General features: G+C 51.9%; 1 protein-coding gene, 1 long non-coding RNA gene and 1 pseudogene across 3 annotated transcripts in view; 2 read left to right on the forward strand and 1 right to left on the reverse strand.

The window, feature by feature from the left end:
* LOC119098425 (5'-3' exoribonuclease 1) overlaps nucleotides 1-7,823 on the forward strand; it is a 42,136-nt gene extending 34,313 nt beyond the window's left edge. The window contains exons 23-24 of the mRNA XM_037221340.1: nucleotides 5,700-5,767; nucleotides 7,634-7,823. Coding sequence (XP_037077235.1) covers nucleotides 5,700-5,767; nucleotides 7,634-7,823 — 258 coding nt within the window. The remainder of the gene's footprint in view (nucleotides 1-5,699; nucleotides 5,768-7,633) is intronic.
* Nucleotides 7,824-20,023: 12,200 nt separating this feature from the next.
* LOC119099414 (uncharacterized) lies at nucleotides 20,024-24,846 on the reverse strand. Of its 2 annotated transcripts, none has more exons than XR_005094364.1 (4): nucleotides 24,760-24,846; nucleotides 22,732-22,826; nucleotides 22,078-22,119; nucleotides 20,024-20,125 (listed from the first exon to the last, which is right to left on the reverse strand). It is a non-coding gene; the product is annotated as an uncharacterized LOC119099414 (long non-coding RNA). The 2 variants fall into 2 exon arrangements; XR_005094363.1 differs by lacking the exon at nucleotides 20,024-20,125 and adding an exon at nucleotides 21,731-21,754.
* Nucleotides 24,847-25,041: 195 nt separating this feature from the next.
* LOC119098426 (5'-3' exoribonuclease 1-like) lies at nucleotides 25,042-86,874 on the forward strand (annotated as a pseudogene).
* Nucleotides 86,875-131,504: the final 44,630 nt, after the last annotated feature.

Consider the following 131,504-nt stretch of genomic DNA (forward strand, 5'->3'; position numbering starts at 1 on the left):
ACATCTTGCATCTTGTGCTCGGCGGCCCACAGCCCTCAGTCCTGTCGTTGCAAGACGCTGTGCCACGGGAATGATGCAAGGACAGGACGGTGACTTAGAAAAGTAATGCGCCATACTAGGATCTAATTCCTACCGCCCTGGCCTCATGCCATAATGAGCTTAAGAAACTGAAGGCCAGCAGCCGTGCCGTTAAAGCGCTGCGTACTCGTCCGCAGTTAGTCCGGCACAGATTATTGTCTGGCAATGCATCAGGGCATCACGCGCCCGAGGTTCCGGCAGGGCCACCATGAAATGCCGACGCGTTTCGACGGCAGAGTGGCCACCATGAGGTGGACAACAGCTGGCCAGCGGTTACGTGGGTGACCGCTGAGGTTCGTGAGTCACGGCATGTGTGTGTGGTGTGTGGGGGAGGGGGAAAGGGAGGCTGAGGCTACTAGGCAGACGTGTGCGCTCTTTCACGAGTCATGTCTCGCTCCGACCAGGTTGGATAGCTCAGAACTTCACACAATATCCTCTATCAGAAGGTACGACGCGGCTCAAATCATGGGAAGAACAACGCATGCGGTAGGCCCGAGCACTCGAGCGTGAACAGTGACTGGGCCGGTTTCAGGCGGTTTGCGGTTTCACTCGTATGACCCTAATTTAACACGGGCTTGGGCGGGGGAGTCATATTGACCCCCCCGAAGGTTTTTCCAGAATGGTTTCCGAACGGCGCGACGTAGCCGCAACAAATTTTGCGCAGCTGTAGAAAATTTAATAGTGGATCGTTTGACATCACCAATTTATACGTGCCTTGTAAGGTCGCTGACCTATGGCAGGTCAAAGTCAGGCCATGGCTTCAGCGAAGGCAATTTCTAGGGAATCCTTCAATCTGATCCAACAACGGAGTGTTAGGCGAAGCCATACACATCTGAGATGCTTTCTTAAGCACCACAACAGTTGAATGAGCAAAGTACATTGACCTAAGGTCAGGTATGAAGGTCACACCAAGGTCAAAACCACCTGTTTTGTTACTCTAGGGCTTGTTGTATGGGATAGTTTCTGGTGCTCATTTCCAGTTTATTGATAGCAGGAACTGCATTATCCATCTTCCATGGACTTCTTAGAGGTCATAATAGGTCATTGACCTAGCATTACCTAGGTCAACATTTTGGTTCAGGAACATACTACCTAGCGTAATCTTTGTCGCATAGTCAAATGCAAAACTCGAAGCAATCTTGTATGAGTTTGGTCAGCTCGACCTTCAAAAGGTCAAACAAGGCCACTGACCTTAAATGAGAATGTGACCTTTTGCCTAGAAACGGTTATCTAGGTTCTGGGGCACCTTGAAGACCAGGCTGGGAACTTGACCTTATTTGACCTTTTTTTACTCGAAGGTCATGAACTAGGAACCTGAAACTTTAACCTATTACATACGGGTCAACACACCCTGTAAATTTGGTGTGTCTAGCTTTCTTAGTTCCCGAGATGTCAGCGGAGGGGGTCAAATTGACCCCCACCCGAGCGAAGGGTATCTAGCCGGCCACCCGTGGCGCGTGTTAATGACTATGGAAGCTTCCGCTTCGTTTACGAGAACAGGGTGCCGTGGTGGCAACGAACTGCCTAGCGTGCCGTTAGAGCTGTCCTCAGATTTATACGTTGACGATTCTTTCCAGCCCTAGGTTTGACACGATTTGATATGGTGACGATCGCTGACTTCCCTTTTACAACGTTTGCCCTAACATCGCAGACATTTGGCAAAGAAAGCCTAACACACGTTGAAAAGCCCTGAAAACCCTTAGAATTGCCGCAAAAAACAGTTGAAATTCTGCCCATGCTCTGGTTTAAGTGCCCAAAAAAAACTGAATCAAAAGTTGTCAACCTCTTGGTGTGTAGAAACTCTGTCTTTCTTAACACTAGACCATTTTCAAGCATGGTTTGGTTAAGAAACGTGTGTACAGGTATGCAGTAGGCATACGGATTGCAATGACAGCATGGTGCAAGCAGTCGACGATCAAACAGCGAACAATGATTGCTGCGTCAGGGAGACCAATGTATCTGCTCAACTCCAATGGAAACGAACATAACCAACGACAAAAGCCCATTCCGTATGCCTGCCAAAAGATGGCCGGCGGTTCATTGTCGGAGTTCTATAAAGCGTCGTCCGACGCGAACCCGCTCAACTCTCCTTCATCAGTTCGCTCAAAACCACAGCACTGGCAGGCGGACTAGTGCCACTGTCAGCAGCCCACATAGTACAGAACGCCACGCCTTCTTTTACGCGGCGCTTTGTCTTGGGTTTTTTAATCCCGATCGGCACGATGCAGCCCATGGTGTTCGAAGCTAATTGGCAGCCCAGTGTCGCGGCGCGCGAAAGCCGGTGACTGTCGTGCGCTCACGGCGAGCCAGCTGGCGTCCACCTTGTGATCCGGAGTGGTGCGGAGTCCGTGAGGAGTGCCACGGAAGGAGTGAGCGGACTCGGCGAGGCTTTCCCTAGAGTTTGTGCTTTAATGAACTGAAGTGCCTCTCACATCGGTAGCGGAGAGGCAGCGAGCACCAGTGCTTAAATATGGTGTTAATAATATCATGTGCACAATTGTCTGATCATCTTGACTCACATTCAGCAAGCGTGGTGACTGCTTGCGGAAAGCTGCACTAAGCCAGCGAAATACACGGCCCGTCGATGCCCAAAATGGCCTTTGACATGTCCATGGTTAGATCCATGCAACCCCAGGGTCTAAATGAAAATTTCGTCTTTAGCGGTGATCAAATTTTGCAGGGTGATACGTCTGCACTGTACTGACATCCTGGAAGCATACCATTCGTATGCTCGCTCGCTAGCGTTGACGAGTGCGGCAATGGCGTGGCGGCCTCACCCAGGATCAGCTGTCGGCCGGACTCCGGGCGCGGGAGGCGCGCCGCGCTGCAGCGTGCAGAGTCGGGACCTGTTGGGGGGGCGCCGGAGCGCGGCCGGCCCGGCGCGGCCCTCGTCCAAGGCCACCCGCTCGCGGCGGCCGCCTCAGCTCCGCCCGAGCGCGGCGGCTGGCCGGGAGATCCCAGGCGCGGCCTGACCGGGATACACACGACTTCAGCCTGCGCTCTGTGGCTGCCAGGATCTCAGCTGCCACCGGCGGATGCATTGGGCCTGAACTGGAAGTTTCTGACCTGAACTGCGGCCTTGTGGCATGACTGCGATCCATCGGAGTCAAGTGTGCTGCGATGCCCAAACAATCTGGGGTTTTCTGATACGGCTTGGAATCTCCCAAGCTAAAAGGATTGACTCCTGGCGTAAGCTGTAATTTCCTGTCCCCGCCCCATCTCCGCGCTAACTTGCGATCCTTGAACAACCGGCAACCTTTTTGCCTACCGTGCGATGTTCTGATCAAGCCGCACTAGCTGGCTGTCAAAGGCATTACATGCACTTGGTGGCAGCATTCTTTCCCGCATGCCGTATCTCTGCACGCCTCTGTGCGTCGTACGTGCACGTTGAAACAAAGCGGATTTGCAGCACACGACTGGCTGGAGGCAGCCAGGGCTGACCTGACCAGGCTGGTGACCGGGCGACCGAATGCGGGTAGATGAACTCTGGCTGACGCTCGTGGTCCGCGACCAGCACTGAGCGTGCCCGCTCTACGGTTTGGGTGAAGCAACGGTTTTCTGTTTTGGGGCATTTAGATCGTGAAGGGAAATGCTGCATTTATTGACGTGCCGCCCGCGCTCTCAAATAGAGAGGCTCTAAAAATGCCCCGATTAATGAGGTGAGAGCGCCAGTTCTGTTGTTTGCACTTGTCTGCGGGAGCAAACGCGTTTTGCCTAGTTTATTTTTCACGCAACGTCATATAGTCAATATTCAACCCCCCATGGAGATGGGATCCATGCTCCTTCGCCTCCTCATCTTTAGCCACTGAACTCAACAACGTTGACATTTTGAAAAGGATGGGCAGAACAGAATCCGCTTTGCGCTGACAACTGGTTAGTGAAAACCAGACAGCGGGCCTGGCCATGGCGGTGTTTGTGATGCTGGTGTGTTCTTCTGCATGGTCGGCGTGTTTGCGGGCTGCGTCGCAGAGCGGGGGACGACCGGTTTCTTGCAAGGCTCCAAGGCCCTAGAACTACCGCAAAACACCAAGGTCCTGGAACTTCCACAAGGCCCAAGGGCCTCGAGCTTGGTCGCTATCACTGTCGCCGTCAAGCCAGTTTTCAAATCCGCCAGACCAGTATTTCTTGAACTGTTCTCCGGCAGCCAGCTATGGTTGCAGGAAAGTTAACAAGACAGTAAGCGGCAAGGTGGATAAGCTTTGAACACAGCCACCACTGAATAGAAGAATTCAGTGGTGGCATTATATGTTTCCCTTTGCCACTAACTTCGGCCTGACCCAGGCAACGGATTCAATGTTATGAGGTCGGTTTTAATACAAATGTACTTATTTTTCGGACTTCCCTTCTACAATGTGCTTAAGACAAACCTAAAACCCAAGAATGATATGGCATGCAAACCTGTGCCCGCTGTGTTTTGCAGCTGCACCTGCTCCAGCAGTTGTTACACAGGAATACAGTTTCCTATTCTGTTGGGGTGAGGTGGGTTTGGAAGGGTTTCAGTCCCCTAACTTTGAGGAGATGGTGGCGCCGAATCCCGGTGAAAACCCCGTTTCTTTTGGTGTGTCTTGGGCATACAGTCGCCAGTATGCACTGCTCAATTCCTCACCCCCAAACCCATTTTGTAAGCTAACGTCGCTTTGTCGCCATGCCTGTTCTGGGCAGATAGGCTGGGTGGGCCCCACGGCCATCTATGAGTCAGTTTGGAAACCGGAGAGCTCGCCAGGCGACACGGTGGATGTTGAGAAATTACCGGGTTGGAGACGTCACCACCCGCATTGAGAAGCGCTAATCACCAGCCGTACGGACAGCGACAGTGAGGCGCGTGTCAGTCAGCCGCCGTGTGCAGTGCATAGGGGCGGGGCCCGTGGGGTCGTGATCGAGCCCGTGTGGTCATGACCGGACCCGTGTGGTCGTGACCGAGCCCGTGTGGTCATGACCGGACCCGTGTGGTCGTGACCGGACCTGTGTGGTCGGCACCGGGCCCGTGTGGTCGTCACCGGGCCCATGTGGTCGTGACCGGACCCGTGTGGTCGTGACCGGGCTTGTGTGGTCGTGACCGGGCTCGTGTGGTCGTGACCGGACCCGTGTGGTCGTGACCGGGCTTGTGTGGTCGTGACCGGGCTCGTGTGGTCGTGACCGGACCCGTGTGGTCGTGACCGGACCCGTGTGGTCGTGACCGGGATCGTGTGGTCGTGACCGGACCCGTGTGGTCGTGACGGGCCCCGTGTGGTCGTTACCGGGCCCGTGTGGTCGTTACCGGGCCCGTGTGGTCGTGACCGGGCCCGTGTGGTCGTGACGGGCCCCGTGTGGTCGTTACCGGGCCCGTGGTGGTCGTTACCCACCCGGGCCCGTGTGGTCGTTACCGGGCCTGTGTGGTCGTCACCGGACCCGTGTGGTCGTGACCGGGCCCGTGTGGTCGTGACGGGCCCCGTGTGGTCGTTACCGGGCCCGTGTGGTCGTTACCGGGCCCGTGTGGTCGTTACCGGGCCCGTGTGGTCGTCACCGGACCCGTGTGGTCGTTACCGGGCCCGTGTGGTCGTCACCGGGCCCGTGTGGTCGTCACCGGACCCGTGTGGTCGTTGCCGGGCTCGTGTGGTCGTGACCGGGTGCTGGCGTTGCAGTCTCTTAGAGGGGCCAGCGGCTTCCTGCGCAGCACTCTCGCAACGCTCCTTTCTCACTTTCCCGCTGAGTATGCTATAGGAGATAGACGAATGTTTAAACGCGTTTTAATGCTCTATAGGCTTACGCCAAGGCATGGCCTCCAGCGACGGGGAAGGACTGTTGCCAGTAAGCGACTCACGGCATGCATTGCGTTGCATTCCGAGGTGGTTTTGCGAAACAAGTTGTGTATCGAACATTGGATACGTATCGCCACAGTAAATGGGCAGCAGCCACACCTTTTCCAATTTTCTACACTGGCTTTTACGACTTCGCCCGCTGCTCTCACTTCATATGACAGCCGCTTCGCTTGTGCCCTCCTGTGGTCCGTGCAGCCGACTCTTACCAGACACCTTTAATTGTGATCACGCATGCGTCCACCAGCTTCACATCACCACGTGACATCGCCGCTACCACCAAGCCCGTGTGCAGCCGCGCTCAGCACCGCCCCTGCACCGCCATTGTGACCTGGGCGACGCAGAAACGCTGGTTTTCGTGCCGGGTCGCGTTGCGACAGCGGCGGAGGCAGGTCGAAGCGAGTTGGCGCGCCGGGCGGCGACACGTTCGCGGTCGCCCCTCCCCCCCCCCCCCCCCGACCGTTCACCTCAGCCGGCCGCGCTGCCGCGCCGACAAACAAATTCACAAACGCGCTGTGGAGAAACCTGCTGGCCAGCAAAAAGCCGTTGGGCGACACGGAGGAAACCCGGCAAACAGGACAACCTGCGACATACTCGATCAGCGGCTGAAGGAGGTTGATGCAGCATGTGGAGCAAATGAAGTGATGACGTAGGCGGAAAAAAGGAGCAGGACGCCGGACACACAATGTGTGCACAAAAATGCGAGACAAACGGAGGAAGGGCGATAGGGAGCTGGAAGGAGATAGGGGCGAGGAGGCAGAAGCGTAGGGACGTCTAAAACATTGTGAGGTTTGCTCCTTCTTAAAGTCAGCGCCTTTCACACGCCATCTTTCACCGTTGCTGGACCAGTATTAGACCTTCACGAAAAGAAGGGGACTGCAGTCCCTCTTTCTCTCGTTCCCATGCCTATTACCAAAAGTTAGAGGACAGAAATGACTTGTACATATGCGTAATAAGGGCAACTTTCATACATTGATGTCGTGTTTGCGGGCAATTCACCGAGGGCATGATGACTGACGTCAGTCAACATCGCTAGTCTTGAGGGAAGTTCCTTCGAGCTGCACGCCCGCCCATTGTGACACGGGCGATTGATAACATATTTAGAGGGCACGCAGAGGTCAAACTAAAATCAGCGGATGGTTTGAGTCAGTTCGCGTAGTTGTAACGCCTGACTTGAGATAGTTCAGTAGCGTTTTGCATCAGATGCCAATTTAGATCGACCAGCCCATAATTTTTTTCCCTCCCCACTTCCTGCCGTTCAACCAGATTTACGACATCCGCTGCTGTAATTGATGTAGGAGGCATAAACGTGAGGTAAGCAGAGACACATTAATTTAAATCTCACCTGATCACAAAACTCAATACCCTGTAGGGTCCCAAGATTCTCACCCCGCGTCCCTGGACGCACCCTGAAGAGTCCCGAGATCCCCCATGGAGCGGCCCTGGATTCACCCCACAGAGTCCCGAGATTCTTACCCTGCGTCCCTGGACGCACCCTGAAGAGTCTCGAGATCCTCCGTGGAGCGGCCCTGGATTCACTCCGCAGAGTCCCAGGATTCTCACCCTGCGTCCCTGGACACACCCCTCAGAGTCCCGAGATTCTCAGCCTGCGGAAGCGGAAGCGGGAAGCATGCCGATGCGAACACTGCCCAGCTCGTTCTCGCAAACTCACGGCGCGAGACAAAGTGGCCGAGTTCTGCTGGTCTTAACATGACGCGACCTGAACAGGCTGCAATAGTGCGTGCGCGCCTTGTTTGCAGGGAGGAGCACGGCAAGAGGATTTCTATCATACTCGACATGGGCAACGCCGGGCTCTCCAGCGTCGACCTTCCCTTCATCCAGGTCCTGATCAACATGTTCAAGCTGTACTACCCGGACATGCTCAACTACATCATCGTCTTCGAGATGCCATGGATAATGAACGGTGGGTGGTCCAGCTTCGGCTCCTGATGCCCACCACTCTGTCTATCTGGATGACCCCGGGCCTTCAGGTGATACACATACTGAGCCAAGACTAGTGGAACATGGGCAAGGGCTGGGGCTGGGGGACAGCGGCCAGCTTTGCTTTGATGTAGACGTGGAGCAGCTGTATTAGGCCTATCAGGAAATGTAGGTAAGGTGCTTCTCTTTCATTTCCTTTGTATCATTTGCCAGGATTGGACATATCGATATTGACAGGGTATTTCAACTTAATATACTGACGTGGCAAACATTTAGCTCCCTCTCGGTCATGTCGATTAGCTACTTATGAGTTGTAACCGCGTTACTATCACCATAATGCATAGCGTGTCCTTTACTTGCCACCCCATGCGGTGCTGGCATTGAAGTCAAAACACACGGCACGCTCGATCACTCGCTGTAGGGACGGACCGAAGGCCGGGGCAGCGAAAACAAAAACACGCGTAATGGAATGAAGTGAACATGGCAACGGGACTTCCTTATTTCCGTTCCACGCGGTACTGTTTTTAGACAGAAACTGACATACTACAACGACTTTCAGGCCAAAAATGGTCCCCGCCTGACATCATTCAGTTGTCTTCCTGTGTGGTGTTATTGACGATTGAAAATTTGCAAAAAAAGCAACAACAAAAACTGAAGGGCTGTTTGTCTCATTATATCCGAAACTTGATAGGGGCAATGTGCGTTTCGCATCAATACTAAAAGTTAACAATGCAAATGTGCCAGACAGTGACGTCACGTTACATCACTCTTCTGCGCCGTAAGCCGTCCCCGTTGATGTCGGTGTGCGAGCTCGCAGTACGGAATGAGCTCCGGTCACGTACCGCCTCTTGGTGCTATCGATGGGGTCTACTTCGATACGGCGGTATTCTGTGGCCCAGTGCGAGGCTTGTAACTAATATTGAACATCATGAACAAATGACAGCGCGACCAATGACGTCCGTGCATTTCACCCGCCTTACACGCGTCCAGACAAGAGAGGCCAAACTTCCCAGTCATTTTCCTGTGCTGCTTGCCAGCCTGCGGCTGAAACTGGCAGCGCTGGCAAGGGCGTCAGCCTGCCGCTCAACGCGAGACAACTGAAGGCAAAGCTGGGATTTCCCGGCCACAGTGCGCCTCATTCCGGACCGGTGACATCACGTCAGATTGAGCCCCACCTACTGAGGCCTGAGGTGCTGCGCGTGAGGCCCCACCTGCTGAGGTCTGAGGTGCTGCACGTGAGGCCCCACCTACTGAGGTCTGAGGTGTTGCACGTGAGGCCCCACCTACTGAGGCCTGAGGTGCTGCGCGTGGGACCTCATCTGCTGAGGTCTGAGGGGCTGTACGTGAGGCCTGAGGCCTGAATATGGGACAGAGACGGCACGTACCAAGTCCCCCCACCGGTCAAAGCATACCCCTTGAAGTGTCGTTTTCATGTTGTCTAGCTCCGCGACTGGAGCCAAGTGTCCGCCCGAATTTACACGGCTGTCAGACGTAGGAGCAGACATATCGATTCAGCTAGCACTCTCGTGAGAGGACAGGCCGATTCAGTAAGCGCTCTCGTAAGAGGACTGGCCGATTTAGCTAGCGCTCTCGTGAGGGGACATATCGATTCAGCTAGCGCTATCGTGAGAGGGCAGACCGATTCAGTAAGCGCTCATACCGATTCAGCCAACGCTCTCGTGAGAGGACAGGCCGATTCAGTACGCGCTCTCGTGAGAAGACAGGCCGATTTAGCTAGCGCTCTCGTGAGAGGACAGGCCGATTCAGTAAGCGCTCTCGTGAGAGAACAGGCCGATTTAGCTAGCGCTCCTCGTGAAGAGGACATACCGGATTCAGCCAACGCTCGGGTAGAGGACAGGCCGATTCAGCTAATAGCTCTCGTGAGAAGACAGGCCGATTCAGCTAGCGCTCTCGTGAGAGGACGGGTCGATTCAGCTAGCGCTCTTGTGAGAGGACAGGCCGACTCAGCTAGCGCTCTCGTGAGAGGACATACCGTATTCAGCTAGCGCTCTCGTGAGAGGACAGGCCGATTCAGCTAGCGCTCTCGTGAGAGGACAGGCCGACTCAGCTAGCCTTCTCGTGATCCCAGCAGTGGGTTGCGATCAGTCATACTCATGAGCGTTTTGCAGCACAATTGATCAGGGCAGCGGGACAAGGTATGACTGACGCGAACAGCTAAACGCTGCCCGTCATCCCGTGATGGTGATCACAGTCTCCGTTTATTTCTGTCGTAACCAGATAACGCCGCGTTAATGATTGTCACTCCGCGTATAACTGCCTCACAGCCGCCTGGAAAGATCATCAAGCAGATGCTCCCCCCGAAGTCGCAACCAGATCATCAAGTTCGCCTCGAAGAAGGACATTGCCACCCTCAGTCGGCCGAGGACTGCCTGGAGCGGTGGGGAGGTGAAACACGTGGACCTTCCAGTACCGACGAGAGGAGTGCGAGATGCCACCGTCGCCATTGTTTGGGTCCCCGCAATAACCAGGTCAGTTGGCGCAACAACGGGGCGGTTTCACGCAACGCAGCAGATAACCACGGCCCAGATTTCTGACCCTAGCAACATCCGCCTGTCTCGTCCGGCGTGACAAAATGCGTAGTGCGGACCGTGATCGCGGTGGCACTCGAGCGCATGGGAAGGATCGTCATGCTGTGGAACATGTTACAACTGCACGCGGAAGCACTCCGATACACGTGGGGAGAGTGGACAGGGGATCCATGGGTGTAGAAACAGGGGGGGGGGGGCGGGGACCCACGGCCCCCAACTTTTAGGTGGGGGGGGGGGGGGGCAGCAGTATTAACTGGCCCCCGCACTTTTCTCAGATTAAGGTTGTGTTAGCTTACTTTTGCACCACATTAAAATCTATATGCCGATTTACCTAGTTCACCAGCCATCTTCCTCAAGATGCGTCATCTTTTTGTTTGCTTATTAGCCATCACTTAGTGCCACAGCCGCAGGCCAACGCCACGCGGCCTATTGAGCCTACAACGCCGGGAGTCCAGGGCTGTTGTTGCTAGGACTTGCGAACGCGAAGTTCAAGACCATATCACATAGTTTTTTTGTCATAATCAATCCTGACTGAAATTTGAACATTTTAAGACGAACATGAACTAGCCATGTTAATGCAAGCCTAGGGCCCATTTTATTTACAATGTGCGTTCAGGGATTCCTCAATGTCTCTGAAGAAAACAGAAAAACACGGAACTGGAGCCTATGTGACATTCTTGGATCACCTTTGGCGATCAGGGATGTTGTTGCGTAATAAGGGTTCCTGTGCTGATCCGAGGCCAACTGCGCGGGTCAGGTCTCCCGTATCGGGGGGGGGGGGGGGGGGGGGGGACAATGTGATATGATATATCCTTCCAATGGCCTCCGGATCGACCAGGAGATCCCGCTCCGTGCCGCCAAAATAACAAACCAGATGCTTCGCGATGGGACGGAGTGGCCGTTCAGCCCTTAAACGGAACCGGTAATATGCCCCCGATGTTCTACTCAATGGCCCTTTGCCCGGAAGAAGAAGGGGTCTCGTTATTGTTTATTAGAGTGTGACAGACTAGTTTAATCTGTCTTCTCGACAGATTATACAGTTACAGAAACACGAAATTATAAAATCTGCTCTACTCTTCCATTTCTACCACCAGACTCCAACACCACTTCGCGGTGCTTTAAGGGCCAATCCGTTCTTATCATCAGTCTAAAAATCGCACACGTGACATCTGCGCCCAGACTGCCTTCTCAGTGTCAGATTTGATGTTCTGAAGCGTTCAAGGATACTTCTTTCAGAAGGGTGATCATTTTCGTCCACCCGTTGGCCAAAGCTCAGTATTAGCTGTTAAGCCGACGCTGCGCGGCCAACGAGGACTGCAACGCCTAGCGTCGAGGTTTTTGTTACTAAGATTTGCGAGCACGCATGCTCAAAATTATGTCACATTTCTTTGATTTCTCATCGATTTAAGTGTTTAAAAGCAATTTTTCAGAACCGTTATCATTTTCGTTCATCAGTGAGCCACGGCAAAAAATCAACCACTCGGCTAGCGCCCTGCGGACTACCATGGAGACTGCAACGCCTGGTGTCGAGGTTTTTGTTGCTAAGATTTGCGAGCGCGCATATTAAATACCACGTCATATAGATTGTATCACTTATCACTTCTGGCTGAATGTTAAACATTTTCAGACAAACTTGACATTGCGATGTTAATACAAAATGTGGACCGCTCGATTTGCAATACAAATGTTCACCCTCAAATTTCGATCAGACATATCGATCTACAATTTACCTTCGCAATGTCCACAATGTCTGTAGAACCCAAATAGAACATTTTGAAAAAGCTTGCGAGCTCAATCGGTTCAGAAAGAGCCCACTAAGCCATTGTAAATTAAAGACACCGGTGATTTATTCCATGCGGTTCTCAAACACCTGCTTCCTGCAGTTTATTGACCTTAAAAATAGGAGCAGTATTGATCTCACGGTAGCTTCTGGCTTCTGTTCTGGTTACAACGTAATAGTAACAATGAAGCGAAGAAACCGTATCCCTTGTTAACAAGTAATCTATACCCGATAATTTTTTGGGGATGGGGGATCACCATAAGAGGGGATTTTGTTAACCCTGTGTCTTTCGTAGCAAGACTCTGGCTACCCCCTGCCTACGCACAGAAGCAAATCAAGTCATCTACGTTGAATGTCGGGCGGTTAAATGTCCGTTGGGCCCATTCATACCTAAAGTAGGCAGTTTCCTGGAGGGATTTTTCTCGGGTGATGTGGTGTAAGGGAAGGCGGTTCGGAAAAAAGTACTGTTGCAGGTGTCCAACACGCGTTTTGCATCCCAATTTGCAGCAACGCTGAGCCAGAAATGCGCAACAAAACAGCCATACCATCAGTTCGCGGTCAGTCATTCAGAGACAGCCGGACCAGAGCAGTGGCCACCGATGGCGGACGGGAACAGGGCTCAGACAGGGAAAATATGACAGAGGGCATTCATTCTGTGGCTTTCTTTTCAAAGGAGAATCTCCAGCTCTATGGCTTCTGTCACATGGTTTTTGGCAGCTTCAAGCTTCCGAATTTGTTCCCGCCTAAAATACCGCGACAAGTCTTATCTGTTGAAAAACAGCGAAATGAGGGCGCGAAATGCCAGCGAAATGAGGGCGCAAGAAAAACATGTTGTACTGTGGGCCGGTGATTCACTTTCAAAATTCTCACCAGCGTATGCTCAGGCCATGTTTTGGTATCTGACCTGTCAAGACAAATGCCTCCTCAACGACCCAAAATGTCTACCCGCTCGTGGGTTTTCGCTTCCCCGGGAAATGCAACGTTTAAATGGACGAATTATCTGGAGGAGTTGGATAGCCGTATTTGCCAAAAATGACATAGATGAGTCAGATAGACGAAAATGTGCACCAGTGAGAAATAATTCTAGATGCATATCTAGAATAGCAGTCATTACATTTGAATAAAGCGACAACCTCCATCTTTACCCCCCCCCCCCCCCCGAGACAATCGGGCTTGTTTTCCAGAAAAGCTCCTGAAGTACGCCCTGAGCCTGCCCCCCCCCCCGTCACTCTTTGAAACGTTTCTGCACCTATGAGGGGATCCCTGGTCAAAGCGTTTCCATTTCGTTTCAAAGCCCTTCTCGTGGCAGGTTGACAAGCCGGATGACGACGGTGCCAGCCAGAGCAGCGACGGGAGCGGCACCAGCGGCGGCGGCAGCGCCGGTCAGCCCCGCCCGGGCCGCGCGGCCAGCCGTCCGGAGCCGGCCGACGCCGACGCCGCTCCGGAGGCTCCCGTCCGACGGAGGGCGGTCCACCGGCGGCAGACGCCGCCCGCCAAGAGGACGGCCGCCGGCGAGGACGGCTGGCCGGCGGCGCAGCGGCCGCTCAGCGGACAGGGCAATCTGCTCCACTACCACAGCCTGCTCGACATCCCGAGCGCCGCCGGCGACAAGGCCAAGGTGACGCCTGGCACGAGCGCCGTATGGACCGACAGTCCTAGTGACGCTGGTCTCCTCTGCCACGCTTGCAGTGTGCTCTACCGGCTCAAGCGGCGGTGTGAAGTGCGAGGCTGTCTACTGCAGTTCAGCCAGTTTGCTCTCGTGGTCTGTGTCGGCTCGCGGTCACGAGCTTGCAGATTGGTCCCGTAAAGCGATTCTCATGCCGCCAACGTTCAAGTTTTCCCGGCAGAACAAGAGCTTGCTTGTGTTTTCTCTTTTGACGGTTATGCCAAACAGCTGTCCTGGATGTGGAACGGTGCCCTGTATGGTCATCAGGACCGGGTAGGATGTAAGCGGCTGATTACACTGAACCTTCCTTAACCTGCTCATTGTGCACCCTTTGACCTGTGGTGTAAGCCGATTGCTCCACGAGTCTCAGCACAAAACCAAGCCGGACGATATTAGGCGCAGCTACCTGTGTGCGAGGGTCAGTAATAACCTTCTCCTGGTTAACATCTCGGTCTTGATGTGTGCGTTTACGTGTGTGTGTGCGTGCGTGCGTGCGTGTGCGTGTGTGCGTGCGCAGGCGACTGAGCCGCGTGCCTCCTGCCCGACAGAGCCAGGTGTCGGACGACAGCGGCGCCTCAGTGAAGACTTGTCTGACCATCTCAGGAGGGCGCCGACGACACGGCCGTTGAGATCGGTGCGTGCTCATCAGAGCGCACCGCGCGCGGGTCCAGCCCCCCGCGCGGTGTGACGCTGGGTGGAGTAAATGCCCATTACCGTGACGTCGTTAGTAACGCGAGGCGACTGCGGTGCGCGATCCAGACAGCGCCTCTTCGCCACCGTCTGCACTGCACTCGTTATTCACTGGGCAAGATAATGGAGCGTGGAAAGTCGCATAGCTAGAGTCTTGCATCGTTCGTAAACTCGTGCTGCAACTAGTCCAATATTGGCGTTCAGATGTCCGGAGCTATTTTTCGTGGCCTGCAGCGTCGCAACTCTACGACAAACCTGTACAAACGCTGTTCCGAGGAGGGGGCGGGCCTCACTTCCTCTGTCGCAGGGGCTGGAGGCCCGTCTTTTGCTAGCGTGCGCCTCACGGTAGGCGCGCAAGGAATGAACACGTGACCATGCGCGCAACCCATTCTGAACTAAGCAGGCGTTTCATGTTTGGCGGCTATCCCAGCGGCTTTCGAGCCAATGAATCAAGCGGCCAAACCCATGACAGCCACTCATGCAGCTGCTCATGTATGACGTGTGCGTGCATCGATAGCTGAGTTTCCAACTTGGATCATTGGTAAAACTGGAATCACTGGCAGCGTCAAAGTACAGGGACCTGATGCGGCGTTCACTATGTATTGTTGCGAAACGCAAACAAAATAGGACCTGACTGCTGCGAACACGTATCTTTCAATGTCATTACCGATACCACTTACGCCATCTGGTGTAATGTTGGATCAATTTGGGAGGGAATCAACCTTATTTCGTCATTCCAAACACCCGACTGGCGTAGATACATGTTAGCAACAGCGCGATAGCAAAAACTTCGGCGCTCAAAAGAACAAGTTCCGTTTGCGTGTTTCCGGCTCCCAGGCCAGAGCCCTGGGTGGAAACAGGGAAACGGCCGAGAGGGGGCGAAAGTGAGTGGGGGCAGGTAGAACGGACTGCGGGCGGGAGCCGACAGCAGGCAGGTGGCCGGCCATCAGCAGCCTCTTGCGTTTGCAGGCGGCCTGCTGAAGATCTCGCCAGGTGACGAGAATCCAGTTCGCCCAGCGACGCCGTCGAGTCAGGCGACCACTCATGCTGCCGCAACATTCGCCGCGGCCCGGTGAGCCTTCAAGGTTTGACTGGACCTCCCCCCCCCCCCCCCCAGTTTTTCTTACTGAATGTGGTCAGAAGCGGGCAGGGAGATGTGGTAGCGAGCGTCAGTGACAATGTAGTTCGTGATGTTTTACCAAAAGCGGGCACGACACCCTGGACAGACAATTTTTTTAGTTACCATGCCCACGAATTTTGGCCACGTTCTAAGGCCAAATAGACTCAACGTCCGGCATTGGCTAGCGTGTTTACCTCAGGATTAGCTGAACGTGAGCCTTCGCACCGGCTGAATGCGATGTGTGTATACACGTGATGCAACCATCACATCACAACAGAACCCCATCGCAATGTCTCGTCCTTCTGCCGAGTCCTCACGCCATGTCTCTGTCCTTCTGGCGAGTCCTCGCCGTGTCCTCGTCCTACAGGCGAGTACCCTTGCCATGTCTCGTCCTCCGGCGAGTCCTCTCGCTATGTCTCGTCCTCCGGCGAGTTCCTCGCCATGTCTCGTCCTCCAGACGAGCCTCTCCTATGTCTCGTCCTCCGGCGAGTTCCTCGCCGTGTCTCGGTCCTACAGACGGAGTACCCTCGCCGTGTCTCGTCCCTCCGGCGAGTCCTCTCGCCCATGTCCGTCCTCCGGCGAGTTCCTCGCCGTGGGCCTCGTCCTCCAGGCGAGTACCCTCGCCATGTCTCGTCCTCGCGGGCGAGTCCTCGTGCTGCCCCCACGCCCGCCCGCCGGTGCCGTGACACGCCGCACGGCGGCCGACTCCAGGTGAAGACGACGGCAGCCGAGAAGTTCCGCGTGCGCCCTCGTGTGGCGTGGTGGCGCCGGGCCGGCGCGTGAGCGTCGAGCTACCGCTTGGCGCCCGGCGTGGCGCGCACCAGGCGCTGGCTGAGAAGTTCCTGCTGGTGGCGGCGCCCATTCAGCAACAGCAGGTCGTCGCCGACGACCATGGCCAGCGTCTGTGAGGGTAGGGTGGTCGCCGGCGGAGGAGGCGGTGGGGCGCCGCGACGTGACAACACCTGTAGAGATGCTGCGTGATCTTTTCATCTCTGCCACTTTCGTGTAGGAGTGCGCTGCACAGCTCGAGGTGTTGCAGCGCGTGGCCAAGTTGTACGCACAGCGCAGGCAGACTGGCGGGCGGCGAAAGCAGTCGCGTATCAGCGACCTTCCCTCTAAACTGTACAGTCTCGTCAATGCTGACAAGATTTTATTCATTTCTCTACTATTTATGTACACAACCCAAACGAGCAGCGAACGGAGGACCCCGACTTCCCCTTACACCTTCATCTCTTCCCTCTCACTATAGATGCTTCTAACATAAAGCTAAAATCAGCGTGATGCTGAGCCGAGTTTTCACTGAGCTTCGGGCTGCCTACCCATAAGAAAATCAAGGATGCGCCCCTGGTATAGCCTCCATCTGTACGTCCCTCAGTCCAGTCATCTGCATTATGCTCGCCTACGATGCTTCGGAGCGCGTTTTGCTTCAATTTGCCCCCCTCCCCCCTCCGTTTGGTCCCGTCTGACGTGCCCGGACGCCAGCTCCCGTGTGTCAGCGCCAGCCCTCGTGTGTAGGCGCCAGCTCTCGTGTGCAGGCGCCAGCTCCCGCATGTCGGCGCCAGCCCCCGCATGTCGGCGCCAGGTCCCGCGTGTCGGCGCCAGCTCCTGGCCCGTGGCAGCCGCAGCAGCGCTGTACACCGCCGCCCGTGTGTTGGCAGACACTGCCGGCCGAGGTGCGCCTGGAGCGGCGGCTTGCGCTGCGCGCCGGCCCCCGAGCGGCCGCTGCTGACGCTGGTGCGCGGCCTCGGCCAGCAGCTGGACGCTGTCTCGCAGCGGCTGGCGCGCCAGCAGGCGCTCTCGCAGCAGGTGGCGCAGCACGGCGCCGTCACCCAGCGCTGGCTGACCGTCACGCTGCTGCTGGTCGCCGCGCTGGCCCGCCTGCAACGCGTACTTGCTGTTCGCCGCTGGGACATGTAAGCAGGCGGACGGCGGGCCGGCGGCCAGCGAACGCTTCGGGATCGCACGGCCGCGGCTGGTGACCGGCGGGCTGGCACTGTTAGCCGTGGGAGATGCGCTCGGTGCCCTATTTTCGTAGATGCGCGCAAATCTTCTCAAAAGCATTCCTGCTGTTCGCCGGGAATGGTTGGTAAAAGGCGTTTGCTAAAGGCCTACAGATGTTTCCAAACGTCTGTCACAAATGCCACTGTCTGTCACACTGTCTGTCACTGCCACAGATGTCACAATGCCAAGCATGTCTTTGAAATGTCTTTCCCCGATGTATGCCCTGCCGCTCGGAGACAGTGTCGACGAAGCTGCGCCGAGCAGTCGGCAGCGTGTACAATTGGTTTCACTGATGTTATTTTCAGGCTGATCCGATGGGGGCCGAGTGGACAAACCTGGCGCCGCCACCAGCAGTGTCTGAGGAGTCGCCTCTGCAGCACGCCGCCACGTGGGCGTTGCGCCTGCTGGCAGCAGCGACGCACGCCTCTGTGCCAAATGTAGCGTACCCCCGCGGCGGCGGGTGAAGACGAACAGGTGGAGGTCGATTCAGTTCGCCCTGAAGTCGACCCACGACGTCCGATTCACCCTACCAATAGGGAGAGGAAAGGGAAATCGGGAAAAGAACGGCCACCCAGGCAAACAAGTGGTGGGCCGAAGGAGTCCAGAAGATGAACTGTACAGGAATAGCGCAGGTTGAAACCTTATTCCAGGCAAAAAGTCGGCGGAAGGCGGATAGCATATAATCAAAAGATGAGGAAGGCGATGGTGCGATTATAATGGGACCATATGAGACGCAGCTATGGCAAGCTGCAGTTAAATCCTTGAAAGCGGCATCCTCCGCGTGTTTTGGAACGTGGAGGCAAGGTGTTGAACCGTTGCCCGTTGAGTGGCTTACAGTCGTCAATGCGCATGGCGCTATGCGTCAAGAAAAAGGAAGAACAGCCTGCAAGCGGCCATCGCGATCGCCATTTGGCCAATCGCGATTTGCACAATGACCCCAGGAAGTCTGTTTTGTATATACACGCTGTCGGGTCGCGACGCCACCTCAGTTGGGGGCGTCAACAACCGCGGCCAGTATACAAGACTTGACACTGGATGCGGATCACGACGGTGGCAAAACTCTGAGATTGGCGCAACGGACGCCGGGACACGGCTGACGTGTGGTGGCAGGTCCTGGCGCTGCGACAGCAGCAGAGGCGAGGTCCAGGAAGCCACAGCCACACGCACGGGCGGCGAGCGACGAGGCCACACTGCTGTGTCCTGAGCACCCGACCACGCTGCCCAGCGCTCGCTGCGGAGCAGGTAGCGGCGGAGCAAAAGTGTTCAGCATCATGCTTTCTGTGATAAGCACGACCAACACGGCCGCCAATTATTCAGACATGAATAAAAACCGTGACTTGCCAAGTGTATTCTGCGGTTTCACCTTTCATGGAAGGGATCATCAGCTGGTGCACCGCCGGTGCTAAAGTAAACGAGAAGTCCCGGGCGCCTGCCTCTCTGCTGGCAACGGCCAGCATTTGTACCTCGTATTTAGACCACGACGGCAACAAAGTGACAAACCAAGTAACATCAAGTAACGATTATTATGTTGATTTCTAACCCGAACCAGCACTATACTTGAACGCGTGACTCTCATAAACATTATGTGAACTGTGCAAATATCGAAGCACGGCCGCCGCGCGGCACTGAGCGCATCACGCGTGTGGTGGTGGCGCACCGTATCTTCACAACAAGCAAGCTCAAGATCTGACCGACTTCCAGCGTCCCCGCTCCCTATGGCGGGGAGGGCAGTGCGCCACCCCGCGCGCCGGGGCGGCGCGGCCGCCGGGGACGTCGCCAGCGCCGGGCGGAGCCAGTGTCGCGCGGGCGCCACACCGCGTGGGCCGGCGCTCGGGCCCGCTCCTCCGCTGTGCAGGGGACGCCGCAGCCCAGGCAGGCCGAGCCGAGACCGGCCAGCGACGGCGGCGCGCGGACTCCGCCCACAGCACGCGCGTCACGACCGCCGTGTCCCGACCACGACTGGAAGACGAGCGGAGCGGACGAGCGCGGGTGCACGCCGCACGCGAGGCCGCGTCCGCGGCGGGAGCACGCCGGCCGCGCGCGGGCGACGCTGCAACTAGCGGCCGGCCGGCGCAGGCAGGCGGTGGCCGCGCCAGCTGAGCCCCACCGGTGCGGCGGCACGTGAGATCGACCGAGCGGCCACACCATCCATCAGCCCCACACGGCCCACCCGCGCACCCTCAACACACGTAACAAGCGCCAGTATAAAATTCATTGCGACTAGATCACCGTTTCCGCGCACGGGGGCGACGCCGGCGGGCGCCTCCCAAGCCGCGCTGACGCGGCGCGGCCGGCCACCGGCGGCGGAGAGGGGCGGCGCGGCCGCCGTGATCAGCTGGCTCATGAGGCGGGGGCGGGGCCGGCCGGGCCTATCTGCTGCTGTTGGTCGACGCCAGCGGGTGAGAGCGGCGAGTTGGGCGTGGGTCCGTCGCGCGGGCAGCCGTTCAGCGTCACCACCAGCTTGCGCGCGCCCGCCTCGTCCCGGTGCTCACACAGCCAGATGCCCTGGCGACGGCGGGCAGCGACGGCGACGTTACACGCGCGCGATGAGAACGGTGCCGGGCTGGACATTGTCATACGCGTGCGACGGGACGCTGCCGGAGCTGAACACCGGTCATCATGCACGCGATGTGAACGCTGCCAGGCTGGACACGGTCACTGCACGCGGTTGGGACAGCGTCAGGCTGGACACGGTCACATGCACGCGATGGGACGCTGCCAGGCTGGACACGGTCAATGCACGCGTTGGGACAGCGTCAGGCATGGACACGGTCACATGCACGCGATGGGACGCTGCCGGCTGGACACGGTCACACGCAACGCGATGGAACGCTGCCAGTCTGGACAAGGTCACATGTACGCGATGGGACGCTGCCGGGCTTGGACACGGTCACATGCACGCGATGGGACGCTGGCAGGCTGGACACGGTCACATGCACGCGTGGGACAGCGCCACGCTGGACACGGTCGCATACACGCGATGGGACGCTGCCGGGCTGGACACGGTCATATGCCACGCGATGGGACGCTGCCGGGCTGGACACGGGTCACATGCCCGCGATGGGACGCTGCCGAGCTGGACACGGTCACATGCACGCGATGGGACTCTGCCGGGCTGGACACGGTCGCATACACGCGATGGGACGCTGCCGGGCTGGACACGGTCATATGCACGCGATGGGACGGCGCCGGGCTGGACACGATCACAGGCAGGGTACTCGAGCCACAAACGGCGCACAACAGCATTGCGGGCGACGTGGACGGTCACGACGCGACAAGAACGGCGCGAACACCATACATAACGTTACGGTCAGGTTATACCGCTGTATCACACAAAGGCTGGACGGCTGGCAACAGAGACAACAGCACGAAACGGCCGTCAGGATGCACGTTTGATGGCTGATTGTGTTAGCACGCACTCGCGTGGGGTTGGGGGTGGGGGACAGATTGCCCCCCCCCCCGCCCGCCAAAGGTTTGTCCGAATGGGTTCCGAACGACGCGGCGTAGTGCGACAAATTTTGCACAGCTGTAGACACTGAAATAGCGGATCGTTTAGCATAAACAATTTAGACGTACTTCGTTAGGTCGCTGACCTACGGCAGTTCAAAGCGCTTAGGGAACATCCACTGGTTGGTATGATTTACGCATACCATTCCACGAGCATTTGCCTCTGACGTGATACAACCGCCGGACGTCACAGCAGAACACGACGCGGCCTGCTTACACGCGTTACCGAAACTGTTACGTTTTTATACGCACCAAATGCGCAGCTTGCCTCAGCCACGGCATCATGACGCGGTTGGGGTCGCTTCAGAACCTTATATCAGCCATAAAAATATGCTCAAGCGTACGAAGGAACAATTTCGAAACTGGCGTTTATTCCCAACAACGCGCCTGCTTCACTAAACCCGGCCGCCAGCGAACAGCGGCTGACAACATCAGCGCTTTCGCTGACTTCTGGGAATCGGTTGCCTTAGCTTAGAATTCCAGCACACTGCACGAAGACGTAGTGAGGCTCTGTGACATACGGACATCACGGAGAGCGTACCATGCCACGTTCCTACATGTAATCGGCCATCGGTGATAGGAACCGTCAGCGAAGAGCCCAGAAAAGCATGCTTTTACATGCGCTGGCTGTGGAAAAACAGGTGGGTACGTAATACAACTACAACACCGGCGGCTACCGGATATCTCAATATAGGTTCGGCACAAAATACGCCGGGGTTTCGAATATCTCTGCGAAGGGAGCTTCAATGCACCAATGACTTCAGATATACTGGGCGTACTTCAGGTATTGGACACAAATAACTACCATGAACTAGAACTACTGGGTCTATGCTGATGAAGATGTACCCTACATACGACACGCCGTTTTTCCTGTACCGAATCGGTTAACACCAGTATTCTTTCTACACAGCGGTGGGCACTAACGAGTACACGAGTACAGACCAACATACCATATCGTCAGGACCTTCGGCGCAGTGCTTGTATGGGAGGTTCTGAAACAAAACCGCTTCTTAGTTGCATTCAGTCAAGACCTGTCACACCTTGCCCAGTGAGGATAATAGAGCCATTTGTAGCTCCATTGCACATTTCCTGTTGATGGACAACAGCTACAAACATTGTGACCCTTTCCATGACCTTATGAATGAGTTATCAAACAATGACACAGCATCTCTGACAACATGGGATGCTCACTTCAAACTCACCAAACATTTGAGGGATGATGCTAGACAAAAGAAAAGCCTCCAGGCAAGATAAAAGACACCAAGAATGCTTCCATATTATCCCTTTATGGGGCTATAATTGGCATCATCAGCATGATGGAACCAATGAGCTCCACCTGCACATGTGGCTGCAGCACATGAAGTGACACAATAACTTGCTCTTAATTCAAAACAGAAGTGCCTGAAACACCATGATGCCTGCCACACAATGGCAAAGTGCAACATGTGGCTTTTAATACATATTCACTTTCTTTAAAAATGTATTGTCATTACACATCATACTTAAGCCATTGCATGGTATCAGAAATCCCACCAACAAAGCCTGCTTTTCCAAGCACCTCCTGCCAATCACTCACAGAGGTGGAGAGGAATCAGATACATTACCTCAGGCACTATTTTGTTAAGCATGGTCTCCATATCCACGCGAACATTTGGATCCCAATTTTCATTCAATGACAAACTTGCTGATGTGTGTAGTACTGGAAAAGGATATCATGTGTCATTTAAAAGTTTCATTTAAAGACAGCAGTAATAAATCTACCACCTCTTTGGTCTCTGAACCTGAATGAGACTACAAGCAATAGCCAAATATCAGACATCATGGATTCATTCACTGATGTTACAATATTCACAAACCGCAAAAAGGCCTACAGTTGGAGGCAAAAACATAAGCTAAGCCATCTGATAATTATTGTGTGGGTTGTACCATTCTATACCTCAGCTTGCTCTGGGTGGACAATATTGGTAACTTGGGAACATGCCTGTGGACCAGGCAGCACCACACATACTTATTCATGTGCTCAATGAATACAACTTTTTCCTTTTTTTTTACACACTGCAAGGTTATCAATGTACCAAGTTTGGCATACTACATTGCCAAACTTATTGCACTTATTCCAGGATACTGATGGGGGAGCAATGACACTCATACACAGTAAGGGCTCTGTTGCCACTCAAAAAATTACATGCTCAAATGGCTTGTATGGCAGCAAGGACACTGGGCAAAGGTGGATCCTTTGTAGGAAGAAGGGAATGTTGTGCTCCACTCAGTGTCCATTCTGTACAACTATTTCAAACAGTTGGACACTTAATCCCCAAAAAGACACAGACAATTTTGTACAAAAAAAATCATAGGACTTCAGCTTACTATATGCAATACTCAACAGAAATGTTTTGAAGAGCATATGTTTTAAATGTTATATGCTGTCCACCCCTTCTCTACACTGCAAAGAGATGCACATTATGCTGAGCACCTATTTCAAAGTAGAGCAGACATCACCACAACAACTTCAGAGCAAGTATGCCATACATCTGAGTGGTCAAAGTTGGGTGCATGGTCACCGCCAAGTTAAGTACATAGAGCCAATGCTCCAGAGAGTCATGATGATGCAAAGGAAGTTAGTGACACATTAAAAATTAAACATTCAGCAAACTTTGGCTTAGCCTGTGCTTGGCTCACATAAGCAGAAGGTTTGGCACACATATGTCAGGAAGGCACCTGCTACAGTGGATGAATTTTTAGCACTAACCTCAGGTCAATGTGTGCCCATAGTCACTCCATCCGTCAGAGTGTCTGCTTCCCAATCTATGTCATCCAAACATATCACAACCAAGTGCATTCATTAGTTATTGCTTTTGGGCAGTAACAAAGAGCAGTGCAAGTGTGGCTGATGTGTGACAAAAAGTTGTAACCCTAACTAAAATTGGCATCTTACCTACATCAATAAAAACCATGCATTACATGCAACAGACTGGCTACATGCACACACATAATAGGACCTTAAAGCAGGTTACATTTATCTTTCACATTTGCATACCAGGAAGCACTGACCTACACTCGAGAACATACTCTCAGGAGGCTGAGTGACATGCCCTGGTCCAAACCATGGCAGATTTCAACAACATGTAGTTTGGGTATGGGTGGGGCACACATCCCTATTTGAGGTAAGTCATTAATATCCACAGAAGAAGCCACTGGACTGGCACGTTAAGAGCATCATGCGCCCACAGCATACAAAAACAGGTAGCACTGTAGTCAAGGACCAAATCTGATGACACACCATATTTATGGGTGACATGCATGGTCAAAAAATCTGCCTCCAATCGGAAAGCTTACTGTCCTATTCTAACAATATTCCATCTGCCCTAAACATCTTGCTGGCATGTTTGCCCTGGTTTGCAAACTGGACCATGTATATATAGCATATATGGCATGGCAACAGTATGCATGTCAGTGTCTGTTACATGCCTTATAAATGTCCATGTAATTTTCACACTGCATACATTGCATAATGGGCCTGCTACATGCTAAGATGGACCTCCCAAGGTAGTAAGCGGAAAATTCATGGCAGTGTTTGATGCGATAGCAAGACCAGACAATTGAGACGCAGTAAGAAAAGCATTTTCACTCACTCTGAACGTGACATAGCCCTACTGAAAACTTTTTAATCTCTGGCAAATGCCTCAAAATTTCATCTGTCACCAAATGGATGCCTCTTTTTTGGGCCTAAGCTTGATTCTCTTTTGAATCCACGCGGATCCAATATGAACGGCCCCCTTGGGGGACGCCATATTTGTATTCAGTGTCCTGGGTGTGCGGCTGGTAGAAGTTCGAAGTGATAGATCAAACAGAACAGTTTTGGGGCAATACAGCGTTGTGATTGGGTGGATTCTTGAAGAACGAATATTATTGGTGAAAAGTGGTAGACCATATGCTTCAACATCAGCTTCGAGCTTTAGGGGCGCAATGTGACGAAACAGGCATTCTTTGCATTCGTAGCGCAGCAAGGGAAGCGCCGTGGCTTGTGCGGGGCTTTGCGGTTGCAGGGCTCGTGTGTGCGAGTGGGGGCGGTGGTGCGAGCGCGGATTTGCGATCGTCCCGTGGAACCAAGTGATTGGAATTAAGAAACAAGAAGACAAGTACGCAACAAGTGTGCAAGTCGCCCAATTCATCGGTTATTTTAACTGTGGGGGTCTCATCTAAAGGCAGCAGTACGGCAGCTGTGAAGTAAACCAAGTCCAGGGACTTAAGCGTGTCATCACACAAGTGCAACACCGTCCAAATAGACAAGCTTTAAGCATGGGTGTTCCCAAATTTTTTAGATGGATGTCTCAAAGATATCCCTGCTTGAGTGAGGTGGTCAAGGATTATCAGGTGTGTACTGCATTGGAAGGGATGCTTATCACATTTAGGCATGCTTGCTTTTTTGTCCAGTTTGATATGATTGCTGATTATAATTACTTGGCAGTGTCAATCTGTGCTCAGGAATGACTGTTTATTACCATGATACACGCCCTTTTGTGTGCAAATGTGTAGAAGTCCCTGGGTATAGCTGGACAAATGTGATAAAATGTGTTGCTAGGGCTGTATTGGTCATTTAGATTAGCATTCCTATTACAAATGGTGCTTGCCAAACTAGATGCCTATCTGCAGGGATGCATGTTGATGTTTGTCTTAGTATCAGGTATAGGGGTCAAGTTGGTGATTTGTACATCCCTTGTGGGAGTGGGAGTGGAAGTGGGAGTGTGGAGTGCAGAGCACCTTGTACATTAATTAATTCTTTAAGGCAGAAAAACCATGACATATTCATAAGTTATGATCTTATTATATATACACCATGATTATAATAGCAACAGAAGACATTGGCCTATGACACTAATGGTATAATACTGGTGAGTTAATGCCATCCCAATGGATCAGGGTCAGCTTCCAATTCAAGGTGGAGCTGAGGGTGCATCAATGCCATCCCAGTGGATCAGGGCCAGCTTCCAATTTAAGGTGGAGCTGAGGGTGCATCAATGCCATCCCAGTGGATCAGGGCCAGCTTCCAATTTGAGGTGGAGCTGAGGGCTATTTCTTCTATTCAAGATGCAACTTTTGCATATTGGCATTTGATCAAGTTGATATAGTACCTAATTTGGACATATTCAGATACTCAAAATATGTTTTTGAAGCTGCCCAGTATATAATTGTACACAGCTAACTAAACCTAACCTAACTGATGTGGACCTACCCCACCCCAATGCCCACTCTCACCCATACCCCGCTCCCGCCTCCCGCTCCCACTCCCACTCCCAGCCCCAGCCCCCAGCCCCAGCCCCATCCCCATCCCATCCCCATCCCCATCCCCATCCCCATCCCCATCCCCCATCCCATCCACCACCCCCCGCCCTGCTCCCTGCTCCCACTCCCACTTCCACTTCCATTTCCACTCTACCCTTCTCCTACCCCTATGCCTACTCCTACTTATCATGTTTGTCATTCCCATCTACAACCCATACAGCCTCCTACAACTCATCACTGTCCTGTTTGATATGTAGAGGTGTGCAACATCATATTGCTACATTATTTTCTACTACATTAAGGTGTCATATTAAGCCACCTTGACTGATCAATGACCAGTACACAAAAGCTCCCCTATGAAAAGTACATGCCAACCTTCTACTGGTGGGAGGCCTAAATGTGTCAGCATTGTGCTACCAGTGTAACAGACCGACATCTGCAATTATTATCATGATTGATAGAGTTTGAAGGTATGGTGGTAAGATATTCCCAAGGCTTATCTGTTTTATGATTATTTTTGGTACTTCATGTCATAATAATATCAATGGATGTAGAATGTGTTCTTGCAGTGTAAGGTACAAATGTTGATGATGTCTGATGCTATTTGCCCTAACAGCATATGTATGAAGTGTTAGATGTCTTTGAAGCACCTGCAATAACTTGTGCTGGATTTTCAGATCCCAGAGTTTGACAACCTGTACCTGGACATGAATGGCATCATTCATCCATGTTCTCATCCTGATGACTCAAACCCACATTTTCGCATCACCGAGGAGGCTATTTTCCAGAATATTTTTCATTATATTGAGGTAAGTTGATGGTCTCATGCTGATATGACACTGCCAAGCTCTCAATGATATGGAAAGAAATGCTTTGGGATTGTGCTTTCTCCATCAAATTTTCTCATTTGTCTTCTGATTGTTCTACCCTTCATTGATAAATGAAACAAAAAATTGATATTAGTTATTAAACACTGTAAAACTTGATCTCATGATTCTGTAATGTAAAAAGATCAGTACCTGTGCATGTAAGAGTAATCCCTGCCAGCCACTCATGATCATCCCCACCCTGCCATGTTGGTGGTCAATGGGAAAGAAGCTGAATTTACAATGTAGCATTACTGGGTATGAGTCACAGAATGGGCACATTGTTTGGTCTGACTAAAATGGAAAGGTCATCTGGCTGAGTGGGGGTCAACATAGGGCTGGAAGAGCTGTGCCACAGCCCTGTGTGGAGTGTAAAGCCCTCCACGTTCTTGCCTGGTGAAAGGATGGAGGCAAAATATCTGTTGAACTGGTCAATGCAACTTGGGTGGCGGTTTCAGGGTGCATGCAATAAGGCATGCATAGCAGGTGCTCTAAGTCCAAAACCATCCATGTGAACCATTTTGAATAAATTTAGTATTAAAATTGCCCAGTTTTGTTCATAGTTTTGCAATGCATGGTAACCAGTGGGATCAGTTCTGTTTGATCACTAATTTGGTGCATCATTTCCATGTCAGAAGACCTCACAGCCCTGAACCAGTATGCTGGGTGGGGTGAAGACCGAGAAGAGTGTCCCCCCTTTTGATTTTGGTTTTGTCTTAACCCCAGGTCTCACAGGTCAGGTCTGCTCATTGGATTAGTTGCCAAACAGTGTCTTTAATTTGTTTTACCATAGCTGTGTTATGTGCTAATGTTGGCAATCATTCATTTAGGGGTCACAGCTATATTCCTTGCTTCTAGTTCCTTTAGGATCAGGTGTACCCTGGCAACAAACCTGTAATTAATCTCACACACAGAGAGTGCCACAGCACCACGAGTGATACATGACATGTGTTGTGTACTATTGTAAGCATTGACTTAACAGGTACAAAGTGTGATGACACACTGATGAGAGGAAATGATTGGCTGGTTGTGGGTTGATCCAGAAATGACACAATTATTGTACATTAGTGGAGGCCTGTCTCCAACATACAACCCTGTTACATGCTGCTCTGAATATCTGGCCGGCTTGAGAATTGATGTGCATATGTGTCAAATGAATGTGTGTATGCATACACACGCCCATGGCGGGTGTAGTAGCGTGCTTTTGTATGCAGGTGCTTTTTCGGATGATCAGACCCAAAAAGGTGTTCTTCATGGCTGTGGATGGAGTGGCGCCGCGCGCAAAGATGAACCAGCAGCGAGGCCGCAGGTGAGTGGGTGATTAGCGCTCGCAAATGAGTTGATGATCGGCGCCCGCAGGTGAGTGCCCACAGATGAGTGGATGATCAGTGCCCACAGATGAGTGGATGATGGGCGTCCACAGGTGAGTGGATAGCGGCGCCCGCAGGTGAGTGCCCACAGATGAGTGGATGATCGGCGTCCACAGGTGAGTGGATAGCGGCGCCCGCAGGTGAGTGGATGATCGGCGTCCACAGATGAGTGGATGATGGGCGTCCACAGGTGAGTGCCCACAGATGAGTGGATGATCAGTGCCCACAGATGAGTGGATGATCGGCGTCCACAGGTGAGTGGATAGCGGCGCCCGCAGGTGAGTGCCCACAGATGAGTGGATGATCGGCGTCCACAGGTGAGTGGATGGCGGCGCCCGCAGGTGAGTGGATGATCGGCGTCCACAGATGAGTGGATGATCGGCGTCCACAGGTGTGTGGATGATGGGCGCCCGCAGGTAAGTGGATGATGGGCGTCCACAGGTGAGTGGATAGCGGCGCCCGCAGGTGAGTGCCCACAGATGAGTGGATGATCGGCGTCCACAGGTTAGTGGATAGCGGCGCCCGCAGGTGAGTGGATGATCGGCGTCCACAGATGAGTGGATGATGGGCGTCCACAGGTGAGTGGATAGCGGCGCCCGCAGGTGAGTGCCCACAGATGAGTGGATGATCAGTGCCCACAGATGAGTGGATGATCGGCGTCCACAGGTGAGTGGATAGCGGCGCCCCGCAGGTGAGTGCCCACAGATGAGTGGATGATCGGCGTCCACAGGTGAGTGGATGATCGGCGTCCACAGGTGAGTGGATGATCGGCGTCCACAGATGAGTGGATGATCGGCGTCCACAGGTGTGTGGGTGATGGGCGCCCGCAGGTAAGTGGATGATCGGCGTCCACATGTGAGGTCGTCACTCACTGTACTCTAAGTTCATTTCTATTAGTTTCGGAGCGTTCGGTGGTGATCGCTAAAATACTGCATTAATGTTGTGGAAAAAAATGAATGTAAAAAGAAAAGGAAAGGGGTGAGACCAAGTACATTCAAATTCCGAAGGCAGAGACAATGTGACAATGGTTTAGATATAAGCACATAAGTTGACCTCACCCTATCGCGGGCTCTCCCCAGCGGCTGCCGGCCGCTCCCTGAACTGCTTGCCGTTGCCAGGTTCCGATCAGTGCGCGAGGCGCAGGATCGCGAGCGCGAGGCGCTCGCCCGCGGCGAGACGCTGCCATCCGAGAAGCGCTTCGACTCCAACTGCATCACGCCCGGCACTGGCTTCATGTGTCGGCTCAACCGGCAGCTGCAGTACTTTCGTGGCATGAAGATGTCAACGGACCCGCTGTGGAAGGGGCTGCGCGTCATCCTCTCCGGCCCATGACGTGAGGATAGCACCGGCTGACGGTGGCCATGGCGTGAGGATAAGCACCGGCTGACGGTGGCCATGACGTGAGGATAGCACCGGCTGACGGTGGCCATGACGTGAGGATAGCACGGCTGACGGTGGCCATGACGTGAGGATAGCACCGGCTGACGGTGGGCCACGCGTGAGGATAGCACCAGCTGACGGTGGCCATGACGTGAGGATAGCACCGGCTGACCGTGGCCATGACGTGAGGATAGCACCGGCTGACCGTGGCCATGACGTGAGGATAGCACCGGCCGGCTGGCTGACGATACTGGACCCGGCCCGGCCGCGCCCACCGGGTGGTTTGGGGACTTCACGGGTTTGAGAGGTCGTTTGGTCACGTCCAAAGCCTGGATGGATCATTTGCGGCGGGTGAGAGGATGTTCCAAGAGGAGGCGGTACTTTGATTTATGTGGTCACATATATTCTTCGTCGTGTTGTGCAGCAGGCTTTGCTGCATGCTTCTGGACCCGGGACCCATTTGAGCAGTATGGGCGCAACGGGCAAAGCACGCCACTGGCCGATAACAATGAAGCTGGCCGTTTCTGGGAGTGCGCAGAATGTCACCCAAACAGTTCGCCCCTGGACTAAAATGTCAACGTGATCTTGGCGTGGGACCGCCCACGCCACGGCCAACTCATGACAATGCAGCTGACCGTCATGGCGCTCAATGCCGTAACTAGTTGGCCTGTTGTCATGGCTGTGATGTGCCGCTGAAAACATTGCCGCGTGGGTATTTTGGCCGCAGGTGTTTTATTTTCGTGTAGGATTGTTGTCAAGTGTAAGTTTTGTCGTTGGAAACCTTGCACGTGATTGTAGAAGTACCCTCGCGTGAAAGTGTAGGAAGGAGAAAGTGTCAGTGGTGGTTTATATAGACATGTAAGTTGCGCTGGCGGAAGCCCTGCTGTGTCGGGGGTTTGTCTAGAAGTTTTTTTTTTCATTGGAAGCTTTGACAGTAGTTGCATTATGTGCGTAGAAGTAATGTTGCTTGAAAGCTTCGTGCGTAGCCTCCGCATGTCGCAGGAATAATATCGCGTGGCAGGTTGATAGGGTACGACTTTGTCGAGTTGAAATTTGGTCCGTAGATGTATCATGCGGAAGTTTTGTATGTAGAAGTCCTTTCCCTGTTGTGTGGAAGCGTTGTCCATTGCAGTGCCGCCGTGTAGTAGTAAGTTTGCACATAAGCCATGCCGGGAAGCTCTTTACCTGGGACATGATTTCATCCAAGAGTTTCCGTCGTAGCGGTTTTTTGTGGGCAAACGTTTTTTGTACTAGCAGCGGTGCACCATAGGGGAGGTGTCCGTGCCTGCCGTACCTGGCCGCCGCTGAGCCCTGTCGGCCGCAGGTGCCGGGCGAGGGCGAGCACAAGGTCATGGAGTTTATCCGCTACGAAAAATCGGCTGCCAGAGTACGACCACAACACGCGCCACTGTCTGTACGGCCTGGACGCTGACCTCATCGTCCTGGGGCTGTGCACGCACGAGCGCACTTCGCCCTGCTCCGGGAGGAGGTCACGTCTGGGGCCCGCGCCGGGGCGCCGCCGAGCGCCCTCCTGTAGTGCCCTGCCGGACGCCAGCCGGCCCTGCTGCGCGCGGCTTTCGTGTGACGTCATCAAGGAAGGCCGCTCGTACGCAGTTTTCTTGCGCTGTTGGCGTGTGTGCGCCGCTGCGGCGCCGAAGCCGGTAATGGTTTTCTACTTCTTGTCTTTGTTTTGTCACATAATGCAAGTGTGGTGCACAGTGCCAGGTTATCATTTAAAGCAGTATGCATCTGGGCCAGCTGCATTATATAACGCTCTGACCTCCTCTTACCTATGACTTCCTCCGACCTCTGACCTCTGACCTCTGACCTCTGGCCTCCGCCCGGGCCAGGTGCTGTTCACCAGGCAGCAGTCCAAGCGGACGACGGTGCCAGAGGAGATGACGTTCTACCTGTTACACCTCAGCCTCTTCCGCGAGTACCTGGAGTACGAGTTCAGTGACCTGAAGGTTGCGCTTCCGTTCGAATTCGATATTGAACGCATCATTGACGACTGGGTAAGCGGGCCGGCGGTGGTCCCAGCGCCATCGAGTGTATTCGGCCATTTGTTTGCGACGACGAAGGGCTGCTTGTCAGCCTGTGACGACGGGGGGGTAGCGGCGCCGATCGCCCGTGCAAGACTTGGTCAGCCTTTCTGTTTCATGCTCCGATGTCGGCCGCGTGCAGGTTCATGATGTGTTGTCCTGTGTTGTCTCCTGCTGTTTGATTCTGCCAGCGGTAAAACGTGTAAGGTGAGCGGCCAGCGGAACGCTTCGCAAGTGTTATCCATGGCGCCAGTGGCGGTCGTGCTAAGGCCCGCTCATACCATGGCTCAAGCGCTAAGTTCGCTTGCTTGCATAATCAGGGGTGTAGTTTTCTATAGAGTTAGGTAGGCTTCCACCCGCTCCCCTAACATGGCTCCCCGCACAATCTGAGGACAAAGCTTGCCAAATTCGAGAGACAGTGGTTTTCTGGCGTATTTTGGTGAAAGGTTTCGTCCTTTTCCACCGCTTTCCCCCCTTTCCCCCTCAATCTTGCGAAAAATGACGCCCCTGTGCGTAACATCCATTCAGGTAGTCGTAAAACCACTGGAAGCCCGTCCACCATTCAGAGCACACTGGTCATTGTCATGGTTCCATCTGGCAGAGGAGCGTATGACCCGGCGTGTGTACTGCGGCCGCGCTCAGGGGGGACCCGAGACTTACCGACCCCCACCCCGCCTGCCAGCCGTCAACCAGGGTCGCTCTCAGCTGCTCGCCACGAGCGGAGTGGCGGACACGGCAGGCTCCCCGCCGTCCGGCCGCCGTTTTGATGCGGTCTGGTCAGTGCTCTGGAGGGCCTGGCCTGTGAGGTGTCTGCCCGAGTCCGCCGCTGCCGGGTCTGCCGCCGGCCCGGCTCGCTCCAGCGCGTGCTGTCATCTCATCGACGCTCCGCCGCAGGTTATGATGGGCTTTCTGGTGGGTAACGACTTTGTGCCGCACCTACCCAACCTGCACATCAAGGAGGACGCCCTGCCAATCCTGTACAGCTGCTACAAGCAGGTGCTGCCCACGCTGGAAGGTCAGTCTGAGCTCGCCGGCCGGGGGGGACCGGCGGCGGGACGCTGAGGCGGGCAGGGCCAGGGGGAGGGGTTCGACCGACACCCCGCCTGCCGATTAGGGCCGCTCTCAGCTGGCCATCACCGACGGCTGCAGGAGATCGTCCGAGTCCGCTTGTCGCCCAACGATGCAGTTTTCTGTTGTTTTCACTTAGCAGCTGAATGTCGCTTCTCTGTGATCGTTATTGAACGGGCGGATGTCCGTGTTTTATCCCGCCTGTCGCGGCCGTGACAAGCGTCTGATAGCCCGGTGCAATCCGCTTCGCCCTCTTCTGTTTCCATTGCCTTTTTTCCGTACCCATCTTGTCCTTTCCCCTGTGCCGCTCTCAGTGTCGGTGTCGGCCCGTGGCCATGTCTCGCCGCCCGCCAGCTTGGTTTGTGGCGGCGGTCGTGGGTGGCAGCCGTGACCGCTTGGCGCGCGCCGACCGCGGCAGGGTACATCAACGACGGCGGCACGCTGGTGCTGGACCGGTTCGAGGCGTTCATGCAGCAGCTGGCCCAGTGGGAGATGGAGAGACTGCGAGGACTCCGCCGCCGACCGGCGCTGGCTCAGGAGCAAACGCGGACCCGAGGACGTGCGGTATAAGAAGACCGGCTCCAAGGTGGGCTCACGCCCGGGCCGGCCCGCGCGGCGTGACGTCACGGCGGTGGGCGCGGTGACATCACGAAGGCCGGTGCCGCGCGGGGCTGCGCGGCGACGCCTGAGGTGTACCGTACCCCGTGGCTTCGAAGTGTGCCCTGCGGTCAGGAACTGTGGTGTACTTTGTACCGTGCGGTGGCTCGCCGTCTCCATGGGCTTTGGTCAGAACACTGGCGTTTAACCGCTCTGCCCGCCCCGCTGAGTGCGCCAGTGGATACTGATACGACTTATATGTGTTGCTGTGGATGCCAGCACTTAAGTGTTGAATGCAATCATAATTGATGCTCACAAATTGGACCAATTGACCGGAGGCTTAAGTTGCGGCCTGGCCGTCAAGTTAAGCCTGAAGCACTGCCATGACTTTTCAGACGAAGTTCAAGCTGAAGGGGCGTGATGACTTCGAGGACTTCAGCATGTTCGACGCTCTGGATGGTGTGGTAGAGGAGGAGTTGGAACCAGCTAAGAACAAGTCTGTGGTAAGGCTGCTTGGGACTAGGGGACTATTGCTGGGGACTGTTATGGGATGTTCCATTGCTGGGCATAGGGACAACAACCGCAGAGCGGCGAGCTATTGACATTTTCTCTTAGCCGAAAAAAAATACAAGTTTTGCAAGATATGTACACGAGTCCCGAGTCATTGAATCCGAGTCGGCGTACGAACATGGGTCTCGTGAACGCCGGCGGAGCCGGCGGTCCGCATCACGCAATGTGTGTAGAATGGTCCACAATTAAAAGGTCACTGAAAGTCACCAATGGGCGTCGAATAATTCGTACTGCTCACCGCCTGTGGGCGCGCTACTCCGCCGCACTGGACGGCAGATTGCAGACGGAAGTCACGGCAGGCCGCCTGAAGGCGCCGGGCCGGCCTCTCCCAATCCGGCCCCGCATGTGGGCCGACCCTGCCGCTGACCCCGCCCCGCACCTGCGCCGACCCTGCCGCTAACCCAACTCCGCACCCTGGGCCGACCCTGCCGCTAACCCCGCCCCGCACGTGGGCCTACCCTGCCGCTAACCCGGCCCCCGCACCCTGGGCCGACCCTGCCGCTAACCCCGTCCCGCACCTCCGACCCTGCCGCTAACCCCGCCCCGCACCTTTGGCCGACCCTGCCTCTAACCCCGCTCGCCTGTGCCGCGCAGTTCAGTGAGATCCACACCAACATCGATGACGACCTGCTGGAGGGGGACGAGTCGATGGCCGAGCTGGAGTACCGGCAGCAGCGGCGCCACTACTACAAGACCAAGATGGACATTGATATCACGCCGTAAGGCCGGCGCTGGTCGTCGACAGTGCTCCTGCCGCCGGCCTGGGCGCCGAAGGGGCTTTGGTCGCCGCTGTCAGACTGTGGGACAACGCATTACATAAGGACATCGCATGGGCTTGTGTGGTCCTGTTGCAAAGTATTGGCGGGGGTAGTCGTATTTGATTTAGTCCTGTAGTCGCGGGTCCTTCTTAGCGGTCGGAATAACTAGCTTTGTATGCATCTAGCGGAACTAGCTGTATTTGTCCGAGCCCCATTGTCGTCCTCCGACCGGGTTGGGGTGTACTCTAGTTGTGCCATTGCCCAGGCCTGCCAATATCCCTGATCGTACGGCCGTTCTCCGCACCGGTCGAACACTCCCTTCGAACGTGCTCGGCAGTCGCTGAGCGGAGGATCCGCGGCAAGCCCGGCGGTGCCGCCCGCGTCCGTGACCTGTGACCCTCTGACCCTTGCTCCTCCCCCCCCTCCGGCAGCGAGGCGGGCCGTGCGGCAGGCGGTCGAGTTCGTGCGCGCCGTGCAGTGGATCCTGCACTACTACTACGACGGCGTGTGCTCGTGGTCGTGGTTCTTCCCGTCGCACTACGCGCCATACATCGGCGACGTGCGCGGCTTTTGCGCCGTCGCCGACGTGGTGCGCTTCGACTACGGCCGTCCGTTCCTGCCCTACGAGCAGCTGCTGGCCGTGCTACCGGCCGCCAGGTGAGCGGCGGCCGCCGTCGCCGCCGCCGCGGCCCGAGGCCAGCCCGGGTGCCCGCCGGCGGGCGGCGCGTCAGCAGCGGCTGCGGCACTGCGTCCCTGCGCTCAGTGCTCACAGCACTGGCGGGCAGTGTGGTGACGGCTAGCGTGTCATGGCAATGCTGTTCGTTCCTGCGGTCCCGCAGTCTGGTCTTTTGCGTTGCTTTTTCTGTACATTGCCAGGATCTTTGAATCCCACTTCTGGGCACTCTGAGCCCCTGCACATCGTGCTCGGTTGGCAGGATCGGACTGGACCCCGGCGAGGCGTGCCCGCCTCCTCAGTGCTCTTTTTCACGTCATGATCTTGCTTGCAGCGATTGTTCGCTGTTTGTGAGCTTGCCACCATGGTTACGGACGTATCCTATACTTCAGTCAGGACTCTCTACCCGAGTGTCTGCGCCCGCTGATGACGTCGCTGGACTCGCCCATCCTCGAATATTACCCGGAGAACTTCGAGACGGACCTGAACGGCAAGCAGCAGGACTGGGAGGCTGTCGTGCTGATTCCCTTCATCGATCAGGTGCGCACGTGCGTCCGCGCCACTGCGCGCGCTCGGCAGGGCCGGTCGGTGGCCTCGCTGGGCGGAACAGCGGCGCTGACGGTACCCCGTATGGGCATCTACTGTACAGCAAACATGAAATGTGTGTTTAGCTGTCGCAACCAATCATTGGCCCGAATCCCTGCCGTCCGACGCCGAATGTTCCGCTCGTAGTCTCAAGCCTGCTCCGCTGGAGTGATCGCCAGTTTCCTTCTGGTTGAAATCTCATCTTTTCAACTCTCAAGAAAATTACGTTTATGATGGAAGTATTTTTACCCTAATTGGCTTTATACCACAACCAGTATTTACTCCGTGAAATTAGTTCCACCCGACCCGTAGACTCCGTAGCCGACTTTTCCCTGCCGGCCGGCCAGCGGCCGTCAGCGTTGAGAGCGGGCCGCGGACCTGACCCGGTGCGTCCGGCCTGAATTGACTGTGGCCGGCGCTGTGTGGCAGGAGCGGCTGCTGGCAGCCATTCAGCCGCTGTACGCCCGACTGACAGAGGAGGAGCGAGCCCGCAACGTGCACGGCGACGCCCACGTCTTCCAGTACACCAGCCAGGACCAGGGTACGGCCATGCTGGCAGCCGGGGGCCGGAGACCAGTCACCGCCCGCCCAGCGAGGCATGCCTCGCAGCTGGCGGCCAGTCCCCCGCCCGCCCGCTCACCCGGCGTGGCGTGGCGGAAAGTCGGCGCATGGTGTGAAGCTGTGTGATTATGTGCTTGTGTGCGTCGTGTACGCGTGATGCGTGACACGGGCGTCGCGTGTCTTGTGTCGGGGTCTGACCTCGCTCTCCGCGTCACTAGTGCGCCGGGAATCGGAAGCATGCGCGCGCCCTTCTGTCGGCGCCGAAGCCGTGCACGCGCTGAGGTGACCGAAGGTGGCCGGAGCCTGCAGGTGACGGCGTCGGCGGGCGCGGGCTGGCCGTCGTGTCGCGTCTTGGTGCTGCTGGCCGCGCCGTGCGTGGCCTGCTGCTCCGGGCGCGGCCGCCCCTCTGACCGGGACTGATCACCGCCGCCGTCCACAGGGCCCACCGCCTCGCCCGGCTACTTCCCGGCGCTGGAGCGGACGTACGCGCGCGTCTCGGTGCGCCCGCGCGAGCCATTCATCGCCGCCCGTTCGGCGCTGCGCAAGGGCCTGCTGCCCAACGCTCGGCTCGACCTGCTGTTCGTCGGCTTCCCCACGCTCAAGCACGTGGCGCACTCGGTGAGGGCCGGCGACGCAGCGGCGGACGGGAGGCGGGCGGCGCGCGCCGGCTCGGTCGCTGCCGAAGCCGATCGTTGATGTCATGTGACGGAGGGGTATTGTACGTTGCGAACCTTATGTCGGTGGCGCCCCTTTGGATTCAAGAGATCTGATGTCCCATGTTTACAAATACTCGGTGGCCGAGTGGTGGTGTGTTGCTGATGAGACACACAAGGCTGTTCAGCTGCTGAGGGAGCAGGCCAGACTGTTCAGCTGCTGATGGGGCAGACCAGGCTGTTCAGCTGCTGAGGGGGCAGGCCAGACTGTTCAGCTGCTGATGGGGCAGACCAGACTGTTCAGCTGCTGATGGGGCGGGCCAGGCCGTTCAGCTGCTGATGGGGCAGGTCAAGCTGTTCAGCTGCTGATAGGGCAGGCCAGGCTGTTCAGCTGCTGATGGGGCAGGCCAGGCCGTTCAGCTGCTGATGGGGCAGGTCAAGCTGTTCAGCTGCTGATTGGGCAGGCCAGGCTGTTCAGCTGCTGATGGGGCAGGCCAGGCTGTTCAGCTGCTGATGGGGCAGACCAGACTGTTCAGCTGCTGATGGGGCAGGCCAGGCTGTTCAGCTGCTGATGGGGCAGACCAGACTGTTCAGCTGCTGATGGGCAGACCAGACTGTTCAGCTGCTGATGGGCAGGCCAGGCTGTTCAGCTGCTGATGGGGCAGGCCAGGCTGTTCAGCTGCTGATGGGGCAGGCCAGGCTGTTCATTTGCTGATAGGGCGGGCCAGGCTGTTCAGCTGCTGATGAGGCAGACCAGGCTGTTCAGCTGCTGATGGGGCAGGTCAAGCTGTTCAGCTGCTGATGGGGCAGGCCAGGCTGTTCAGCTGCGGAACATCAACAAGAGAGCTGTCGACTCAACCAGCCCGTGATTCGCAATGCATCTGATTTTTTTTTCGCGGCGCGTCAACCGGGGTGGACGTCGCTTGACATTGACCTGGATGACAGCGGGCATCCAGCAGCGCCAGCGGCGTGCTCGGCGTGGCAGGGATACATCCACGATGAGTGCATGTGTGCCAGTGAATGTTGACTATGAATTGTGTTAATGACAGTGGTGATGGCATGCGAATTTCTCGACAGCAGCTTGACGACGCCAATGACGCTGAGCGTCTGCCTCCAGTTCCACCTGTCGCGCCAGAAGGTGAAGGTGTTCAGCCAGCCGTCGAACGGGGAGAGTGTGATTCTGACGGTGAAGGACCGCTGGGAGGGTAGCGAGCCGGACGCGCCGGCCGAGGCCAGACGGCTGCTGGGTCGCGCCGTGTTCGTCCAGTGGCCGCATCTCACAGAGGCCAAGTGAGTCGCCAAAACTGTCGTTTTGTTTTTGTCTGTTCCGCGCCGCCAGCGTCAGAATGACGTCCAGATGGGCCCTGTATGTCGAGTTAGGATTGTGACGCCTCTTTATATATCTGTTAAGCGACGGATTGTGTTCTTGATCGTGTCTGACTGATAACATCTCCCTGTCGGTATCACGCCGACGCGGTCTCTTCGGCCCGTTCTTGGCAGGATGGCACAGGCTCTATGCTCTTATCAAGCTCATCACGTTTCTCAATGTGCGTGTCGGGCTGATGCCCCCGTTTCTCATCACGTTTTTGCATTTGCGTGTCGGGTGTATGCCTCCGTCCCACTCTATCCCAGCCTGAGGCCATCTATTTTAGCTACCATATCGGGCTCATCACGTAGACCCCCGTGCGCGTCAGCCTGGTGCTCTCCGTCCTTCCTGGCCGCCTGACGCCCGGTGTTCCTCCCTGCGTGTTAGGCTGATACCCTCCGTCCTCCCTGGCCGCCTGAAGCCCCGGCGTTCCCCTGCGTGTCAGGCGGATACCCCCCGTCGTCCCTGGCCGCCTGAAGCCCCGGTGTCCCTCGCGCGTGTGTCGGGCTGACGCTGCCTGCCGCCGCCTCCGACAGGGTGGTGGCAGTCTCGTCGATCGAGAGGCGCTACACGCTAAAGCCCGGCTCCGACCAGCTGGTGGTGGAGAAGCTCACCGACGCCGACCGGACCGTTTGGATCGGCCAGATGCATGACATCAAAAACGGGTAAGTGCGGCGCGCAGGCGGCCCGGGCCGTGCCGCCCCCGTCGGCGGTGGCGACGGCGGCGTGTGTGGCGGGGTGTGACCGGGTGGTAGGTGAGGATCGCCGGTTTGTGTCGTCCGCACTGTCCGGCGTCATCTCATTCGTTGCACCACCGGGAATGCTATCTGTCGCATGCACAGCCGTCGCCGAGAGAACGACTGCAGGCGGCTCGGCATTGTCGACGGCGCGTGGTGCGGTCTCCATCAGCTGCACCGCTGCCATGTTAGAGCGACGTGCTCGAAAAAACGATGGTGTGCCGGTCTTTTGCGCGTGCCGTCTCTCACGACACCTACCGACGCGCCACCCACCGTGTGATGCACGCGCGCTACGGCCACGCCGTGCAGGTCCCAGCGTCTCAGGCATCGTGCAGGTCTCTAGCGCTTCAGCCGCCGTGCAGGTCCCCGGCGCCTCAGCCGCCGTGCAGGTCCCGAGCTCCTCAGCCGCCATGTTGACAGGTATGAGAGCCGGTTCGGCATCCTGACGGGCGACGTGCCGCTGCTGGTGTACGGGCGTCCGATGACTGGGCGCAGGTACATCGCCACCAGCGCCGGCAGCGTCACGCTCGAGAAGCAGGTGAGCTCACCGGCTTCGGATGTCGCCCGCCGGCCGCGCCTCGACGGCCGGCCCCCGGACCCCCGCACGGGGCGCGCGTGGCGGGCGGTTCGCGGTCCCGTCGGATATGCGCAGCTGTTGTCGCGGCGGACCGGATCGGCTGCCGTGTGGCGCAGCCTTGCTCGCTGTGTGCCGCTGGTCTGCTCCCGAGACGCGCAGCTCTGTGCCGTGGCCGGAGTCGTTCTCCGGCACCTTCCCCACCTGCTGCCGTGGTGGGCGATGCCGTCCGCCGCTTCGCAACGAGCGGAGCATCCCCTCCGGCGGTGCTCAAGTACTCAAGCCTGGAAGAAAAAGTGTGCAGAGCGAGGGGTAGCCCCTCGCTCTCGTGTTACTCGTGACTTATACCAAACGCAGAGGATGGTGATCACAATGATGCTGGTGGTGGTTGTGATGGTGATGGTTATGATGACGACAGCGTCCCGCATGGCCGGTCCGCGCCCGGCACTTTTCTCACGACGCGCCGGTGCCCCGCTTCAGTGGTCGCCGACGCCGAAGCCGTTCGCGCTACAGACGTGCGTCCGTGATCTGGACACGCTGGACCAGACGTTCTCCCAGTACGGAACGCTGGACGAGCTGTTCAGCGCCGGCTCCACCTGCTTCGTGCTGAAGGCCGATTCGTACGGAGCGATGGGCAAGGCGAGTGGGAGCCGATGTCCGCGAGCAAGCCAGCGGGTGGTGTGTCCGCGCCCGCCGGCCTCGCCGCTGCTGGGCTCTCCGGTGTGGTATATGGCGCTTCCCGAGCGACGTGGATGGTCCGCGTGCGGTGTGTCCGCGCCCGCCGGCCTCGCTGCTGCTGGGCCCTCCGATGTGGTAAAGTGGTGTGTCCGCGCCCGCCAGCCTCGCCGCTTCTGGGCTCTCCGGCGTGGCATAGTGGTGTGTCCGCGCCCGCCAGCCTCGCCGCTGCTGGGCTCTCCGGCGTGGCATAGTGGTGTGTCCGCGCCCACGGGCCTCGCCGCTGCTGGGCTCTCCCGTGTGTTATAGTGGTGTGTCCGCGCCCGCCAGCCTCGCCGCTGCTGGGCTCTCCGGTGTGTTATAGTGGTGTGTCCGCGCCCGCCAGCCTCGCCGCTGCTGGGCTCTCCGGCGTGGCATAGTGGTGTGTCCGCGCCCGCCGGCCTCGCCGCTGCTGGGCTCTCCGGCGTGGTATGGTGGCGTGTCCGCGCCCACCGGCCTCGCCGCTGCTGGGCTCTCCGGTGTGTTTATAGTGGTGTGTCCGCGCCCACCGGCCTCGCCGCTGCTGGGCTCTCCGGCGTGGTATGGTGGCGTGTCCGCGCCCACCGGCCTCGCCGCTGCTGGGCTCTCCGGTGTGGTATATGGCGCTTCCGGAGCGACGTGGATGGTCCACGCGGGTTTAGTCCCATGCGGTGTGTGGTCACGATGTGTGGCGTGCTGCTGGTGTCCGGTGCCCGTGTGGTGACCAGGTGCTGGGGCGAGCCCGTCGTGATGATCCGGTCAGCTGTAGTGCCCCTCCCGCGGTGTCGTGCTGGAGCGGCCCGTGGCGCGCTGCTGGTCCAGCGCTGTAGTCTCCCCGCGAAACGGCGCAGTGCTGGGGTAGCCGCGTGGGTCGGTCCAAGGGACGGCACATCTGCGTGACATCTTTTTATTAAGGGATCATGACGCGTCACGCCCCTTGTATGGGGCGGCAGCGGCTGCATTGGCCGTAGAAGTGCTCGGGGGCTATGGGGAAACTGGGATTCGAACCCGGGCCTCACTACTAGGCGGTTTCATCATTCCTCGCGCGGCTATCCGGCACTCGAATTGACACTCCTGCCACCGCCAGGTGATCGGCGTGAGCGAGAAGGGCCGCGTGCGGCTAGACGTGACGCTCGCCTCGGAGCCGGACTTCACCAAGGTGGAGCGTCGGCAGGCGCGCCTGACCGCCTCTTACTTCCCCGGTGAGCGTCCACCCCTCCGTACGTGCCCAGCTGACTCCCAGCGGGCGACATTCGAGCTCAGTCTCGCGCCCGGCCGACGGCCAGGGCCAGCGGTGCTGCGCTCGCCGGTCCGTGGCCAGGGGAGAAGCTGTACACACACAGCGCCGGAGGGTCAGGCACAGGCAGGCAGCACAACACCCTGCTAGCCTCAGGCGTAGGCAGGCAGCACAGCACCTCGCAAGCTTGAGGCCGCGTCGGGTCTGCCACAGGCAGGCAGCACAACATCCCATCGGCCCCAATCCGTGCCGCGGATTTTGGCTCTGAGAACCTCAAGCCATCTAATTCCCGATTTTCGATAGAAGAGTTCAGGGCAGTGCTGCGCGGCACGCGGAATGTTGCACCTGGATGGGAGGACGTCACAAATGAACTGCTAAAGAACCTCAGCAACGCGCCACTTGAGTCGTTATCGAAATTTGGCTTGATCTGGGACAGTGACACGTTTCCGAAGTAATGGAGGGAAGCAATATGCGTGGCTGTTCTAAAGGCTGGCAGAAATGGTACGGACTCCCTCAACTATCAGCCCGTTCCACTGACATCCTGTTTGTCAACTGTTAGAAAATGACGACCGGTACGCGACTTATGCGGTTTTTAGAGGCTAACAACGTGCGTTTCAGCTCTCGGTGAGGTTTGAGGAAAAACCGAAGCCCACTAGACCACCTGGTTGTGTTCGAACCAGTCATAAAAATAATTTAACAGTCGTCAAAACGTCAAGGCTGTGTCCTTTGACTTATCGTCAACGAGTCGCACGCCTTTCATTGATGATTTCGCCATTTGGCTCTCCAGGTCCTTGTCAAGTTTGACTGAACAAAATATTCAAATATGCCTCGACAAACTAACGCGCTGAAGTTTTATAGGCGGTTTTACCATTCCCCGACACTGAAGTTCTTGCGTATTATTCTCGACAGAAGATTGTGTCACTCCCATTTCGTATCCTCGCTGTGGCCACCCGCTACCAGTTGTCCACCCGCTCGTGCAGTGTCGCCAGTTTGCAGCTAAGTGTCAGCGTTACTTCGGCCGAAATGCGCACCACCGGCTGTACCTGTCCCTGCGCTCCGCCATCCTCGGGATGTTCCTGTCCCTGTGCTCCCTCATCCGCGGGATGTACCTGTCCCTGTGCTCCGCCATCCTCGGGATGCACCTGTCCTTGTGCTCCCTCATCCGCGGGGTGCACCTGTCCTTGTGCCCCCTCGTCGGCGGGATGTACCTGTCCCTGTGCTCCGTCATCCTCAGATGTACCTGTCCCTGTGCTCCCTCATGCTCGGGATGTACCTGTCCCTGTGCTCCCTCATCCGCGGGATGTTCCCGTCCCTGTTCTTCGTCATCGCCGAGGATCTGATCGTCTAAACAAAGGCTTTTTTGCAGTTTAGGAATGACATCGCTTTTGTAATCATATTCTCACCTGTTTGGCTGTTCTTCACCTTTGCAACTTGCTCTCGAAGAAACCCTGTTTCACCATAATCAGACAGCACACTCTACGTGCAACCCGCGTGTGCGCCGAACTTGGGAGAATCTCTTAACTTAGTTCCGGGCGCAAAATGACCCCTGCCGTCGAAGCGCCTTTAAATCCAAACACGATCATCATCTAGCTTCCCGCGCGGCCGTGTCGGGGCGGGCTGGGCCTGGGCGGTCCGGCGTCGGCGTCGGCGCCACCGTTACCGGCCGCTGAGCCGCACCGCCCGCTCCTCCGGCAGGGTACGTGGCGGCGCAGAAGCTGGGCGTCACGTCCCACCTGGTGTCCCGGCTGACCGGCTGCATCATGCTGATGCAGGGCGCCACGCGCAAGCCCGGCCAGGGGAACGTCGTCGGCGAGTTGGCAGAGCTCACGGCCGACCGCGAGGCCAAGTTCAACTGTGCCATCGAGGGTCAAGCACAATAAGAAGAATGAGGAGGTACGGCCGCCGCTTGTTTCCGACGCTGCTGGCGCGTGTTGTGGGGGGGGGGGGGGGGGGTCGATAGGGTGGTAGATGTCGCAGGTCCGAGATGTCTGGGGAGGTTCTGATGTGTATTTGGGTGTGTTAGGCGCGCAATGGGCGGCTGATGTGAAATGTGCAGTGTGTTTTCTGTCTTGAGGTGTGGTGCATGAGGTGTGTGTCAGGTTGTAGGCGTGAGGTAGGGTGATACATGCTGCGTACGTGGTGTGGTGTGGTGTGGTGTGGTGTTTTGCGGTGCGGTGTGGTATGGTGTGTGGTGCGGTGTGGTGTGGTGTGGTGTGGTGTGCTGTGCTGTGCTGCGTATGTGGTATGGTGTGGTGTGGTGTGGTGTGTGGGATGTTGCGGTGTGGGAAGGGGTAGAGGCCGGGCAGCGTCAGAGAAATGGATGACGTCAGAGGCCGCCGGCATTGGCGTGGGGCGGCGGCCACCGGTCGTACTGGACACCCGCCCAGAACAGTGTGGCCGCGGTCAGAGCTACATATGTGTCGCCCTGCGGGGGTGGGCCAGCACGTCGTAGGAAATGACGAAGTGGTTGAGTCAGGAGAGGTCAAACATGACGGGCTCATACTTCAGTGCTGCTGTTGCTCGAAAATTTGGACACTCTTAGAAGCCAGGTGTTTGTTTGGAGAGACCGCCGCGACGCACCTGAGCGATTTTATCAACCACTTCGATCTTATCCCGACATAAGCTGTGCTTTTAATAATATTTATCAACCAAGTCCACGTGACCTTTTCGATAACCCTCTCACATCAGACGGATCACATTCGATGGGCTTGATGCATCGGTTCACGTGTGCAGTCCGCGACACTGGAGGATCCCCAGCTCATCCTTAATGCTGTTTCCGGCAAGGCTGCTACGCGGCGGCGGCGGCGCTCGCTGGTTGGTGCTCGCAGCCTGGCCACATCCCTAACAAATGGCACCGGTACCAGCAATTGCGCCCGTGTCCGGTAGATGCCGGGCTGGTCGCGGCGCCGCGACAACGTCTGGTTGTACTCGGCTCGCCTGGTGGATGCGCTGCGCGAGTACATGGCCAAGTTCCCGGAGTTGATCGAGTTCATCGGCCGGAACACTGATGGTTTCAAGTTCTACGAGGGGGACGTGTGGCCCGACACCGAGATCAGGTGGGCTGGGGCCGACTCTGACCTACGAGGTGACGTGTGGTCCGAGAGATCGGGTGGGCTGGGGCCGACCCTGACCTACGAGGGGGACGTGTGATCCGACACCGAGATCAGGTGGGCTGGGGTCGACTCTGACCTACAAGGGGGTCGTGTGATCCGACACCGAGATCAGGTGGGCTGGGACTGACTCTGACCTACGAGGGGCCGTGTGATCCGACACCGAGATCAGATGGGCTGGGGCCAACTCTCACCTACGAGGGAGCCGAGTGATCTGACACCGAGATCGGGTGGTCTGGGGCCGACTCTGGCGTACGAGAGGGACGTGGGGGCCGACTCTGGGCTGCATTGGGTCAGACGGGACTCTGGACTCTCAGACCTGACGTTGGGCTGACGGCTGCCCATCTCCGTCCTGCAGCTGTGCAGATATAGGCCCGGATACGATGCACGTTGTGGCTGACAGTAAGGACGGGCAGCGGATTGGCGCGCTTTGAACCATTTGGACGAAGTTACTGCCTTAGGTTTTATGCCAACCAATGTAGCGTTCGGAACTTTGGAGTGAGGTGTTAGCAGTGTGGAGTAAGTATTGTTTCAAATCTAAGAATGTGCGTTTGCCATCCATCCTCTCACCACAAATGCCCAAGATATAGTTGTGTTTGGCGCGCACACACCCAGGACCCAAAATCGAAACTTCATTACACGTGTCTTTATTTCTGCCCAACTTGGCCCAAGTACCCTTCACCCGATGCCGCACGCGTGGCGCCGCCGCGAGCCGGGCCCGGACCCTGGGCGTGGCGCCGCCCCGCCTCCTGTCTGACCCCGGACCGGCCCCGCGCGCAGGGCGCGTCGCGTCAAGGAGCTGCGGGAGTGGCTGCGCGAGCTGCCCTGCAGCCGGGCCGAGCGGTGGCCTTGCGGCGCGCCGCTGCTCGAGCCGGAGGTGGTGCAGGCGCTGGAGCAGGCCGTGGACGCGCACCGACCGCGCCCGGCGCACACCAGGCTCAGCGTCGAGCCCCACCTGCTCTATAAGGTGAGTCGCGCTGGGACGGTCACTGTTCGGGCGTCATGTCGCGTGCCAGCCGCCGGTGCTCGCTGCTCACGCGCGTCAGGTGCTGTACGCTGGGCCCAGAGGCGGAGTATGCATTCTGGCAAGCCTAATGTATTCGCCGGGAGTAAATGTGGGCGATAAGTACGACGTGAAGAAGCGTTGGCTGCCTCATGCAGTTAAGTTACTTTCAAAAGTGGCGTGAGGCCAAATGCACGAAGCCCGAGCTTCCCGTTGCTTCTGTTGCCTGGACAACAGCGTCTGTAACACAGATCCTGGAAGCTTGGGCCATATTCACACGTTTGCGTAATGCCATTCAACGACCTCCAGCCTTGTTGGGCAGCTGCGATACATAACGTTCCTGGTACCAGGGGTGTGCCGATCCCCAGAGCCCCAGCGTTGTCGCATGCCGACCGCCGTCGGGGCGCCCCGCGGCGGCCGGCGGACAGTCAGCGCACCGAGCTCGCGGCCCGCGCGGGACCCCTGTATAGAACCCAGCGGGGTGTTCAGAGCGCGCTCTGGGATGGCGTCGGGCATCCCGCTCCGCCGGCGGGCTTATTGTGGCCGGAGGTGTGCCGAGGTCGGCGCGCAAGCCGCCCACCGACCTCTGGTGACCCGCCCACTGATTCCCGGCGCCGGAGCTGCCTGGGGACAGCTGCTGTGGCCGAGCCGGCCGTCCGGGTGTGTTACAATGGGGAACAAGTCGATAATTTTGACCTAGAGATTCAGGGTTGGAATACTTCTCCAACCAGTCGCCTTTCTCAGAAACATTTGTTACAAACCGTTTTACAAACCGTTTGTATTTTGTGATTTGTAATTTAAAGTTGACAAAGTACAAATTACAAATGTTTCATAAAACCAGCGTGCGTTGTACAGTCGAAATGGTAAAACTCGACGCCGTGTGTAATTCGTCGCCGCCTATCACCGGCCTTGCCAAGGACGCATAAGAAGTACGCCTGACGGGCTTTTTAGTACCCCATACGCCCAACGTTGACGTGACGTCACTGGCGTCCTGACACAGCGAGAGCAGCGCGCAGCACGCACGGTGCATGTTACGATATGGATATTTATGTTTCCGTTGGTTACAGCTGCACTGCATGCCAAATTTGCTGGAAAAACTACCCTTTTTTCCTTCCGTCCTTAAAAATACGTTACATTATTAAACGATTAGTTCGGTGTACATTCGGTAAACCTAACCTGAATTACATCGCCCATACTGAGCGGCCCGTTGGTGTCAATGCATGCCGTCGGGCTCACGCAGTCGGGCTCACTGTTCTCGCTGTCCCCGCTTCCTCCGGCGCCGGTTTCTGTGTCACCCATGCGCACGTGCCCAGGTCGCACCCAGAATCTTGGTGGGGCGAGAGTGACACAGGGCTTTATAAAAGCCCCCTGGTGAAAGTCCCCAAGTTTTGAGCGGGCCCCAAAATTTCCTTTCCTTTCGTTTCTTTTTTATCCAGTTATTCCGACGGACGTGTTCATGAGGGGCCATGGAATGGACACTGACACCACGTCCTTGTTTCGTTAAAAGTGCCGCCAGTGAAACGCTGGGGGCCACAGAATACTTGTGGTGCGACGTTCTGGTGACACGGGCGCCGGCCTCATGATCGATTCAGAGGCCCTCTGAGGAAACACTGAGTCTCCTTTATGACGCCGGCCGTCCTCTGACGGGAGCAGTCAGTGCGACTCGGAGTAGAGGCTTCCGGGACGCACAATAATTTATTACAGGTACAGAGGATCTACTAAATGACACAGGGATCACTTTTAACAAAATCAGGCCCTCTGGGACAAAACGGAGCAAGGTTGTTTGTTGGTTACTTAGGACCCACTTTCCTGACAGCATAACCATTCCATTGTCCCAATCAATGCGGGTCCTTTTATTGTTCTACTTCCTATCTCCCTTTATTGTCGGGGCCCCGAACAATGCGAGAAGCCCGCTGACATTCCAGGTCCCGTCACTGTCCCTTTCTAGCAAACGGGCCTGCCTGCGGACTCGGGTTCCCCTGTTGACACAGGATCCCTTGTCAGGCGCTGCAGCCTCATGATAAGACGCAGCGGCTCTTTTTCGTCTGCTTAGCTAGTCTCCGCGCTCACTTGCCATTAGTTCGTACCAACAGCAGGGGCGCAATCAATATTTTCTTAATAGGGTGGGGGCAGACCTCGGCGAGAACGCGTCACGCCAATTTTTAATTTTCTTTAAGAGCCCAGCTATGGTAAAAATGAAAATCCGTGGACCGAATGGGGCACCCCTTGACTGTGCTCCTGCGTAACAACCAAACAGCAGCGACAGCAGGGTTTGAAGACCACGACCTTGCAGGCAGGGGTCGGTTTGCTCCCTTTGTGAGGGCCCTCGTGTGACACCTCTATTATTTTTTTAATTTTTGGCTGCCACCACCATATTCGGTTGCCCCACTCACAAATCTTTTGACCCCTATGCTACAAGGTCTTAGGAAAATATAAATATCACAGGAGTCTTTCGACGTTACCTGCAGTTGATGACTGTACTACTAAAATAAAGGACTACTCCGTGCCACCAACTTTAAAAACTACCGTACATCAAAATCAAGTGGCCTAAAAGCCGATGAGAGATGTATTTAGGATGAGGTTAGAGTCACAGTTCCTCACAAGGGCGTAATGTCGCTGAATAATTTGTCGGAGGAGCAAATGCAAAATATGCATTTCACCAGGGCCCTGGGCTTCCCCCCAATCATTTAGCAAAGTTGACACCCCTGCTTGCAGGATAATAGAAACACTTACCGAACCAGGAAGACTGCGCTTGATGGTTCTAATCAAACTTTGAATGGCTATTGCCTTGCCTCCAATCACTGAACGCTGCGTCTACCATACGTTTCCGCTACGCCCCGGCGATGGAGCCGGCAGCGGCGGGGGCCAATGACACATTAGGGCACCAGTGACATCATCGCCCTGTGCTGAGTCGCGCGGGATTCCACCAATAGGAAATCCAATGATGCCCCCCCCCCCTCCCCCAATATTTCACCCGCCAGCTGACATTGCCAGCAAGCAAGTAGATGTGTCATTGTATTCACCGTGCGTATTACGGTTTTAAGCAGAAGTAAACAAACAAAATATGGGCACTGCCATGGCAACCAGTGAAACAGTGACTCAGTGAACCAGCATAACACCAGTGTTTTGTTACCGTGGCAACACCTATATTCTTCCCACAGACATGGGATTCATGCACCGTTCACACCCGGCTGCCACATAGCTGTCCCCGTTTGGCGTCAAGGTGAATGTCGTTGCATGCCCGCAGTTCGATAGGATGGGCACACCTGCTTTCACTTGCATGAGAAGAAGCTACACGTAAATTCAGACATTTCATAACCTATTGGTACAGCCATTTAATCCTGGCAGTGACTTGGACAGTAGGCCTAATCACGGAAAATGATCGCATTCGTATCAGTACCTTCCCACCCCCTTAACGCGTGAGCACAAGACAACGCAGTGTTTCGATCGGATCGGTGCGGCTGCCAAGTTCACTTATAGTGATTGGTAATAGCGCAAAGTAATAGATTTGCTGCACGCTTGGTTGCATGGGCCGTACGCGGAGTTAGAGATTATTAAATCCATCACCGTCACTGGGTTGCTTCCTGTGAGCGTTGTGTTCTGCGAGCTTGTTTTCCTTCCACTTCCTCTTAGAACTTGCTTGTTTTGCCCCGGGCGATTCTTGCAAGCCGCCTGCGAGCTTCGTGTCCATAATCCACTTTGGCAATAAGGCAGTCCAATCTTATGGCAATCTTACCGGCGAGTGTTCTCAGGAACATCTGCGGTCCGACTCCGTCGCAGAGGCACGATTATAGGCGTGGCAAGGCTGGCGCCCGTGTGGCGTATATCATGCTATGGAGCGAGAGCACGAAGGAAACGGGGCCCGATTGGAAGGTCTCGCGATTGGAGTGTGGGTGAGGGCGGTAGGACATGGTGGGTGGACGTAGGTAAGAAAACTGGTCGTGATGGCTTGTTGGACGATAGAGATGTCTGGGCCTGTGCTTTTTTGCTCAGTGTGGATCATGCTTACGTGCTTTGTGTGCGGAAGGCTTCGTGGGGTTCGTTGTTTATGGCATGAAACCTGGAGTTCAACTTTTATCAGGTCTGTATTCGTTGACCTAGCGCCTAAATTAGCGCCTAATTAAAATGATTTGCCTAATGCCCAGTTAGTGCCCAACTAAATTAGTTGCCTAAGTGCCTAAGTTCCGACACTGAATTGAAGGAGTAATGTAAGGGTCTTGATTTTGAAGACAGTTGGTGTACCTCCACCATACCATAGCTCCATGACCTTCCGGCGGAGGACCTGAGACCGCCGCGCGCGCGAGCGCATGTCGCCGACGAACGTCTCGCACTTATTAGGTCATATTTCGCGAGCTCACGGATTTTTCAGTCATGTTACGAGGGGAGGGCGTTTACTTCCAGCGTCCATGAAGACACTTACGAACTGCCAATTTGTCATGACGATTTCCTTACAGCAGCGTTCAGAGCTTTTGGTGATGCGATAAAAAGGAATAGCAAACATGTGGGATGAACACACTCGATGGCTATTTTGAAATGTCTGGGCTTCTGCTGCGGGGCCCAAAGGACATCATTATAGTAACGGCGATGGTCATAATGTCATGAGTGTGAACCCTTGCAGCTTGATGGTCAAGTATAGGTGCGGAACCTGGAGTAGGCCACCCTCGATGAGCCTTGTGGCTCTTGGCCGGTCTGATGTCTACATGTTGCCGGGGGCGTAATGTCATACGTTTCCTTTGGGGCGACGCCGCCAGGACGAGGAAATAGCGAGCGTAGGTTCCGCCATGGCTGTCTGCTAATGCCGGGACTCGTGTTGGAGTGTATTCGCCACGCACCAAGAATACAACATGCCACGTGATGTCAAGTAGAATCTCGCCGGACAAGTTCGCGGCTTGACACGTTGTCTATTTTCACTTTCGTCATGTTCAGAAAAGTAACGCCGTACTTATCATGCTTGTCCGGACTTGATCGTGTTTGTTTGGATGAACTACGGGTGCGGACAAACATGGCGAACATATGGAAACTCCAACTATGCCGTGTGACACACCTTTTATTGCATAGTTTTTGTGTACAGAGTAAATTGTTTATAAATGAACTATGCGTCGTCTCTGTGAACTTCCGCGGAGCAGCCAATAATTTTCTGCGCGCTCGACAAAACGCTGCGTGACGTCACGGATCATCTTTGTCTCCGGTGTCGCTTCGAATACCAAAGGGCGGAATAGTTGGCATGTAACAGGACGGCGATAGCGACAGGCGACAGTATGGATTCTTGGTCGCACGGGTCGCTACGAATGCAGCCTTCTTCTCAAGCAGAGCAATGACGCGCTTGTTGGTAGCGGTGACGCTAAAGCATTTTGATCGATGTATCTTGATGACTTCAAGGATCGCATGAAACCGGGAAGAAAAATCAATTGGTTCAGTGCCTGAAAGCCATCTTAACACTGTTGGGCTCCGCATTGATATTACACCCATCCTCCGACTAAAATGAAAGCCAGAAGTATGTCGAAGTGGGCCAACGAACGTTCAAACTCATGCATCATATAAAGGCCGGCACATCTGCCGTCAGTCTGGGCACAAACTTTGCCGACTGAGCTTGACTTGTTCATGACTTTACGACCCGATGTTTGGAACTGTCACAGTGGCAAGTTTTACAAAGTTTTATTCATGCGCCGCTGACGCGACGGAATCGCGAGCGTGACAAAGGAGGTCGGGTTTTATTCAATCAGCGGACTAATTTCAGTGGTCCGATTTTCTCGTTCAGCGGCTGGATGGCTGGGCGATGACATAAATCACAGGCGAACCATATCTGGTATATGCGCCGCTTTCATCCACAGGATGACGTTGGCAGACTCGTCGGCCGCGTATGTGGGGAGTGCCCGGCTGGCCGGTCCGCGGCTCGTGACTGGTGGCTGGCCCACCGCAGGGACTAGGATTCGCGGCTGGTGGCCCGTCTGCTGTAGGAGATGTGGGAGCCGCGGCTGGTGGCTGGTGGCCGGTCGCGGGGTGTTCAAGCAGGATCGCGCAGTATTTCGGCAGGATCGCATATATATATATATATATATATATATATATATATATATATATTATATATACATATATTTTGCAGAGCAGTCCAGCAACTGTTGAACGTATGTGATGTAAATCTTAACAATTTTGTCTCATAACGGACAAAATTTCTTCATTATGTGAAGCATATGGGAAGCGCTGGAATCCTTCGTAAGAATTTCATTGACATGTGCCAGCCAAGACATATCGCTGGGTTATATAACTAAAAAAGCTTGGTTCTGTTAACAGCTACTTAGTTGATTCCATTTCTTACGGTGCCCTGGTGAATCAGGGGTTTCCCGGTAGTAGAAACGTGCATGACCTGACATTTCTCAGTATTAAGCACTATCTCATTTGCAGCTGAACACCCACATATTTCGTCAGTCTTGCTTTCCAGCTGGCTGTGCGCCTCTATTCGGACAATTGAACATGCTTGGCGTATTTTGGGATCATCGTCATATTTCAGGCGATGTTCCGTCTCGGAAGCTGCACTGTCGATCTGAGCGAAAAAAAAATAACTTGCCCAACCAGGGAACCGAGCGGGATGCCGCAAGTTATTGATTTCCAGCCACTAATCTTTCGATCCGGCATCTTCATTACCCTCTGCTTCCAGTCCTGGAAAAATGGGGCCGACCACTTCGCAAAGCCAGAGCGAAGTCCAATGCTGCACGTAACCTTCTTGAAATCATAATCACATAAGCGTGGATCGTGCAGCAGTCTTATCAAATAAGGGGACGGTGGGGCTTACATTACCGTAATGGCGTTTATGTATTTGCGGCTGTATGTCCGTCAGAATGAGGGGCGCAGCGAACTGTTCCAAGAGCTTGCCAAACGTGGGTGTAAGGCTCACAGGCCACAGGTCTCCTGGCGGCTTCGGTGTTGCTTTTAAGAACTGGGATGATGCTTGCCCTCTTCCAGACTAATTGGACCTGGCCCTCCTTAAGTGATCGAGAAAATATATGGATGAGAGATTGTGCCAATTCGACACAAAACTCCTTCAGCAGCTGCACTGGTAGCAGCTGCACCAGCCGGTACGGCCATGTTGTCTGTAATGTGTGACAGGATATGTATGCCTACGTGCCATTGCTGTAGATCAAATAGAATTTCTTGTACATACGTTTGCAAAGAATTGATTGGTAAGCTCAGCTTCAGTGCTGTTATCAGCAGCTTCAGGTAATTCCATGCAAGGAGCGGATTGTTGATTAGTTTAAGTTAAACTTCCGACATGTCTCTACCAATGGCAACTTTTGTCATCCGTCGCTTGTACCAACTGGTCTTTGCAGCGTGAATCTCTTGACATTGATCTTCTCTCAGTCTCTTTAGTTTACCGATCTGGCGACGGCTGTGCGCCCTGTTTCGCAGGTTGACGAAGGTCTTTAGTCGCCCTGTCATCCAAGGGGGCTCATTAACTTTGCACTGGTGCGTAGTTTCAGGGAAACAATTCTTGTGAGCCAAGTCTGGTTTGTTTTCAAGCATCTCAGCAGCATCGTCAACATATTGCACGTCAGCGACGTCTTGTCAGTCCTGGGAACAAATCCACCCGTCAAACTGTGTGATCAATGGATCTGTAAGTGACCTTGGGGAACGAATTTGGCCTGTCTGTTTTTTTCTAGTCACAATTTATCCACACTGCGGTGCTGCGGTCTCCTGTTCCATGCACCTGGAGATTTAATGGTTTGTTCGGGGAATCAAGGTCAATTAATATTTTATCAAGAATCGCAAATCTGCTGGTTGGCTCTGTCGCTGGTTGCCGTGGACATCTGAGAAATTCGACGCTTTCTAGGAGATGATCAGCCAGTGCTTGCCGGTGAGCCGCGACGATATCAGGTGGAAGGCACACTCCAGCTAGTATTATGCTGCCAGCTTAATACGGTCGAAGGGTGCTCCAGTAAACTTCCAACTCATCTGGGACTCGGATGTTAGGCACAGTACATGACAAGCCATTCTTCAGATACATAATGAGCCCCCGTCCTTGCGTTTGTTGACCTCCGAAAAGTTTCTGCCCCGGGCAGTGTTTGGAATCTTACTTGGAATTTGAAGTAGCCACTTCGATGGGAGAAATCTCATTGGACTCCCTCCCCACCACTATGAACTTATGTTACGTCCTTTTTCATTTTTCAGCATATGTGTTGTGTGGTATTCTCAGTACACCAATTTGCCTGCGCGTTGAAAAACATATGGAACGCCACAACACACTGGTCCGGTCCCGCCGGCAGTGGTCGGGCTTTCGACCTGCTTAAGCTTAAGCAGCTTAAGCATAGGGTGACCGATAAGGGACTGGGACCCATCACCAAAAAGCTCATTGCTGACCACCGTTTGTTTGCTCCTGGAATGTGGGTCAGACGGTGATAAGTAGCGCACAAAATGTGGAAAGCAAGTCCCGAAAAAGGATTCTGAGACCACTGATCTGCCATACCCGAACTCGCCGACCATACCGGATCCGTCCCAGCCTGGCCCACCGAGCCTGCTTTTACAGCCGAACACCCCAAATATGCAGGATCCGTCACAGTCGCGTTCAGACCCAGCTCCATCGGCGGACGTGCTCGGCGGCGCAGCGTGCCGCAGGGGAACTGTGTGGCGTTGGATCAACGTTCGCCCGGCAGCGCCCGGGTCATCAGGCGGGTGGGTGTACTGGGCTGTAGCGGAGCGAATACAGGCTGGAGGGTGGCCCGCAGGTCGAGGCGGTACTAGCTGCAATGTTTGGTAATGCATTTCCGTTTTGTCCGCTGAGTTTGAGTATTGAAATATCACGCGCTGTGAATTGTTGCGCTAAGCTTCCGAGTTAAGCTGGGGCAGACAATGAGATGGTGGAAACACAAAAAAGATGATGTTTATGCAATGACGTGTGTTTTGCGTTGCGATTAATACGCATATACGTGAGTAAAGTAAGAGATGCGCCCGCTCACTGCATGCCGAACCCATTATAATCTCTACGCAAGCAAAAAAACCAAAACAAAACAAAACAAAAAGTGTGCAGTTATTAACTGCACATGCACGTGGTGCTAAAAAAGAAATAGCCGTGAGCCTCGGGCACTGCAGAATCGTATGCTGATTTAAACGCTGGCTGCATCTGGAGACAATAGCACGCACGCACAATATTCACAATAATAGCACGCACGCACGCACTGGAGACACTAGCACGCACAATAGTCCTGTGTGAATATATATGTATATATATATATATATATATATATATATATGTACATATATATGCATACATGTATATACATATATATATATATATATATATATATATATATATATATATATATTTTGCTTGGAGCTGGTGTCTGCTTACAGTTCCCATTGCAACAGTATACCTGTCTCTCGTGTTGGATGGCTGGCAGTTCGGTCACGGGAAGCACCAGCGCTATATGAAGGCGTGCACGACAGCCTGCGTCAATGGTCGCTCACAAAAACCAACGCGGATGTCAACTACCGTGTTATAAGGCGGGACAAAACCAGAAGTGAAAGGAACAATATATGGTTCCAAACCTATGTGATTGGGGTGCTGGCTTGAGGCTCATAGTTACGGGGAGTGCGCTACTTTTTTTGCATTTTGTCACGTAATGTTGCAGCGGACGCATCCGTTGGGTTAGGTTAGGTCAGGTCGGGGGTGGAGTGGGGAGAGCTGTATCAGGTTTTGCTCTAGCTCACTTCCGTTTTGACTAGTGGGGATAGGACCAGGATTCTTATATCTACAGACAGCTATAACTATCAGGTTTACGTATATGTAGCAGTGAAGTTTTGAAGGGCATGCCTTCGTTTTTTGAAAGATGGCTTTTGACTGACCTCCTTCCAAATGAGGAAACTTGTCCCACCGTGAGGTAAACTGTATCACATGGTGGGGAAGTTGTGTTTATGTCGCTTCCGTCACAAAGTACGTTACATGGTAAACAATCTGAACGCCTCACGACATTTACGATAAAATGCACTCGCCTGTGCTATGTCGTATTTCGTCGTGGTTGCGACCTGCCAAATTTTTCTCTTTGTTATCAATTGGGTTTGTTTTACGACCACTACCACATCGGTCTCGGCTGCTTAGGTGGAAATCACTGGTCTTGAGTAAAAATGTGAACTTTTTCTGGTTAGGAATAAGTCATGGCGATCATGCCAGTCAATCACTGACAGCGAGTCAGTCAGTGACGCCGTCGGTATATTGCAGCATGCATACAGCACTCCCCTTGCACATCTGATACAGCATGTACCGCCCGAGCTCTTAGAAGAAAGTTCGCGCCACTCCAAAATCCTTGGCAGGCAGATGTCATATGTCTTGTAGCATGTACCACACATGTGCTGCCCCACCATCCAGTATAGTATGCGGATGGGCTTAATCATGCCGTAAGGCCTCAAACACGCATTTACACGAATCGCTATAGTTTTCAAGGATGTGCAAAAAAAGAAACTTAGTCGTCGCGCCTATCCTAAGCACGCGTGCACGTATGCGGCGGAAGCACACAGAATGGTAGAGGGAGCTGCTGTGCGTCAGCACAGTGACGCGACCATCCGTCGCACAGATTTGAAATAAATGATCATGATACTACTTGGACATGACACAACTCACCCCACTCGTGCTTACAGAATAACACCCGCATCTCAGGTGGAAATAGCCTGTCAAAGACAGCAGCAGCCGGAGGCTGACTTTCAACATCAACCATCGATAACCCTAAACAGTAAATGAAGACGATGTGTTGCTTTGTGTGTTATTGGAGCAGTGAAATGTGCAATGGCACTTCTTCCCCATGCTTTCGTTTCAATCCTCCCTGTGAAAAAACTAGAAACGTTCGTATGAAATAATTAATAACAGTAAACATTCTGCAATAAGGGTGCAGAAATTCAAAATATCATTATGCTGTGTTCTAGCGATCATTGCAAACCTAAAAATGGTTTGCTGAATAGAGTGAAAGTGGCGATTGTCCTGTTTTGTTAATCACCTTTCTTTTTCCATACGGTGCACACGTTGCATGACCCGTACCAAAACTTGTGCCCGGTGATTATCAGCGCATTTTAACTACAAGTGTGGGGATTGAAAATTGTGTAGGATCTTTGCAAAGACATTCACAATGTTCTACTCAAATCCAGGGATAGTGTCCCCAAAGCATCACATAATAATAACGGAGCAACATCCGCACGCCACATTGAAATATTTTTTATGAAAAACAGCCGTCAGGTTTTCGTGATGTCAGTGTTTATATCAGAGTTTGACATTTCACACAACTACCATCCAGTCATAGCCTCCAAGCAGTAAAGAGTTTCTGACAACCATTTTTAGATTTTTCATGCTGGCAAGAGCACAGCAAAAGTGTGTTTTGTTGCTGACATTCGTGGTGCTGAATGGTTGCCGTATATCATTTCAGCCTCTTCAATTTTTCACTTACAAAGTTCTCCGAAAGGAATATTAAGCATTGCGCATTCTAGTGATGTCAATTACATATCAGCCACACAACACAGCACATATTTATGTACTGATTGGATGCTATGCCTGGTTGATAGTGATGACAGTTGACAGTCGATCGTTGTTGTTATTGATTAGCAGTTCAACGTGATGTGCGGATGTTGTTCCGTGAACATTTTACAACATCAAGGCGCGTGCATGCAGCTGTTGTCCCACCTCCTTGCCCACGATCTTTGAGTTTCTTCACGGTGCGCATACACGCCTTGCCACTCAACAGAGGGTGCCCTAGTCGACGCCGCTGATTAGGTAGTTCGTTGAATTGACCTTGGGCACGTTGTCGCCGTCACCTCCATTGATCTAAACCGTGGCCCTCGATGGTGTCGACCATGTTGTCCTAACAAAGCTGCAGTAGTATAACATCGATCCGAAGTGGTTCGAGAGCTACGTCGCTGGTCGGCGGCAGGTGGCGAGAGGCGGCTCTCCCTCTCCCTCTCCCTCTCCCTCTCCCTCTCCTCTCCCTCTCCCTCTCCCTCTCCCTCTCCCTCTCCCTCTCCCTCTCCCTCTCCCTCTCCCTCTCCCTCTCCCTCTCCCTCTCCCTCTCCCTCTCCCTCTCCCTCTCCCTCTCCCTCCCTCTCCCTCTCCTCTCCTCTCCTCTCCTCCCTCTCTCCCCTCTCCTCTCTCTCCCTCTCCCTCATCCCTCATCACATCTCTCCGCTCTCTCTCCTCTCTCCCTCTCTCCCTCTCTCTCTCTCTCTCTCTCTCTCTCTCTCTCTCTCTCTCTCTCTCTCTCTCTCTCTCTCTCTCTCTCTCTCTCTCTCTCTCTCTCTCTCTCTCTCTCTCTCTTCTGCTGACTCACACCCATCATCTGTTTTGAAATCCCGGCAGGAGGAACCATCCGAGCGATTCAAATGTACTTCTCATCTAACTTCCTTAAAACGAATCCCACCAAAACAACTAAACTCCTTGGCACTCTACAATCCCTGAGGACATCCTCATCTTTTCACATTAGCATTGCGGGGCACAAATTAAACACTTCGCGCTCGGTAAAGATGCTGGGGTTGGGGGGCTACTATTGCAAGTCCCCTTTCCGGGGCGATGCACATGTCGCATGTCGTAAAAGGTTTATATACTTTTTATCCAGTCCCATGTTTTCCCTCATCTCTTGTACTGCCTCTCAGTCACAGTTGGGTCTGCAGCGTGCAAGTGTCGCCTAAGCAGAGTGCGAGGGTGAGGAAGTTTGTGTACAGATTCGTCACTGTTGCTCACCGGCGAGATTCAGTAGTGTTGACTGCGAGCGTTGGGCTGGCATGGTGCATTCGTCACTGTTGCTCACCGGCGAGATTCAGTAGTGTTGACTGCGAGCGTTGGGCTGGCATGGTGTTCGTGACCTCATCATCCAGCGTGACGGCCTCACCGTATTCAGGGCCGTTAAAGTGAGAGTTGCACTTTTGGAGCACTCTTCAAAAGCATACTCTAGGGAAACCCCGCGACCGGTTGCGTCTAATAATAGCTCTGGGTGGTGCCATTGCAGCATCGTTAAGACATAGCAAGGATATCGATTGGGATTATTTTTGAGGCCAAATTACGTTGTCAACGCTTTTCACCAGCACTACGCTTCTTCCTTGCAGTCACGGTCACAGTCGCCAAGGCATCGCCCTGACATCTTATCTGGTGTGAATAAAAGAACGTTTGTGATTAGTCCAGAGGGCGACGAGGGCATGTTACCTAGAAGCGCATTGGTTGAAGTTTGAACCAGTGCGTCACTATGTACCACGTGGTATTCCCATTCTCAACGCCATACTGCGCCCCGAAAAGAACTACTGTGGAATTCTTAAAAGGGGAGAAATCAGTCAAAATCAATAGGACTCGATCAAACAAACCATTTTTTTGGTGCCCTGTGATGGCAAGGACACAACGTAATGGTTTTTGAATTTCCATACTCGCGATTTACAATCTCAGCTGTATATCACTTCAGTTACACCTCCTCGACTTTTCTTTGCAAGGTTTAAAAAGTACGAAGTAGAAGTAGGTATTAAGGAATTTATTGGCACCAAAAAGACCTAAGGAATGCAAGTAAAGCTTTTAATTCCATGCCGTTTACATGCCACGAGTGGCTTATATTGATTAGCATATCATATCATATAGTCAGAACATATATATATTATCATTTATATTTGTTAGCCATCATAACTTCCGACTGTTACCTTTTCCCATATGTGTCGGCATGAGCTTCAGATATCGTTCTACCTTACTTATGTAATCTATTGTGGAAACAAGCCATTTCATGCTGAACAGGACTGTTTTAACGCCTCGAAAGTCTTCATTCAAAACATGCACATAATGTGCAAAACCCAACAATGACTCAAAAGGACCACGAGCTTCACAATGGTGAACGCCGTCTTGCGTGCGCTAGAATAGTCCAAGGCCCTAGAAATAGGTATAATCCATGCACGGCGTGGCAAATAGGGATATTAAAGGAAGAAAGAAGTCCATTGCTGCTCGGAAATGTCGACTGCGTTATTTGAACTAAAAAATTATTCAAATTAATTGACGCAAAATGTACGGTTGTTGATGCAGCTACGCTCTCCAGAGCTATTCTTATTAATGATGTGTTCTGAGCGGGCAAGAGGACATGTTTTTGAAGCATGTTCCAAAGGTTTGCCACTCCCTTTTAGGGCTTTTTGTCTTTGATGGTGGCAACAAAGGCACTGCGAACGCCCAGATAGCTGGTGTGGTGGCTGATCAGTGCCAAAGGGGCTTCAGTGCGCACAGTGTCGCTGATATTTGGCCTAGATTAGTTTGATGAGACTCGTGGACAGAAATACCTCCCGAGCGCAATATCAGGGTTAACGCTGCTATACACCGTATTCATTGTTTACGTTTGGAAATGACTCCCCACCCAAGTAGCGTTTAATATGTGCGTTCTACTACGTGCTTCCTCATTTTACCCTTGAGCCCTTTTGTAGTTCTCCCATTGCACTTTTCAGTCGCCAGAACAGCACTGTTAACCGCCGTGGGTTACCAGGGGGACCTTGACCTTCCCCGCGCTGGTGTGCGTGTGCGTGTGCGTATGTGTGTGTGTGTGTGTGTGTGGTGTGTGTGTGTGTGTGTGTGTGTGTGTTGTGGTGTGTGTGTGGTGCGTGTGCGTGTGCGTGTGCGTGTGCGTGTGCGTGTGCGTGTGCGTGTGCGTGTGCGTGTGCGTGTGCGTGTGCGTGTGCGTGTGCGTGTGCGTGTGCGTGTGCGTGTGCGTGTGCGTGTGCGTGTGCGTGTGCGTGTGCGTGTGCGTGTGCGTGTGCGTGTGCGTGTGCGTGTGCGTGTGCGTGTGCGTGTGCGTGCGCGCGCGCGCGCGCGTGCGCGTGCGCGTGCGCGTGTGTGTGTGTGTGTGTGTGTGTGTGTGTGCGTGTGTGTGTGTGTCGGGCCCGGCGGTTTTGTGTCTCGGCCGAGGCGTATCGCCCCGCCGACATCACTGGCTCGCGGAGTTCGGACGCTTGATTCGGCCCTTCAGTCAAAAGGAGCGCTGTGACGCCGCCCGCTCTCCTGCCCGCAGCCCAGCCTGATCGGAGGCAGCGCACCGCCCGACGTCGGCGCCACTTACCAGCTCTACGACCGGGTCATCAACGTGCGCGAGGGCTTCAGTGTGCCGTTGGGCGCCAAGGGCACCGTCATCGGTAGGTGGAGCTCCGGCGGGGGAGCCGAGCTCCCGTCAGCTGGCCGGCTCTGGCTGCGGTCAGTCTGTCGAACCACCCCAACACCACCAGCCTCCGGGGACGATGGGTGCGGGGGTCGATCTCGTCGCACATTGCCCGTGTTGGCACCAGCCTTTCGTACCTCATAGCGCTGTCGGCTGGTTGCCCCCAGGGCTCGGTGTTTTGCCGTTAACTACCCCTCCCCCCATCTAACTGAACGACCTCGCGGAAAACCCTAGAGTAACGCCATTCTCAAAACGAATCACAGCTTTCAGCATGCGTCCTGCCCGCGAATCAATGAGAGATCCAGACTTTCTCTGCAACGCAACCTTGTTCATTCCAAAAGTCTGTTCATCAAGTGGGCTATCGTCTGCAGCGGCTCAAAACGGCTTTTTAAAGCAAATTTTCACGGACAAACGACGACGATTGACCTTTCCCCATGAATGGTGGACGAGGCATATTATATTAATGGCGAATCACCACAAGCACTTCGGACCAACGTTATCAGCTGTCCTCTCCGATAACCACGCAAGCAACATCGTCAGGGCAGGCATCACCTTTCTCGATTATATTTACCCTGTTACCAGACTGAATCCAGCATCTTCAGTCATTAATTAAGGGACATATTTCAATACGTATACGCACATCAGTCCATATTTCGACTTCCATGTCATACTTGTTAACTCAATCATGTCCGACTCAACTTGACATGAAACTTTGCAGAATCGCATTATTCGACCAGTGGCAGGTACGTTGTTCCGGGTTCCAACGAACACTGGATGAAGGAGTCAGGTTCGGAGCCATTGGAAATACGACGCCTTGAGTCGTCTTTTTCTATCGATGACATTGCAACTACCCACCGTTGTCATCCTCAATTAGAGACATGCCAACTGAAATGCGCCAAGACACGACAGGACCCCGACCTCAGAACGCCACTTCACTTTTCGCTTCCGGTAACATCTTCACCTCCGCTTTTGAAAACAGCACACTAAACATATGGCACAGCCGGGCCCAAGCCTTTCGACAGAGCCGTCCCCGGTCGTCCTTCTCCTGTCTTGTCTGGCAACGATACAGAACATCCCATCCGCCCGTATTCTTAGTATCGGCCTAAAAAACTGAACATAAGAGACCGCCGTTGGGGTTGCCCATACTACTAGCCCGGCCTGTATCTGTGACCGCCATGATAAAGACACCAAACACTCCGTTCGATGTTGCCCACAGTCCACTAAAGGGAGCACCCATTTTTTGTACTTTTCCTTATTGTTGCATCAGACGCTTACGATTTGATCAGTAATACCTGTTTTCTCCGAATCCTTCTGATTGCCTCAAAATTTCGATTTGAAGTAGCCGACCATGTGAGAGAAATCTCATTTAACGCCGTGCCCACCACCATTACAGTAATGCAATTCATTTCCCTTGCTTTTTTTCTAACGTGTGTTCCGTAATGTGTGCAGCACACTAATGTGTCAAAATGTTTGTGTAATAAATGCTGGGAAAGCTAGAAACACTCTATTTAAACAACAAAATGTGCGATCATGAAGTTATTATCCCGCAAATTTAGCGGAACGTTATACTATGAGTTATATTTCTCCCCTGTGGCGCTCATCATAGTGGCTATTTTTTGGGGGCGAACTTTGGCTTTGGAAATGGGAGTCTCAAATGATCCATGTGGCGCACTGGTTCAAACTACGACCACTCCGCCTCTCGGGAACAGGTCCTTGCCAGCTTGGCCAATCACAAACGCTGTTGTTTTATTTGCGCTATTAACGCCATTATTAAACGCTACGTTGTTTTATTAGTACCAGTAGAGGTGTGCGCGCTCGATGTCACGCCGACAGTGATCGTAACGGCAGGGAAGAAGCGCAGTTCTGTTCCAGAACTTTATTTGGACTCAAAGTAATTTGAGTTGATATCCCTATTCTGTGTTGACGTTGCTGCAGTTGCACTACCCAGTCTTATGAGACGCAACTGGTCATGAAGTTTGACTAGAGCATGTTTTTAAAACATGCCCAAAAGGTGGGACACTCCATTTAACAAAACCATCCTGACGGACACCAGTCACTGGTCACTGGTCACTGACGGATATGGGTCAGCGCGGTACACACGGTCGGTCCGACCCGGGGCTCCCCCTTCCACCGTTAACGAAAGTACACCACACCTTCCCATGCTTTACAGAAACGGTAAATCCTTTAAGTTCCTGGTTGTTCAGCATTGCGGGCTGATAATTTTTATGCTGACAATAATCGGCCTTCACAGTGCCGGGAGATACCGGTTAAACGACATCATTGAGCAAACAATGGTTATACTGGCACAGCCGGACGTTCGAAGTTATGCCGATGTGTCAGCCTTGACCGTGGCCCGGATAACTCGGCTCCTAGCGTCGAAGGGTAGATTGCTCAAGGTTTGCAGCCATGCAACCGCCCTTCCCCCCGCGCTGGCAACGCTCCATCATTATCGAAACTCAGTCACGGGTCGGCGGCTCGACGGCGGCGCTCGGCGGCTGGACGTTAACGCCATTAACGCCATCGCCCCGCGCCATTAACGCCATCGCTCCGCGTGCCGCTGGCGACGTCAGCGGAACCGTGGCTCGGCAACAAAGGACGTGTGCTTGCATGCACCCGTTTTTAGAATCTGGTGCGAGTACAACGACCGGAGAATCCAGCTCATCCGCACGCGCACGCCAACAGCTGGGTAGCATACGTGCTGTTTTTGCAACTGGCCGCTGACCTGGTGCCGACCGGAACGCCAGTGCTCGAAGAAGTACGAGAGGACTGCCCCACCTCTAGTGCCGCCGGCGGCGAGTCGTTTTTGTAATGCCCAATTATTATCATATACTAATGAAGTATAATATAATAATATATGAGAATAATGTACTAATATAATCTAATCTAATAATATATGACAGAAATTGAGCATCACAAAAACGATTAACCGCCAGCGGCACTAGAGTTGGGGCAGTCCTCTCGTACTTCTTCGAGCACTGGCGTTCCGGTCGGCACCAGATCAGTGGCCAGTTCCCAAAACAGCACGTATGCTGTTAGCGTGCGCATACAGATGAGCTGCTTAAAAACTTAAGGGATATACTCGTGCTCCTTTTGCTGTACTATTTGCGTAAGCCTAGTTCAAACATCAGTGGACTTTCATAATTGGAAGGGAGAAGTGTGATACATTTAGTCGTTTATCTTGACGTATTGTGGTGCCACCTGTGGGGTGGCCGGGTAGGTTGGTTGGTTGCTTGGCGGTGGGCGTGGTTTAGGGTTGTGCGGAAGGCGTTCGGAAGCCAACACTGGATGGCTTCAGCAGCGCCCAGTCAGTTATATATATATATATATATATATATATATATATATATATATATATATATCTGTGTGTGTGTGTGTGTGTGTGTGTGTGTGTGTGTGTGTGTGTGTGTGTGTGTGTGTGTGTGTGTGTGTGTGTGTGTGGTGTGTGTGTGTGTGTGTGTGTGTGGTGTGCGTGTGCGTGTGCGTGTGCGTGTGCGTGTGCGTGTGCGTGTGCGTGTGCGTGTGCGTGTGCGTGTGCGTGTGCGTGTGTGTGTGTGTGTTGTGCGTCGTGCGTGCGTGCGTGCGTGCGTGCGTGCGTGCGTGTGTGTGTGTGTGTGTGTTCTGGCACGTTATTTTGACGAATAGGTGTATTGCGAACATGATAGAACACACGTTGGAAGAGGCAAGACAAATTTAAAGTATTTCTTTCATAGTGGTGCACAAGAATCCCAATTTCTTGCCGCCGGAGGTGCTTCAAAGTTCTGTCTTTTTCGGAATGATTTTGAAGCCTGGTCAAATCGGCGTTCTTTTGTCTTGGGCCAAACCAGACGCGTCTAATCTGACATGAGGGGAAAATTGCAGACATGATGACATACTCCCTTTAATGACCTGCGTTGTTGTCCACGACACCATCAGCGGCGACGAAACGTCCGCAGTGATGTGAAAGGCGCCATTCGTTAGCGCTGCTGGCAGCCCCAACGAATACCTTTTCAACCGTCTCTTTCACGATTTCTGACAGCTACGCCGAGCATGATGCATTTCGTAATGACCATTGCCGAATTCAAGCCGGCCAGCTTCCCGCGCCGGGTCGGCACAGCGGCTCGGTTCGGGCGCGCCCTGGTAACGGCAAACGTGTCCGGCTCGGTGGAATGTGAGAGCGTTGCGATTCGCCTGGCGTTGCTCAGCTTAACGACAGGCATTGACAGTGACGGTTTGACAGTTTGACAGAAGTCATTGGCATGACTGGCACGATTTACTATTTTCACGTACGGTAAACTGTTTTCCGGGAAGGCTGCTTTTCTCGTTTTGAATGCTGATCCTCATCATGGTCAGCATGTTACTACGCCTTCAGCGCACCATCCAAGGCTTGAATTTTCCCGATCATAGCCTAACGCCACTCTTGTATTTTGAAACTTGACATCTCTTACGCAATTCTTGTGATTTATAGCCCGGCATCGAATGTTCATTCTTAAGGAAAGATCAATTTACCATGTATCCCGCGGTTTTAGAAGACAATGTGCTTTGAGATGCCGACAATGTGCTTTGAGATGCCGATTTGTTTCACATTTGAACAAACAGTGAAAGCTTATCTACACCTAGGGCGTCGCACGGCATTACACATGTCTTCGCGGGAAAAGATACCGATGCACGCGTCAGCACGTTCGATTAGGGCGGGTGACGTGATCATGGATCAGTAGATGTGACGTCACAGAGATACTGCGCAGACTCTACGTGGTGTGGCGTATATTTTATGCCGTCCAGCCAGTTTGGGCTGTTTTCTGAGAGTCCGACCACAAAGAATCCACTTCATGTCGCGGTATGCCAAACCCACAGAATCTGTGGTCATCTGTGGTAATCGCGAGGAAAGCACGTGACTGTTTTTTTCACGTAACCGTATTTGAATTTGCCTGCGACGCGAGTGTGCTGAAATGGTCATATATTTTATTGTGAGCGGTCAAAGGCAACCATGCTTAGAGAACACCAGGTGATAGAGGAGCCGAAATGTGTGATGGCGTCGGGGCCAAGCTGCTGACAAGATGGATGTGGTTCACCGTCATGATGGCGATTGAATGCATGGTGGGAATAATTATGCTATCCGTAAATGTATCAGCCTTCAACAACATTTCGGAGGATATATTAGTAGAAAACTAAGGTCCGTTCACGCAACTCACATGGTATCCTTCAGTTGCCATCCTTCGTAATGGGTTGCAAGACGTCTCCAAAGTTTTGGCTTCGGCATGAGCCGCTTAATGGACAAAACGTTTTTGGCTAGGATGTAGACCCTACGATCAATCCGCCTGTAAAATATGAGTTCGGTGAACTAATCGTCCAATTTCTGTACAAACTGTGATATCCGTTGTTAGCTGACAGTTGGCAGAGCGTTAGCCGCCGGACACAACCGTTGTAATAAACTAAAAAGTCAGATAGTTCGTTTGATTGATTTGCTGTGCATTTCATGTCTGTTCGTAAAGAAAAGTGACAGCTTGTAACGATCTAACCTGGTTTATATATCTTGCTCTGCCTATGGTTTCAAAACATAGACGTGGCATGTTATATCTGTGCATCTGCCCACAACAGAAAGCACCTTGCGTACGAACGAAGGCTCAGAATGTCCTCCATGGAATGAAGCAGAGTGAGCCCGCACATAACTGCATTCAGAGTGCTTGACCGCATGCCCAGATATCTCTTTCTATTGCAACCTGTTTTTCCTCCTGCGCAGCTGTCTTCTGCCAGTAATTAGTTTTTTATAGTTACCTTGGTGTAACTTCCGTGGTAGACATCAGCAGACAACCCTATCTCCGTGTCTGTTAGTCAGTCTTCGTTTACCCTCTACGATAGGTGGCGACTGGGTCGCCAACAGTGACTCGATAATTCAGGACTGACATCATCGAAGGCCTCGGACGCGTAGGTCCACGTAGGCCTTGTGAGCGTAGGTCCAGTGAGCGTAGGTCCAGTGAGCGTAGGTCCAGTGAGCGTAGGTCTCGTGAGCGTAGGCCCAGTGAGTGTAGGTCTCCTGGGCGTAGGTCCAGTGAGCGTGGGCCTCCTGGACGTAGGTCCCGTGACCGGAGGCCCCGTGAGCGTAGGTCCAGTGACCGAAGGCCTCGTGAGCGTTGGGTCTTCGGGGTGTAGGCCCAATGAGCGTAGGTCTTCTGGGCATAGGTGTTCTGGGTTATCCCTCGCACCAGCGCCGGCCGGCACGGCAGGCCTGCAACACACGTGTTTTAGGGGTTTCGCCCGCCCTCCGGCCTGATTACGCTAGCCGGCTGTCGGGTGACAGCTCAAATCCACACGACAACACTGTGATGATCTTTGGAATAGGCGATGGAAGACTACATGGTACCTGACACCTTACCAGGGGGGGGGGGGGGGGGCGAGTGAGACTCCTAGAACTCAAATGCCCTGGGATTAAACATGACTAACTCGTTACCAAAGCACTGAGCCTGAAAGCCCCGATGTTTACCTTGCACTATATCAAACAAGCAAATACAGGCAAGTGCAACGTTTGAGACATCAAAGAAGGATAGGAGACGGTCAACTTTTGGTACCAACTGGCTGTACAGCGTACTGTACCTACTAGCAATGTAAAATGGGGGACACTGGAAAATGAACACTCCAGCCACATCAGCACGCGAGTTGTATGTGTGCCATGATGGCAAAGCACAACGTAGTGATGTTTTCAGTCGCAATTGTCCATTACTGGTCTGAAATGTTGACTGCGTAGTTTTGAACCCAACATAAATAAAAATGACTTCGCGCATAACATCCTGTTAGTTAGTGCAGTTCCGCTTCCCAGTGAAATTTATATTATTTGAGGTCCTGAGAATTCACCAGATTATGCTTTTGAATATGTTCCAAAGGTGGGACGCTCCCATTCGAGCTATGGTAGTGTACTATTGAGGCTACAGCATCTCATGGATTATCCGTTTATAAAATAGGTGCATTGCATAGCTGAACTACATTATAATGAGAACCAATTTCCCTATTTTATCATTTTTGTGCAGACAAATAACTTATTCTTCCATCAGCAATGGATCAAATCTTCAGCTACAGCCAATTAGGTTAGGTGCCATCAGACTAAACCGGCAGCAAATGAAGTCGGCTCGTATTTACCGTATTTTTTGCCGGATGTTGCCTAACCGTATGTTGCCGTATGTTGCCGTTGCCGTATGTTGCCGTATGTCGGCTAAAAGTGTCAGAATGCTTGGCCTTATTTCTCAGCTTTCATATTCGAAACGCAACTCTGTCGCTTCTGCAGGAAGATGAGCCAGCAACGATTCTGTCCTACGTCTCGTGCCTTTGCTTTTTGTTTTCATCGATGACGATTTTATTTGCTGCATTCCTATAGCATTATTTGTCGTTTTCACCTGTACTCAGATAGCGGTCGTTCATGACATCAGGTGTTCGGAATTCAACAACTCTGATAACATAAAATTACTCTGATGACATTGAAGGCGGCCGCCTCATCGTCTTTGTGATTGTGTCGTTTTGGTTTTTAGTTATAGTTATGTTGCATTTGAGTGCTATTTTTATCTTTGAATTATTTCCATTTTATTGTCATGCTCATTATTTTGCTCTGGACCTGTGGGTTAGTGCGAAACCTTTTTATCCTTCGACGGGAGTCATTTACCAGCATCGTTCAAAAATTGATGTTCCCACGTCGTGAGAACTGCTCCACGTACACAATGTGGTGGCTGAGTTGTGGTATAAGCGTTTGTCATAAAGCTCCACATGTGATCAAATACATTTTTCTCAGCTCACCGTCCTACGTATCCTGTCATTCGAACTGCGTGTAATGCCAACGAACTTCGAATTCAAAATGATTCGTATCCGGGTACATTTGCTGGAACAGGCGCTCACTTAAGGAAACGCTCACATTTTTGGAGCTGAGATTCCGGTGCACGAGGTGGGAAATGCACTCCTAAGCTCACGCGGGGGATTTGAAATCAAGTGCCGACGGTAGACCATGCCCGGCATGACCTCCGGCTTCGTCCAAGTTAATTTCCACCGTCTCGACTTGTCAAGCAATTCTGTACGGTCTTCGGTTAGAAATATCCCTTCCGTGTGGACCTTCCGAATGTCAACATGTACCGAAACGTGCAGGAAATCTTGTTGCTGTTAAGTATCGTATCACTTTATTCAGGCTTTGCTGTCATATTAAATTTGGATCACACTCTCGACCATGTGCACCACTCTATTTCAGTTTTTCAAATTGTTTTGAAGGTATGGGTGACACGTGGTGTGTGTATCAATATCATAGCTTTTGCACAACAGTAGGAAATCGTTTCTTTGTTCGTAGAGGATGTATCAAGTTCCCACATTCACAGTCCAATGCTAATAATACATGATACGGTGCGACGCCGCCGTCATACATACGCGCACGAGAAAATAACATTTCAGATGCATCATACGAGCCGCGAAATGGCAACGTGCGGAGATCGCGTCCGACGTACACCTTGTGACGTCACGTACCGTGTTATGACGTCACGCCGCGCGCTGCCGCAGCGATCCGCGAGGCGCCGGACGCGGCCGATGTGCTCTACGACGTGCTGCTGGACGAGCCGTTCTTGGGCGGCCTGGCCCTGCGCTGCGCGACCGGTCGCGGCTACAAGATGCCGCCGTTCAGCCTGATCAACATCAGCCACGGCCTGCGGCTCAAGTGCGGCGAGACGCGCCCGCCGGCCGCCACCGCCTCCGCCGCCGCGCCCGCCTCGGCCGGTACGTTAGCAGGTCGGAGGGAGGCACGGGGGGACCGCGCCGTCGCCGGTCGTCCGCACGCGGGGTGGCCGAAAACGTCAGACGTGACCGGATCACGGGTGTCGTGTGTCGTGTGTCGCACAACGTGTGCCGATTCTTTCATGAAGCTTTTCATCGATATCGGCATCCTAGCATTTACATATCGCATTGCAAAGCAAAACTTCATGCTCAGACAGCAGAACACAACAACACCGTAACACATGGTCGCATCACACATCATTATAACACACATACAGATACACACATCGTTACACACATCATGATGTGCCATGTTTTCCTTTCTTTCACACGTTGCAATGCATTACGCCCCTTAATCAGTATCATCCACGATCATCAAAATCGCCCGCTCTGCGGCCATTGACTTCAACTCAGCACACTTCCACAAAAAGTATGCATAGCCTACATAGGTAAGGCTTTCCTAGTGCAGTACAACTCTGTGCGTGCGTGCGTGTGTGCGTGGTGCGAACGTGCGTGCGTACGTTCGCGTGAACGTCAGACATAAACGCGACGACACAATCGGAACGTCGCTCATAGTTGTACTATATCTTAGTCAGAGTGTTTCTCAGTGTTTTCCATTTTTAAGGAACATATTGCGCATTGCTTAATCTCAAAGCGGATTGTTCTTTTTCTGCTGATATGCTCAACAAATTGATCATTTGAGTAACGTCAGGTTTTCATCTTATTCCGGGTTTTGTAAATTACCATTTTTGCTACGTTACTGCGCAAAACTGGAATCGGCTCTGTATCATATTGAAAGAATCACGACGGCACGTTTGGGTGGAAAGGTGCTTGATACTGAGTTATTAGCCTTCTTTTTAAGGAAAGGTTCCTTTTTTGAACATATGAGTGCAAGCGTCAATACGATGACATATCCTCATTTATAAACATGTGTGTGCCTTCAATTGCAACAGTCTGCTGTTGATAACAAAGTTGGACTTTTTATGAAATGATGCGTCATCGTTTGGTTGCGTCATGGAACATTTGCATGACGTCAGAGGGGCTACTTCACTGGCCGTGCGAAATTTCCCCCGTGGCGGATGGGCTGACTCACTGGTAGTTCATCTACTTGTCGAGAGGTGTCGTTGCGCTGCGCAAGAGTTGTAGAGCAATATGCCGTTTGTGTTAAGATAAGTCTTCCTCATTCGCGCATGTTCGGGAACATGAAATAATCGCGTATACCGATGCATTTAACTTCAAAACCCCGGTCCTCTTTCTAATTCGTCCACAGTCCAATCCGTTGTCACTAAGCTGCGATCTGTCCCATAGTTCGGTCTTATTGTTTTTCATTGACGAAATATTCTAGCCGAACGTTGACGAAAACATGCATCTATTCTGCCACATATCGAAGGGATATTTATCTAACCGGTGTATTTTAATCTAGTTGAGCATCCCTGTCCCCATGTATCTACTAAGCTCTCGTTGCCGATAAAGTTAAGATCAAACGTTTTGTAGCTGCGTTATATTCACAGCAATAAGTATACGAATCGACACTTGGATCTATCACAAAATTGACATCCCACCGATGATCGTGTAGTCAGTATGAAATGATTTCAGAAGATTGTGCTGCTCTGTCGTCAATGGGCCATAATGTTGTCCAACAAGTCGGCGGCGTACCTGTTCTACAGACAACAACTATGAAAATACCACAATCTGAGTGTTCAGCTGTGAGGAGTTTGTGCTGCAGATTATTTCTTATCAAAATTAGAACGCCTTGGCCGCGATTCAAGTGCCATGGGCAGCAACCCTTTCCGTCCATAGGCCGATAAAGCACCGAACTGATTCCTTGGTGAGATAAGGGTTGTGCAAGAACAGAATATCGAAATCTGTATCCGAAATCCGAGTGGGGTTTTCGGCATCTTTCGTAACGTTGGTCGGAACTGAAATGAAAAAGTAATGATCTCTCTGCGCTAGCTTCGTTTTAGTGTCCCCATGTATTTACGCATGCACTCCGGTGAGGTACTGCTCTGGCTGGTGGAGGCTTGTTGCACCGCTCACACGGAACACGGCCAGATGCGTCGGTGCGGCTGTGGGTGGCAGGGAGCGCCTATTTCGTCACGTGAATCCAGCGGTGCTCGGCAGCGATGCTGGCTCGGTTCAGCACCCGTCCGCTCAACGCTGTCGCTGACTGCCCACAGGTAAACCAGCCACCACCGGCGGCGGCAAGAAGCAGTTCTCGCACTCGCCCGGGTCGCCGTTTGCGGAGCTGCCGCGCTCGCAGCCGCCAGCTGCCGGCACGGTGAGAGAGAGCGAGAGAGAGAGAGAGAGAGAGAGAGAGAGAGAGAGAGAGAGAGAGAGAGAGAGAGAGAGAGAGAGAGGAGAGAGAGAGGAGGCGAGGCGAGGGCGAGGCGAGGCGAGGGCGAGGCGAGGGCGAGGGCGAGGGCGAGGGCGAGGGCGAGGGCGAGGGCGAGGGCGAGGGCGAGGGCGAGGGCGAGGGCGAGGGCGAGGGCGAGGGCGAGGGCGAGGGCGAGGGCGAGGGCGAGGGCGAGGGCGAGGGCGAGGGCGAGGGCGAGGGCGAGGGCGAGGGCGAGGGCGAGGGCGAGGGCGAGGGCGAGGGCGAGGGCGAGGGCGAGGGCGAGGGCGAGGGCGAGGGCGAGGGCGAGGGCGAGGGCGAGGCGAGGCCACCGGAAGCCCCTATGTACTCCGGTGTGGCCGGGCGCCGTCCGTTGCGACTGTCCCAGGCGCCCGTCTCTGCTCGAACCGCAAGAAATTGCGGTTCGTGGGAAATTCAGAGAGAGCCGATTAAATGCGAACTTCCATCACGCCACCCTGCCCCCATCTCACCGGAGCCGCGGTCGCTGGTAATGCAATGCTCGCCGCCGACGAGCAGCACGTAGCGGCTGGATGCAACTTGGGCCGGCGGCTGCTGCCGACATCTTGCGCTTCGGCGACCGCCCGGAGACCACCGGGGCGGACGGCGGCGCGGCGGTGCCTGCAGTCGCGCCGCCCGTAGCGCCCCGCCCCGGACCGAGCAGGTGGCGGCGGGGCGGACCGGCCAGCCCGGCCGCTCCGATACGCGACACTCGTGCTCCGGCCGTAGGGAGTCGGCCGGCTCGCTTCCCAACGCCTGTATTGACCCTTTATTTTCAACTCCCGGTGCGGTACACTGCTGCCGATAGGTGGTTGCCAGGGAACCATGTTTACCCAGTGACGGCATAATGGCATAATCTCGCTCTGACACGATTGGCTAACGCGTTCCTTTTCGGTACAGGGGTCGGTGTCGATTGAGAAAGATTGCAATATTGTATGGCAATACATGTCAGGAAAAGACCATACCTGTCTTGAAATAAGTTATGGATGTCACGGAGGGGGTTGTGTTCTTTGACACGACATCAGTTATAGGGCAAGCTGTCCAATGTGTGTGTGTCCATTTTGGCGCAGAACATGCGATCGTTGGGTGTGCAGCGCCTTTTCCAAATTCCTGTTGTTCCTAGCAGAAATGTACGGACATGCACAGATAGCTTGAAGTCTCTACGATATTTTGACGTAATGCAATCGAAACACAAGTGGAATAATGACTGGAGCTGGCATTAAATCTGGATGTCTGCGATTAGGCGTGTTATTAGGCATCGCGTGGCTAAATACCGGACACCAAGGCCTTTCAGTCGGACGCTGCGAACAAGAACGCGACCGTACGTCCGTCGATGCAACGGCTCGGTAATCACCATGATTCAAGGGAGTGTGTCCGGTCGAATTAGGACGTCGTGCACAGAGGATTGTTGGGAATTTTGATTGATATCGATTGGTATCTTTTGTTTCTACGAGTTCGTTTCCGTTAACCACGTATTTTAAGTACCCTGAATTTTTGGCGGATGCGCAAATTTATCATGCACAAATTTATCGGGTGACTCCAATACGTGGCCAGACCACGAGCGTGCCGTTGGCATCAGCGGATAGTCTTGCAGTGAGGGAGCTCGCCAACGCTGCAGCAAATTTCAAACGCCACGACTGCGGCCCTCAAGCAACAACGAGTTCCTTAACAATTGTACAGATGGCTTGAGGAGAGATATGATCGGCACGGATGTAATAATTGTTCCGATTGCCCTGCTGGTCCGGTATGTTGGTTTTTGCAATTTAACACACCAGGCGGGAGTAATGGTCCGAGCAAATATTCCGTCCCACACGCATTTGCTTGCATCGACTTTGAAGTGTGCGCCGCATGTGTCGGGCAGCTAATCTTGGAGAATCGTTCAGGAGGTTTTTTAATAGCGATCCAGGCGATAACGTGCGTCCGCCAACCGTTTTTGGGTTTTTCATGCTGGCAGGACAACCTAGTAGTATTTGTAATGCTTACACTCACGGTGCTGCATGCCTGCTATATTTCAGCTGTGATCGCCGCTCAGGTGCCCGCATGACGGCCGCCCCGCCTTTCGCAGGGTCGTGTGTCAGGGCCGCCGAAGCAGCTACCGCCGCCGGCGGCCGCCGCCGTCTTCAGCGCGCCCGGGCGAGCCGCCACCGCCGCCGCCGCCGTCGCCGCCGCTGGCCCACGGCAGCAGCGGGTGTGTGTGTGTGGCGCGCGCCGGGGCTTCCCTCGCCCGCCTCGGCCCCGAGCTGGACTGTCCGTGCGCCCCGCGCTGGGGTCTCTCCCCCGGGTCCCGCGTGAGGACCTGTGCCGAATCAGACTGCCACCGCCACCGCCGCCGCCGCCGTCGCCGTCGCCGCCGCCGTCGCCGCCGCTAACCCACGGCAGCAGCGGGTGTGTGTGTGGCGCGCGCCGGGGCTTCCCTCGCCCACCTCGGCTCCGAGCTGGACTGTCCGTGCGCCCCGCGCTGGGGTCTCTCCCCCGGGTCCCGCGTGAGGACCTGTGCCGAATCAGACCGCCACCGCCACCGCCGCCGCCGCCGTCGCCGTCGCCGCCGCTGGCCCACGGCAGCAGCGGGTGGGTGTGTGGCGCGCACCGGGGCTTCCCTCGCCCACCTCGGCTCCGAGCTGGACTGTCCGTGCGCCCCGCGCTGGGGTCTCTCCCCCGGGTCCCGCGTGAGGACCTGTGCCGAATCAGACCGCCAGCCGCCGCTGCGTGGAACGGCCGCATTGTAATGTTGTTTCGCTCATGTGTCTGTCGTTAGCAGCGAGGTCTGCTGGCCTGTTCTCCGGACCGAACAAGGCCTGGTCATGGGCCAGGGGCTCCCCAGGGCCTGGCCTTATCATCAGTCCTCATCGCGTCATCAGAGTATGGCATCAGTCCTCCCCCAGTCCATTGGTATAATTTCCGACACAGTCGGAGGGGGGGGGGATGAGATAGGATCCTCAACTAACCGCTCTTTGACTTTGCTGCCGGACCCCCAGTCCTCACCTACGGTACTCATCTTTAAACGAAGCAGAACGGACCCGTAGACAAATATAACCTTAATCAATAGGTTTGGGGATAGGAGATACCAGGTTTGGATACTGGCCATCGCTCACACTCCCAAGCCTACCTAGACAAGTTGCATGCCCGCGTCAGACACACGTGCGTCCACCTGACTTTTGTGACGTCACCCCGAGTCGCCACATCGGAGCTAGTTCAGCTCGGGCGGCGCCATTGCCGGCCCATTTCCTTTCAGACGTCGCTCTGATGCCGCACTCGATCGCAATCCCTCGCAATCCCTTTCACTGTCGTCACTGCGCAATAGGAGGCGAACTTGAGGCGAACCCTTTTTTGCACGCAGACTGACTGGTGCGTTCCTCATATTGGTCGCCCGGGTGAATTAAATCTCAACTCACACCGCGGGCAGGGTGCTTGGGAGCCCATCGTGGCGGGGCGGGAGGGGAGGGGGGGGGGGACGGGGTGGCGTCGACGTCGGCGTGTGTCATCCGAGCCGCTGCGGCGGGGCCGCTGACGCCCCCGCCCCCTGCTGCAGCACGTGGGCTCGGGCCGGCTGGCTCGCCTCAGCCTGCAGCCGCCGCCGATGCCGCCGATGCCGCAGTTTGGCCAACCGCCGCTGGCGCCGCCGACCGCCGGCGACCAGTTCAGCGACATCTGGCTGGACCTGCAGAGGCAGTCGCAGCCGGCCGCCGCCGGCCCAGCCACTGCTGCCCCCGCCGCGCCCGCCGTCCCTGCTGCCGTCCCCACGCGCCGGGTGAGCTCGACAGCCCAGGCGGGGCGCCGGCATCTGTATGTGTGTGACGGACGGCTGGTGTGGACTCGCACGGTTCCCACGCCGTCAGAAGGGACCTGGCAGGCTTGCACGACGGAGGGATCTTGGCGTGTGCTCCCACGATGTGAAGCTGTTGGAAGGGACCCGTGCGTCGCTGCCCGTGCCAGCCTTCTGGCGAACGCCACGGAGACCCACCAGCTACTGCACTAACGTCCTCGCGGCTCTCACCCTCATCGGCGCTGCTCCTCCGAGGCGTCGTCACCACGGCCCTGTTACCGATGTGCTCGATCGTGCGGGCCTGTGTGTGCTGTTGGTCGGCTGGACGAGCGTTAACGCCGCGTATGCTAAGACTGCCGGTCGTTCCAGGCGACGGCAGCGGCGGCCGTGCCCCGTGACATGGCACCTACCATCGCCGCAGCGCCGACTGCTCCGAACTCTAAGGTGAGCGCAGGTCTGCCGACCTGGCACGCGCTCTGGCCGCCGCCGCCGCCGCCGCAGCCCGAGGCTGCCCTCGCCTCATCGCGCGGGCGTAGCCGTCGCGTGGCGCCGGCTGCCCGCCCGGCGTCCGCATCGGCATAATGGAGACGCAATGGCACGCGATATCTGAGTCAATCGTGTCACGCCGATTAGCTGTGGGCTTCACGCACGTGTGCACGAAAACCAATGCCGCCCCATGTCTCGCGCACCACCACGTGAGACGCATGTCTCACGCGTCGCACACAGCCCATCATGTGGTCAGGTGGCGCGTTGTCTTGTGCGCCGCGGAGTGGGCGCTCAAAGCAGACGCGCGGAAATGGACGCGAATGTCCGGGTCGGGGTTGCTGATCGGACGGTTCGATTACCGCGCCTCGGGTCGGCGCTCTCGTGCGACGTGGCCACCCGCAGGGATGCCGAGATTGCTCGCAGCCGTGTGGGCGGGCGGCGCCGCCCCGCCGCCTCGCTGCGTCTCCGCTGATCAGAGAGCTGCGTGGGATTCGATATTGCCGAGGCGGTTTGAGCCTGGACTCCAGCAGTTCGGCGTAATGCCTGCCAGTATTGTTCGTGTGATGTCGGGGGCCGTCTTAGAATTCAACGCGGCGGAAGGAAGACCCGGTGCACGTGTGGCGCGCAAATTGAGAACACGTGTGGCTGCGCATCGCACACGTTTCAGGCTCCCCGTTGCTGTCGAATGCAGCACACACATTGAAACGTGTGAGCCTGCCTATGGAACCTTGCCCCAGTGTCACGCGGAAGCCACATGCAGTTTGTGATGTTTCTTCCCCCATGAAAACGAGTTTTCTCCTGTCCGTTAAGTGCTCCCGCCGTGTGCATTGTGTTTCCTGATCTGTATGGCTCTCCCGCCATATCCATGGAGTTCTCCTTGTGTGTGCTCTCGCTGTGTACACGCTGCTCCCCGCGTACACGTCGCTCCCCGTGTGTAAGGCACTCCCGCTGTGTACACGCTGCTCCCCGTGTGTACGGCGCTCCTGCTGTGACACGCCGCTCCCCGTGTGTACGACGCTCCTGCTGTGTACACGCTGCTCCCCGCGTACACGGTGCTCCCCATGCATACAACGCTTCCGCTGTGTGCACACTGCTCCCCGTGTGAATGGCGTTCCTGCTGTGTACATGTCGCTCCCCGTGTGTGCGGCACTCCCGCTGTGTACACGCTTCTCCCCGTGTGAACGACGCTCCTGCTGTGTACGCGGTGCTCCCCGTGTTTACGAAGCTCCTGCCGTGCACACGCTGCTCCCTGCATACACGGTGCTCCCCGTGCATACAACGTTTTCGCTGTGTACACGCTGCTCTCTGTGTACACGGCTCTTCCGCTGTGTACACGCTGCTCCCCGTGTGCACGGCGCTCCTGCCGTGTACACACCGCTCTCCATGTGAACGGCGCTCCTGCTGTGTACACGCTGCTCTCCGTGAACACGCCGCTCCCCGTGTGTACGGCACTACCGCTGTGTACACGCCGTTCCCCGTATGTGCGGCACTTCCGCTGTGTACACGCTACTCCCCGTGTGTACGGCGCTCCTGCTGTGCACACGCTACTCCCCGTGTGTACGGCGCTCCTGTTGTGTACACGCTACTCCCCGTGTTTACGGCGCTCCGCTGTATACACGCTGCTCCCCATGTGCACGACGCTCCCGCTGTGTACACGCTGCCCCGGTTGTCCGGTAGGCGGCTCCTGGACGGCCGGAGCGGCCGGTGGACTCGTGCGCTCGCCTGCTCCAGCTGCTGCAGCACTCGCATGGAGGTATGACCCGCCGCCTGCCGGCGCCAGCTCCTGTCGAGCGGGCACGCGTGGCCATGGCCGCATTGCCACGGCATGTGCGGATTAATTTTAAGTGTGTTGTTTGGTCTCTCCCTGCTTGCGCACTGTCCCAGCATCGCGCTCAAGTTCTGCGGTTGTATAATGCGCTAGTTGTTTCGCTGGTAGTAGATTCTTCATACGTATCTCATGTGACTTGTCATGCGACGTCACAGGAAGTCGTGTCGTGCGAGGTCACAGGGAGGTCGTGTCATGCAAGGTCACGGGGAGGTGTGCGAGGTCACGGGGGAAAACATGTCGTGGGAGGTTGCAAATGGTCGTGTCGCGCTAGGTCACGAGGAGGTCGTGTCGGGGTAAATATGAGACTTCAAACAAGTCGCTCACTGTAGTTCCGTTTGCGATGGAATCCGGTTGATGCCCAAACAACAAGGAGTGAGCCCGGCGCACCGGATTTCTTTGCGCTGCTGCCAATTCCCGTGGGGGGGGGGGGGCATTGTGTTATTGCCTCTCTTAATTACACGTCCCTACGTAGCGGACGGGGTATTAAACGCACAGCAGCGTGGCCAAGCCAGGCAAAGCTCTTGTTGCTATTCGTAGGGTCTGATGTTTATTGACTTGTTTCTGGGAATGGGCTCAGTGGGTGTGGTGGGCTTTTAATGAAGCTGTTGGTGGGGAACGGTGTGTTTCTCTCCCGACAGAGTGAATAAGATATCCTGCATATATTTAAGCCAAAAAAACAACAGTATATATATATATATATATATATATATATCTGTGTGTGTGTGTGTGTGTGTGTGTGTGTGTGTGTGTGTGTGTGTGTGTGTGGTGTGTGTGTGTGTGTGTGTGTGCGTGCGTGCGTGCGTGCGTGCGTGCGTGCGTGCGTGCGTGCGTGCGTGCGTGCGTGCGTGCGTGCGTGCGTGCGTGCGTGCGTGCGTGCGTGCGTGTGTGGTGTGTGTGTGTGTGTGCCGGGGCTGGCGTGCGCGGAATGCTTATGTGTGTGTGGGGGAGAGGTCTTCCATTTAAATTTTAAAAAAGATGTGTGACGTAAGGCACTCCAAGTGCGAAGGCGTCTCCAAAGAAACGAAACATCATCGCATGTATTCAGTGCAGCAATGACAAAGTTTAAGGTGTACAGTGGCAGCAGGTGCTTGCACATGCGAACAGTGACACGCATGCAGAATGGGTATCAATGCCACCAAAACGCTTCGTGAGACTGCATTGCAAGAGTCACACATTCACAGCATCAGCCCTGTGAGCCACAGTTGGTTGGCAACATGCAGGTAGTCTTTTATGTTAAGGTTCCTACGGAGGAAGAATGAACCGAAATTATCTGAGAAGTTAAAAATGGACACGATTTCGAGAGGAGGCTTATCAACGCCCGCTTAATGCTGAGTCTGGACAGAAACAAAATGAGAAAAGAACAGAAAAACAAATACTTCTTATATTTGGACGTCAAAAAATCGGAACGAGAAAATGAGCGTTGAGTCAGTGAAGTTACGAATCAAAGAAGGAACAACATTATGGGGAACCCATGGGTATGAAAACGTTTTTAGGTTTAGGCATCCGAGTTCATTATAAATAAACGGAGGTGAAGATAAGATGATGTGCACTAGAGATAGATTAGCATGTGGCAGACAGCCTAAAGAACTGGGATAACAGCGGACAGAATCGTGTCCGGGCCGCTAAAAACAGGTTTTCGGGAGACTGAAATGTGTAGGCGACCACCTTCCCTATGCGCGAGAATGTCTTACAAGGGATTCTTGCTGGCTAAGACTTCTTTCATCGTAAAACACATGTTGTGATTGTTTTTGTTCAAAAAGTCAAGAAAAGTTGGCGTGAGAGCGATTCTTGATAGGAAGAAACTGGTTGCCTTGCAACACGGGATCATCGGTTCTTTCGCAAGAAACCAGTTGCGTCAGAGCCTTGCTCTCGAGTGCTACTTAATTGATAGGAATGCACCTGTTAAGCATTTCAAATCCCTCCTTGAGCTTGTCATGGATTTGTGTTCATATTTTTGTGAAGTGTTTTTGGGAGAAGAATGGACGTGTGGGTATTGGCTTACCGTTGGGTGCATCTTTTTCTTTTGTCCTCATCGGTCACTATGAAAAATCGGGCTCAGCTCCGGTCCATTCAAGTTCTTTGCTTACTTTATCGTGAGTATGTTTATTACATGGTAGGTATATTTTTCAGTCGTATGTTGCGTGTGTTTTATGATTGATCCGGCCAGTTCGTTCTTGGCGGAAAGATCGTTTGATATCAGGCCGTCTCAGAAAAAATGGATGGGAAATACGTTCTGCATTTCCATAACTGCGTTGTACAGGTTATTTTGGGCGCGATGGACTGGGGGAATGTTTGCAGGTAGCTGGGCGACGCGTGAATGCAACTCTCCTCTGGAATGGCACGAGCTGAGAGAATTATTGGGCTTCAAAGGTGGGTGGTGGAGGTGGTGGAAAACAGTGCCTAAAACTATGATGTTGGTAAAGCAGCTTCCCAGAGTCGTTTAATGAAGTTTGTCGGAATCCACGTCAAAAGCTATCTATCTCCGCACATTTCTGACGAAGCCCTCTAAGTCCTGCAAAGATTAGCCCTAAAACTGCCGAAAAGAGTCGGACTTAAACAGCTTCAATACAGCATGGGAACAACATGGGCACGAGAGGAATAAACGAAAACATGACTGGAAGACGGTACTGTGATCTGACGATGCATGTTTCGAGCTGCTTTATCATCCTGATCGTCAAAGTGATCTATTGTTGTTGTCCTCTTGATGTTCCGTTCTCTTGATGTTTTGATGTTCGTTACCTCTGACGGGGGGGGGGGGGGGGGTATGTTTGCAACGCTGTCGCCACGGGAGACGGGGTTCGCAAAGGAAACGCTAGCATCGGTCAACACAACAGTTGTCTTCATTCTGGAAAAAATTGGATTCGACCTACCAACAACCCCAATCCGATTGAGAGTCGTGATGATGTGCTAAAACTGGGATAGCGCGCCTTTCTTCAACGTTGGCCGGTCGGCTGTTAAGTTTAAAAAAACTTGTCTTTTATGCCTCCGGAGTGTAGAGCGTCTTTGTGCATCGCTTCGTAGGGCGGAGCTTTGGTGGCAAGTTGTGTGGACAAATAACCATCAAAATGGTAACGAACTTTTCTACCACACGGTGGATTTTTAAGTTGACAAGCGATGTTCAAGTAACCTCGTCACACCCTCCCTAACTGTGTTCGTTTCCGTTCGGAATGACAGCCGCATCAAAACCACCGCCCGATCGAGACCGCGCAAGCATTCTGCTGTCCAGAGCACGGAACTGGCCATTGGCCGGTGGTGATGATGAGCGGGGCGGGACGAGGCCGGCCCGCCGGCGGAAGGCCCCGCGCACCTGCCCGAGGATCCATTACCACCAGCGCACCACTGAAATATCATATTGTTGGTCGATACGGCGACGCCTGTGGCTGACGAGGCTGTCAGAGTCGCCGATGCTACGGAGCCCGGGGCCATTCAGCCGGAGTTTGCGGCGCTGGAGTCCAGCCGGTGCCGGTGCCTGCGGTTGTGCTGGCGCCGCCGGGGCCGACGACGAGTGAGATGGCGACGGAACTGTCACGGGCAGCGTGCCGTCCTGTCGGCGATGCGCCGCTAGTATCGCGGCGCCAGTGAAAAACTCGGCCACTGGCAGCATCGTGCTTGGTTAAATTTTGAGTGAAAAATATTTCACCTTGGTGAAATATCGGAGATCTGACAATGTACGGCCACACGGGGCGCCTGGCGCGGCTTAGCTGGTTGCCCGCTGGCTGATAACGGGCTTCAGTAGGGATGTCAGGTGTTACACGTGTGTTACACACTTAGTTTTTTAAGCGCTTATCGCCGGTGGTCTTATTTTGATGTGACTGGGATTGGGCGCACAGTGTTTTTGCTGCGTTCGTCCATTTCGCGACAAAACCTACGGCTATGTATCCGCGATAGCACGCGCACTGTGTCAAAATCCTGTCGGCTCATGTGTTCTTGGCGAGCGTGCTGAGATATATACTCATGTTTTCGACTGCGTTATGTCAGTGGCACTCATTTAGGAGTTGTCTGCTGCGTCGATGTGACGTCTTTGAACGCGGCGGGATATCTGCCCATCATGAATATGTGATGTCCTTGATGCGATGGTTTCTGTAAGCCAGTTTGGTGTCAGATATCAATTGAGTGCAAGGACGGGTCCATCGGGGTGCAACCGGCCCATGGCCACATTTGGGTGAGAATGGCACATTTCTGTATTTTGAAGAAGAACTAAGCTACTGTTGCTATGATGCATTTGTTTTCGAACACTTTCAGGTGAAAGCAAGCTAAGTGCGATGAGTTTCGAAAATCAGGACACGTTTTGGGCTTTGTCTTTCGAAGCCAGCATTGACCCCTCCCATGGCCAACGGTGGGACAGAAGCGGAACAATCAGGACATTTCGCGAGGCAGAAGGAGCCTCATTAGACCTAACGAGCCTGCTTGTTAGTCATCGGATCCTACGAGTGGCATGACATCGCTTTTGGAAGCGGACTGGTACCCATGATGCATCGAAAAACCGCTGGTGGGCTTCGCTCTTGGCCCAGGAGTTCGCAGGGCTGGCGTGTACTAAACCGCTTTTGCAGACAACAAAACGCACCTTCCACTCTTTCCCAAGAGAAGGGTCACCTGGTAGCAGATGCAGCCTGTGGACGAGCATCTGAGGCCATTCCGCACTGCCCGGCATCTTAAGTCCAAGAGCGAGCATCTACCATCATCCCGCACTGCCCGGCAGCTAAAGTCCGAGGGCGAGGAGCATCTGAAGCCATCCCGCACTGCCCGGCTGTTTCAGCCCACGGGCGAGCATCTGCAATCATCCCGCACTGCCCGGCAGCTAAAGTCCAAGGGCGAGGAGCATCTGAAGCCATCCCGCACTGCCCGGCTGTTTCAGCCCACGGGCGAGCATCTGCAATCATCCCGCACTGCCCGGCAGCTAAAGTCCGAGGGCGAGGAGCATCTGAAGCCATCCCGCACTGCCCGGCTGTTTCAGCCCACGGGCGAGCATCTGCAATCATACCGCACTGCCCGGCAGCTAAAGTCCAAGGGCGAGGAGCATCTGAAGCCATCCCGCACTGCCCGGCAGCTTAAGTCCAAGGGCGAGGAGCATCTGAAGCCATCTCGCACTGCCCGGCAGCTTAAGTCCAAGGGCGAGGAGCATCTGAAGCCATCCCGCACTGCCAGGCGCTTAAGTCTGTGCGAGCATCTGCTGTCATCTCGCACTGCCCGGCTGGTTCAGTCTGTGGGCAAGCATTTGCTGTCATTGCGCACTGTCCGGCAGCTCAAGTCCGAGGGGGACCATCTGAAGCCATCCCGCGCTACCCGGTAGTTTTAGCCCACCGGAGGGCATCTGAGGCCGTCCCGCACTGCCCGGCATCTGTTCACCTCAAAGTTTTTTTTTTCTCTCCCGGAAACTCTTGATATCTGACTGGCATTTTTACCGAGGCGACGAGATCTGAAGGGTAAACTAGGCATCATCTTGGGGTGAACTAGGCAGCGTACGCTCGTAGGAGAATAAAGCGGAGGGAACGAGTCGGTATATTTCGTTGCGAGACGTCGTCAGGATTGCCATCAACAGAACAAACAGGACTTTTCGGAATAAAGCCGTGTGTCGGACCGACACCATCAAATGCTATCATCTTACTTTAAATAAGATCGTGCTATTAGCATTTGTCGTAGAACAACCATGAGGATGGACAAATAGATGTATGGGTTTTTCGGCTACATGCTTTTATCGAAACGAAAATCAGTAATATATTCAATACTGCCGGCCGATCCTACTCGATTTTTCGTTTTTTTTGCGGCTGCGAACCACGTTTTTTAAGTTAACCAACATTTAGTGCATTATACACGGAGCAATCGCCAGCCATTTCTACGATGCAGTGTAAATCCAACTAAGAATTAAAGTACCCAAAGAATACCTGTACACGCAGGCAAATTTAAGTAGACAGGCATCACGCATCATGCATCTCTTACACATGCAAACGATTTCAGCTAAAGAGGCATCGCACAGCACGCGTCTGACAGCACTCATACATGTAACCGATTTTAAGCTAGCATGCGTCGCACGTCAAGGCACTAATCACATCCGCATAATCGGCCATGATGAGCCCTGTACGTTAAGGTCTGATCGCCGACTCCCTATAAGAATGAATTCACTTATTTTCCTGTCTGGATAGTACCGTGCTCTGTAGATGGCTTTGAGCTCTAAGAGGAATGAGCAATTCCGCTTGTTTAATTTAAATCGTCTGCATGTTTAAATGATAGGCGATGCGCGATGCCTGTTCAATTGATTTCACGTACGTATGAATGATGCGTGTTGCGTGACCGCCCTGTCTTCCTTCCTTAAACTGATGGGAACGTTTTTGGAGTACTGCTTTGTCACGGTTTCTCCATCTCTGTTCGATGGTACATTTCTTACGCTACCAGGGCACCCGGATGCGCCCGTTTCCTGTATTCGGGCCGTATGCGTTAGTGATAGAGCCGTAGAAGCTTGTGGTTTTCCTTGTATTCCTTTAAAGTAACTGGTCAGGGGTCGTTAAAGGTAAAACTGAGGCATAACAGACAACTATTGCGATATTTGCGGTAGCCTTTTTCAATATGCAGCAGCCACAAAATCCATTGGTACTTATCTGATCAAAAATTCATGAAATTCGGTTCTAAATTTGACGAAACTTGGGTGTTGTGGCTCAAACTATCCGAATAACCGATGAATAACCGATGAGTTTCACTCCGAACTGTTTTGTCATCTGTGCAGTCAGCTGTTGTCAAAGGGGCACGCATACCGTGCAGACGTTCCGCCCAACTGTGTGGCCCGACTCTGTCCCGGCCGCCAGTCGTCGGTCGCCGTGCGGCGTGCCTGTGCGCGGCCCTGACCCCTCCTGCCATCGCAGGCGTACCCCGCTACTCGTACGCGGCGGCCGGCGGCGGCCGGTTCGTGGCCACAGTGCAGCTGCCGTCGGGAGCCAGTCTCCAGGGCGACGTCGCCCCCAGCCGAGACCAGGTGAGTTCCCCGCCGCGTACGCCGCCCGGTTACGGCCGCGGCGCTCGTCGGGAGCGGCGCGGGTGGGGACCGTCTTCTGCAGACACGCACCTCGTCAGATCATGAACAAGATAGCGCGCCCCACCGCTGGGAGTAATGATTGTGTTGGGGGCTCTGGACATCGCGCATGGGAGAGCGCACTGAGACTTGAAAGCACATCTCCCTGCTGTGCTGGCTGGATGCCGGTTCTGCCCCGTAGATTATTGTAGACTGTTGGTTACCCTGTCACCAACACCTGCGTTAGAACTTGTGTCGGCGTGTCAGCATGGCGGTCATTTAAAGCATTCGTGACATGTGGACTGATTTTAATTCGTGAAGTTTTGGTCGCTTGCGTCCGCCTTTGGGAACTTCATGACGCAGTTCCGTGGGGAACATCGATGGCGCATGTTCGTGTTTGTGTTGGCTCGCACTTCTTTCAAAGCCCCGTATTCTCATACCCAGCGTGGGGGAGTGCGAACGCTGGTGTCCGTCGGTGGTGCCCTGGGAGCATGTTTCGCGTGGTCAGACTTTCCTCACGTTTTCCGAGCGGGCCAGTCGCAGGTGAGACGACAATGGAGTGGGGCAACGCTCCTCGGCGTGCACCAGGTCGTGCACGAGGTGTGCTGGCGGTGCGCCGACCTGTCTGAGCGGCGGCGGGCTGCTCTCTTGTGGTCGGCGATGGCCCCTGACGATCCCGCGCCTTCGACTGCCTCCAGGCGGCGGCGCTGGCGGCGGCGGCAGCGCTGGCCCACCTGGGCGGGGCGCCGGGCACCGCGCCCCCGCCCCCCGCTCCCACCAAGGTCGCCCGCCGTCCGGAGAAGAACGGTGGGTGACGCGCCACATGGCCTGACGCCGGGCCGTGGGCGGCCGCTGACGAGCTTTGACCGCGCCGCTTTAATATTCGACCCGTTATTGCGGCAGTTAAGTGCGCTCTGTGTTCCCGCTCGCCATTACGTGGTGGGTTATTGCCGCAATATCGAGGCCCTCTGGCGACTATTTTCATGGCACGCTGCATGACGAGCTACGATTGGAATTGAAAATGGCATGTAAATAGTGTTGACCGGAGCCGGGGGTGGCCTGGAAGCACCAGGCATGCTTGTTGATGCACGTGCTTTGTAGTGGATAATCCCGAATACTGGCCGTCAGCTCGTTCGTGCCGCTGCGAGTCATCTGTGTGCTGTTACCGGTGGTCGGTCGGGCCGCAGCCGTGTGCTGGCTGCCCGCCGGAGTCCCGTGTACCGACGATGACGGTGACGCGCCGTCCGCCCCGCAGGAGCCGACCTGCTCAGCCTGTTCCGGGCGCCGGTGCGTGCCACTCTGCCGCCGGCTGCACGGCCGCCGCTGCCGCCGCCAGCCTCAGGCGACATTACGCACAGTGTGCTTCGCATGCTGTCGCCGGCCGGCCGCGCCGCGCCGCCGCCGCAGCGCTCGGCGCTGGCGCCGGCCGGTCGCGGCCGCCGGCAGCAGGGCCCTCAGCAGGGGCCGCCGCCGCCGGGCGGGCAGGCGGCTCGGTCCCGCCGCGGCCCGCTGGCCGTAGCGAACGGCGGCGGCGCGCCGGCTGCCGCTCAGTCCTTCGTGCCTATGCAGGTGACCAAGAAGGGCACGCCAAGGAAGGCGGCCGGTCCAGCGCCAGTCCAGCCGCCGCCGGCGGACGCTGAAGGCGCGCGCGCGGAGGCGGTCGCCGACACTGGCTCCGCCGCTGAGGTCGAGGCCGGCGCCGACTCCAGGCCAGCCAAAGCGGTCGGCAGAGGCCGCCTCTTCAGACGGGGGCCGAGAAAGAACCGGCTAGCCTGCAAGTTTTAAACCTGTGCTGCGACGTTAGTTCGTTTTTAGCCCGGCACAAAGCTGGCGTCAGTCCAGCGTTCGCCGGGAATGCGGACGGCGGGGGGGGGGGGGGGGGGGGGCGATGCCTCGCTGGTGGCGGGAGTATCGAACGGATGGCGCCTGCCGCAGGGAGGTGGCTCTGTTTTCGGAGCGGGAATCGCGCGCGCAGTGGTGCAATGGCCGGCGCGGTGCCTGTTCGCACCGGTTGCTGTGGTTGCGGCGGTCGGCAGGGCCGGCCCCGAGATTGTGTTTGACTGTCGGGTGGCGTTGCCTGTGGTACCGCCGATGCTGGCCATCTGTGACCTGGCAAATGTGCGCGATCGCAACCCTCTTCACAATACGGACATGCAGGCCGACGCGCGCAGCGCTGGAGCGCGGCGGGGTGGGGCGCTGGCGGCCACGGTCACTGCAATGTTGGATGTGATGTGTTTTTGCGGAATGCGTACACTGTGTCACGAGTGATGCGACGGGTGCTCGCGTAACAAAAGAGTGGAGGATCGCACCTCGTGCTGGTGGCCCGTGCCGAGGGTGAACCTCGCGCGTCGCCACGCCCCTACCGCTCTTGGCTGACAAACGGGCGACCTTGCACGCCGCCGCCCCTGCTCGAGATGTGTGCAGTTGGCGGCGCCGGTTGGCCGGCTCGCGTGTTGGCGGTGCGGCGCGCTCATCAGTACAACAGGCTCCGTCCGGCGGCCCCGGGAGCCGTGCCTCGTGCCGCCCAGGAGGGCTGGCCCCATGCGCTGGGGCTTGGCCTCGGGCGGGACCGCGCACCACTCGGGCCGCCGCGCTGGCTGCGCCAACCGAAGGTACAATAAACCACTCAGACGCTGTGTGCGTTGCTGGTGATGGCGAGTGCCTAGAGCACGCGGAGACGGGCGCTGGGCGGTCGTGCCGTCCTGCCGTGGGTACGCCTCACCGCGGCCGCCGCTCGATGCTGGACGTGGGAGAGCAGCACGCGGGCGCAGTGCGCCGCCTCCAGCCGCGTCGCCGGCCGATGTTTTTACCGGTGAGCCAGCACTTTGAGCGTGCCGCAAACGCCGGCACTGAAGGCTAAAGCGTCGCCTCGCAAAGCTTTGCGGGGAGTTACAGGCTGTCCGAGCTTGAAGAGCTCAATGGTACGGTCGGGAAACCGAAAGATAAGGTCTGCTTTGTTCAGGCTTCTCTCCGAACTGGCAGACGAGTTGAATTCACCGAAATCACTTGAGTAACGAAAGCTGTGCAATCTTTAATCAACTGAATCCCGAGATAGTTACTCCAAGCAACGACCGAGTTGTCATTGCTCACACGTCCGGGTACGATTTCGTAAAATTATGAGTGTCGCCGCTGGCGGCAGCGGGGAAATTTCACCAGCATTCGTAGATTTTTCATCAGCGGAGAAATTTAATCAGTTTAGTCTTCACCAGCAATAACGAAGCCCACTCAATTGGGCACCGTGGTATGAAGACGACGTGAGTGGGCGAAAGGGAGTCTCACATTTACATGGGGTTTTGAATTGAAATAGCCATCTTGAGGACTCGGTTCTGTTCACAATCATGCACTTCTTAAGACCTAAGCCCCGCTTGTTTCTGAGCTATGCACCCGTGAAAACGGGGGGGGGGGGGAGCAGTTCAGTCACCCTTGCATTTATGACGTGATGATAACGCCATCCAAATCCTGCCATTCCATGAGCAATGTGGTGATCAAGACCAAAGAAATTCGATTGTCGGGGTATCCATATCTGGCGTTCGTGAGCGTGATGTCCAGATATAATGTTTGTCGATTGGCCCTTAACCGGTGCTGTGCAAGGGACGATGACGTAATTCATCGATGACGAATTGGGAAGCATATTTACTAAATAAAATTGTGCTGTCTAGCGCAGTTTTTCACTTTGAAAAATACCAATAGTTGTAAGTGAGGTTGTTTCATCATATCTGATGCTTCAGAATCTTCAAACATGGAGCATTCCCTTTAATGGGTTCTCCCCGGCCCCCTCCCTCCCTTCAACGTGGCCTTCATGGCGGCGTCAACACATCTCCGCGAACGCTGTATAAAAAGCAACCATCAAAAATCAGTCTGTCGTGAATTGCATCATTTTAAGACATTGTTCAAGTGGTTAGCTGTACCAACAACCGAGTTAACATGTCAAGCTACCAAGTCCTTAGAACAAATTAAACAGCTCTTCGGCTAGTCCACAATGTCATCCAGTCTGGTCATTGACATGTCCATAACATGGATAATTCGCAAGCCCACGTGCAATATGCAGGGGTTCCGAGCTCGCATACCGGCAGGCCTTATGTGCTCCTAACTAGCCTCCGGCAGGTAAGACCATGAGTAAAAACCGCGAAAGTGCGACTCGCTGGGAGAAGGGGGGGGGGGGGGGGAATCCAACACTAGCAAGATGCTCCCCACCGAGTCGTCTTTGTCTGTGGCTTCCGACACCCGGCACAGCAAGCAGTGCGGACGACGAGCTGGAGGCGGTATCCAGCTGGCGGTGCTGCGGTTTGCAGGGTAGTTGTCCGATTCCAGACCGGAGGGCTACGAGACGTCCGCAGCTGTTCAGCAAGACGCTGTCTCGAAGCCTTCGGTGAACGCGCACGCGCGGGAAGATTCGGGGGCAGTCGTGGAAGGGCTGGGACCACCGCAGTGGCACACGACGAGCTGCGATACAGAGTTCTTGTTTATCTGGAGTTGCTAGCTGGACAACATTCAGACTCGGCGGTGTGGCGTGTCCTGCAGAGTGTCTGAGTGTGAGTGAATGTCATGCAGGCACTCATCACCTGTCGGTGATTCAGCAAATTCAGGAAATGCGCCGTCATTAGCATTGATAACGCGCTATGCGTGTTAGTTGCAACCTATCTAAAAGCGGACAGCCATGTGGGTGTCACAATAATCGACTCAGACTCAGCCAAGAATTGTTGGGCTCAAAGTGGAATCGATTCTGCCAAAAGATGACTACAAGGAGGCAATGTGCTGGAGTCGTAATGAAAAACGCGCTGCTGCTGGGCGTGAAAAACTGCAAAACAATACAGACGAAATGCCATAAATGTTGTGACTCCTATAGATGGGCTAGGTCTTCGAGGATATAATTTTGCAATTTTGGAGCCTGGAGGTGGCTGCGTTGCGGCCATCGTGATCGAACATCATCACAATCATCGCTCATCGCGATAAGAATGACTGATCCCCCTCCTTTGGGCTGTGCACTGAAATGAGAATCCCATAATTCAAAGTTAATGTGAGATAGGTGGATGGCGGCACTTTACAGCATTGCAATGACCGCGAACGAACATATCGCGCTCAGAGTATTGCCGAACCATGTGGTTAGTTTGGTGACCTTAACACGCGCCCGGGGGGCCCGTTGGATACCCTTCGCTCGGGTGGGGGAGTTAATCACCCCCTGAGATCTCAGAAACTGAGAGAGCTAGAGACACCAAATTCACGGGTGTTAGCTTGTGCGTAAACTCACTTGAGTCAGAGTTTGGGGTTTCCAGGCCATCATGACCTTTGGGTAAAATACGGTCAGACAATGCAAAGCTCCAGGTCGGTGTCCAAAGTGCCCCAGAACCCAGATACCTGTTGTAAGCAAAAAGTGACATGCTCATTTGAGGTCAGTGACCTTGTTTGACCTTTCTAAGGTCATGGTGACCAAAATAATAGAAGACTGCTTTAAGTGTTGCTTTAAAAAAGCCACAAACATTACGTTAGGCAGTACGTTCCTGAAAAAATGTTGAACGATCTGTAAGCCCGGCAGAAGAAGAGCCGACCTTTTGGCATTTCGCTACGAATACCGGTCCTTTCTGGGTGTGCTGTTCTAACCCCAGCATTTGGGCTAGGTATTCACACATTATTTCAAACGATATGAGTCCCATCAGCTGATAAGTAAGGCGGCGGAGCAAAGGGGAAACTTTGCTGAATGGTACATAGGTGTCACATGTATTAGGGTTTGCCGTTGTCATGCCTGCACCATTAGACATACACCTAAGGTGGTACCAAACCTGAGATGCACGGAAAACAGGAAACTGTGGCTGAACACGTTGTTTGTCACCAGGCCTACCGATAGAGCCCAGTACATTATATATATATATATATATATATATATATATATATATCTACATACCCATACATATATATATATATATATATATATATATATATATATATATGTATGGGTATGTAGATAGATATATATATATATATTATATATATATATATATATATATATATATATATATATATATGTGTGTGTGTGTGTGTGTGTGTGTGTGTGTGTGTGTGTGTGTGTGTGTGTGTGTGTGTGTGTGTGTGTGTGGTGTGTGTGTGCGTGTGTGTGTGTGTGCGTGTGCGTGTGTGTGTGTGTGTGTGAAAATAGTTGGTCAGGCCTTCTTCGGCCGTTGGCTTGCCCGTTCCTCCCGCCTCTGGTGTCAGCACGGCAGCGGAGAGCTGAGCCGGCGGTCGGACGATCGCCGCGACGAAATCACCCCCACGTGGCCGGGTCGCCCTCACGGGTGGTCAGTGCGCAACGCCGTCTCCGACTCAGCGGCGGAGGCTGCCGTCAGAAGCCATGGTAACGGGGGCTCCGGAGTGACAGAGGCTCGTGCCTGTCGCGGTCATGACGTCAGCAATGGCGAGTGGCTCAGCAAGGCAGGAGTCCCTTCTCTCCGCCAGAGACGTCTGGTCTAATCCCATCATCGGAGGAAACTGTTGGCACGCAGCTCCGTTCTACCCCTGTTGTGATGACATTCCATGTCTATCTGGAATAGCACGTGATAAGAACCACGGCGTGGTGATCACTGATACATTGCCTGCGAACACGTATGACTAATTATGGCACATAGGTTCTTAGATCTACCACACAAGTGTTTTCAGTAATGCCAGCGTATCTGGTAGGCTGTTTGGCTATCTTTCCTACAGCAAGGGTATTTAACGTTTTAATAAGCTAACCGTTTTTAAAGAACAGCTATCACTAGACTAAACAACCTGTAACATGTTAATTAATGTTGGGAAGATCAAAATCGCGTCCGACAATTTTCCGCATACGTGGTATAGACTCCCAATGCTTCTGCACTGATGTTCCCATCAAATGTGCGCGAGCTTCGTCATCCCCCTGAGTTAGGTTACGGAAGACACCTATCATACATGCTTTCTTAATATCATCTGTCATTGCACACCAAACGGCTTTCGAAGAAAAGCTTCCAGCTTCCAAACGGCTTTCGTAGGAATGTGCTCCCCGTAGCTGGCGACGTTTTCCATCGCATTTATGAACACAGCACACCAGCCCTCCGATTAGATCCGTTTTACCTCATCTGAGCGCTATATAACCTGTTGGAAATACTTTCCTGGAATCCAAGCCTTCCGCTAGCCAAGTCTCACGTGCAGGCTATGTATGGACTACGCTTTACATAACATGTGGGCTACTGTGTGGGCCCTGCACTTCATGTCATACAAAGAGACCACGCGTCACGACCGGTGCGCATTAGGATGCGCCTCGGGTCACGGCTCCCTAGTCACCCCGTGGCACCCGACCCTCGCTCAGCCGACGGTCGGGGATTTTGGGCGCCAGCCGCGCCGACGTCTGCCTTCGCCTTCGTTCCTCGCCGACACTATGCTCTCGCACAGTTATTTCAAGGTTTCCAGCATTGTTTGCAGACCTGTTGCTTCGGCAGGTTATGAGCGCTCCTTAGGCGGATAAAAAATATTCACAGTTGTCATGGTCATGGGAGCTGTGTTGAACAGAATCCTCTTGATATTGCATCCGTGCAGCACGATGCTGAATCACTACCTGTGGACGGTCCACGACATATGTGCTCAAAAAAACATTCCTGCCGACAGGAATGTTACCCCATTACTTCTACTGTCAATGCTTATATACGACATCTATGTTACACCGTGAAACTAATGCTGAAAAAAGGTATACGTATATATATATATATATATATATATATATATATATATATATATGTAATATAATATTTGATGCATCATATATTTGATATATAATATACATAAAATAATGTATATATATATATATATATATATATATATATATATAAGGTGTATGTATACCCGTCACCACTTAACTGCGGTGTTGCACGACAAAGCTCGTGCTTCAAGATTATTCCGTCATCACTTATACATCAAAGACATATGCATGATAGGTACAATTACTTTTACTGACAGAACTTACACAGCATTTACGTATAAGCTGCATAACTTGTACTGCTAAAACATGTCGTGGAGCGCAAAATGCGTGGACACCTAGCAGGAGTTTAGGAGCAGTGCACAGTTTAGGAGGGAACCCAACTGGACAATACTGCAGTTATTACTCCATTAATACCCTAATAATATTACAATGCTCTATTAATACAAATAGAGGTTTGTAGTGCCGATACGAAAATTTTGTATTCATTACGTTACCGTATTTTGTCGATTTGTCGTGTTTGGCGTCTGAGCAAAGGCTTCAGTTTTAGTAGAAAAGCTTCGATGTCGAGCATAACTTTTTGAAGCATTGGCTTTGCTATGTAGTACCAGAGCCTCACATAAGGCAGTGTACTGGAAGTAACATCGAGTTTCAGCTAAGACTAGGCTAAGGGTGTAGTTTCGTATTAAGTCGGAGATGCGTCCACCCCTTAGCAGTGATAGGAAGGTGTGCCACATTCGGTGAAAACATCGCGTTTTATGTAGTAAATTTGTTCAGTAAGTTCGATCGTATTCCCTGCTTAGCCTCAAACTGATTTTAAAACTTCACGGCAGTACATCACACTTTTTTAAAGTAAAAGATGTCGCGTATGACTATTTTGTCGTGGGTCTGTCGGTCGCGTTACTCACAGCACCAGTGATGTCTCGACACTAGAGACGCAAGTTTCTCTGAACTATCAGCCCGAAGCCCAGCCCGCCTCATGCAGCCAGTGAGCCAGCCCGCAGAAGGCCGCTATGCTACAATGCTGGCCGGTTGAAGTGTGCACAAAATAGCATATCAGTGTCATCTAGTACATAGTATGGCTTGGCTGACACCAGTGATGCTCCCTAAAAATTAGTCGAAGTGCCTGGTCAATGAAATTTCTGATGCACTATAGTAGACCTTGAACACTGTGATGACAGTTTTCAACTGCAAATGAGAAGGAAGAGGGTGGAAATTAAACTTACATATCACCAAAGTGTACCAAATATTTCACCTTTCTACCTTAGATCAACAGACTACAAGCCATTTTTTCCTAAAATGACATGCATTAGTTGATAGCTTCGCATTGACAGAATAAAAAGTACTGGATGTGCCAAGTCATGGCAAGCCCCCGCAGTTCATTACGCTCTGCATGAGCAAACAAGAATTCGACTGCGTCACAATTCCACAATTTTATAACTTGCAAGGAACAACCAGAGCCAGTCTCTTATATGGTGTTTACTGATTTTTAATGAATGCGTGATGCAACAACACAAAATGCAAACCACTTGTTGGCTTTGGAATGATCCACATTTCTATCTTACCAATATTCATTCCACTCCACAACCAGCCCACGCAGTTTGTGTAATGCTGCAATGTTGCGTGAAAGGGAGGATGGTAATCATATCTTCTCCACAAATATTTACCTCTTCAGTAACACTGAGGCATTTATCGACGCCACAAAACGCATGATATATTGCTACATGCTGCAGGAAAGTCTCTAGGACAACGAATCAAAATTGTAAAAAAGTTTCCAGGTACCCTTTCTACATTTGACATAGGCTGGTGTCTGCAACTTTCTATCTTTATCGAAGGCTTCATTGGCGTCATACGTTGAGATGAAGTTTGCCACACAAAATCGCCTACAGGTAGAAAGATGAGAAAAAACTGACAAATCGGACGGTACAAAGGCTTTAATGAAAAATATATTGCAAATTGATAACAATCGCAGTAAGGCAAACAGGTGCTAGATGTCAGCACTCTGTGGGGATGGTCGTAAATTGCATCTCCTGAGACATCGATGGACAAACTCTATGTTACCACTTTTTCAGTTAGACAACTGTTGTACATTTCATATACCAGTAAGTGCGGGCGACACTGACACGCGGGTCAAGATAGGGCAACGAAAGGTTCACAGCTCATGATACATTTGATTGATCATGGATATGAATTGTGAGTTGCGAGGCTTTGTGTGTTTCATGGATACCTGGGTGATCTTGAAGGTCTTCACGAAATAGTTTGCACACCTTCGCGGGCGTGTAGTTCAGAAACTAGAACGGTTTATCCCTTGGGAAGGGCAGGGCTATGACCTGCACCAAATGATTTTTAAGATAGCTATTTCAGTTCAAAACCCCACACAAATGTGGAACACTTCCTTTCAAGACAGGTAAAGGCAGGCTCGATCACTCTGTCGGAGATGCGGAGCATCGTTGTCTGTCGCACATGCATTCGTTGAGTGTTGGGGCTATGAGATTGAACGGAACCAGTACCGCACAGTACATCGCCCCTCTAACCGCTATATCAGGCTATATGCCGTCCATCAATCTGCGGAGCACTTTTTACTCTCCGGAAAGACATCGACTTTAAAAATTTGTTCTCACCGACTTAGAGAGCCTCATAGGCAAGCCCCACATTGTCTGATATGCCCTGTTTTTCCCATTACACCGTGCTGCCTTTGTATGCGGCCGAAAGGTACTCTGAGGGAATATGAAATGCCGCTCATCTGTCCATGCTCTGAGAATATGACACAAAATCTTAAATCTGGACCTGAGCGGAAATAATCGTATGAGTTCTCGCCTATTTTTATCGAGGGAACTTTTTAATTGCTTTACCTCACACCTCCGCCCCCCCCCCCCCCCCTACGAAAAATGTGTGGCGTCGCCAATGCCATTGCCGTTGTCCAGGAGCACAAGTACAGAAAAATAAAGTCCCTTTGCGCTCCAACTGGCCTTATTCTTCAGAAGTCAATCCTGGAATCTTAGACGGTAACGTAGCGCAAAGCTGCCGTGCAGAGCAGTACCCATCCAGGCGCAAGTCCTCTGAGTATGCCTTCCAGGATCGACCGCTGAGAACTAAGGTGCGCTGGGGCGCGAAGACACTCTATTTTTGGTGTGACTGTATCAGACGACGTTTTCAAGCCACGCAGCGCATTTTCAGAACACTGCACAGTTATGAGCATACTATTGTTGCGGACAATATTTGTCGATACTTCGTTTCATCTCTTTGCGCCCAGATTTGAGCTGAAACTGATCAGTAATGCGGCGCTTCATTGTAAGGCGTTGTACGTCATCAAACGGACTGCATTAACACGGTCAAATATGAACTAAGTACGGGTGGTTGAACCGCAATACTGGCAGGCCTTTATGAAATTCCTTTAATAAAGGCCTGCCTTTTGCAGTGTCCTAGAATTGCCGACTTTGGGCGTAAAGCAGCGCCCTATGGGAAGGAAGTTTTCACTCCTTTTCCTCACATGCATGTGAATTTTTCACCCCAGCCTGATATTGTTTAATCGTACTTGATAAACACATATTTCCTTTTCTGAGGCCTTCATATGTCATCCAAAACCGAGCTCACTTGAAACCACCACGCATAAACAAGGCTCCACAGAACCTGGGCACCTATGGCCATGTCCTGCATCACCTGCATCTGAATCATGTCTATGTATGCATAGAGCAAGAGCGCCAGGTATTTTCAACCCCAAGAGCCCCAGTGACTCCATCCGCTTGCATGCGTCAAGTTTGATTTGCTTGCAAAATGCATCACAATCGGCAGCTGTGTGCCAAATGCAAGGCTTTCACGCATCCCCATTTTTTTGGTCTCCCCACCACACCACGAAAGCAGAGCATGGTGCAAAGACCAGCAAGGCCGGTAGAGAATTTCACTCCACGTACTTCTTTTACCCCAAGAGACTTGACCACTAAATTGCATCACTCCCGAAATGCGGGTGTGAAAAATTCAAGAAATCTTCTAAATGAAATTTACAAGATGAATATGACCGTTACTCATGCTCACAGATTTTAGGTCAAATCAGCTGATAACAAAATTTTGCCAAAAAAGCACCAGTCTTTATATTTACTCAATTGCTTTTGTTTTACTTGGTATCATACGAGTGCGATGCAACTTTATCCTTCATTCCTTTCCAATTGCCTTTAAAGGTATATTGTACCTTTAAAGGTATTATTGTACCTTTAAAGGTATAAGGTATATTGGCCGACTACGCACTGAACGAGGTTCTTGAGAGCGCTGCTAGAAGTCTCGGCAGAGATGTGAGCTAGGAACAGACCAGCGGCCAGTGTCAACTATCTTAAAACAAAGGCGAATATATTAGAACAATTCGCTACGAACTTAACATTAGATCATACAAAAATTATTGCGCCCTTTTAGTGTATGTAACCATACTGATATGCAAAGTCCTCGAATGTGACGGAATACATATTAACAAATATGCTAGTCAGCGTGAAACAACCAGCGAATGATGCGACATACTACGGCACAAGGTATGGTAATAAGTAAATGCTCAACAGTGAGCACATGAAATATCGATCGATACTTGATGTACTTTAAACACTTATTGCTATAAACTCGAAGATAGTGCGTTTCATATTTACCTGACGTGGTTCGATGGTCCGGTTCGCCGCTGGGCTGCCACGTTTCGAACAAAGCAGTTTTGGACGCCGGAGGCCAGAAGGTACGGCAGCTGCTGGTGGTGCTCAGTTGCTGAATCAGATCGACCGGCAAGTTTGGCACGCGCCCCAAACTAGCCCTGAATGCCACATCATCCCTCTCCCAGACCTCTTCGGCACAGTATTTGCCGATGGGTCCAAAAAATTTCGATCCCGTGGTCGTGCCGTCCAAGCTCAGCAGCAGATGGAAAAGGTTCGGCTCGTTGCCACGCAGCTGGCAGATGAACCAGTGTACGGGTGACGCGGTGGCCAGCTCAAACAGCCGGAACACGTCGCCTATCGTTTCGGTGTTGACGGCCGTGCCATCGCAGCCGAGCACATTGATGTGACCGTCGCACTGCGGGCTCACGGAGTGTAGCTCGTTGAACAAGTGCGGCGCGGCCGAACTCGGACGTAAAATGAGTCACGTAGCAGCTGTCTGGCTCAGCGATGATAACCACGTGTTTTTAGACGGTATTCGTCTGGCTCCGTGTGGCTCATGTAGCTCCTGCTTTCGCGACCGTCGGAGTAGAGGATGGTCAAACCTGACTCGTGGATTGCTCCAGCACTTTGACGAGCCGCCTCTTTTCTCCCTCTGTCTCTTGCGCAGCAGATCTTCTTAGGATCTACGATATTTGATTTCAAGTGGCCAGTCCATCTCTACTGTCTTGTTGAAAGGCGATGATATCAGCAGCGACTCGTTTCGAGCCACCGCACCTGTCAACCGCCAAAGCGGTGTTAGTCAGACCGTTAACACTATAACCTACAGTGACAGTGGTCTCAACCGGGACGAACAATCGGTGTCGTCGCCGTCTTCCACCATGTACGGAGCCGTGAATGAATGCATTAGTCCGTTCTCTCAGTTGACTCGCCAGCGCTGAGACCACTTGATCCCGGAGCAGGCCCGGGGTCAGCACTAGCAGCCAGCGCTGGCTCAGCAGACGGCGCCGGCTCTGCAGTCGGTTGGGAAGGCGACTCAGGTTCAGCAGGAGACACCGCCCCACTGGCGGCCGAGCCACGACGCCCCTGGAGTTGTCTGGCCATCCTCGGCACCTCGCGAGCCTCCCTAGTCACAGTCGTATCCCGACCATATGACGCCAGGGTAAGCTTCTGGTGCCTGCACTGTCCTTCGTGGCAGCCTCCTCCTGATACACTGTTTAGGCAACTGGGCACGGAAAGCTGCACTGAGGCTTGCACTGGCATTTCGTGACATTAAGAAGCTTGTTGAATTTCGTGGTGGCGGCGTTGCTGTGTCACTCTCCTTCTTTCTTTGATTCCTCGCTGATAGCTCTGTTGGGATGATATCAATCCGCTTGATCAATTTTGTCACGTATTTTAGACCATGAATGGGGATCGCTTCGTTGGCCCATAGTACTTTGATTTCTACCGTCGCGGTCTAGAAGATGGCATTAGCGAGATTCCTCTTCGATTCGCTCAGTTACCTGAGGTAGCTCAAGGCTTTCTCGTAGTCGGCAAGTGGTGGTGGGGCAGTAGAGCCTGGTGGCCTGTCACAAAATGTTTTGTGCGCGACTGTGCAGCCTTCGGCATGCTCATGCAAGTAATTGTTCGAAAAAATGTTTCAGTACCAGCAAAACTAAACTAATAAGCCCATATCTCCCACGCAAAAACATAAACTGCAAATCAACATCACAATGATGCGTTAGCAATAACAATCTTGAGCCTTCGCCGGTCCGCTGGGGTATTCTCATAGCCGCCCAGCTCTGGTTTTTACCAAAAGTTAATGTTCTTTACTAAAAAGTTAACTCAAAAGCTGTTTGACAATGCTTTGCTGGTGCTCTTCATGATATTGTGTCATAGTTAATCTACCAAACACCAGTAGTGTGGAAAGTGGCAGCTTTGAGGCTTGTTGGAGGATAATCCCAGTGCGTAAAATAGGTGGCGCTAGTATCGAATGCGGTTTTCTTGGCCTACCAAAGAAAAACTGCTCTCGCTTAACGAATATCAACATCGGTGCGGTGCGACAGACCTGAAAGTTTATCATTAGCCCGCGGGCCAAGGGAAAACTTTGTCTCAGCTGATTCCAAGAGATTCACCTCCTCGATGACACACCCTACTATACAGTGGTTATGCTTAGGATTCCATCGGTGTAATTTTCAAGGTATAGATTGAATTGCATTACATTGCATTTATACGTATACAAATGAATATATATACATATACAATACGTGATATATTGTTCGTGGGTTTCAATCAATGGAAGATGCTCTCAGACTGATATCTAAGTTCACGGCCCTACGGGCCGAGATCCTTAAAGGGAGTGTCCTCTATCATGGGGTTTTCAACTGAAATAGCCATCTTGAAGGTCATTCGGTGCAGTTCTCAGCCCTGTCCTTATTAAGACCTAAGCCCCTCTAGTTTCTGAACTACACACCCACTAAGATGATAAGATTATTTCCAATAGAGCATTTCGGGGTCACCTTGGATTTTGTGATATCGTAATAAGATCATTTAAATCCTGCCATTCCACAAGTTATGCGTTGATCTAAGCCAAGCAAATATAATGGTCGAGCCGTTCATATCTGGTGTTCTCGAGCGCGACTTCCAGATATTACAGCTGTCGACGACTCTCAATCAATTTTGTGTCTGGTACCATGACGTAATGAAGCAATGGTGCATCGAGGAGCAATTTACTTAACAGAGAAGTTGTGTTTTCTAGAGCAGTTTTTTTACCTTAAAAGTGCGCCGATAGTTATGAGTGGCTAGTTTCATCATATCTGTTGCTTGCTCCATGCCTTCAAATGCGAGATATCCATTTTATGCGGCCTACAGCCAGCTTATCGGGCTCTCCGGCCTTCCAACCAGACCCTTGATCGTCGATGCCGAAGGGCCCTCTGGGGCCCCTCTCCGGACTCCGTCAAACGCTGTCCTTGGCCGTCTCTGGGACTCTTGCCAACACAGAACCCCTGGTAGGCACTGTGGGCCCCTGGTCGACGGTGGGGGCCCTCATTGACTTAGGGGCCCGACCAATGTAGATCGCTGCCCACGTCCCTGTTCCTGCTTGGGAAACGGGTCCTCAGACCCACACCGAAATTGGCGGACCGTTCGATACTGACGGTGTCTGAACGATATAGAGGTCTTTATTCATTCAGGGACCTCAATCGGTGCGAGGGGCTCTCTGATCTGCATTTGAGGGTCCGGCCCGCAGAGCATGCACCCATAACACGCGCCCGGGTGGCCGGCTAGATACCCTTCGCTCGGGTGGTGGTCAATTTGACCCCCCTGAGATCTCGGGAACTAAGAGAGCTAGAGACACCAAATTTACAGGATGTCTTGACCTGTACGTGATCTCATTGAGGCAAATTTTGAGCTTCCTAGATCATGACCTTCAGGTCAAGTAAGGTCAAACAAGGTCAAATTTCAGGTTGGTCTCCAAAGTGACCCCAGAACCTTTGCAACTATTTCTAAGCAAAAGGTAAAAAACCCTTTGAGGTCAGTGACCTTGTCTGACCTTTTGAAGGCCATGACTACCAAAATGATTTAAGACTGCTCAAAGTTTTGCATTTGAACAAGCGACAAAGATTAGGCTAGGCAGTATGTTCCTAAAACAAAACGTCGACCCGGGTCATCTTGGGTCAATGGCCTGTCCTGATCTCTAAGAAGTCAATGGAATTTGTATAATGCGGTTCCTGCCGTCAATAAATTTGAAATGAGCACCACAAACTATCCCATACAGCAAGCCCTAGAGTAATAAATCATGTTGGTTGTGACCTTGGTCTGACCTTCATACCTGACCTCAGGTCAACGTAATTTGCTCATTCAATATTTGTGGTGCCTAAGAAAGGATCTCAGAAATATATGACTTCGTCAAGCACTCCGTTACCGCATCAGATTGAACGACTCCCTAGAAATTGCCTTCGCTGAAATCATGGCCCGAATTTGACCTGCCATAGGTCAGCGACCTTACAAGGTACGTCTAAATTTCTGACGTCAAACGATACACCATTCAATAAAATTTGGTGCGGCTTCGCCGCGCCGTTCGGAAACCATTATGGAAGAACCTTCGGGGGGGGAGGGTCAATTTGACCCACTCGCCCGAGTGCGTGTTAATGTGACCTTCAGCCAGCACCTCGGGCTCTTAAATCGGCCCGTTAATCGTCGGTACCAAGGAGTCCAAAGGTCTCCTCAGGACCTAAGGGGAGGACGTGTCCCCCTTTCTCCCCTGTCTGCGCCACTGGGCCCAGGTGGCAAACAATAGCAGACCCAGGCGATGCAAACTCCAGCAGCGGCGGTCCCAAGTGCCACATCTGCTTCCCCAGCAGCAATACACCAGGGCGCCGTATTCTCTTCCTTCGGCAGCGGCAAACCTGGACGCCACTTTTAATCATATCTTTCCCCGCTCACTTCACCAAACACGCATTGTGAGCCAGTTGTAATTCAATTCATCTATTCAATGTCACGCGCAATGCAGGTTAAACGTAGAAGCTTTGCAAGCTGAGCTGGCTCCTCAGCGATCGTGCTCGTCTGAGGAGGTCCGACCTTTGTTCAGGACTGAGAAGTGAAAGAATTACGTGACAAAGCTCTGCTCACGCAAGCTTTCAAGCCTGAGAACAAACCCCCTGTACCCGGCGCTGCAATTTCCGTAGGCTGCGTGGCGTGAGTGTCCTTGTTCATATTAGACGGTAGTCCGTAAGCGGATGAAAACGGCAACGTTACTGGGAGAAGCACCTGCGAACGCTGTAGGATGCCAAGTCGTGCGTGTAAAACGTAATCAAGGGGCACGGTTCACCTGCTCAATTTATATTTCTACAAAAGAAAAGGATAAGGATTCACGGCACTGCGAACCGGTGCTGGAATTTGGTGTTGGAACTACACAAGTAAACGTAGTATCCCTCTTTTCTTGTCGGCGGCGCTTTCATATGCTCACGGGACATCTTCAAAATTTTACCCGTAAGGTTTACCGCCCTAATTTTTACCCCAGTCTAAGGTTTACCCCAGTCTAATTTTTGAGCAGAAAAAATCCATTTTGAAAGACTTTCGGAGGCATCATTACACGACGGCTGTTCCCGTGCGTCAGGCGTCCCCCGCCCGGTGGTGGTCCGCCAACACCGCTTGGTTTGATGAAAACTGCAACCTTGGCAATCGGTGTTTTTGCTTCTAAGATTGCGAGTATACAGGCTCAAAGCTTTTTTAAGAAATTTGTTTGACATGTTGCCCCGGGACAAGGATGAACGCAGGGATGTAACTTTCTATGGGTTGGATTGGGGGAGGCTAAACCAATGAAGTTGACCCACCTGCCGTAAGTCCCGATTACTATTCGGGTTCGGGCCACATTGATTAGCGCCCTAAATGTAAGAATGAGCCTAGAAACAAATGTTGGGTCGGTTTCAAAATTGTTTTGATGTTGAGAAGTTATTCCATTTTGAAGCCAACGTGACGGTGATGATGATATCTGAAGATGATGATATAGATCATGACGCGTTTGGGACCCATACTCTAACCGCAGTTAAGACACTAGCTGCATTTCATAGGTCCAGTGTTTCCCTTTTCGCTCATATACATATGGGACGGGGGCTCAGAAGAGCATTGAAGTGGGTTAAAGGCATTGTTCCAAATTTGTATGGGATTTTGAAATGACATAGCTATTTAGAAGATCAATCAGTGCAGTTCACAGTCCTGCTCTTCTTACGCAAGGTCGATGCTATCTGGCTTCAGACGTTTTTGGACATGTACGTCTTTGGGATTCGTTTTTGAGCCTTGAAAACTTACCAATAGTTACAAGTAAGTTTTTCCCGTCATATCTGATGCTGATCTCAATATCTTCAAATGTAGGACATCCCTTTAATCGTGCAATTACAAGTATACATGATGCAGAAAAAGACAAACAGAACATATCCAAGTTAACACCGTACGAACGCGGAGCTTTTTCAGTATTCCCAGCAGAGTCAGCTGAATTCAAATGAACGTCGCATCGCAGTTTTGATTTTCTTTGTCCTTGTACCTGCGAAAGAATAGGCTTAAGCTTCCTTAAATTGATATAATTTGTATTTCCCATTCGTACTGCCCTATTTGCACTTCGCCTCTAAAAGATGTGTGGGGGGGGAACTCATCTTTGGTGAGGCCAAATGGGGTATGGGGGGGGGGGCAGTGACCCACCCAAAACAATACAACGCGACACCCGTGCTGATTACTGGTTCATTTTATTCAGCTAAACCATCTAGGGTAAGTTACGTCAGTTTGGTTATAATTTGACATGCAAGCAACAAACAGCTCAAGATGGGTGCTCAGTAATGATTGATGCACAATTAGTACTTATCATCATTATTATTGCGAACCTCGGCGAAATCCAGCGAGTGGCTATTCTAACGCCGCGTCAGTACATACTACATGGATGAACACAGAAACACGCAACACATGCAAATGAGACGCAGCGCCAGCGATACTAAGCAAGATACATGTACGATGTTATAAAACATGAGGAACTTGCGATACAGTCAGCACCTGTACGTCATGGCCAGTTGGTCAATTTAGGTAAGTTCTCTGATGAAAGACATTGTTTTGTCCTTGAACTCATTTGAGTTTTGCGCTGGCGCATGGCAGCGGGGACGCGATTCCACGCCGCTAAGGAAATAGGCTACGGCTAGGCTAGGCTAAGCTAAGCTAGGCTACAGCTCGGTAGGGAAATGCTCTTTTCACGCACTCGAAACGAGGGTGTTTTACAGCGCTCGTCTGCAGTACGGTTTCGTCATCGGTGGTCCTGGTGTGCCGCTGAGACACTTCAGATCGGCGCCTGATCAGATTACTGATCTGGCCCATCAGGCAAGTAAATGGCGCGACGCAAACATATGCAGTCGCGGCGGGTGACAGTCTCGGTACATGAATGATAGCATACTTACGATAACTAAGGACCATGGAAAAGGCATGTTAGATAATGCAAACAGTCCTCCTTAAGGCCATGTCATTAAAAATGATTCGGTCATGCAAGGAAGGGCCAAGGGTGGGCCATGGAACCATGCCGTTTCCAGTTCCGCGTCAAGACTTAATCTGAGACACTGTTGATTTCTTTCGGAAATAGTTGGCATTGGCCCCTGCCCACGCTTTCCAATCCCCCTCCCCCCCCCCCCCCCAACAACGAGGAAGATCTCGGATGCATGCCTGAGTTGTTATGCATCCACACCCTCTATAGTCCCTGAACAGCTAAAAATTGTCATATTGTCACATTACTTGTCATGCTAGGCCACTCTAGCCAGGTAGCCGCCATTGTATGATAATAAATCAACCGCGCAGTTTTTCAGAAGTGACTGGGACTCCAAAACCAACTTCATAGACTTTAAGCCCCTTCCTACTTTGTATTACCATTGGGGCTATTGGCAGAATGCCACAACGATCCTCATGTACTGTCCTTCTTGTGGCATATCAAGCGATTGGCTCACGCTTATGGCTGTTTGACACGTGGGTAATGCTGATATCCTACCACCAAGGATATCAAGGATATCCCCCGCACAGAAAGACCAGGTCACCGTGGTGTTGGTGTGTGGCAAACGATCGAAAGATTAGCGTAGGGAAAATAAGGTTTAAATAAAAATAAGCTTTAAAAAAAGAAAATAGCCATTTCATACCACAATTGTAGAAAGCGAAGGCAGGAGCCAGCCCTACAACTGAAGTGTTACCGTACGAAAAAAGTCATGTAACACACATTATATTAGAGTAGGGCTGCAAGACTGAGAAGAAAATGGCGTCCGTGCCGGCGTGAAGTTCAGCGACACCCTCGTATGGGTACGAGCTAAGTGCTCAGCGGAAGTGCATCATTTGTTGTTAATAACAAGCATGCAGTGCAGTGAATTGTTTGATGAGGCAAGCACAACCTAACTACTGGTTAGCTGACACTGGCCTTCCACATAAAAAAGCTGGTAATTGGAACGGGGAAAACTGTAGTAGCTGTGCGGGCACGCTCAACATGGCTGCCATGTAGTTATGGGTCTCGAGTGTACTTGCCACTTGTATAGTAAACAACTAGCGTATTCCTTGTCTTTGCAGCGATAGTTGGCGATTGCTTGATGCTGCTGTTAGTTCAACTACGAGAAACTTGTTAATTTGGTTTACAGTGAACCCGCCTTGCGACTGCCGGGGGTTTCCAGACAGCCTGTCACAGTCGTGTACGTCAAACTACTCTCTTCATTCCCAGACCACACACTTCCAAACGATGTCTAAAGACGCGTAACATCGACCCTACCTCGGCTACCGAAAATTGGTTTCGGCCATTCAGGCCGAACAAAATGATAATGGTGCCCGGTGATAGCTTCCCCCGCCGAGATAGAGCAAGGAAGCGCATCGCAACTGGAGCGCAGTTTTTATAATTCATTTGTGGGTGATTAGCTCCCTTACTTGGAGAGGAAAATTGGCCAAATATGGGCAACCGTTCTCAGCTTTTGCGTTTGCAAGCATTTTTCGGCCAGTGACAGTGATCCTTCGAACGTGCGGTCATCATCAGTGCTGTCCGCACTCCGGAGGTAGCTAAGCTGGCTGAGAGCTGGCGACCTCATTGCGCACCAAGCGTGCGTACAGAAATATAATCGCATGGTCACTCAAGATCCAGCTCAATGAGTAGTAATGCCGTTACAATTAGTCTGCGGTGCGCATGCCATTGCCATGACGGGGTTTCCTTTTTCACGCGTCCGAATTAAATCGGGAGAAGGTCGCTTTCCGTTCAGGGGCACGACAGCCTGGATCAGTGAACCCTAGGAGTACAGCAGGCTCGCAATGCGTGTTCATTGAAACGGGCGGGGAAAAGGCATTCCCAACATGGCAGCACCTGCCTCAGCGTATTTACGGGGGTTGAGTTCCACTGTCTTAAATGGTGTACGGAGGCGTGCTGTTTTTTTTGTTATACATGTTATACAGCTGAAATACATCTGTTTTGCCGAATGAGTTTCGTTGTGTCGAGGGCGTGCGTGTAAACGGGTTGTGATGCTACATATTCTGGGGCACTCTTTTACTGCGAGTTCAAAACTAAATAATCAGTAAACTACTTAAGCACATAATGGCGTACTATACGCATTTTTGGCATTTCAGTATGCCGGAAAGAGGTGCAACTTCACTTTTTTTTTCACAAAGTGGTGTGCTTGTAAAGAACTGATGCAAACTGCTAGGGTTCTATATGTAATTGCCTAGGGTAGGCACACTAGCTCTTTGATACGTGACGTACATGCTGATATAAAATGCATAATATGTAGATATACATATACATAAAAACATGCATATATTTATACACACATGTATATGTATACATATATATATATACATATATATATATATATATATATATATATATATATATATATATGTATATATATACATATATATATGTATATATATATGTATATATATATATATATATATATATATATATATATATATATATATAGGCATATATCTACGCATATGTTCTTTGGTAAAGATTGCAGAACGTCTTCTTTTGAGGAGACCTTTTTAAAGACCTAAATTCCACCTAAATGATCTTCTTCTGGATGTGTTGCTCATTCGACCTCATGTTTCGTTCAACTTCGCTTGACAGATTTAAGATCCAGGAACCGAAAGTCGTTGTCGTATATTGTATCTTACCGTTTCGGAAATTATATATATATATATATATATATATATACAAATATATATTTCCACTTCCTGAAGAATGATAAAAACGGCTGCCAGCTCGCTTATTTTGTTTTTCGTACCTAAGCTTTCTAGCAGCCGCTGTGAGTGGTGTTAGAACTAGTGGTGGCCAAAATCATCTAGCCATTGATGTTGTGGCAAAAATATGTTGTCTGACGAAACATCAGGAACGAGAAGAAATAGGCTCAAAATATCGATTAGTATGCACATTTATATCTTCCCGTGGCCTCATAACTAACTTTCAGGAACAACGAAAAAAGGTACTTTGGAGTATGAAAGTTCAGGCCACTGAATGCTACGCTGTTGTACATATATAGGATGAGGGTGATGGGAAGGCGGCGAAGCTTTCCCAAATATTTTGTATTTGCTTCTTTTTATTGTTTCCGTGTATTTTTGTAATCAGTTTGGGGTGCCACACAGAGCCGTCCAATGGCCATAATATCGCTACGTGGTCGAGAGGCATGCGTTTTGCGTACATAAAAGACTATCAACGAGACCGTCCACGATTGCGCTGAGGGTTTCGACTTCTCGGGCCCCTATCAAATCGCAGCTGAGCCCACGAGCGTACGCTTTGTCCCCTCCTTCTACTGCCGCCTCACCTTCTCATATTGACACGGATCGCTACAAAACAACACATTGTGCTTATGAAAACCCCGCGGAATGCAGGCCTCCTTGAAGGATCTTGGAAAACGTAAAATCTTCAGGTGTATTCCCAACGTCTGGTTCCCCTTTGCCGCACAGTTCTCACATATCAAAGGAAACATGAAGGCACATGAACCAAAACGTACTCTTCTTTTTGACCTAACAAAACAACGAGGTCTTGATAAGGAGAGTAGGGAATTTATACTTGCGTTTAGACTCAATTACACTCATTCAGCACCTTTAGACTTCATACATATTTATGGTACCATAGGTTGATCAACCCCGCTCTCGCTGCTGCCTTTAATATTTAATATTTTATGCCTTTAATATTTTTTAATATTTCAACATTAAGGGAATATATACCCCTAAAGATAATGAGCCATTGCACATCATTAGCCACTTCCTGGACACCCGTTCTAAAAGCAACTGAACCCAAGCCATGTTACTTATACAATACCTCTATTTCCAGTGTACTTCATTTTGTAACTTGTATAAAAGCTGACTAATACCAGAATTGTGAGTGATCCCGCAAAAATATCCAATGCACGAGATCCGGGTTGGAGCAACAGGCCTCGCGCTATATGAACTCGTTCATCTCCTCATTTCTGGGAAACCCGTCGGGTGTGCTCTTTTAATAAGCTATCCATTGACACGCGCTCAGGTGTGGGGGGTTAAAATGACCCGCCAAAGGTTTTTCCAAAACTGTTTCCGAACGGTGCGACGTAGCCACGCCAAATTTTGTATAGCTCTAGACATGTACCTTGTAAGGTCGCTGACCTATGGCAGGTCAAAGTCAAACCATGGTTTAGCGAAGGCAATTTCTAGGGAATCGTTCAATGAGATACAACAACGAAGTGTTTGACAAAACCATACATCTCTGAGATGCTTTCTTAGGCACCACAAATATTGAACGAACAAGTAAAGCTGACCTAAGGTCAGGTATGAAGGTCAGACCAAGGACCAAATCAATCTGATTTATTACTCTAGGGCTTGCTGTATGGGATAGTTTCTGGTGCTCATTTCGAATTTATTGACGGCAGGAACCGCATTATACATCTTCTATCGACTTACTACAGGTCAGAACAGGCCATTGACCTAAGATGACCCGGATTGACATTTTGCTCTAGGAACATACTGCCTAGGGTAATCTTTGTCGCTTATTCAAATGCAAAACTCAGAGCAGTCTTGCATCATTTTGGCTACCATGACCTTTAAAAGGTCAAACAGGGTCAATGACCTCAAATGGACTCGTGACTTTTTGCTTAGAAACAGTTGCCTAGGTTCTGGGGGCACCTTAAAGGCCAACCTGGAACTTGACCTTGTTTGACCTTATTCGACCTGAAGGTCATGACCTGGAAAGCTCAAACTTTGACCTAAGTGAGTTCACGTGCAGGTCAAGACACCTTAAGACACCCTGTAAATTTGGTGCCTCTAGCTTTCTTAGTTCCCTTTATCTCATCTGGGTCAAATTGACCCCCCTCGCAAGGGTGTGTCATCAGTAACAAAACCAAATGGGACAAAGAAATTCTTTGGCGCAAAAGCCCACAAGTACACGGCATAGCAAAAGTTCTTCCCAAAAAACTTAAATTCGTGAGGCGCGGGTCGATCGAAATATCGCCGTAAAGCAGTGCCCGGCGTTGCAGTCACCCGGTGCTGGACGGCGTCCGCCGCCGCAGGTAACACCAAACCGTGGGCGGCAAGCGACACAAAATACCTTTGCGTATAGAAATGACGTTACCGAGCGCTCCTTAGGCCGTCCTACGAGAATGTCCCGGTCTAAGGTCTAATATGCGGATCATGCATTGCCCGATTGATTGCCATTTGGCGGAAACTTTATGTGCTGTTGAGTATGAACTCGGTGTACGAGTGTGCTGGTAAGTATTGCTTTAGACTCTCATTTCTCTAAGATGCATCAAGACCACGTGATGCAAACAAAACTATGCATAGCATATGACTAAAAATATATTGTCTGATGTACAACTTAATACACACAGCAAGTTCTGCAACCCGTACCACGAACGTAGGGGGGGGGGGGGCGCGGTAGGGTGACCCCATGCACATCTTGCTTTTTGCCGGGCCTGTGTATTCGATGCACCGGCCCAACAGCAACTGCCCACAGACAGGAAACCCAAAACGCGTGTTGGCAGAGATCGCACGGTAGCAGAAGTACCGTCGCAGCTGGGCTCGACATATTGCCAAAGCTCCAGCTCCAGCCGCAGACGTCCTCGGCAGTGCGGCGCTGCGTCGCACTCCTAGTGTGAACCAGATAGGGCAAGATGGTCAGCGGTGCCTGCACTTTGTCCCGTAGCTCGCAGTCGCTGAGGTCTCGCAGAAGAGGCTGTGCGACTGGTCCGTGCCAGGGAATCAGTTCGGTGTACCTCACGGCCTCGAGGTTTGGCGTTGATATGTCGAAGACCCTGGTCTGAAGAAGACCCTCGGTTTGTTGCTCACGAGCGGCGCGACGATCTGAACCGCCTGTTCGCGGGCCATGCGGTTCCCATGCCACACCATGCCCAGCAGCAGCTGTTCCGGACGGACCCAGTACCCGCTATGCTGGAGGACTATGTGTGCCGCAGCAGGTCGCGGAGCACCGCGATGCTCCGGAACAAGCTGCCTAAGCCAAAGTCGCAGCCGCTGCTTTGCCGGATGGCAGACCATACTGGCATATAGTGGCCGACCACGCACTGGACGAGGTCCTTGGGAGCGCTGCTGGAAGTCTCGGTAGAGATGTTAACTAGGAGCAGGCGAGCGGCCAGTGTCAACCATCTGAAAACAAAAGCGAATTTATTAGAGCAATTTGTTTCGAACTGAGCATTAGATCATGCAAAATTAATGTGCCCCTTTAGTGTATGTAATTATTCCGGTCCTTAAATGTGACAGAATACATATAAAAAACATATTAGTAACCATGAACCGACCAGCGATTGATGTGGCAAATCACGGCACAAGGTATGATAATAAGTAAATTCTGAACAGTGAGCATACGAAATATCAAATGATACTTGATGAACTTTAAACACTGATTGCTATAACATTCAGGATAATGCGTTTTCATACTCATCTGACATGGTTCGATGGTCTGATTCGCCGCTGGGCTGCCACATTCCAGACAGGGCCGTTTTGAACGCCGGATGCCAACAGGTACAGCAGCTGCTGGTTGGTGCTCAGCTGCTGAATCAGGTTGACCGGCAGGTTTGGCACGGGCCCCGACCTAGGCTTGAATGCCACAACATCCCTCTCTCAGACCTCTCCAGCACAGGCCTTGCCGATGGGTCTAGAAGAATTTCGACCCCGTGGTCGTGCCATTCAGGCTCAGCAGCAGATAGAAGAGGTTCAGCTCGCTGCCGTGCGGCAAGCAGCGGCCGTTGCCGCTGTGCAGCTGAACAAGTGCAGGGCGCGGCCGAACTCGGACGTAAAATGAGTCACGTGGCGGCTGCCTGGCTCAGTGATGACAACCACGTGTTTTTCGCCGGTATTTGTCTGGCTCCGTATGGCTCATGTAATTCCTGCCTTCACGGCCGTCGGAGTAGAGGATGGTCAAACCTGACTCATGGATTGCTTCAAAATTGTAGCGAGCCGTCTCTCTTCGCGCCCTGTCTCTGGCGCTGCAAATCTTCTTATGATCTACGATATTTGATTTCAAGTAGCTAGTCCGTCTCTGCTGTCTTGTTAGAAGGCGTTGATGATAGCAGCAGCGGCCCGGTTCGAGCCACCGTAGCTGTCAACCGCCAGAGTGGTGTAAGTGAGATCGTTAAAGCTATAATTTACATTGGCAGTGGTCTCAATCGGAACGAACAATCGGTGTCGTCGCCACCTTCCACCATGTACGGCACCGTGTAAGAATCCCGGGTGACTCAACAGCGTTAAGACTACTTGGTCCTGGAGCAGGCTCGGGGTCAGCACTAGCAGCAAGCGCTGGCTCAGCAGGCGGCGCCGGCTCAGCGGGGAAGGCGACTCAGGTTCAGCAGCAGACACCGCCTCACTGGCGGCCGAGCCACGACACCCCTGAAGTTGTCTGGCCATCCTCCGCACCTCGCGGGCCTCCCTAGTCACAATCGTATCCCGGTCATATGACCCCAGGGTAAGCCTCCGGTGCCTGCACTGGTCCCTCATGGCAACCTCCTCCTGATACACTGTGCAGGCAACTGGGCATGGAAAGCTGGACTGAAGCTTGCACTTGCATTCCGCGACATCAAGAAGCTTGTTGAACTTCGCAGTGGCGGCGTTGCTGTGACACTCTCTTTTTATTTCTTGCTGATAGCTCTGTTGGGATGGGATGTCGATCCCTCTTGACCAACTTTGCCACGCATGTCAGATCATGAACAGGCATCGCTTCGTTGGTCCACAGTTCCCTGGTTTCTACCGTCGCGGTCTTGGAGATGGTATTAGTGAGATTCCTTTTTGATTCGCTCAGCCACCTCATGTAGCTCCAGGCTTTCCCGTAGTCGGCAGTTGGTGGTGGGACAGTGGAGCCGGATGGCCTATCACCAAATGTTTCATGCGCGACCGTTTAGCCTTCGGCATGCTTATGCAAGTAATTGTTCGAGAGAAACGTTTCAGTACCGGCAAAGCTAAACTAATAAACCCATATCTTCCACGCAAAAGCACACAAACTGCAAATCAACATCACAATGATGCGCTAGCAATAACAAACTTGAACCTAACCCAGTCTGCTACAGCATTCTCACAACTGCGCAGCTTTGGGTTCTGCCAAAAATAAGTTGTTTCTTACTAAAAAGTCAGCTTAAGAGCTGTTTGGCAATGCTTTGCTGGTGCTCTCCATGATATCTACTTCATACTTAATCCATCAAGTACCAGTAGTGTGGAAAGTGGCAGCTTTGAGGCGTACTGGATGATGACCCCAGTGCGTAAAATAGGTGGCGCTAGTATCGAATACGGTTTTTCTTGGCTCATGAAAGAAAAATTACTCGCGACCTACGAATATCAACATTGGTGAGGTGCGACAGACCTGAATGTTTATCATTAATCCGTTTGTTAAGGAAAAACTTTGTCTCAGCTGATTCCAAGAGATTCACCCCCTCGATGACACACCCTACCCCTCACCCCAGCGAACAGTATCTAGCCGGCCACCCGGGCGCGTGTTAAATGTTGTGGTGCACTGTACCAGAAGTCATCGACTTCTGATTGCAATGGTTCAGTGGTTCGCGTACAATAATGCCGGCTAAATGTTCGAATAGATATAAATCTTAGACGTAATACGAGCGAGATCATCAGCTTTAACATGCCATGCAGGTGTATTCAGAGCAACAGAGCACACCTTAGCACACACAACGCATCCCGTCAGTCAGACATAATCTATCCCATCCAAGTGACTTCTCACAAACAATAAAATAACATTCACATGCTGTGCAAGTGATTTATGCCACCACAAAAGAGACCGTACAAAGCATGGTGTACAGTTTCTGTCCTCAGGCAAACACATTATCAAACTATCAATATATCCTCAAACACAGCATCGCGTCAAGCCATCTCCGCCCTCGCAGCTACAAACAACACAAAGGCGGCGCGACGTTAAACGGGACTCCGTCCCAGTCCTGCGCACAGCAGCAGCTTGAGCCAGATCGGCGCCCGAGACAGATACGTAGCGGGCGGCTGGGTGCCCCAAGACGACCACTATAGGCTCTTGTACATACCACCGCCATTCTTTAGTACTATACAAACACCAGGCATCTTGCAAACATCCCCCAAACACAGACGTATGCTATCAAACTTTGCATTTGGAACGACTGGAAAGACCTCAGACGGCGTAGCCCCACTAGCCTGTGGCTGGAGCTGTGTGCTGAAACACGCACCTGATGTGCACACAATAATCGAAACACCGAAATGAGGGAAAAAATCGCGGAAGAACATTTATATGGTGCGATGCCCGTTTGTTTACCTACCAGACTTGACGTTTCACGGCAACCGACCTAGCGCTCGGTTTTGTTCGACGCAGTCCTGCTGGCTACGTGGCGTTGCGGCACTACGCTGCCCAAGATCCCGTTGGTGCGGGTGGTCACCCCTTCCGGCCTTCGGAGGACGACTGGCGAGCACACGAAGTGGCCAGCTCTTCCACCTCTCCCGCCAAGGGGCGGGGATGGTGCCCATATTTCTCTGTTGACCTAGTTGACGTTGCACGTAGGGCTGGCTGGCTCTGACGAGCGACGGAGCACGTGGTGGCGCTTTCGTCCAACGTCCGTAATGAATACCGACAGCGCTTTGTCTTATGCCGGGCCTTACACACAGCGATCGTCCAGATCCTGAAGAATGAACCCCTGCATTTTTCCTAGGAGATCCGACAGGTTGTTGCGTGCGCCAGCCGTTGGGTCAGCCATGAGGCCACTAGAGTAAAAGGCTACGCGGGCGTGACGTCGCCATGAGGCTAAAACTTGGTAGCCCGCAGTATGGTTTTTGGTTGATCCTATGAAAAGATTGGTAGATACTAGTCACACGATTAAAATTGGAGATTTAGCCAGCGAACTGGACGACAGCCCTGTTCTACATGTTAAGTGTAATGCTACGTGAATAGATGTAATAATTTTGCACTTCAAACCTTCTAAAGACAAATCAATACAAGGATCTGATTCCAAAAGCAAATCCTACTAAAACACGCCTTCTAGTTCCAGCGCCCACGCCACGTGCGTCGTGGCCAACGAGCCTGAATATTTATATGTAGTACGCTTTTGTAACACGAGCATTCATATGCACATAAAGATACATCACATGTAATGTTTACATTTCATTCATCAATGGGCGATGATTGCCCATATGCCTTCGCCCATATGTCTTCTATGGGGTGAAATGTCAAAATGAGGTAATATGTGGGCATGTGCTAATAATTTTGCTGTTGCTGTGCTATGATCTTAGTTAAATTCCAGATCTATAATGTTAGATGGGTGAGATAAAAATGGTGCGCAGAGAATGACATCCCTCACCGGCCTGATATATCCCTGTTAGACTATTTCGGAGCTGAGATATGGGCTACGACTCTTTGACTGGGAGAAATTGCAAAAATTGTCAGAAATCGGCCCAAGCTACAGGAAAATCTCCTATTCTGAACTGAAGTGGCTCGCGCTGTATTGAAACCTTCCAGGGTTCACCACTCACTAGCCCCCCCCCCCCCACAGTAACGGTTCAATCCTGCATCCATCCTGACAACTCTCTCCTAAGGCTACAGGATGTACATTCCAAATCCCCACGCGCGTCCCAGGGTGTTGCAAGTCCCAGGGTGTTGCAAGTCTGGCCGCCGTGTCTCATTTCCACCCTATGCTGTTGCTGTTGTTGCAAGTTGTGTGCTCTTACACAGACTGTTTCTAAGCATTTCAGGCCGGGGTTCTTCGGGATAAGTCACTGGTAAATGGGTTACCCCATCTCTCTGTCGGGGGCAGGCTGGAAGCGCATTTCAGCAATGATTTTATAGCTCTGGTGCGAACCAATGCCATTTCCCAGCTGAAACGTTTCATTGAACGAGCTAGGTCGAATAGAAATAGGCTTATGAAAACATTTATAGTTAAACCAGCCCGCAAAGAACAGCGTTTTCACGCCGCCCACAGCGTCGGTGGGAGATGGCTGAGACCCATGATGACGTCACAGCATCGCTACCCCAGAATGCAGTAATGCCAGGATTTGGGTCAGCCACAGGCGGGGGAGGTTCCCGAACACAGCGAGCGCAGACAGGTTTGACTGTCTGAAGTGACGGGATCCACGAAGTGATCGTCATCGCTGCCGTCATTAACGCGGTCCCGTGTGTCCTCTGTCAGAGACTGGAGGAATGACGTCTCGGTGGCCTCTCCGGACGGCCTTGGCGGCTCTATGGCGTCGGCTCTATGGCGTCGCTGGCCTCCGCCCCCGCAGTGGCAAACCAGCCAGATGGCGTATCACGTCGTCCTGTTAAGTCAACAGTCAAGTCATGGTTTGAAAATCGGTGGATTTCATTAGAAGAAGGTAACGTGCGTCCTCTCAAAATTGTGTGTAATCTGCAGAAATAGCTAACTTGTGTCTGAACAACTAACGCAGCATGGTTGTTTTGCAAAGCGATATGTCGCTCTGTCAGTTCTAATGCCCTGAGAACGTCTAAGCCTGCGATCGTTTCTGACTGTGCTTGTTTGAGTCTCAGGTCGAGACCGTTTGAGGTAATGTCAACACGTTTTTACCTCTCACAAGCTCCCACTGAAAGCATTCTTTGTAAAACGAGGTATGGCTGATGTGAGGAACACTTACGCCAGAAAAAAATGACTTGAGTACAGATGTCCTGTAGCAAAGCACCTTGAGACCTTATGGTCGTCATGAATCTTCGAAACATTTTTCCCAGCAGTCGTATTTCTGGCAGCTCTTTGCACACGCCGGGTATCGGGTGTTGGGATGTAGGAGCCCCATGGGCAGTATTGATTCTCTTGAGAAGTATATTTCTAACCACCTGCTCGGTTTCGTCATGAAAACCTTTCGGCTTAGCCGTCTGTATCTCATGTAGCCATTGACGTCTTGTACAAGTAACGGGTGTTAGAATGTGGGTCCTCGAATGATTGCTTATTTTGATATCTCTTTATTGCCAGGGTGTGCACAAATTTGAAAAACAACATATGTTTTTCTGCCCACCAGACAGTGGCTGGGTCTAAGTCATAAATAGGCATGTGGGATCACGAGCATTCCTTTGGAAGGATGCTAAAATTATGCTGGAGCCATGAACATGTTAAGATCGAATTCTTGTAAACCAAGACGCAGAAAACTAGCTGACAGCAGTAAATGATGTTTCTTTATGTGGCCATACATTTCATTGTGATCACATATAAATGCCATCAGTCCTTGTGCTCATTCAAATAATCAGCAGAACTTCAATGTATGATGTTTCTTGAAGCAGTTGAACAGAACATGTTGGAGAATAGTCCGGGACAAGCTGTATCTTATTGCGCATGTAATGAGGCTGGTTGTTTGTAACAGCAAATTATTTTAAACGAAACAATGTGTCAGTGTAGACCCAGATTGCAAAATTGGCATACATTTTTGAAAATATGTTGCTACGCAGTGTGTATAAGCATGTAGACATGTATGTTGCTACGCAGTATGTTTTGCATATATAAACATGCAATGCTGAAATAGTCTGATTTTCTGAAACATTTTACCATTGACTCTGTCTATGGGTAAAGTAACAACATACAACTTGTTACAACACGCGAAATCTCGTCGGAAGCAATATGTATTCGTTTTTTGCGTAAGGCTCTACCTCCCTTAGTTTGGAAACGGCAGAGTGTTTCATCTCCCCTTTCAGTCCGCATTATGAAAGTGGCGAATCGTGGCAGGTATGACACGTTTGGCTTTCATCGTTTTTACTCATTTTGTACATCCCCTCATAAAATCCAGATCGTGGAAACGAGTTAGCTGGCACATCTAAATGGCACTCACCATTACCAGCATGCATAAAATGGTACCGATCAAACCAGCAAGCCAAACAGCCCTTTACACTTTAGGTAGAAAACAGATCGAAGCGTACCTGCGGTACTTGTCATGTATGATGCGGGAGTGTTAATCTAAATTATGTTAGGGCCCCTGCCCCACTCCAAGGTTCATTTGGGCACCCTCAGTGCTGGTCTATCCCCCATGCTTCTAGTTGGGAGGTTACAAGATATTAGGAAGAAACTACCCATAAAACAAAGCCTTTCCGCTCTGAAATTAATGAGCTGACTGCATCCACAATGCTGCTCAAAATAAAGGTTTGCTTAATGAAAGGCAAAAAATAGAGAACAAATTGTGTGCATTCAAAGGAAAGCAGACTAAGTCTGTTGAAAAACACCTTTAGGAGAGAGAAGGTTGTGAGACCAATGGCCTGCTTGCCCCCCCCCCCCTTCCCTATCATGTATAAAAACTGACACATCTGTCATGGCGCCACGGCCAGATAAACTAAATTGCTTTCTATTACCAGTGTTGGCTGCATTTAGGGCAGGCCCTCCCGATATGCACTTTACGTCAACGGTGATTTTGCTTGGAGTTCCGTCAGAAAAATGTTTTATTTCAGTGTTAGCAAACAATAATAAAATATATTGGATGTGCATCCGAACAAATGTCATGCTCATGGGTGCACAGAAATTATGTGCATAAATGGGCACTACAGAATGACTCACTTCCAGCTTTTCGTGTTACAAATGGGATGCTATCACCAGTCACGAACCAAGATTGCTCTCAGAAGGGGCGAAATGTCATTTTTTATACCTATCTCCCATAACTAGAAGTACTCAAATAATACCCAATCCCACAAAACCGCTTCCTATTTGAAGTAAATATCTTGATTAAGAGGACATAGTGATAAAAGCTTAACCCCCTCCCTATTTGAAGCAAATAACCAAAATTGCAAAAAATTGTAAAACTATCAGTCGATAGCCAAAATTACTCCCAGAAACAGCCAATTGTCAATTTTATACTGAACTCCCATGACAATGTGACCAAAATCCCACAAAACCACTTCAGTTCCAAGGTGAATCTCTTGATTAAGGGGAGATGATGACGGAACCTGTATCCCCTCCCTATTTGAAGTAAATACGACCTTGGAGTTAGTGGCGAGCGGGAGTCTGTGAAGTCGAAACAATAATTATCGAGCATTGTGCGGTTCAGAATTAGTACAGTTTGTGTGTGGGTTTTGAGGTTACATGTGTCGTATTCTTCTTTTTTTTTGAAAACTTATTAGCGTGTTTCGTCACTGTTTTTAGGCTGAATGAATCAAATTCTTCGGGCTTCCCACGTTGCTTGTGCCCCATCTTTGTATTTGGCCAAACCTGGGTTTGTTTGGCAGTGGATAGGTGTATCTTGATTGTTGACGGTTAGTTGTAATTTTTGGACCATTTGTTGTTGATAAGAAAGGCCTCTGGTTAATTTCTTGTCAGGTTTATGCCGTGGTAGGCATGTCAGCTTAGTGATAAATTAGGCTCTGGATAATAGGTCGTGTTACAGGCTACATGATATTATTAATTGCAGCCAGGATACTCAAGCTATTGGGATATTTTTCATCGTGCGATAGTTCTTTGTCGGTATTTTAGCTTCAGATAGTTTTTAGGGTTTAAGTGCATACGTCTGTGGTGTGTAGCTCTTCACTGGCCAGACTTAGGTAGTGTTTTCAGATTTAGCTGAAGTTAGGGCCAGGCTTTTATAAGTTTGAGTTGAAATCAAGCGTGTCAAGAGGGGTTCTAAGTAGTGTAAGTGCTAGTTTGCTAGTTGGCACAGAGAGATAAAAAATCGCATAAAAGCTAATAAGAGTACAAGGGCAAGAAATTGTGAATGGAGGTGTAAACTGATTAAGTCAGGAGACGGTATGCTTGAATGAAGAGTTAGGGAGGGTGGAAAGTGTGTGTGGAGAACTTAAGAGTGAAGATGTAGTTATTCCTTCAGAACTATAGATTTTCAAAGATTGGCATGAGTGTATCGATTTTAGTAAGACTGAACAGTTGGCAAAGGTGTCAGCTAAGTGTGGGGACCTAGAGAGTGAGGTTTTAGCTATACTTGGGGAGCTCAAGGACATCAATGTTAGGCAGGACAGGAGTGCGGAGGATAGACTGGATACAGGCCACAAGGTGCAGGTTAGGCAGGACGGGCTGAAACAGAATAGACACGATGCAGGCCAGGGTGATAGCAAGGAGGGCCACTCCACTCACGAGGATGGCATATAGCAGGTGGCACAGAATAAAGGATCAAGGCCTTCACATGTAAATTTAGAAAGTGCAGCTGTGCATACTAGGAATAGTTTTGAGGTACTGCGGGATGATCCCAGGGGTGAGGTAGGTCCCGGCAACAGTGATGGTGCAGGAGCCGTTGTGGTAGCAGGGGACTCTCGAGTTAGACATCTCAATAGGGTTTTCTGTAACGGGAAGAAAGGAAGGAGGTGTGTAGTTAAGCCTGGAGCTAAGACCAAGCACCATTGGTAGCACAGGTCACTAGTGAAGACCAGGCCATTGCAGTAACTGTGTAGGTAAGAGTGAACAATATGGGGCAGGAGAAGAGGGAGGAAGTGATAAAGGATTTTAGTACTCTTTTAGTCACTCTACAGCGCAGCGAGGGTACGAAGATAATTACAAGCATTCTTTCCAAGATTCAAGCACCCGCTTAGTGGAGTTCCCAGGGCGCTGGCGGCCAACGCTAGAGTAGGGAAACTTTACGAAAAGCTAGGCCTCACCTTTGTAGACGAGTGGAGGAGGTTTTTATTGTAGAGACCTATATCAGAGGGATGACCTCCATTTCTTTGAGAATGGTGTACACATTCTCATTAGGATGCACAAGCGCATCCTTCAGGGAAACTAGTTTCTGGGGATGAGCGGATGAACCTAGAACACCTTGGCAATGAAAATTCAAAATTTCTGAACAGTGAGTCAAAAGAAGGCGTAGGAAACTTAGGTGATTCTATGCAAATACAAGACGTATCAGAAAATAAACTTTGGCGAGCTCCATGCTCATACGTGTGAAGAAAAATTTTGTCTGGTAGCCATTACTGAATCTTGGATAAGTGAGCAGCTTTTTGGGGATAGCTAACATGGATTTGAAGTGTGTGGTTACAATGTGTTTATCTGTTACAGAAAAGCGTAAAAGGAGGGGGGGGATATTAATATATGTAAGGCAGAATGTTAAGTGCGAAATTGAAAGAAAACCTGAAAAGTTACAGCATGCAACCAGAAAACCAGACAGCATGAATATTGGCGATAGTGTAGAAGCCCTCCGGATAGATCTGGTTGTGTCGAAGGGCAAAAAGGTACGCATTAGAAGCTTATATGGGCCTACGAATAGCTGTCAGGATCTAGACACAGAAATTTGTGAAGAAAATGGAAGAGGTGTGAAAGGAAATTGTGTAATGCTGTGGATTTAAACATTCCAGGCTGGAGTGTAGACTTTAACTGACTGCCAAATAGCCACACAAATATCTTTGCTTGTTTTGAGTAAAATGTTCTCCGACGGGTGGCGTACGAACTCACTAGGTGAGTTGAGATTTTGGATCTTGTTATGACTAAAGAGGAGGGGTTGGGGTTGATTTGACAGTAGGTGAGACACCGGGAACTAGTGACCATAATATTGTAAGGCTTACAATGCGTCTAGGTTATTCAGCTAAGTCTAATCTCACTCTTATTCCGAATTTGTCTAGGGGTAGATTTGGAAGCACTTAAAGCCTTCCTTGCTAGCATCCAGTGGCAGGATATTCTGGCTCGTCTCACTGTAGATCAGATGGGGGAGGTGTTCAAGGATAGTTCAGAATAAAGGACGGAAAAGGTCCATTCCCTTTAGGAAAATGCGAGAGAAAGGCTCTAGGAAACCACCATGGCTGAAATAGACAATGCGCAATTTGATGGCGGTGAAGGAAGAGGCATATAATAGGCAAGAAGTGCAGGACACAAAGGAACAAGCAAGTGTATATGATTGCAACAAAAAAGCCTGAGCAGGAAATCAGGGCAGCCACCAAGATTATTAGAAGTACGGCTAGCAGACGCTTTCTCTGGCAACGTTAGAAGTTTTTTAGTCACTACAATTCAAATCTAAGGGATCCTCAGTTGGCCCCCTCGAGGAAGATGGAAAATCTTTGGCAGAGGACAGAGACGTCGTAGATACTCTTAGAATGCAGTGTTCTTCAGTTTTTACGAAGGACACAATTTGTGATGTCCCCGAAGATAGGCAAAATCTGACTGAAGGCAGTCCTGTAGATTAGACGGTGACCGTGGGTATGGTAAGGAATAGCTTGAAGGGAATCAAGGTTAATAAGGGGCCGGACCTGACCAGACCACATATATGATGCGGCCTTGAATGAATGCGCTAGTGCCTTAGCTTATTCTCTTATGTTAATATTCAGTAGATCATTGAGTTTCTCAAAAGTATCTGGGGACTAGCACAATGCGAATGTAGTACCGATTCTGAAGAAGGGGACCAAAAAAAATGGCAGCAAGTACAGGCCTGTGAGTTTGATCTCACTAGTTTGTAAAATCTTAGAACAATTCATTAAGGCTAAGATTCAGTAACACTTAGAAAGGCATTAGTTGATAATTAGTATCAACATGGTTTTCTTTTCGGTAGGTCCTGTTTGAAAAACTTGATAGAGATCCCGAAACGTGTTATTAAGCACTCGAAAATAAAGGCAATAGTTAAGATGTTGTCTATCTAGATTTCAGTAAGGCATTTGATAAGGTGCCACACCAGCGTCTGCTATGTCAGTTAAAATTGCATGGCATTGAGGGACAAATAATTGGCTGTGTAAGGGCTTGGCTGCTAGATAGGAAATAAAGAGCCGAGATCCCACTGAGATGTTGTAGTCAATAACACACAACCTCAGTGGGAGCTAGCAGAGAGTGGGGTCCCACACGGAAGGTGTTGGGCCCTCTGCTCTTCATCATTTTGATAATAATATTAAGATAGGATTAGATAGTAAGGTGCCAATTTGCTGACCGTATTAAATTGGTAGGGCTGTCGAGATACCGGTCAGATGAAACAAATTCAACTTGAACTTGAATAAACTAGTGAACTGGGCTTCTCTGTGGCCGTTGGCATTAAATTATGCTAAATGTAAGGTGATGCACTTGGGTAGTTTTAGCAGTGAGGGCATTAGCTATAAAGTGGGAGGCAGCGAGTCAGACCAGATCAAGGAAGAAAAGCACTTTGAGGTTATATATACTGGGATTCAAGGGGTGAAAACAAATGTGGGGCTGCTAGGGAGCGAGGCGCTTCTCATCCTGGGACTTGTAAATAGGAACATCCATTACGAGAGTAGGAATGTCGTCAAAAAGTTGCACTTGACTTATGTTAGACCACACATAGAGTATTGTGTGCAGGCTTGGTCCCCACGCTTCCAACAAGATATAGACTGGAAAGAGTACAGCGAAAGCAGCTAGGATGATGGATGGCATTGGCGACTGATAACACAAGATAGGCTTAGGGTCTTGGATTTGTATTCACTGAAATATCGCAGACTTAAAGGGGATTTGATAGCAGTATGCAAGATTATAAAGGGGATTGACAGGGGATTTACATAGAGCACTGAAAGTTAGGCTGAGGCATAGAGGAAATCAGTTTCATTTAGCAAAAGGCAAGAGTGGAACTATAAAGAGGCAGATGTCATTCAGTCAAAGTGTAGTGAACCATTGGAATGGGCGAACAAACGGAGTTGGGGGAAGTCCCTCTTCAGGAATATTCAAACCCCATTTGGACAAGTTCTATCTGTCTAACATTCGTTTATGGCCAGATTTATGTGGATCGGGTGATTCATTTTGAGGATATGTGCAGGACCTGGGTAGGCCAACCTTGATGGACCCCTGTGGCTCTTTGTTGGCCGGGGAATCTTTATGTCTTTATGTTTATATCTCTTGATTACGGGGAGATGGTGATGGAACCTTTACCCCTCCCTTTCCCATTGGGTACACTTTCTGCAGCTACTTACTCCTCACCCAGCCTTGCCTCCTGTTACCTTGTTACATAAGCCAGGTTGCCATATCAGCTTCCAACAGGCAAGACTGATATTGGAAGAAGGTTGAAATGAGAATAATTGCCATTTCAATGCTAACAAAACCTTATGTGAATAATTATATTTCAAGCAGAGACATGTTTTCAAAGGTAAGTGGGAGAGCTGAATAGGGGACAATTACGCAACCTTCCCGAAAAGTATGTCTGTCTTGCCAGATGCGGACACACTTCTCCGCAAACTGGGGGGGAGGGGGAGCTGGAGTCCTGAACTGAATAGAAACTAGGTAAAACATTGATTTGAAGATATATTTGACTGGCAGTCATCCTCAATCATTAAGAAAGCAACAATGACATAAAATGACACTTCAGAACCGTTCTCACCTCCTGTCATTCCCGTTCCTGAGGAGTGCCATCAGTCCTTAGCAACGAACTCACGGTTCTCTCAAAGAGAAGAATATTCGGTGCTTGAGACTGCTACGGCGAGTCAACAGCATTTCTTCAGCTAACAGCTTTTCTGTGTCTGGAAAAGCTAGTCTGAATAATCACAGGTCAATGTCTACCTTGATTGGATCATCACGTCCACTTTCCCTGAACTGTGAATCATGAAGTCAAAAAGGTCCAAAAATTAAACCTAGACTGATATTCATGAAATTGGAAGTCGAATGCCGCTAGCAAAACCCCAGTGAATTGGAAGTTACCACCAACCTCACATATCTCAGTTGCATCGCAACGATTGAAACATGCCCTCGCGGCTAAATGAATTGCCATATCTAGATCTTTGTCAGGACTTTCCCCTGTCTAGTTTAGGACACCGGCCAACTAAAAATCATAGGACATTCTTGTCGCCGAGTTGCGATGGAGCCTGAGAAAAAAAAATACCATGTGCGGTAAGGGTATTTACGGAAAATCTTGCTAGTGTTATGGGCTGAAATGCATAATCATTGAAACCCATTCAAGGTTGTGGAATGCGCGCTGTAATGTTTTACCATTGCTGCCACTAAAAATGCCAGTCAAAAGCATTTTTGGCACCAAGCGTCGCGCGAAAACATGCATTTTTGTCGCTGACCTTATCTACCAAGGTGGCAAGTTTTACCACCACGGCCCATAGCCGCCCCCATCACAATGCATCACAACTCGACACATACCATGGCTTTTAAGAAAACAGCCCTATGTCACGCATACCCAGGACGGTTTATTCATATTTTAACCCCCAGTCACGTGGAAGTTAGCGGTTTAATAATACAGCAATGTCAGGCCTGTAAAGAAATCGTAGAAAGGTGAAACAAACACGCTGTATGAAACTACCGTTTATTTCGTGTGCATGTTGAAATTGCCCCAGATAAAAGTCAACCCATGTTGTACCCAACAGAGTCATGTGTATTTTCGCACGATGAAGATTGCATCGTCATTCTAATGGCCATACTATGGCAGAACAGAATGAAAATCAACGAAGAACAAACAGTTGTCTCACATTCGTCAAATCACGACTCTTACTGACGATGGCTCTCTGAGTACGAAAACGGGATCCTGTTAATACCGCTCCAAAGCGCTACATCGCTGCCGCTCTAGTAGCGTCCTGAGCTGCCCTGGGGCGATTTCACGGAGCCGGTTCGGACGGGGATTGAAGCAGGCAAGATGGGACGATGCTGCACACTGCACGTATGCTTTGTCTCGCGATCGTGTTTTATGGATTAGCTGTGGAACTTTCCACTGCCATGCGAATCAGATTAAGACTGTCGTTTTGCCATGGACAAGCCAGCTTACCGTGAAGAGCCCCAGGCCTGCTTAAGGCTTGAGATAAGACGCATCACCGTTGACAAAAGTGACCAGACAATAGGCTACCTGCAGCGGGTTCAGCTGCTGTGCGCCTTGGACCGCCAGGGTCCCATCTGGGCATCTTTTGTTGTCACGATTTGACGAATTTGGGATATCTAGTGACCGTCTGTGTTGTTGTTGGTGTTTTATACCATTGAGTTATATGTGCTGGCTAGTTATGTTACACTGACGCCTTGCAGCGTCAGTACAACCTGACACCGCCCCTATCACGCCAGCCGTCCCGTCCCCAGGCGGGCCGGGCCGGGGGGTGTTCTCGGGGCTCGCGCTCGAGTGGCTGACATTCATTTATATTTGTCGATGCCGGACAATACAGCTCGTATTTCGACGGCAGTCGAGGGCTACCGCATTCACGATTGTGCGAGCGGGGGTGAAAAAGTGCCTTTTCTGTCATTGACGAAATTTGGAATCATCTGCGCTGTCACCTCGGGTCAAATCTTTCAGAAACCGTTGCAATATATATTTAAAAGGCAATAAACCATAAAAAGCAAAGACATTAAATGCAATGTGGCAGCCTCATCAAACGTTTTTGTTTCGAGAGCTCATTTGCACTTAAGTTTTGTTTGCTGGCCATCAAACTCTTAATGAAAGTTGAGACTAACCTAAGATAAATCAAGCTTAACATAACCAGCCTGAAGACGTGTAGTTTCCTATTCATTTGGGGGGGGGGGGAGGGGAGACGGGTTGTGCCTCCTAACCAGGCATGCAGTTTCCTTTTTGGCTATCCTTTTTAGCCATTATTTTTCATTTATCATTTTTTGGGGGTTGAACCCCCAAAAAGTGATTTTAAGGAACTACACCCCTGCTGCCAGCTGCGAAAAATTGCGTAGAATCTGGGGAGAAAACCTCTTTAAGTGCGTTTTGGGGCAGGCTCAGTCATTTTCCTTGCTGCCCCCCCCCCCCGCTTCCCCTTCCATCTCACCCCTACGCATTTTGCTAAACTGCACCCCTGTCGTCATACATTTACCGATGGCATGGTTCTACAATCACCTGAAACAACACCATTTGTTTTCCTGACGTTATCGTACAACCAGCTGAAAGCGTTGACGACCTTCATTAGCTTGGCATAATCATTGCCGATGCAGAACTCGCACTTCCCAACATGATTCCAATAATTTACAACAAAACCTATCCAATATTGGTATCAAAAGATGCAAACAATATTTTTGAACACCTCCAGCACCTTTATTTAGCTTTATATGTAATATGAAGACAACTAAAAGCGCTTTATTTCACCCCTGTCCACCGATCATTGCATTAAGTCTGAGGTGCAACGGGCAATGTGAGGACCTACACCAGCGATGCTCGGCCTCTTACCTCAAAGCTGCTGTTCCTCTCAGCAGTAGGGTGAATTCTCGCTCCATCAACCTCCGCTTACCCCTGAAGCCACAGCCCAGGCATCCACAAACGACAATCCTAGATCGGCAGTGCTTTTTTAAAGCCGCTACCTTAAAAACTGACAATTAGCTACGTTCTTCCAGCCATTAAGCTTCTCACGACATGGAGACAACCAACAGCAGCCCACAGCCTTCCGCTGAACCCAGCGCATTGTCGCGTGGCGAGCAGTCGGGCCCATTTCTCTCAAATGACACGACGCTTTAAAGCGCTGCCAGCAAACTGATCTTTTTCGTCGCAAAATGCTGCCAACCAGGATTCTGACGACTATAAGCCTAGTTATTCGGCATTTTTGCTGTTAATTATATGAAAGTAGAGGAATCTTGGCTGAAAAATATGTGAAAAGCACTGCTCTGAGGGGCTTTGGAAAAGCAATGCGTCACCACCGATCTGTGACGTGATATCGTATATTCGTAGTACGTTTCTGGCACCTGCTAAAAACTATCCTGATTAAAGCGCTATGTTTGATAGCATCATGGCTTAACTTGCTCATACAGCAAGACGTCAACGTTACGACATGTGCTCATGCTGCAAGCGCTAGCGAGTACAGGCGATACTAAGCTTTGAGTTTCGTCGAGCTGGGATAATCTGTTTTAATGTGGTCTTGTCCGTTAAATTTGTTTCATTTTCGAAATTGTATCATCAATTGATTCGCAAAAGTGTCAGTTTTGTCACCGGCCACGTCCTGTATATCAAAAGCTTTTTACCCTTGTGTGCGAGCTTGTCACTGTTGAGGAAACCGTTATGAACCTTTATCTGGGCCACCCAGTGTTTTTAAAACGCTAGCGTACCTTGCTACCCGATCCAGCTGTGTTAGGGGCGAAAAAAAACAGAAATCGCACACTGGCCAAATTACAATGAATTTTGACGATAAAAACATGACAAAATGGCCTAAGTAGCCGACGCACTCCATGATGCCATTCAATCACAAGAACATGAGGTACCTACATGATGCTGATTGGTAGGAAATTAGCATGATATTATAGTGACGTGTAAAGTATCTAGTGTTCCAACAGTTTAGAGCGCTCGGTCGATGGAAGAATACCAAGACTGAAAGGCGTCATCGATATCAGTGCCGCCCACATGAAAATCAGTTACGAGAATGCATACTTAGCCCAGTGCAAGGAATCGAACCGATGATATCGCGCGGTTCTGCGATGCTCCTCGGATAAGCCATAGACTGTGGTTTCGGCCGGGATTAACAGACGACGCGTGACGCGAGCTGTAGATCGGGGCTGAGAGCGGCGCGAGTGGTCACCTGACATCTGTTGTCAGTTTGCATTGTCCTAGACATACCTGCGCAACGCATAGAATACATGGCGGGTTTATGCCCCCATAGAAATAAATATTGCAAAGAGTCAAATAAAAAAAAGATGACACGAATAGATAGAAGACTGACACAAAAAGGCATCCCCCTGTGTCAAATCCCTATTTGACAAGGAATATTCTCTTCATGGGCACGATACAGACGCATGCGCAATACGACCACTATCACATACTTGAAGACAGCGCGGTTTCGTGAGGCCTGAGCAGTCGCCCCGCACTGGAATGGTCGACATTCCACGACAATCCCCTCCTACGCCAGACAGTCACTGTCTGGCGCGCCGGTATCCACTAACGACCGCCCGGTGTCCGAGCTGGGCTCCAGCTGAGCGGTGAATGTCATACAGGTGACAGGCGAGGGCCTGTTAAATGAATGTCTGCTGTCCTTAGGTTGGGTCTGAGGCCTTACGCCTCCGGGCCAGGCCTCACGCTCACTAATGCGTCATGTCATGTACGGGAACCGACACTGTCAGGCGCTGTCACCACGCCACCAGCCACTTCAGTCATCTCGTGAAGATGCCACAGTGCGAAATTTGCGGCGAAGAGGCTTGTCTAAAGTGTGCGAGATGCCGCACGACCAGCCGGCCCCACCCCTCTCCGTTCGCTACACCCCGACCCCCGCCCACTCGGGGTGGGGCGCACTTAGTATGGCTGCCGGCCTTTAGTGCGCTGAAGCAGGCCGTGGCCTTCGTGGCACGAGCGTGACGCAGGTGGAGTTGTCACACCCTCTTCAGCGCCCCGCCGCGTATATATATAAATTATTATATATTATATATATATATATATATATAATACTTACGACATGATATATCATCTTCCACATGTCACGTAATAAGATGTAATATGATATGATGTGATAGAAATGCACCTATGTGACGGGCTGGCGCGGGTTTGAGTCACTTGCCATCTGTCGCTAAAGCTCCGCCCCAATCATTTCACAGATAGTACGTACGCTCGCCAATTACGCTTGAAGGCTGCTCACTGAAGAGTTGCATCTGTCACGCCGTTCAATAAAGGTCTTCATCACAACTTTGGGCTCTCCCTACTAACAAACCAATGCGAGCCTCGGGAGGCAGCGGCGCTGTCAGGTCAAAGGAGTTCAACAACGGACAACTGAGCAACTGAGCCGTGAATCGGCATTGTGACCCTCCGCCCGACCGGCTGCCCCTTCGCGTCAGTGGCCTCGTCTTGCTCGGGTGCACCGTCATGGCGTATACAGGCACGTCCGCCGGCTGTTCAAAAGCGGCATTTGTGGCACGTGCAAGGTGGCTGCCAGCACTCGTGACTACGCATGAATAGAGCGGAGCGGTGACACTTGCGAGTGGACGTAACTGCATTAACTAAGCGTCCAAATGGTCTGCAAACGTGCGCGTCGGTGGTAATGTTGTCGCTGTTTCTAAAAAAAAACATGTGGCACATGGCTCAACGTCTTTGAACCAGCAATTTGAATATTGGACCTGAATCGGGCTGTGTTGATTACGTTCGGTATCTTCGCCCGCCCGCGCATTGGTTTAAGACAAATGCGCATGGACATGACGGGCTTATCTCTCTCCCGCGTTGCTAGTGCTGAACACAGTTCTGGACATTTTCGTGCTTAAATGGTGAAAAACGTCCATGTGGACGTCAACCTGCAGATTAACCCCATCATGCGGCGAATGTGCAGCACGTTGAAGACTCTTTCGTGAAGAGGATAGCAGAGCTAAGGTATCCTTCCTCTTGGAGGACATCAGTGCCTTGTAGTTGATGATAATCATTGAAGTAGCAATGTCTTCTCACCATATGTCGGATCTTTGTTGCTCCAAACGTATGTGCACATGCATTTTCCAACGTGAGGTATCCAACAAGAAACGTTAACATGCGCTGGGTGGGGATACAATTTGACAGCCCGAAGTTTTTCCACGCTTGTTTCCGAATGGTCCAGCGTAACCGCGCCAAACTTTGCATAGGTGTGGGAGGTCGAATAGTAGCTCTCTCAGTATATGCAGTTTGTATGTGCCTTGTAAGGTCGCTGACATGGCAGGCCAAAGTCAGGTCGTTGTTGTCAACAAAGCCAATTTCTGGGGAATCTTTCAATATGATGCGACACCCGGTGTTAGACAAAACGACACATCTATGCGATAGTTCCGAAGATATGTGCACAATGAATTTAGGATTACGACCAGCTCATTGACCTTGGGTCAGGTATGAACGTCAGACCGAAGTCAACCCGAACTGTTATTTTACTGGAAAGCCTTCTCGATGGGGGGTTTTGTGCTCATTTTTTGTTTGCTTTTTGACAGAGATCGCAACAGACATATTCCATAGACTTCTTTAAGGTCAGAATAGGTCTCCGACCTGACATGATCCAAATCAGCACTCTGTTTTCGAAAACCTACTGCCTATCGTACTCCCTGACGGCTATGCAGCTCAAGAACATAACAAACTCGTAGGTTTCTGGTCACCATGACATCCCAAGTGTCAAACAAGGTCTTTGACTTATAATGAATTCCAGTGACCTTACGCTCAGACCAGGTATCTAGGCCCAAAGGGGCTGTATGAAGATGTCTGGAACATTTTGGAGATAACCTAGAGTGTGACCTTAATTGAAGTTGTTTGACCCGGGGTTATGACCCTCAAGCCACAATTTGACACATGTGGGTTCACATACGGGCCAACCCCACTGGGGGTTTGGTGTCTTTTGCTCTCTTAGTTTTTGAGATGTCAGGAGGGTGACATTGACCACCCCACCCGAGCGAAGTGTATTCAACCGGCTGCCCGGCACGCGTTGTCATGAGCTCTGGTGAGTGGTCGAATGCGACGCACACGGCAAAATTTCGTCGCTTGAGTATTTCAACTGAGACAGTGAGAGACACCAGCTCCGTAAGTGGTTATAACATACTGTAAAATTGATCCTGCTTTATTTCTAGACTTATAGGGTTGTAATTCGGGTCAAATACGGGTCAAGTAAAACTCTGCATCATTACAGAATCTTGTACCTCATCACACATCTGACTTACACTTAGATGCCCCTCCAAACAAGAGGTCCCTGAGCGTCGTCATAGGTCAGCTCCCTCCCCTGACCTTTAGCAAATTACAACATCAAATGTCAACAATTATTCCGGACAATTTTGGTTGTGAAACTCAAAACCAGTGCCAACAGCAACAAGTTCACGTAAGGCCAAACTTCAGGTTTTGTTCAAAGTGTCTCCAACATCTCCATGCTTGACCAAACCTTTGGACCTAGATACCTGTTCTGAGCAAAAGGTCACTGGTACTCATTATAAGTCAGGGCCTATTTGACCTTTAGAAGGTCGTAATGGCCAGAAACCTACGATGCTGCTTTGTTTTTTGAATTGCAATGAATGCCATGGAGCATGCATAGGAGGTATGTTCTTG

Source organism: Pollicipes pollicipes, unplaced genomic scaffold (assembly GCF_011947565.3).
Source record: "Pollicipes pollicipes isolate AB1234 unplaced genomic scaffold, Ppol_2.1 Scaffold_4740;HRSCAF=5597_pilon_pilon_pilon, whole genome shotgun sequence".
Taxonomy (NCBI): domain Eukaryota; kingdom Metazoa; phylum Arthropoda; class Thecostraca; order Pollicipedomorpha; family Pollicipedidae; genus Pollicipes; species Pollicipes pollicipes.